Source organism: Rhinolophus ferrumequinum, chromosome 3, assembly GCF_004115265.2.
Source record: "Rhinolophus ferrumequinum isolate MPI-CBG mRhiFer1 chromosome 3, mRhiFer1_v1.p, whole genome shotgun sequence".
In the NCBI taxonomy this organism is placed as follows: Eukaryota; Metazoa; Chordata; class Mammalia; order Chiroptera; family Rhinolophidae; genus Rhinolophus; species Rhinolophus ferrumequinum.
In genome coordinates this window covers 83,785,244-83,929,422 of record NC_046286.1, presented here as the reverse complement: position 1 = coordinate 83,929,422, position 144,179 = coordinate 83,785,244, and the positions used below count along the sequence as shown (strand labels likewise).

The following is a 144,179-nucleotide window of genomic DNA, read 5'->3' as shown; positions in this document are numbered from 1 at the left end:
GAAAATAGAAATCAGTGGTATTTTTACAACCTAGCAAGAACTATTACCAGTATTACTACTTCATAATTTTTTTCTTGTCTTTTCCTCTATGTGTTTTATTTTCCTGAAAGAAATTGAGATTTTTGTGGTACGTAGTTTTATATTATGCATTTTCTTTAGTTAATAGAATAATACATTCCCTAAAAATGTGGTTGCAAAAAAAAAATCCCGTCACAGGGTGATATAATTTATTTTCCCATGTCCTATTCGTGACATTTAGATTGCTTCTGATTTTCCCTATTATAAATTAAAAGGAGATGAATAAAAAATTCCTACGAGTAACACCTTACATTAAAGGGAAACATTATCTTTTTAAAACACAAATATGGTTATGTACCTCCTCAGCCTATAATTCTTCTAAATTTAATCTTTGTCTTTAGGATAAAGTTCTAATTCCTTTAGTTACCACAAAGGACGTTTCAGAACCTGGTCGGTTTGCTTCTCCAGCTGCATCTCCTCCAAGCCCTCAGATGTTCCCCATGCTCCTATCAGCCTCTGCTACTGGTGGTTTGCCAAAATGTGCCATGCTCTTTCGTGCCCGTAGGTAGCAGCTCATACTCCTCTCCTACCTACTGTGTTTCCCCGAAAATAAGACCGGGTCTTATACTAAGGTTTGCTCCAAAAGATGCATTATGGTTTGTGTTCAGGGGATGTCATCCTGAAAAATCATGCTAGGGCTTATTTTCCAGTTAGGTCTTATTTTCGGGGAAACACGGTAGAGCCATTTTCTTCCCATTACTAATTTGTCTCATCCTCTAAGATTTAGCTCAGTTGTTATTTATTCTAGAAAGCATCCCATCCTCCTCTTCCAGTTTGGGTATATAGCTGTACCACTTTGCTAGTTGAGATTACATTCAGCTGCTAGTCAGAGAAGACTTGACTTATAAGCCTGTATACAAATACAGAACGCTTTTGGTATTGGTTTTATGATGAAAAGATTTTAGAGTTACTGTACCTATGATTCTTTTGGCTTTTAACTCATGGTTACAAAAGAGAAATAAGGCAGGCTGCGGCAAACAGGCTTTACCTTTCGTGGTTTGTTTTAAAACAGAAAAAGAAAAAGCCTTTCTGGAAGATGCCAATAGATTTTGACTTATATCTCTCTCATTGAGTAGAACTGTCTCATTGCCACTCCTAAATTCAAGGGAGGCTGGAGAAGAGAGCATTTAGTTTTCCAGTCACTCGACTGGATGCTTGGGGATACTACTGGGTTAGTTCATAAACAGTGTCCGCCCCAGTACCCTTCTCTGTGCTCCTCTCCCACACTCTTCAGACCCTGCTGGCTGTTGCTGTTCCCTCTCCCTCCAGACTATAAGTCTCTTGAAGTTAGAAAGGATGTTTTTCAACCTGTTATCTGAGGGTCTGGCATGAGCTTCGAATACATTTTTTACTACATGTTTTTGAATAAATGAATGATTTTTAAAGACTATCTGAACCTCACCCCCAATGAGCAATGTAGAGTGGGTGAACAGAAGCAGAAGCTCCCCCTAAGCATGCTATGCTAAAATGGCAACAATATTTTTAAAGGAATGTACTGACCTAGTAGTTGGTGAGCAGATGGTGGAAAGGTGCTAGCAGAAGCAGCCCGACAGAAAGCTACGTGGTTCTCAAACATGGCCACCCATTACAGTCACCTGGGGTTGTTTTTCAGTGCACCCTGCTCAGGCCTCACCCCTCACCATTTAAAAGAGACTCTCCAGTGAAGCCCAGTCACTTCAGGTGTGCTGGAACTGGCAAGTCCCTGCTGGGCATCTCTTCCCAACTCTGTGTTCAGTGACATCATGTGGGTGGCTTAAAATCGGCCACTGTGTAGCATTTCTACCATAACAATTGGCAAGCCACAAATCAGCCCTTCCCTAAGAGCTGATTTACAAGCCTACCACTACTGGTAGTTTAAACAACCCCTCAGATGAAATTAGAAAATGGGCATCAAAGATTAAAAACTGCTGTACTGATCAAAATTAAGCTTGTCTGTGGTCTGTAGTTTCCTACCAAACACTGTCTTGGATTCCTCCTTTGGCCTAATCGTACCTGTGGGTTAGCATTCTTGCATGGTACCCCTGGGCTTGCCTTTATGGAACTACAGAAGAGAGAGGAGAACTGTGGTTTCATTTTTAGTTAGGGAGTTTTTTTGCATGTTATTTGCATTTCTTTTAAATCAGACCAAATCTCTTTCAGTATACCTTTAGGGCTGGATCTCTAGAGGCATACTTATTCACTGACGGAGGTGGGCACCTCTGAATAATGTTGTGCAATTAGGAACTTTAATTAGCCCCTCCTGAGATTGTAATTTCTTGTTTAGAGACATGATTGTCTGTGGTGTAATTTGTTAGGTCTGACTCCCTTGGCTGGATCTGATTTGGGTAAAGTGGGCCCCACCCTATGCTAGGTCATCTCTCTACAGCGACCACACATCAATCAGACTGACTTTTTTTTCTTTCACACACACACACACACTCACACACACATTTATAGATAGGACACTAGACATAGAAAGCTTTTGTAGCTTTCCTAATGTCACACGGTAAGTAAATGCATTCAAACCATCTCCAGAAGCTATGTTTCTAAGCATATTACCATATCATCACAGTAGAAGCATAACTCAGAGTGACTCTCCTGCATCGTAGACACACACTACAAAATGTCCATTTGTTCGTCTCTCAGAGGTCACATTAGTCGTCTTCCGCGTGGTGCGGTAGACTGCAGCGTTAACTAAAATGAAACTACCACCACATGATGTACAAGTCTGGCTGGAGAGACTTTGGTTTAGCAAAGTTGCAACGCACCATGGGGACCTGGAAATTCCAGAGACAAGACCCATGAAAAGCCAGGAAGTGCTCTTTTTATAAAGTGTTGTGGGGCCATACAGAACACTCAAAGCTAGTGGTGTCACTGGTCACTGCCCAGGGAGGCAGAAGGAAGCTGGAGGGCTGTTCTCCACCACATGCATTCGAGGTGGGAGTCCTATCAGGATCTATTCCAGGGACAGGGATGGGGCAGCCGAAGTGTCCCATTTCAGTGTACAGACCCTGGGCTCCTTGGGGGAGCTGGACTACCAAGGAAGATGATTCCAGGTGCTTTAATTTGATTTCTGTCAAAGCCTTGTTGCTCAGACACCACCCTGAATAACTTAAGAGAAAATTCCTCTTAAAGTGATTTTCTAATATGAAAGCATATTGTGATTAGGGAGAATGAAAGATAAACTTAAGAATTAAAATATACTGGGCAGGGAAAAAATTTAAGTAGAGCCTTCTAAAGAATGTTTTTGTGACAACCAATGTAATAGATCTAGATGTTGGCTAAATTATGGACATGAAGGAAGTTTCTAATATGAGGTCTTAACACTTTAATGAATGGCTTCTAGTGCCTTATAAATGTTATCACATCCCTTGCCATCAGAGCGTCGGCAGAGGGCCAAGAACTGACCAAATAACTCAGTCTGTTGCAAAATGGGCCCTTAGGAAAACATGTCCTTTCTATTCTCTCTACATGCCATCGAATGCCATTAATCTATGACTGTAGATTTTTTTTTATTGTTTCTGGGCTGTTGTTCCTGTTTTCTTTTCCCAGCCTTCTGTTCTCCTTAAAAAATGAAATGACACTTGAGTTATTATCTCTGGGTAAATTTGAGCAATCATTTTGTCCTGTTACACTATCCATTGAATTTCTCTAAGGGAACATCTTCTATTGGTTAAATTTCCTGCATTAACTTTCTCTGTAGTCAGTTGTGTAGGAGAAGAAAAAAATCCTTTCCTCTACACATGTTAGGTTTTCTCATTAGGGCCCGCCCTATAAATCAGACTAACAAACGACAGATTAACAAGTTTATTAACATGTGCAACATGAAAGCACTGATGAGTAACTCAAAGGGTTTGTTACAACTGGGACTTATAGAGCATCTTAATAAAACAACAAAGAATTTGTAGAGAAGTGATAGACAAAGGAAAAGGACTGTGAGTTTCTAAAGCAGCAAATTGCAGAAGGTGAATATGTAGGGGAACTAAGGGCAGATAAGAGCTAGTTAATAGTTTGTTATGTAGGTTCCTGTGGTGTTGTCTCTGGGCTGATAAAGATCTAGACTTGTCTCTGGTGATTAACTTTTGTCCTTCCTGGTACAGAGGGGAGGGGGACACCTTTACAAATTTATGTCCTGCATTTAGGCATCTGGGGAAGGGCAGAAAGCTTCTCTTGTATCTACTTCTTCTTAACTGCCTTTAGTTCAAAATAATATGCCAAAGTGGTGTATTTGGGGTGGGATATTCCCAATTACCATGTATGGATGTAAAAGTTGGACAATGAAGAATACTGATTGGAAAAAAAATGATTCATTTGAAATATGGTGTTGGAGGAGAGCTCTACAGATACCCTGGACCCTCAGAAAGATGAACAAGGGGTCCTAGAGCAAATTAAGCCTGAAATATCGCTGGAGGCAAAAATGACAGAACGGAAGCTGTCCTACTTCGGGCACCTCATGAGAAGGCAGGATAGTTTGGCAAAGGTAGTAATGCTGGGAAAAGAGAAGGCAGCAGGAAAAAAGGAAGACCACATGTGAGATGGACTGACTTCATAAAAGAAGCATAGGCAGGAGTCTACAGGAGCTGAGCGGGGCTGTGAGGACAGGACCCGAGGACATCACTCATTTGCAGGGTTCCTAGGAGTTGGAGCTGACTCAATGGCATCTAACGACAATATTCTGCTACCTTTTAACTGGATAAACCTTCTTGTTCTAATCTGCTGATCAGTGTAGTTTGCTGAAATAGAATCTTGGAGAAGACAGTACTACAAATATTATAAAATGAAGATTACTATTTTCTTGCTTTTCTTGGGTTTTACTTGAGAGTGTCCTTCCGTGGCAGTGGTGTGCCTGAATCATTTCATCCCTCCATCCATTGTAGGTCGAGGCAGAACCTAGAAGTTTTGTTTCTGAGGTCACTTTTCTCTTTCTTCACCTCTCAATCTTAACCATCCATGTAAGGCATAAAGTTATGTTTGGGCAACACTTCCTGTACGTGGATGTTTCACCACCAATACCCTTTTCAGTAACCCCTGTCCCCCTCCCCACTCTGTCAGCGGCAGTGTCAAAATCTGCTTCTGTTGTCTTTCTGAAGATGTTCAAGTTAGCGTTTACCATGGAGGTTTGTCATTCAATGGCGCTCATGAAAAGGAAGTCAGCCTAGACAAAACTGTGAATCTGGGAAGGTTTGATTTTAACTTTCTCAGACTCTGCTGTCTTCTCTTTAATGACTTAACTTTCAAACACCTTTCTATTGTCCTAAACTATTCCCCATGTCACAAACAAAACGATGTCACAAAATCATCTATGCTCTGGTTTAAATTCATTCACATCATCGAGTGAGTAAGAACATGACTGTGTATGTATGGGGATGACCAAATGAGAAGAGAAAATCTAAAGATGTGATTTGTATAAAAGCAATATTAATTATGGCAATTATGTGGCCTGCTTAGTAGTTATGCCTAATTACCATGCAGTGCATTATTGATGAGACGTTGTGAAATGATAGCTAATTTTGCTGTAGGTTTTATTTCATTACAATAGTGTGCTGTAAACACCTGTTCAGCCTTCAGAATTTATTGCTCAACAAGCAAATCCACAATTTTAAAAAGCCCCAAAGGGACATTTTTCAGTGTTACGTTAGGTTAGATGAGGTTTTCCTCAGTGAGGGTGACAGGGGTTGGGGATACGGGGTGGTAGGGGGGGTAGGGAGGGCACGGTGGGCAAAAGGCCACACATGTCTTGCACTGAATCCTTGCTTCCCTAAGTGTGGTCCCGAGATGACCGCAGCAGCATCAGCACCAACTGGGAGCTCGTTAGAAGTACAGAAGCTCAGGCCCCACCCCAGACCAACAAAACCCAAGCCTGCACTTTAATAAGATTCTCTGGTGATTCAAGTCACAATAAAATTGAGAAGCACCCCTGTAAATCACTCCTTCCTTTAGCAAGGGGAGTCGACAGGAGAATGGAGAGTATTTATACTAATATAATTAATATTAAGATATCCAACGAACAGGAAGAAGGGTTGATAGAGAATATATTCTGTAGATCTTTTTATATGACTCTATCTGAATTCGACTGCATTATTCAGGAATTTCCTGTAACTAACTAAAATAAGAAGAATATTGTGATATTTAAAGGCGAAATGGCTCAAGAGCCTCTTCATTGCTCTCATTTATGATGCATTTCTGTCCAGGAGCAATCAGTGCCTTCCCAATGCCCCTCCCCCCCAATGGAATTTCATGTATAAAGCTCTCCATTATTGTGTTCCCACCCACCCCGAATTTCAGGGCTAACTTACTCATTCGGCTTTGAACCTGTGTGACCGACCATGAGGCACAGTTGGTCTCCAATGCTTCTTAAGGTGCTGTCCCAGAGAAGAAATATTTAATATTTGAAGTCAACTGGATTCATATTTGCTGAATGCAGCTTAAATGCGAATTTACTATAGAAAGAAAATTCAGCAAATGAGAACCCAGAGTCTGATTCATTGTTTATTAAATGATTAATCCCACACCCTCCCCAGCTTAGGTGGCCAGGAGCAAACCAGTCTTTAGGGAGTTAAGAGAGCATGTTCAACATAAAGGAATAGGTCATGAATTCTTCTAAATGTACTTGGTCAGATATACTATGTTTAAATAGTTTCACACGCAGTATAATTTACATGTTTGCATAATTTGTTAAACTGAAATTTTTTATAATATACTCTAATATACAGTAAAAATTATTCTTTCAAAACAATTAGTCCTGTATTCTTCCAATGTCTCATTAATTATATGACCCTTTGAGAAGATATGAACCACCTGAGAGCAGAGAGTGTGCAACTTTTGGGTAAATGTGATCTATAAAAAGAGCCACATTAGGTAACATAAGAGAAAAAGTTGGAAATACAAATAAATAGGTGAGCATATGTAACAATTCATAAGGAAAGATGCCTGGCAATTTGTTTAAAGACTTACAACTTCCAATTTCAAATGAACATTGAAGATTTTCTTCTTCGTTCATTCATTCATTCATCTATTACATATCAAGGATCTGCTCTATACTAGACATTGTTGAGGTATAACATGTGGGATGTACATAGTCTCTGGATTTTTGCTGTCAGTTGGAAAGTGGACTGCTAGAAGTGCTGGAAAGACATTATTGCTATAAAATAGTATTTTAAAATGAAATACAATGACCACCACCATGTGATGGGCATTTTAAATAACACAATTCCATTTACACATTTCAAATTTATTAAGTAACGTCTCCCCTGTATTTCACTCTGCTTTAGTTTCAATAATCACAAAAGCCCCTGGCTTTTCAGTTTTAAACTGTGCTGCTTCTTTCCCTTGCATTATTTAAAAATTAATCAAGGAATTCTTGGACACTTACTATATTTAGCTAGGAGCTGGGGAAATATACAAAGAGGAATCAAACCTGCCCACAAGAAGCTTATATTTTAACTTGGACTAAGACATATGCATGTGAATAGCTGATTCTTACAGGAAGTTATTGTCAGGACAACATCACCACTCACAATTCCTTCCTCTTAAAATTTGTCAACAAAGCCAGATTATTGAATATATAAGATGCAATTTTTAATGGTGATGGAAATAATGCAGAGATGAGTAAACCACAATTTACATCTCTGTGTAGGTGACTGACCTACACACAGCCCATTTTGTGTCAGGAAAACCCATTTTGATTCAGCTTGCTTTACATCATGGTAGAAATCTGCTGTACTCTGGCGCCACCTGCAGGCAGTCTGACACCAGACAGAAAATGACAAAAAGTTTCAACTATAATTGGAACCACTGTTTTACTTTTGTCTGTTCAGCAAATCACTTAAAAAAAAAAAGGGGTGGTGGGGTGGACTATGATCTGACTTGTTAAACTAAAATATGTTCTACAGTACAGATTTTAAAATTCTGGCCTCCTGACATGCATCAGCTGGTTTGAAATTTCTGGATCCCAGGCCACTACAGATGCAGTCTGCTTTAAATCAGGAAAGTTCCTGAGCCTCCTTTCTTGAAAGAAAGTTGAATTCACCAACACTTATGGCACAATAATGTCTTCAGCTTCAACTTTACTATGCTTTGTAAGCATTAAACTTGGTTTTCCAATATTATAGGAAATCAGTATTTTAATTTATTAAATACTCTGGTTAATAAAAATGTATGAGGTCAGAAACGTTCACCAACTCATCCTAGAAAAAGCACTACATACCTCATTGCTGAATATCACTCAGTCACCTTTGAAGTAATCCTCTTGGGAAGCTATGAACTGATGCCAGTGCCTAGTCCACCTTTCAAAGCAATTTGGGAACTCTTTTTCTGGAATGGCCATCAGAGCTGTCATCGTATTACCTTGATGTCCTGAATGTCATCAAAATGTCTTCTTTTCAATACTTCCTTTATCTTCGGGTAAAGAAAGAAGCCATTGGGAGCCAGATCAGGTAAGGAGGGAGGGTGTTCCAATACAGTGATTTGTTTACTGACTAAAAACTCCCTCACAGATAGTGCTGTGTGAGCTGGTGCATTGTCGTGATGCAAGAGCCACGAATTGTTGGTGAAAAGTTCAGGTCGTCTAACTCTTCACATAGTGTTTTCAGCACTTCCAAATAGTAAACTTAGTTAACTGTTTGTCCAGTTGATACAAATTTATAATGAATAATTCCTCTGATATCAAAAAAGTTTAGAACATTGTTGCAACAAGTTTGCGAACTTAATTGTCAGAACTTGAATCATGTCAAACACATATGGTGTACCATTTTTCAAAGAATCAGGCAGGACACAACAAATATAATTGGTAGTGTATTCAATATAATGCAGTCCTGATGACTAGAAGTCACTTCAGCATGTTCACTGTCTTGACAATCTGTGAACATTAAAACGCAAATGTGGAAAATGTACTGAAAGCTCAGTTGGGAGTTATGATCTGAGATTTAGCAAACGAGATCAGGAAGAATGTAAAGAAGCATATTTATGAGTTATTATTATATTCACTATAACTTCTATTGCTACAAGGCTAAACTGAAGAAATATTTTAAAAGAGAAAAATATTTCCCACTCCTCCTTACTGTAACTTTGTATATGTTAGTTGAAGATGTATCTAAATTTGATGATAAATGCTCATTCCTGGGAAGAGGGAGGCCAGCCTTTTTCTTGTTTGCTTGTTGGAGAAGAGGGCCAACCATATGATTTAGCAATCATACTCCTTGGTGTTTACCCAATTGAGCTGAAAGTTTATGTCCACACAAAAGCTTGCACATAGATGATTATAGAAGCTTTATCCATAATTACCAATACTTGGATGTAACCAAGATGTCCCTCAGTAGGAGAATGGATAAACAAACTGTGGTCAATCCAGAAAACGCACTGTTATTCAGTGTTAAACAGAAATGAGCTACCGAGTCATGAAAAGACAGGGAGGAAACTTAACTGTGTACTATTAAGTGAAGGACACCAATCTGAAAAGGCTACATCCTATGTGATTCCAACTATACAACATTCTGGAAAAGACAAAGCTATGGAGACAGGAGAATGATCAGGGGTTGCCAAGGGTTTGGGGGAGGGAGGGATGAATAAGTGAAGCACAGAGGATTTTCAGGGCAGTGAAGTAGTCTGTATGATAATATCATGATGGATATATACCACTGTACATTAGTCAAAACCCACAGCATGCACAACACTGACAGTAAGCCACAGTGTAAACTGTGGACTCTGGGGGACTATGATGTGTCAGTGCAGGTTCACTAGTTGCAACAAATGTACCCTCTGGGGGGGGATGTTGATAGTTGGGGGGACTGTGCATGTGTGGGGGGTGGGGGGGTGTATAGTTTTGGCACTGTCGGTTCAACTTTGCTATGAACTTAAAACTACTCTAAAAATATAAGTCAAAATTTAAATTAATTTAAAAAATCATCATAAGGTAGATACTATAACTACCCCTATTTTACAGATACATAAACTGATTTGCATCTATAAATATATTAATAACAGAGGTGCATGGCTACTAAGTCACGGAACGGAGATTTAAACACAGATACTCAAGTTCTAGAGTCTTAACTCTTAAACAGTACTCTTCCCTACTGGTAAGGTTGAGCGTCAGGTATTTGCATTTTAAGATGAGAAAACTGTGCTCAAGGTAGTTCAATAACCTCCGGAGTTTGCCCAGCTAATAACTGATGAAACTTACATTTAACACAGAGTTGCTTTGATTCTAAAGTCTGTGCTCTTATTAGTAAAAGACTTGGCAAAGAAGGCTCTAGAAGTTTGGACATGACGCTTCAGCCCAGAACAGCAGGAACAGTGAGGGGAGGGGGTTTCCTCCCTCTCATCCAGTGCAGTGTGACTCTCTCACAGCACTGACCCTTCACATCAACATGATTTACTGATGTTTATTCTAATATATCTAATTTATTCCTGATTATCCTGTGCCTAGTGTCCTGCCTGATACACTAACCATGATTAATCAATGCTCACTGAGCCAGAGAGAGTTGCTGAACTAGGCATCTACTTCTTTTTTCTATTTGTGATACATTCGGTTCTTTCCATCCCTCCGCTGCCTCCCACCTAAAACCTAGCCTAAAAGTCATGTTCATGTTACATTTATAACTATCACATTTCTAAAACAAAAATTGAGGACCTTCATCTAATAAATATAGAAATGATGGGAGAGGATATTTGAAATCCGTGCTACTCATAGGAATCCTTGACCTTAACTAAAATGTAAGTGGGGTTTTCCAAGGGGAGACAATCTGAACTGAAAAACATTAGCACTCAGAATTTCTGGCGTCAGACCTGGTAACCACATAAAGTTGGATGTCTCTAGATTTGCAGCTTACCTACTGTGGTAATTTCAAGAGCAGTTACCAACTGTTTTGGAAGATATTTAAGGTTCTGTATATGAAATCTTTCTCAAAAAATGTATATTTGCCTCCAGCTTTTTCTTTGACCTGTTTCTTACCCTCTTTTGGGTACCAAATGCTTGGGAATCAATTTGTGACTAAGAGGACACTTTGAAATAAGAGTTACACTATGTATTTGTGAGTGTTTGAACATTCATTTGTTCATTAATTCATTCACTCATTCATTCGTATAATAAACACTCCCTGAGCACCTATCATGGACCCTGCACTGTTCTAGGTATTGGGGATTAAGCAATGAACAAAGTATGAAACATCCCACCCTCCTGGGGCTGACATTCTAGCAGGGAAGAGTGACAATAAAGAAATAATCAAATAAATAAATAGTATGTCAGATGGTGCCACGTGCTGTAGAGAAAAATAAAGCAGTATGAAGTGAATCAGCAGTGCCAGGGGCTGAGCACAGACCTTGTAAGAAGTGGAGGGGCTGCCATGTGCATATTGAGGAAGGAATAAACAGCTAGAACTAAAATCGAGGCAGGAACATAATTGGTGTGTTTGAGGAGGAGCGTGGACTACAGCAGAGTGAGCAAGACAGAGCTGATGTCAGAGTAAGTGCGGGCAGATCCCGCAGGGGCCTGTAGGCTGCGCAAGGCATTTGCTGTTTACTCAGAATAATATGAGAGCCATTGTAAAGCTTTAAGCATAAATGTGACACATCTTAGCTTACATTTATGAAAGATCATTAGCTACAGTGTTGTCAAAAGATGGAAGTGGGGAAGGGCAGGAATCAATACCTGTTAGAACAAGTACAAAGTTGTCTTGATTCAAAACGCTATATTCTAAACTCAAGTCTCAGCAGCATCTTACTTTTCAAGATGAGGTAACTATGACATTCTGTCAACAAGGCCCTCCTCAGGTTGACACCTGAACTGCTTTCTTCAAGTCTCAGGTGCCCCCTACTGACCATAAACAGAACTGAGGGGCTGTCGCACCATGATTTCAGAGCCCCAGTTCTATGCATACAGCCCCCTGCCTAACACATGAGCAGGAGAAAGAGGGGAACTCACGGTAAAGGGAAACTCATATTGGGATTCCTTATTTGAGAGGCAGGATCAAATGTCCACATTCATAGGGTTTCCCTGGAGAGTAAGTTTTAGAATCTGGTTGACCAGTACTAGCCTTCTCCCCCAATCACAGAAGGGTGTCAAGGAAAGTGGAGTCACAGAGTAAATACTCTCAAATGTTTAACACAGAGAAGTGAGAGGATGGGCTGTGTAGTTTGTGACATGTCTGGCCTTGGCCAAGAAAGTAAGAAGACCCTGAAGATAGACCTGAGAGAGATAATGTAGGGGTACACCAGTGCAAGCTTCATACGGGGGAATGAGCCTCCCTCCCCGCTGTGTGTGTGTGTGTGTGTGTGTGTGTGTGTGTGTGTGTGAGAGAGAGAGAGAGAGAGAGAGAGAGAGAGAGAGAGAGAGAGAGAGAGAGAGAGATATTGATGAGCTAGAAATACTGTCTAGAATTTCCTGATGTCTGGAGGAAGCTGTATGGTATCTGATGGGTAGCTCCCATTGCTAACTGGCAAGATCAATGAGAGTCACTCTCTAAAATACTGAATGACTTTTCTCAGCAACATCGTGCCTTCACAGAGCTTTGCACACAGTTGTCTTCACAAATGCTTAGTAAGAGAAATTGACGACTCTGTAGTAAATGCATTATCTTTTAAACAACTATCTCTGAGTTTGGTCAGCAGTACAACACCCTATACAAGAAAAACGTTCAATAAATCATAGTCAGTAAAATGCCTTTCAATTATTACCTAATAGATTGAATTTTCATATATGTTTATGTGACTATTCAGTAGAACAAACTAATAAGCTTCAAATCTTTTTTTTTCTATAGGTAAACCAATATATATGGCTTACAGAATGGAATTATTCCAAATAGGTGAATGTATTTTAATGTAGAGTCTCAAGTAAATTAAATGTTTGAGAAATGAAAAGTATAGCTTTCCCAGTAAGATTAAAAAGTCAGAGATATTCAGGTACTTACCCCACCTTTTATATTATCTAATTGTACATTGTTGGACATTTATGTTTGAGATAACAATGTTTATTTGTTGTTTACCATGAGCCAGGCACTGTTCTAAGTTCTTTACATGTATTAACTCAATCTTCACAACATCCATATATGTTGGGTGCCATTATTATTCCAATTTACAGATGAGGAAACCAAAGCACAGAAAGATGGAGTGACTTATCCAGAAATACATGTGTGTCGGGTGTCCCCTAGACTGACCCCAGGTTTGATGATTTGCTGGGATGACTCACAGGACTCAGCATGTAGTCATACTCAAGGTTATGATTTATTACAGAGAAAAGGTACAAAGCAAATGAGCAAAGGGAAAAGGTGAATTCAAGGGAAAACAAGGCACAAGCTTACAAGAGTCCTCTCCCAGTGAAGTCACCCAGGATGTACTCAATTTCCCCAGCAATGAGTTATGACAACACATGTGAAAAGTGACTGCCAGGGAAGCTCATTAGAGACTCAGTGCCCAGGATTTTTATTGGAGGCTGATCACATAGGCAGTCTCTGCTCAGCATGTGTTAAAATTCCAACTCCTAGAAGAAAAGCAGATGTTCAGCATAAATTGTATCGTTTGGACAATCTAAGCACAGCAAGCCACTCTTACCAGTTTGGGAAATGGAGGGAACCCTTTTGAAATTCAACTTCCCAGATGCCAACCAAGTGCCAACCTTGCAAGGAGGCCTTTCTGAGAATAGAAGTCAGACTTTATATGTCAACACTTTTCTCCACATATGTCAACTAAATGGGAGAGCTAGGTTCCCCTTACAGATAGATTCTGGAGGCCAACCACAGAACTACTGCGATCTGTGGATTATCAGAGATGTCCAGCAGGTATATTTAGGAGCCTGGAATTCAGGGTAGAAGTCTGGCTGGAGATGCCAAAGTGGAAGTTGGTAGCCTATAGTGACATTGAAAGCTGAGTTCATGTAGGAGGTGAATGTAGACTGAGAATCAAAAAGGTCAGAAGACTGTGCTCTGGGGCACTCCAACATTCAGAGGTCAGGTATACAAGGATGAAGCTCAGTGGACACTAAGAAGGGGAGGCCAGTGAGCTCAGAGGAGAACCAAGAGGAAGTCACACCCTACAAACCAAGTAAAGTACGTGGTTCAAGAAGGCAGAAATGAACAACAGATAGCGTTGGTAGATCAGACAAGAAGAACATGACCACTCAGCTTAACCATGTGGAGATTGCTGACCTTAATGAGAACTGTGTCGGTGCAATGGTCAGGCCACAGCCTGAGTAGAGTGGGTTCAAGAGAGCATGAGAGGAGAGGAAGTGGAGATCACAAAGTATTAAAAACTCAAGGAATTTTGCTATAAAAGGAAGAAGAGAAATAGGATACGAGCTAGAGGAAAAAGTAAATTTCAAATAGTGTGTGTGTGTGTGTGTGTGTGTGTGTGTGTGTGTGTAACATGAGAGATATCATAGCATGTTTCTATGCTGATGGGATTGATCCAATAGAGAAGGGAAATCAACAGTGTATGAAATAAAGGGGATAATGTTGTCCTCAAGTAGATGGAAATGGAGGGGACATAGTGTACAAGTTGGCCTTATATTAGACCATGGACTGTTCATCCAGAAGGACAGAAGGGAAGGCAGATTACTTGAGTATAGATGCAGGTGGGTGGGTATATGTGAAGGTGGCAGGGTGTGGAATTTCTCTTCTGTTATTTCAACTTTCATAATAAAGTGGGAATCAAAGCTTTCAGCTGAGAGTGAGGAAGAGAGAGAATGTAACAGAAGACTGAAGAGAGGAGGACGTGCGTGATACTCATCTAAAAGGTCAGAGTAAGCTGATTAGAAAATTATGATGGCACTGCTTGGGCTACTGTGGGCTTAAGAGAACCTTAGGAATTTGCAATATAAATTTAAAATAAGACCAGTTGCTATGGTGGAGTGATTTTTCCAGCCACGTGCAGCTGCAGGGTTATAGGCACAGAGTGACAGAGGGTTAGATTTCATCAGGGTTGGGTTTTGTTAGGCAAGTGTAAGGAAAAAAGAAAGTGTCTCAGGCATTGCAGTACACGTAAGGGACTTTTTCTACAAAGGGGAGGCAGAGTGTTGTGGGACAGAATCCTAATTCTTTTCTGGAGGTTGATGCCATAGAAAAGTTGATACTAGAGTGCCTCAAAAGTCATTTCCCTAAAATCTACGGCACATTGTGCAGTAAATACACAAAGGATTCAAGATTAACCTGTGTAATACGATCTATTGCTTTTGTATACTGTGGTTCACCTTTGTACCAGTTGTGCAGTGAGGCAGCCACCAACCCTCCATTTCAGAGATGAAAAACTAGTGACAGTTTGCTACAATTTGATCAGATGTCACTGTCTATGTGGCCTTGAACAGGAAAAATGATTCTGTCAAGTGATCTGACCCTTTACAATCAGTACAACATTCACATAACAAACCTGGCATCCACCAGCCCTTCCTTTATGGGAAACAGATATTGAGAGGTTTGTTGTTCCCACCCAGGTGTGAGCCCCAGTTCAACCTTCTCCAGCCCTGCACCTGTCAGAGAACTTAGTACAGTGTCTCTACTTCTTACTCATTCCAGGGTCTCTTTTTAAGCACATACCTCTGGGTTCTTCTGTTTTTCCTTCATTGCAGGCTCCAGTGACTCAGCCTGCTTTCCCGACACTTACTGTCCCCTGAGGGCCAGGCTCTCCCCCGTCCCCAGCTTCCTCCCTTCCTAGTCATTTCTGAAGATAAGTCCTCAGGTGCTTTTTATTTTAAAATATGTATTACATATCACAAATATGTAAGGCTAATAACAAATACATCACAGATAACTAATATTGACATAATACAGATCTTCTGGAATCCCAACAAAATTTATATAACTATGGTCCATTTTACAGTTTGGGTTCCTGTCTATGGTGGTGAGTTAGAATACTACCCAGTCTTCCCTTCTGTGTTTCTTTTCTTTACTCTCACACAACTACTACATTCAAAACACTTCTGACACTTCTGGTCACCAAATGTGTGTGGGTTTTTCCACACTGAACAATTCTCTGTGATACCAGCTGGGTGTTCCACAATTTAACTTAATTCTGATACTACCGTGTTTCCCTGAAAATAAGACCTATTGTGAAAATCAGCCCCAGTTAAGATCGTCAGCCAGATGGATGCATTTAGTACGTTATGACGATGTTCCAGAAGATGACATGACTATATTTGAATAAATGTAGATCGTTATACATGAAAAAATAAGACATCCTCTGAAAATATGCCCTACTGCATCTTTTGGAGCAAAAATTAATGTAAGACCCAGTCTTATTTTGGGGGAAATATGGTATCTTCCTGGAGGTAGCATCAGATACCACAGGTTAAGGGCTCAGTCCCATAAGACTGCACCTCTGCCACTGCAGATGCCAAAAGCAACTACCAGGTCCCAGGTTGCCCACAACTTCTTTCCCACTGTGCTACACATCAGAGATTCCCATGACCCCTCCCCACTGGATTTGATTAATTACTAGAACAGCTCAGAGAACTCAGGGAAACACTTATGTTTACCAGCTTATTAAAATATGTTATAGAGGATACAGGTGACAACTGGATGAAGAGACACATAAGCTGAGGTCTGAGAGGGTCCCAAACAAAGTAGGTCTGTCCCCACGGAGTTGGGGGGTATCACCCTCCAGTATATGGATGTGTTCACCAGACTGGAAGCTCTATGAACCCCATACTTTTGGGATTTTTATAGAGGCTTCATCATGTAGGTATAATGAATTGTTAACTCCATTTCCAGGCCCTCTCCCTTCTAGAGAGAAATGGTGCGGGTAGGAAGTGGAGCCGAACATTCCAAGCTTCTAATCATGGCTGGTCTTTAGGGTGACCAGCTCCCATCCAGGAGCCCATCCAGAGTTGCCTCATTAGAACAAAAGATGCTCCTAGTGCTCTTATCATTTAGGAATTTACAAGGGTTTCAGGAACCCTATTTTAGGAGCCAGGATGAGACCAAATATATATTTCTTATTATAAATCACAATATCACAGATGGGGATGATGAATGGAAACTTCTGCCTTTAGGTAATTCCCAAGGCTGAATTCACCATCAACAATAGGAATGTCTCCCGCCTCGCCCTGGTGTCTCCCTACGAGCCCTTATTCCAGCTCTGAGAGCTGATGCACCCCCTCCCTGGCAATCAGATTGTTACTGCTAAAGGACTTCAGTAATCACAGTTAATTTTCCCAAAGGGCCTCTCAATCAAGTTGCTTAATTTCTCTGGACCTAAATTTCCTCATCTTCAAATTGGAGAGAATAACAGATATTTTATAGAGTGGCTGTAAAACACTGGAAACATAAACATTAGTTTTCTTTCCCTTTTCTTTCTCCATAGTACATCAAAAACACTCTGAAATGGCTACCCTCAAACCACAAAGTCATATAATTGAACAATTTTGAGCTTCCAAGAAAAGAGAACCACAGAACTCATTGGTAAAACTCCCAAAGCCGGGGAGGAGAAAGCAGATGCTTTACACTAATAGAAGCGTCATGAACCAGACTCACATTTCATTCCCCAAACGCTGTTTTATATTAAATATTTATGCCAAAGAAAGCATCCTATATTTCTACCCTCTCCTCTCAGAGAGTCCTTGGAATTGGTTGTGGGAGAACTGGATTCTAATTTCAAGCCATCCATTAGACAAATGAGGGTAACTTTGGCAAGTTACTGAAGCTTGCTGGGCCTATTTCTCTTTTAGGAACCACAGTGGGAGCCAATAGTTGCCCTTACTCTAAAATCCTATTTTATTTCACTGTTGCTGAAAACCATATTCAGAGGCAGGTTAAATAAATGTTTATGAGCATTCAATGTGAAGCAAGTGAAACACCCATAGCCCCTACCCTCTTCCTACCATAGGAAAATTAGAGATTAAAAAGTGAATTATCAGTATGAGGATTGTTACAAAAACAGAACTACAGAAGCATATAGAAAGGGAAACCCACTTAGTAAGAATGCACAATGCTTTAAAGAACCAAAAAATAAATAAAATAAAAGCAAAAAGGCAAATATAGATGGGCATAAAGGGCTAGAGAAGCGGGTAAAAAATCAGTTCCAGGTTGGGGATTTCAGACTTTAGTCGAAGAAAAGTGAAATCAACAAAGACTTTAAGAATAGTGAGGAGGCAGGTCCAAGATGGCAGTGTTGGAAGACCCTGAACTCACCTCTTCTCATGGACACACTGAATATACAGTTACATATAGAGCAATTATTCCTGAATAAGAACTGTGGGCTGATCGAACAGCTTCTGCACAACAAATGATAGAGGGACCACATAGAGAAGGGTAGGAAACAGAGAGATGGTAATGACGGGAACCTCACGTCCTATGCAGCAACCTGCAATAGGGTGGGGCATCACTGAGCGGCCCACTTGCAGACTCATCTGCCCTGGTGCACAGTGAAAAAACTGTGGTTTAAAGGACATCTAGATCAAATGTGAAAGAAATCCATTTACTAACCCTAGAGCCGTAGCCAAATGGAGGGGGAACTGCTGGAACTGTCTTTGGGACCAGAGGTGCTGGCAAGTGCCATTTTGTTTTATGTTCCTCCTCCAACTTGTTAACATGAGTGGGAGAATAGTCCAGCATTCTAGCTGGATTGCCAAGGCTTCCCAAAAGTGCCTGGGGCACTTGGCCCACAGTAGTTCCAGCCATACGCAAAGGGTGACCCTGATGAGGAGTGCTATGGACCCCACTTGGCTTGCACCTGATCCAGCTGTATGACCAAGGGGCCCCAACACAATGTACCTGTAACACCCCCACCCACACCCTCTGTGCTGGCTCCAGCTCCAGCTGACCTGTTAAATCCACCTGCCACACAGTCTACTCAGCAGTAGCTTCTACACATGTCTACTCCTTCAAGATCAGGAGAAGTAGCTGTTTTGTCTAATTCATAAAAACAAACACAGAAAATCAAACAAAATGAGGAGACACAGAACATGTTCCCAAATGAAAAAAAAACAAGATAAAATCTTGGAAAAAAACCTAATGAAATGAAGATGAGTAACTTACCTGACAAAGAGTTCAAATTAACCATCATAAAGATCATAAAGATACTCACTGAACATGAGAGAAGAATGGGGGAACACAGTGATAACTTCAGCAAAGAATTAGAAAAGATAAGAAATAACTAATTGCTTGCCATTTGAAACAACATGAATGGATATAGAGGGTATTATACTAGGTGAAATAAGTCAGGCAGAGAAAAAACAAATACCATATGGTTTTGGTTATATATGGAATCTAAAAACAAAAAAAATCCAACTCATAGAAACAGAGACCAAAGGGTTGGTTACCAGAAGGGAGAGGGTGGGGGGCTGTGTGAAAAGGGGAAGGGACATATAGTCAATAATATTGTGATAGGTTTGCATGATGACAAATGATTACTAAGGTACAAAAATGTCAAATCACAATATTGTACACCTGAAAATAATATAATCAATATAAGATTGTATACCAACTATACTTAAATAAAAATATAAATTAAAAAAAGAAAGAATCAATCAGAGTTGAAGAATAAAATCACTAAAATGAAAAATGCACAAGAAGGAATCAATATCAAATTATATGATGTAGAAAACAAATCAGTGATCTGGAAGACAGCATACAAAAAATCACCCAATTAGAACAGCAAAAGGGGAAAAAAAAAAAAAGAATTGAAAAACATGAGATAGTTTAAGGGACCTCTGGGACAACATCAAGCTTACTAGCATTCACATTATAGGGCTCCCTGAAGGAGAAGAGAAAGAGAGGAACAGAAAACTTATTTAAAGAAATAATGACTGAAACTTCCTAACCTGGGAAGAAAACAAGCAGTTAGGTCTTGAAAGTACAAAGAGTCCCAAACAGATGAACTCAAAGAGATTTACACCAAAATATATTATAATTAAAATGGCAAAAGTTAACATAAAAAGAAAACTTAAAGGTATCAAGAGAAAAACAACTAGTCACATATAAAGAAAACACCATAAGACTATCAGCTGATTTTTCAGCAGAAACTTTGCAGGCCAGAAGGGAGTAGCAGGTTATATTTAAAGTGCTCAAAGGAAAAAGAAAGTACAACCAAGAATACTCTACCCAGCATGTTATCATTCAGAATTAAAGGAGATAAAGTTTCCCAGACAACCAAAAACTAATAGAATTTACAAAAAATGTTAAAGAGCATCCTTTAACATAAAAAGGCCAAAATTAGAAATAAGAAAATTGATGAAAAAAAAAATCTCACTGGCAAAGACAAATACATAGTAACAACAGTGGATCAGCCATTTAAACAGTGAGTATGAAGGATAAGACAAAAATAGAATAATCAATTATAACTACAATAAGTATTTACGTGACACACAAAATAAAATGATGTAAACTGTGATGTCAAAAATATAAAAAATGAGGGGGGGAATAAAAATGCAGTGCTTTTAAACTTAGGTTACTATTAGCTTAAATATATATATACTAGTAAACACAAACCAAAAATGTACAATAGATACACAAAAAATAAAGAGAAAGGAACCCAAACAACACATTAAAGAAAACCAGCAAACCACAAAGGAAGAGATAAAGAAAAAAAGAAAGGAACATTGAAAGATGGCAGAAACAACCAAAAAATTTTTAACAGAATGGCAACAAGTACATATCTATCAACAATTACTTTACATACAAATGCTTCAGTCAAAAGATACAGGGTGGCTGAAAGAATAATAATGAAAAATGACCCATCTATATGCTGCCTATAAGAGACTCACTTTGGATCTAAAGACACACACAGAATGAACGTGAAGAGATAGAAAAGGATATTCCATTAAATGAAAAAAAAAAAAAAAAGCTGGTGTAGAAATACTTATATCAGACAAAATACATTTAAAACAAAGACTGTAACAAAAGACAAAAGCGGCATTATATAATGACAAAGGGGTCAATCCAAGAAGATATATATAACATTTGTAATATTTATGCACCCCAACATAGAAGCACCTGAAATATAATAAAGCAAACATTAACAGACATTAAGGGAGGAAATTCATAGTATTACAATAATCGTAGGGGACTTTAATACTTCACTTACATCAATGGATAGAGTATCCAGACAGAAAATTAATAAAGAAACATTGGCCCTATGCAACATATTAGAGCAGATGGCCTTAATAGATGTATACAGAACATTTCTTCCAAAAACTGCAGAATAGAGTCTTTTCAAGTACACATGAAACTATGAAATTAAAAGTCAATTACAAGAAGAAAACTGAAAACAACCCACAATATGTGGAGACATGCCACTAAACAACCGATGGGTCAATGAAGAAATTGAAGAGGAAATAAAAAAAATACCTTCAGACTTATGAAAATGGAAACACAACTTTCCAAACTGTATGGGATGCAGTAATAACAGTTCTAAGAGGAAAGTTCATGGCAATACAGGTCTATCTCAAGAAACAAGAAAAGATTTCAAATAAACAATCTAATTTTACATCTAAAGGAACTAGATAAAGAAGAACAAGCAAAACCCAAAGTGAGCAGAAGGAAGGAAATAATAAAGATCAGAGAAGAAATAAATGAAATAGACATGGAAACAAAATGGAAAAGATCAATGAAACTAAGATCTGGGTCTTTGAAAAGATAAACAAATGGATAAATAATGTGGATAAACCTTTAACCAGACTCATCAAGAAAAAAGAGAGAGGGACAAAAAAAAAAAAAAAAAAAAAAATCAGAAATAAAAGAGAAGTTAAAAACTGACACCACAGAAAAACAAAGAATCATAAGAAAATACTATGAAAAATTATACACCAACAAATTGGAAAACCTAGAAGAAATGGATAAATTCTTAGAAATGCACAACCTTCCAAGACTTAATCATGGACTAATAAACCTAAATAGACTAATAACAAATAACAATTGAATCAGTAACTTAAAAACTCTTAAAAATAAAAGTCCAGGACCAAATGGCTTCACAGGTGAATTCTATGAAACATTTAAAAAAGAGTTAATACTATCCTTCTCAAATTATTCAAAAAAAAAAATTTTTTTTTAAATATTGAAGAAGAAGGAATGCTTCCAAACTCATTTTATGAGGCAGCATTACCCTGATACAAAACCAGACAACCACACACAAAAAAGACAATTACAGGTCAGTATCCTTGTTGAACATAGATACAAAAATCCTTAACAAAATAATAGTAAACTGAATTCAACAATACATTAAAAGGATCACACACCATGATCAAGTGGGATTTATCCCAGGGATGCAAGAATGGTTTGATACACCACATGAATAAAATGAAGAATAAAAATCAAATGATCATTTCAATAGATGCAGAAAAAGTTTTGACAAAATTTAACATCGTTTATGATAAAAACTCTCAGTAAAGTAAGTATAGAAGGAAAGTACTTTAACATAATAAGGGTCATCTATAACAAACCAACAGCTAACATCATACTCAATGGTAAAAAGCTGAATGCAAGGACGCCCACTTTTGCCATTTTTATACAACACAGTATTGGATGTCCCAGTCATGGCAATTTGTCAAGAAAAGAAGGCACCCAAATTGGAAAAAAACAAGTAAAACTGTCACCATTTGCAGCTGACTTGATACTATATGGAGAAAACTTTAAAAACTTCACCAAAAACCTATTAGAACTTAATAAGTAAATTCAGTAAAGTCACAGTATACAAAATTAATATGCGGAAATCAGTTGTGTTTCTATATACTAATAATGGGCTATCACAAAGAGAAATTAAGAAAACAATCCCATCAAAAAAGAATAAAATACCTAGGAATAAATTTAGCCAAGGAGGTGGAAGACCTGTACTCTGAAAACTATATGACACTGGTGAAAGAAATGGAAGACAACACAAATAAATGGAAAGATATACTGTGCTCAAGAATTGGAAGAATTAATATTGCTAAAATAGTCATACTTCCCATAGCAGTCCCCAGCTTTAATGCAATCCCCATCATAGTTCACAGAACTAGAACAAGAAATTCTAAAATTTGTATAGAACTACAAAAGTCCCTGAATAGCTAAAGCAATCTTGAGAAAGAAGAACAAAACTGGAAGTATCACACTCTCTGATTTCATACTGTACTACAATGCTATAGCAAACAAAACGGTATGGGACTGGCACAAAAACAAATAAATAGATCAATGTAATAGAATAGAGAGCCCAGAAATAGCTCCATGCATATATGGTCAATTAATCTATGAAAAAGGAAGCAAGAATATGCAATGGGGGAAAAGACAGTCTCTTTAATAAATGGTTTTGGGAAAATTGGACAGCTACATGCAAAAGAATGAAACTGTACCATTATCTTACACCATATACAAAAATAAATTCAAAATAGATTAAAGACTTGGATGTAAGACCTGATACCATAAAACTTGTAGAAGAAAACATTGGTAGTAAGCTCTTTGATATCAGTCTTAGCAATATATATACATATTTGGATCAGTTTCCTCAGGCAAGGGCAATCAAAGCAAAAGTAATCAAATGGGACTACATCAAACGACAAAGCTTTTGCACAGTAAAGGAAACTATCAACAAAATGAAAAGGCAACCTACTGAATGGTAGAAGATATTTACAAACCACACATTTGAAAAGGATGTTAAAATCCAAAATATATAAAGAGCTTAAACAACTTAAAAAAAAAAAAACCCAATTAAAAATTAGGCAGAGGATGAGAAAAAACATTTTTCCAAAGAAGACATACATATGACCAACAGGCATATGAAAAGATGCTCAACATCACTAATCATCAGGGAATGCAAATCAAAACGACAATGAGATATCACCTCACATCTGTCAGAGGGACTATTATCAAAATGACAAAAAAAATACCAAGTGTTAGAGGAGAATGTAGAGAAAGGAACCCCTTGCACAACGTTGGTGGGAATGTAAAATGGTGCAGCCACTACACAACACAGTGTGGAGTTTCCTCAAAAAAAATTAAGGATAGGAGCATTATATGATCCAGCAATTCCACTTCTGAGTATTTATCTGAAAAAAAAACCAACAAACAAACACTACTTTGAAGAGATATATGTACCCCCTGTGTCCGACAGCATTATTTACGAAAACCAAGATATGGAAGCAACCTAAGTGTCCATCAATAGAGGAACGGATAAAAAAGATGTTGTAGTGTACACACACACACACACACACACACACCAACACACACACAATATAGATATAATATTACTCAGCCATAAAAAAGAGCAAAATCACCATTTGCAACAACATGGATGAACCTAGGAGCTATTGTGCTAAGTGTAATAAGTCACACAAAGAAAGAAAAATACCATATAATTTCACTTAAATGTGGAAAATAAAAAACAAAACAATAAACAAACAAAGCAAAACACAAACAGACTCATAGATACAGGAAACAACTGGTGGTACTAGGGAAGGGAGAGCGGGATGAACAAAATAAGTGAAGGTGATTAAATATAAAATAAATACGCGAAGGGGATGTAATGTATACAGCATAGTCAATAATATTGTAATAACTTTAATATTTAATATTTTAATAAAATATATTGTAATAACTTTATATGGTGACAGATGGGTACTAGTCTTACTGTGGGAATCATTTCAGAATGTCTATACATATAGAATCGCTATGATGTACACCTGAAAAGTAATAGGATACTGAATGTCAATTATATGTCAATTAAAGAAAAAGATAGTGATATGATTAGATCTGTATTTTAAAGAGTTATTCCGCTTGCATGCCTGGAGACCAATAGTGTATGTGTGGAGTTGGGTGGGGAAGAGGTGCTGATGATGACAAAATGAAATGAACAGATTCCACTTGGACTATTGAGTTTGAGATCCTAGCATCACCTGAGGTATCCAAACTGTCTAGACTTTCATTAAATATCAACTTTTTATTTGGTGTAACTCCCCTGCTACAGTAAGGGAATAGACATTTGTATTGTTTCATTGAAGAAATACTATTTTGACCTTTAAAATATCATAGCTAGCTTTTTGTGTTATTTTCTGTCTTTCCCGAAGTATTTGACTTTTGGTTACTCATCTAGGTTAGCGTCAACATCATGATTTAACTGGGCAATTCCCCTAAGTTAATACCAGTAGATCTAACATGTTAATACAGTAGCACTGATCCCTGAGGTTAATGAGTAGATCCACAGGGATGACTTGAGGGAAAATGATTTTGAATATTCAAAACCTGAGAAGTTTCTCCTAAAGACCTAAAACATGCCACGGGTCTAAGTAAAAGCTTTTTCTATACTCAAGAGTTGTCTATACTGTTTGGGAACAGTAAGTTTGCCTCCTTCCTGGGAAAAATCACTGGCTTTGGGAGGGAGGAGGAGCGCAGGCTTGAGAAGGTCTAAGCTTTGGGGCCTGGCCCTTAAACCATGAAGTGAGATAGCATCGATTCTTCGTTAGCTGCACGACTGTGCATTTTCAGGTATTTCAACAATTGTGAACTGTGCATTTATTTGACTAGCTAAATATCTCACCTTACCACACGATGGCAGCACGATGATATTTTTAAAAAGTAGATGACATTTGTAGAGCTCAGATGGAAAGATAGACGGCTAGGGAAAAAAAACACACCATAACCAAGAATTTTTCTTCTTGTCCCTGTAACTGGAAAGAAAGGAAGGAATACAGTGTAGAAGGAAGTAACAAAGAAAGGAAGAAAAGAAGAAAGTTGGGTGGAGGAAAGGAAGAATGAGAGGCAAAGCAAAAAGAAAGTAAAAGAATAAAGCCAAAAAAAAAAAAAATTCACATTCAGCTAGATTATATTTAACTAGAGAAAAGAAATTAACCAAGCCACGATGTAGGAAATTTCCGAGAGAGGAAACCAGTGTTATAACCACATTTATTCACAGCCTCAATGTGTGAGTATAAGATAGACATTTGACCTTCTTATAAAAGCAATTGTCTCTTTGGGAAACTATGAGAATGAATTTACATTTACAACAGGTTCTAGTCCCTTTAAGTCTTAGATTAGCATAATTATCTGCTTGGATTCCAGACTGATTTTTCTCAGTATCCTTCAGAAAGTTTGCTCACATTGGTTCCCATTTTTAATTGTGTGCGGAAAAAAGATTTATTTGAAAAGAGAATAAACTGTATTCAGACATACATTAACAGCGATGCTTTGATGTGATGGAAGTAAAAGGGTTGCCACATGTTCAGTGCTCCTGGAACTGAAAAGAATTCTTCCAGAGTTGGCTCTTTGAATCTCCCCTGACAACCCACTACTTACGTTGCCTACTGCTGATCCCTTCCGGTACCTGCCCTCCCCCGTCTAATGAATTTGGAAAACAGAGAGTTGTGGAAATACAGACATCTTAGGAACGATGATTGCCTCAGTCATTGAGAGTCTTTATACTGAGGTTTTTCAACCTGGGCATTAACGGAATTTTTGGCCAGATAATTCTTTGGGGGAGAAGGGGTTTTGGACTGTCCCCTCCGTAAAACCCCTTGTAGGGTATTGGCATCATTCCTGGCACACACTCACTATGGTAGATGCCAGTCACATCCCCTAGTTGTGACATCCAAAATGTCTCCAGACATTACCAAATGTCCCCTGGAGGCAAACTTGTCCCCACATCCCCATCTGAGAACCATTGCTTTAGATAAACTCTAATTACAGCAATGAGGAAAATCATGAAAGTTTTGTTTATCTTACTGCCCTGTTCATGGGTAAAACTCATATTCTCTGTTAGAGATTCATAAACATTCAATCCAGGCAACAAGTGCCTTTATTGGAGCCAGGATAATTTTCCCTATATGAAACAAATTTACAGACATTTACTGTGTGAATATTCTGTTGAGCAAAAACCTACAACGAGGCATTGTAGGGCATACAAAACAGTTTTTATAGAAAGAAAAACAATGAATGCTGGTTGAATTGTTAGTATATGTGAGACGCTTTTTCTTTCTCCGTTGACAATGTCAGTTTTATATTTAGCTCATTTAAACTTTGCAACATCTCTCTGAAGAAACATTGTCTTTTATAGATGAAGAAACTGAGACCAAGAGAAGTTCACTCACTTGCTCAATGTCACTTTCATGATAGATGGCAAAGGTCAGATTAAAACCCAAATCTTTTTAACATCAAGGACTATGTATGCTCTAGTACCAGACACTAACCCTCGAGACTCTTACACTCTAGTTGGGGGAACAATACATGTACATAGGAACACGTCTAACTTCATAAAGCAGTGAGTGATCTATTACAAAAGCCATAAAAATTATAAGACACATTGCTGTAGACTAGAGTGATGTGAGAAATTGTTATGGCATGATGGGTCTTGATCTCAATGCCTTTAAAGAATGGAAGATTAGAAAGGTGGAGCAGAAAGATGGGCAGGGGGTACTCTCTGTGCTATAAAGGGGAAATCTTAGGAGGAACACTAGGATTGTGTAACGGTGCGGAGAGAGTAGGCCTTGGATATAATCCAGATGTAAGAAACTGGCAGGTAAAATTAATGGGTTTTTGTTTCGCTCAGAGTTTTAAAAATTGAGAAATTCAGACAAAAAGAAAAAAGAATTTGGATTTCTGAACATTCTTAAATGTGGCACCATTGGGCCTACATTCCCGTATCTCAATTCTTGGCTAAGGAGGATATGCTATCTTTAATGGGGTATGAGCTCTCGAGTTCACCAAACCTATACCATTTCCTATTCTTTTATCCTCCTCTTGCTTCACTTAGTTGTCTGCTCAGCTCCTGCTTATTCCCTTAGGCATCTAAATTTGGAAAGGGGTATTTAAAAAAAAAATGTATCTGATAATGTCAATTAAAAATCTACTGTTTCTTCTAATAGTCCAGTAGAATGGAAGACAAGAACTAATTCCCCATTTAATAATCCTCCGTATATCCAATGATGCTTCTTAGATTTTCCTGTCATTCCTGTCCTCTTTACCTGAATTTACCCTGGTTGTTCAGCCTTTTTTCGGTGCTGTGCACTGTAAAGTTTTCATCGTTGTTGTTGCTCAGTGGTGGAGCTGGTGTTGATTTTCACATCTTTGTAAATTCTGAGCACCAACCTGTACACAACCAGCATGGAGGCCATTTCCTGTACTCGTGCCTGGTTTGTGACAACACAGCACAATAAATATTTTCGAGTGTCTATTATGGTCCAGGCACTGTTTTGTGAATGTGAACTATCACTGAGTAACAGGCAAAAAAACCAAGAGGATTTATATTCTTGTAGGAGAGACAGACAATAAGCAATGAACATAATAAATAAATTAAATATTTTGGAAAAGGTTATGTGAGAAGAACAAAAAGAATAGAGTGGAGTAAGGGGGCTAGAAATGGGGATTGCAATTTTAAATAGAGTCGTCACTGTAAGCTTCATTGAGAAGGCGACATTTATTTATTTATTTATTTATTTTATTATTAGTTTTAGGTGTATAAAATAATGTAGTGATTAGACATTTACATACATCACAGACTTGTAACCCCAATAAGTCTCTTACCCATCTAACACTATACATAGTTATTATAATAATATTGATTATATTTCCTATGCTGTGCTTTATATCCCTGTGACTATTTTTAAAAATTATAGTTAACATTCAATATTATTTTATATTAGTTTCAGGTGTACAGTATATTGGTTAAACATTTATATAATTTATGAAGGGATCCCCCGATAAGTCTACTACCCATCTGACAGTGTATTTAGTTTTTACAATGTTACTGACTACACTCCCCGTAGTGTACTTCACATCCCCATAACTATTTTGTAACTACTAATTTGTACTTAAATGTCAGGTGACATTTAAACAAAGACTTGAAAGAGGTTGTTGTGGAAAATGACCTCAATGCAATGGGAACCTCCAACCACCCAGCAAGTGTTCTGTAATGGAACAGGATGGCTCACAGACCAACTCAAGATGCTCAAATCATAGAGATTATTAAATCAACCTTAAATACATGGAGAGCAGCAAGAGGAAAGAAATGATACAGGTTAACATATTTAAGATAATGTATAAGCAGGTAGCAGGCTCACACTATATGAATCCTGGATTATACAATATTAATATATTCTCTCTCTGTCTCTCTCTCTCTCTCTCTCTCTCTCTAAACACACATACACACATATGTGCACACACACCACACCACACCACACCACACCACACCACACCACACCACACCAGTTTTCTCACTGATAGTGAGATTATAAGACTAGACTTAAACTTAACCCAAGGTCTCGGCAGACAGAAGGTGTCTGGAGCCGACATGCATTTGCTCTGTCAGAGAGACTCAGGGCCAAGGATTCTTGGCCAACACCTGTGGCTCATATATTAGCCTGTTGAGCAGCTATGAGCTTTTTCTGGTTCTCTTGGGCAGAATACACATGGAGCCAGGTTGGAGACCATAATACACGTCACCAAGGGGTGACCAATTTGAAATGACATAGCTGTCAACCTAGAGACACCAGGCTCAGTACCTTATTACTTTGTACTTCCATCCCTTTGTAGAAATAACAGTCCTGATTATTCCATACTTTTAAAATCATATATCTCATTCATGATGTCTATTTTTAACATGTCTCATAGGATATTTACTTATTATTTTTAATGTATCTTAGGAATTTTATCCATCCAATTGTTTTTCTCATCTTTCAGAGCAGAATGGGATATTCTCAAATAACCATAGTAAACATATATTACAGAGGTGAAGGATTTAGCCATGAGGATACTAGAGGGAGGAGCACACCGGGCAGAGGACGGCAAAGGCAGGAGTGGACCTGGTTTGTTTCCAGGACAGCAAGAACAGTGTGACTTGGGTGGAGTGAGTGGGTAAGCGGAGGTAAGTAGGAGAGGAAGTCAGATTTTACGGGCCTTATGGCCATCGTAAGAACTAGTCTATAATACTAACAAAAATACATCCTTCACCGAATTATACTGTCAGCTTCCTTTTTCCATCCTCTAGGAATTACCCTTTACTCACAAATAGGAGGAAAATCACAGTAATGCAGTGTCATGGAAGCTAGAGAGAGTTTCAAAAAGAGGTCAACTGTGTCAGCTGCCACTGAAATGACTTTGATAAACAATAGACTATGGGGGATGATGAGAACGGCGTGAAAGAAAAGGCCATTTGAATTAGCAATAAAGATGTCATTGGTGACCTTCAAGGGACAAGTTTCTATGAAGAAGTCAGGGCAGAAGACTGAGTGCTAGTGTTACAGAGGAAACATGTGGGGGAGGAAATGGATATACTGCTTCCTCAGGCCCGGTGACCTTTGTGCCTTATGGTTGTTTGATATGTGAAAGCTCCCCTCCTCTGGAGGACCGTGGCCCAAGCAATCAAGCACTTCCCAGCAGAGCCCCACAAACCCAGTTCCCATGTATCAGGCTGCTGATTAAAGTATTTCCAGCAAAGTCTACCAGATTCTTTGAAAGGCCTCTGAGGTTGCACATTCAAGTGAATCCTTTTACTCACTATCTTTTTTTTCATACGAGTGAAGGGAAAGAAGAGATTAATAATTCCATCTGCTCATTGATATTTCTAGTACTTAAAAATCTATCATTCTGGTTCCAGAGTTTATCTGCATATCCATCCATCCATCCATCCATCCATTCACCCATCCATTCACCTAGTCATCCGTCCATCATCTATCCTACTGTTGATAGCTATCTCTATTAGAGGCATTTCCTCCCCTGTAAGGATAGTTTGTCCACGTGTATCTGATTCTGCTCCCCTCCCCACCCAGTCTCTTCCTTCCTCCCTTCCAGGCAGGACTTGTGGATCAGTGAATCCCTTGTTATTTCTGATTTTCAATCTTTCCCTTTCCTGAAAAAAACCCCAAGTTGTTTCTTTCTTTCTACAAAAATAACATCTCTCCCCACCCCATGTCTATGTGTAGTTGTCATCCTAGGACCCTGATTTACTAAGAACCAAGTTCCTTGAATGCAATATCGCACAGGCTTGTATCTGCCCTTGTCACTCCACCGTCCCTAAGGCCCACCACACCCATATCTTCTCATAAGACCCTCCTTTATTCATTGTATTTTATATTGCAATTGCCGTTTTCTTGTGTCTTAATAAACTAAGTTCCCTGAGAGAAAGACAGTTTCATATTTACCTCTGTCTCCAGCATCTAGAACAATCTCTGGCACATATTAGACATTCAATGTTTGTTGAATGAATGAATCCACAAATGAATGAATGAATGAGTCCACTCTGTGACCTCTTTTACATTTGATTCAGTTAATCATGTTTTCTTTTAAAAAACATTCTTCCATTAGTTGCTCAGATAATATTCTCTCTGGTTTTTATTCTGTCTGTCAATTCTTTTGTGGCTTCATATCTTTAAGTGGTGCAGTTTCCTAGGGTCTATTGTGGTTCTTCTTTCTCAACACTATCTACTCTACAGGGTAAGCTCATCAACAGCCAGCAGCTTTATTACAACCGTATCTATATGTCCAGACCTGATCTACTCCTATTCTTCAGACCCATGTATCTAGCTACTTACTAACCATCTCCATTTAACTGTCTCATGGGGACCTAAAACACAGAAGTTAAAAAACTGAACTCCTAACACCTGTCTCAGTGAATGGTATCCATTTAGTTGCCAAAGCTAGAGACACAGGAATTTTCCTAGATATCTCTTTTCTCCTCATCTGTCTCATTTCATCCGATAGTAATTCCTTTAGGTCAGACTCCTAAGATGTGTCTGAAATGTGTCCTCTACCTCTCCATTTTTGTTATTATACTTTGCATGCCCTGGGTGAGATGTGGAGTTTGTTGGTGCAGGGATAATGTGTTCTGCCACCTTCCTCTTGCGATCCCTTCCCCTCCCCCTTTTCCCCTCCCCCCACACAGCTGTGCCTGATCATACACACAGAGAGCTACATTCAGACTCAGGACATTACAAATACTAGGTTCCAGGCCTTCTCTCCATCCGTGAGACAAAGTTTCTAGCCCTCTTCCTGCCAGCACTTGGGAGGCAGCCTTGGAAAAAATAGGATGAGACTAATGATAATGGCTGCCCCTCCCCACCCGCCCCCTCCCCTCTGAAAAACTTTTCCCTCAAATAGTACAAAATAAAATAGAAAAAAAAAAAAAGAAGCAGAAAAAGGAACTACAAGATATTTTGATTGGGGCAATTCCAACCACATCTTTCAAAATCATTTGTTAACTTCCTTCTATTCATTGTACTGAGTATCCTTCAATAAAGACTTGTCACTTCAGAATAGGATTATGGTGTCTCTTTTCTGCATCATTTTAAAATGGAATAATCGAGTAGTTGACATCCCCAGGTACTGTCTGTACTGCCGAAGCATGAGGCTTTGAGAAGCAGAGGCATTGAGGGGGGCCAGAGCTGGGACTGGGATAGCAGGGAGATAGATAGTGGGGGACAGAGCTGGGTGCATGGATAGAACCCCCCGATTTCCTGGACTTAGAGGAGGTCACTAAGCTCTTTAGTGCAGCATTACCTGTGACAGTTTATCTTGCTCATGGCGATATTACTTTATTACTTCCTTCATTTCAATTCTGGGCATGGGTTGGGAAGGTATTGCCAGGAAAATACAGGGAGGGAGGAACTTCAGATTCCTGTAGTGCGTTTGGATTTTTATACCGAGGGCAAAAGGAAACAATTCAAGGATTTTAAACGGGGAGATGATAGGATCAGATCTAAGTATTAGAAATGATGATATAAGTAGCCAATGTTTACTAGTGTTGATTCTATACCAGGCACTGTGTGTACCAGGCACATGCTTTCCATGAGTTATCTTGTTTAATTTTTAGAGTAGCTCCATGGAGTAAGTACTCTTAATTTTCTTCTTCTCGCAGGTACTAAAGCAAAGACCTAGCAGATCGTTTGTTTCATTTCTCACGGATAATAGGAGTGGGGATGGGATGCAACCCTAGGTTCACTGGACTCAAGTCCATTTCAACCACCTCCCGGAGCCCAGAATCATTAGAAAAGAAATTAATAAGACAGTATTGCTAGGGTAGGTTGTTTTTTACCCTTATGTGAATCTCCATCATCCTTCCTGGTCTCTTTTTTTTTTCACCATTTGCCTGTGTTTACGCTGTAGACAGTCATATTCAAATACTTCAGGATCTCTCTTGCCTCTGAGCCTTGGCCCATGCTGGTCCCTGTCAGGAAAGTTCTTTTCCAGCACGTCAGGCACCACCCGTAGTCCTCAAGATTGTTCAGTCCCCACCTCCTCCCATCCACATCCTGCCTGGTATAAAACTCTCCCTCCCAAGCTCCCCCTTCTTCCCTACCTTTTTACCTTCCATCCTCCCAAAATAGCTCTGGAGTCTATTACGTAGCAGACACCATGGAGATACTAAAATGTACATGGTATGATACTTTCTGTAAAGGAGGTAACTGTCTAGCAGTGGTGCACAGACATGAAAAATAATTTGTTAATATGTTATGAAGTGGAGGTAAGGGAAACAGTGGCCACTTGAGGGGGGCAGGATGGGATGTGATGCTGGGGAGAGAAGCACGGGTGAGACAATGGTGAAGCTCGCGACCCATTTCAGGACGGCTTGGCGAAGTGTCAGTAGTATGTGTGTGGGATGAATATATGTTTCCTGGTCTATTAACTACTTGTCTAACCAAAACAAATGCCCAAGTATTTCTTTAGCAATTATATCTAGACTAATCTTTAATAGACAGATGTATGCTGTGAACTGGAAGACTGCCAAATGACCCCTTGCCCTAATATTTCTCTCTTCGCTGAGTGCTTTGATACCTGAAGTTCCCAGATTGATGCGAATAATTGCTCTGGGTAAGGCATTATGGTCCAGAAGGCTCCATGACAATGCAAAGAGGTAACATCCTCAGACACTCATAGGTATCAAGGAAAAGCTTGTCTATCATATTGTCTGGCTTTCAATTAGCTGGGCGTTGGATCCCCAGGGAATGAGTGTCAGGACAAGTACAGTTTGTCGGAACAAGGGTGATGACCATTGAGGTTTGAAACATTAAGCACTTCACAGAAAGAGCTAGAACACAGAGGGAAAAACAGTGAAGTGCAAGATATAAAAGGGAGGTGAAGGAGAGAGGAGGAAAGACAGGACCTGGAGGAAGACATATTCTTCCACCAATGATGTTAAGGTAGGGCAGTGTCTCTGGAGAGTCCCCAAAGGTACTGAAAAGTCACTCTCTTGTCATAGAAATTCGGGAAATGATAGAGTAAAACAAAGGAAAAATTCTGTTCCTAAAATTCTTCTCAGATTCTTAATTATGCTAACAGACCTAGAACTGTTAATACAAATATTGATAATAACATAATAACAATATTGCTAATAATAGCTGATACCTATTGAAGACAAGTACTATGGTATGTGCTTTGCATGCGGCAATTCACTGACTCCTCACAACCCTTCAAGCCCTTGCTGTTCTTGTAGTGTTCTGTACGTAAAGAGCCTGAGGTTTAGAGGTGAAGAAACACAGCTAAGAGCATAGCCAACAAAGCTGTGGCACTAGCTTCTAATTGGAAATTTTGGTTTGACTCCAGGATAAAACCCTAACCCCTAGAGTGGGATTATGTCTGGAGGTGGGTGAAGTTCTAAAACAGGCGTTGGGCGACTTTTTTGGGTAAAGGGCCAGATAGTAAATAGTTCTGGCTTTGTGGGCCATATGGTGTCTGTCCCAGTTATTCAGCTCTATTGCTGTCATGTGAAAGCGGCCATACGTGATACATAAACGAATAAGTGTGGCTGTGTTTCAATAAAACTGGCATTTACAGAAACAGAGAATGGTATGTTCTAAAGAGACTGACAAAAGGCAAAAGTTGCATATGGTCAAATGACCCCCCAAATACCAGTAATTGCTCTCAAGGAGAGGAACCACCTTTACCAACGTAGCTGGGCCTGTGGAATCACAACAGCAAGAATCCATGATTTTGCTTCTCTGTGCATTTTAGTGGTGATCTCTCTGTATGTTTGGAGGTGGAGACCAAATCTAGGTTGAAATGGGAGACGAGAAATAAAGGACTTAAAAGATTCCCCCATCACCTCCTTCTTTTGTGTGTGAGGTAAGTGTGGTTGCATTCTAGTCAGATAAAATGCAGTTTTAAAATGGTGCCCTTCCATTAGAGGCTCTTCCAAATGATTTAACTTTGTCTCCTGGGGGTAGGGAGCAAAGCATCTTATGAACGTAAAGTTCCTTGGAACATTCTTGAGGAAATGCTTGGTGTATTTCTACATGCCCTTTCTGACCAATAAGGAAAATTATACTTAGAAACTTAGAGCTGTAAGAAAGGGTTTGGGGCTGAAAACAGTGACTAGCTAGCCCTGGAAGCTGCTGACTGACTACATATGTATTGTGGAGATGCAACTTGTCTGGTTGTGGCGATGATCTCTATGGAGGCCTATGCTACAAACCCCTTGAGACGTAAAGAAAAGAAGGTCTTATTTTGATTCACTGTAAAAACTCAACTTGGGTCTGATTTGAGGGGAGCCAAGACTCGCCTATGAACAGAGAACGTGTGCATATTTGGAAAACCTGGAAAGTACTAAGAAGACTCCTTCATGCATCAAAGTATCTCCAGCTGGAGATGAGAAGGTCACTAATACAGATTTAGGTCTTGTGATTAGGGCTGTGCTTTCTTCAGTTACAAGAGTCTTTGGAGGAACTAATGAGGGATGCAAGAGTCGTGTGACAGCTAAGTATGCAGGTTCAAAACGTGCTGCCTTGTTCCACGCAAGCTCTGCTTCTTGCTAGCTGTGACATGGGAGCATTGAGCCCTCTATGCCGAAGTGCCTTCTTCTGCAAAACGAAGGCAATAATAACTCCTACTTCCTATCAACGTGTTCAACATTAAAGTACTACGTAAGTAAAGCACTTTGCTCGGTGCTTAGGATGGAGTAGTGCTCAATAAAACTTAGCTATTAGGACAGGCTGTTAGTTATTTACCAGTTGTTGCCACTAGAGCACATTTAGATTATCAGATTGATTTCACAGCAATAGCTCCCTGGGAGGCTTGGGAGGGTAAGAGAGAGAGAGAAATCTTGCTTGCTCCATGAGGAGGAAATGGGGATTGTGTAGGTATGGGTGAGGCAGGAGAGGTGAACTTAGGCATAGGGCACTGCTGGATTCCAAATCTGATTTTGCTACTTTCAGTATTTGGGATATTAATTTAGGAATTTACTTAATTCTCTGGGCCTCAGTTGTAGTTACACAAAAATGTGGAAAGTAATCCGACTAACTTTCTAAATCAATAGCTGGAATAAGCTGAGGAGAAATAAATAAGTCCATGATAAATCACACCTACCTAATGTGGGGCCCAGCACACAGGAGCTCTTCTTACTAACGATGGGTTATAGGAAGGCTTAGGTACCAGGTGAGAGCTGAGTACCCTAGGGAAGAAGGCATCACCAGGTGGCAGGTGGTCCTTAGAAAGAGAGATGGAAGAGGATCAACGACAACCCTCAGTTCACAATTTTATTCTAAGTCATTGTCAGAGTATTTCGGTTACACTCAAGTTTTGTTTTTTTCCCTTTTTATTATATCCTGGACATACGAGTATATGACAGTGATGGCTTGAATGCTTTGGATTCAGCCTTGTACAAACTGAACACAAATCTGATGAAGTAGTGAACACAACTTGGGTCAGAGCTCTGGAAGAGATTGGCAGGTGAAGGCCCTCATTGACTCCGTGGGGACATGGTGCGGGGGAGGTGACTGGTGGGTGGGGGTGCAGAGTGAGTGTGCAGGGAGGGCGCTGTTTTGAGATTAAATATAAATATCCACCTTGACTCATACCAGAGAGAGAGAGAGAAGAGAGAGAGAGAGAGAGAGAGAGAGAGAGAGAGAGAAGGAAGAGAAGAAAAAATGTAAAGGAAAAAGAAAAGAGCTAAAGAAGTCATGTTGTAAAGTATGGAAACTAAGAATGGTCTTGTCTGGCTCCAGGCCCTGCTGTTATTGCCTCATTTGCAATGAAACAACCTCTTGTTTCAATGAACACAGTATTTTTTTCCAAGTTTACATGGAAACTTGGAAAAATTTACATGGTTCAAAATTCAAAATGATATAAAAGGGCATACACAAAGAAGTCTCACTCCTCATCTGTCCCCATCTGTTTATCTTTCTCACTACCTATTCTTTGTGTTAGTTTTGGTTTGTTGGCTTATTTGTCTATCTTCCCAATATTTCTTTATGCTTACAAATATGCAAATAGATAAGAACAGAATATATTATTACCCACCTGCTTCATTTTATACACTGTTTTGCAAGTTGTTTTCATTGCTTAACAGGATACTCTAAACATGTCTGTATATCAGTATGGAAAACATCCTCTTTATTTCTTTGCAGCTATATAGTACTATGTACATGTGCCATGGTTTATTTGCTTCTGTCCAAGCTCTTCCACAATAAGCAGACTTGTACATTTTCATATACTATGGGTGCAGATGTAACTGTAGGAAAAATGCCCAGATATGGGATTGCTGGGTCTGAGGACCACTCAACCCATAATTTTGGCAGGTATTGCAAGATTACCCTCCACATGGGCTGGGCCATTTTTTCCCTTCATAGTAAAGTAATGTAGTTTTAATTTGTATTTCTCATATTAATTTGTATTTTATTTGGTCATGAATATTTCTTTTTTTGTGAAATGCCTGTTTATGTGCTTTGCCCATTTTTCTACTGGATTATTTCTAGCCTTCTTAATTCTTGGGAGTTCTTTTTAGAATTCATTACCTATTAGGGAGACAAATATTAGTCATTGATATGACTTCAATTTTTTTGCAGTTTATCATTTTGTCATTTATTTTATTTAACATGTATTTGCCATGCTAACAAGAATTTTTAAATATTATGTAATTTCATTTACCTTAATTTTATGACTTCTGAATTTTCAGTCATAGTAGGTCTGACAAATAAGTTCCCGAACTTGTTGCAACAATGTTGCTAACCTTTGATATCAGAGGGATTATTCAGTATGAATTTGTATCAACTGGACGAACAGTTAACCAAGTTTACTATTTGGAAATACTGAAAAGGCTGCGTGAAAAAGTTAGATGACCTCAACTTTTCACTAACAATTCATGACTCTTGCATCATGACAATGCACCAGCTCACACAGCATTGTTTGTGAGGAGTTTTTAGCCAGTAAACAAATAACTGTATTGGAACACCCTCCCTACTCACCTGATCTGGCCCCCAATGACTTCTTTCTTTACCCCCAAATAAAGGAAATATTGAAAGGAAGACATTCAGGACATCAAGGGTAATACGATGACAGCTCTGATGGCTGTTCCAAAAAAAGAGTTCCAAAATTGCTTTGAAGGATGGACTAGGCTCTGGTGTCAGTGCATAGCTTCCCAAGGGGAGTACTTTGAAGGTGACCGTAGTGATATTCAGCAATGAGGTATGTAGCACTTTTTCTATGATGAGTTTGTGAAGTTAATTGTCATTCCTTTGACTAAAGTCCTTCCCTACTTCAAAGTTAGCAAGGAATTCACCCATATTTTCTTCTACAGTTTTTATTTATTCATTTACTTATTTAGTTTTACTTTTATATATTTGCTATAATTGGAGGCTTATCCTGATATGCAATGTGAGGTGTAGATACAATTTTATCTTTTCTTCAAATGAAAAATCAGTTGTCCTATTAATCTAAATATCTATCTTTATTAATGTGAGATGCCATCTTCATCATATACCAAATTGATGAATGTATTCGTGTCTATTTTTAAACTTTTCATTCTATTCCACCAGTCTTTCTATTCATGTGCCAATACCAGACATTTAATTACTAAGACTCTGTGATATTTTAAATATATGTTAAACTAAATATCCCATATTCCTTTTTATCTTTTAATTTTTCTAGCTATTTAAATCTGTTTGTTGTTCCACATCAACTTTATGGTGTTATTCTTATTGGGATAATGCTATATTTAGAAGTTAACTGACACCTTTTTGTTGTTCAGTCTTCCTATCCATGATATCCAAGCTATGTCTTTATATTCATTGAAGTACGGGAGAAAAAAACTTCCCCTCTACTTCTCCTAGTTTCCTCTGCTGGGACCCTGAAAGTTAGACTGACAAAAGACAGATTAACAAGAGAAAAACTGTTTATTAACACAGGCTGAGCTCATCAAGTGGGAGAAACCTCAGTGATGAGTAACTCAAAGTGTTGGTGAAAATGTGAGTTTACATAGTGTCTTAACAAAAAACAATAAATTTATCAAGAAGTGACGGAACAAAGGAAAAGTGGTTTAGGCTTTAAGGGGTGGCAAACTGTGGGAAGGTAAAGATGGGGGAAACTAAGGGAAGATAAGGGATCTTGGTAAGGTTTGTTATGTAGATTATCTGGGCTGATAAGAGCCTAGAGCTGTCTGTGGTGAATAAGAATCTTCCTGCTCTTCCTGGTAGATGGGGGAGGGGCAGGAAGATTTGTGTGTGTGTGTGTTTGCTTTTCAATTGCTTTTAGCCCCAAATAAGCCTTATGTCAGAGTGGCATATTTTGAAGTGGTGTATTCTAAACCCCTTCAACGTTTATTGTTACGTTCTTCAGGAGGGCTTTAAAAGTTTCCTCATATAAATTGGCATATTTTATATTAAGTTTTTTTTTCCTGGATATTTTCTCATTTTAAATATAGTTTTTTTAAAATTCCATTTTACCTTCAGATTAGTTGCCATTTAAAAATAAAACATTAAGAAGCACTATGAGACAATCTCTATATTGCAAAAAAAGTAATTTATAAGTCAGTCAAGGAAAGGCAAAATAAATCAGCTTCAGTACCATTCAATCTCCAAAACTTGTACAGACACTTGTCATTACCATGAAGGTACTGTACACATGCTACATCTAGCTTCTAAACTCTTAACAGCACAAAGAAACAATTGTTATTGGCTTCGGTACAGTGCCAAAACACAATTGCAGATATCATTGCAAGAGTGTTTTGTTCTCATTTTTAACTCCTCCCTGTCTTCTAATGGGTGGCTTTAGTATCTCAAAGGCCCTCTGTTTTGCTGAGGGTCTAGATGTGAGCATACAAGTTAAGAAGATGTTGGATTGGGTGGAAATGAATGGTTCTGGTAAGAAATAGAAGAGAGATTTAGATGCCTTGGTAAAGGTCCTGGAATGTTAAAGCGTAGAGCCAGCTGGGCTGAAAATTGAAGAGGAAAGGACAGAGAAGAAAACTCTCTAATTGGATGAAAAGTTTGGGGGTGGAAGAAACATGCTGTACTGGGATATTTGAATTTGTGTGTTGAGAGCTGGGTCATGTTAACCTTCTCTGATTCCCCTGTGAAATGGTGGCTACTGATTGAGAAATTTATATTTATGGATATCTGCATCTATTTCCTCCTCTCACTCCAAAAAAGCAATCTATAAACATTTGAATTTTTCCAGAATTAACCTTCCTGAAGAAAGGTTACTTCTGTCTCTTGAGTCTCCCATCATGACTGAAGAGTGTCACAGTTAATTCCATTTGTTTAATGAGTTTGTGTGTGTGTAATGAACAGGTCTGTGGGACAAATAATTTCTCTCATTTACAGAGCTCCACCCTAATGAGTTTGATTCTTGTTGCATTTTGGATAAAGATGAGAAGGGGATTTCTGGGTTCATTCATATTTGCTGTGACTTCATCCAGATGCTTTTCCAGGTGACCTCCATGTTGTTGTCATCTTCTTATGGGTAGCCTCTTGGCTCAAAGGTCGCCATGTTTTATCTTCTTTTTGGGGAATATTCTTCCTGGGGAATACTTGTATTTAAAATTACTTTATTAGTCTGTTTATTTCTTTACTGCAGCCATTCTCATTCAAAAGCTCCAGCTGAGTGTCGACCTTGTCTTTTTTGTTAACTGCTATATTCCCAATGTTCAGAACAGTGGCATGTGCTAGGCACGTGCTAGGCCCTTAATACGTATTTGTTGAATGATCAAATTAATAAAATATAGTTCAGCTTCTATATTTCTGTTGATTTCTTAAGTTGCAATTTGTATCTGCTGCACTGGCTGAAATATAGGTTCATGTAAATGAGTCCGTTCTTATTGCAATAATTTAAAAATTGTATAATAATGAATTGGGAACTGGGTCATTGATATGTCATTCAATTCCCGTCTCTACTCTTACCTTTTCTATATCAAATGATTTCAAATATCCACACAAAATCAATATCATCAAATAAATAAATATAAAATAAAGTAAAACCAATACCTCAAACAATCCAAGTTTTACAATTTAACAGCACAGAAAAAGAAAGCAAGAATTAAGTTAGGAAGGAATGGCTGGGCTTGGTTTGTACTTGAAATTACTTGTATCACTTGTTAATGGAAACCCTACTTTTCTTTTTTCATGAGATGCAGACCATGACTTCCAGTAATATACTCATTTTAGTCCACTTATAATAAAATACCTTTTGTAAATGCACCTAATATTTGCAAAGTAGCAGATGAGAAATAGCACAGGGCAGAAAAGTACCTTGGTTAAAGATTCGACATAAAATAGATTAAATTTTAAGTAAATTTTATTAAGTTCAAAAACATCTTTCACCAAAGCAACATATTTACTTAACTCACATTCACTGAGTAAATTCAAAAAACTGAAAGATGAAAATAAATTAAGTAGGTATTCAACTCAAGATTCTAGATAAAAAATAGACAAAAGCAAACAAAAAATAAAAAGAAGGAATAAATAAAAATAAATGTATAAATTAATGAAGTAGAAAACAAGCACCCAAATTCTAAAGTAAAAAGTTAATGAGTTTAATTATGTCCAAATTAAAGATTTCTATTAAATAAAGACACCAGAGAAAACTTAAGAGACACATAATATGCTAAGAAAAGGTGTTTACAATATTTATAACTGACAAGTAATAAATCTAGGTAACAAAAGAAACTCCTGCAAATGAATAAAAACATCAGCCACTACCATCACAACAAATAAAATACCGCGGAAGAAAACGAGCATATTCCTAGAGGTAGAATGTGGAATGAATAACAAGCATATTAACAGATGATCAGCCTCACTAATCATCAGAGGAATTTGTTGACAATAACAAGAAACCATTTTACTCCCATAAACAGTAGATAATTATAAAAATTATTAATAAAGTGAGTATCATAATAAAGCGAGTCGTAATCTTTTTGCTGGTGGAGGGTCTTGCCTCCATTTGTAAAAAACACAATACCTGTGAAGCCCAGGTTTGCCTGTATTACCAAGTATTATCAGGAATGTGTGGGAAATGAGAAACTCCCTATGCAGCTGGGAGTGTAAATTGATGCAGCCATTTTGGAGAGAAACCTAGAAATAATTGGAAAAATGGCGTGTTCCTACATACTACCACTAGCCACAGTTCTCAGTATAACCCATGGAGTAGAAATTTGGTGCTACAGGGAAAATTGTTTTCAGGTCCCCTTACTAAGGTTGGACTTGGCAAAAATCTTTACGTGGCATGTGTACTGATATATACTATAAGCCTTGCTTGCATCCTTCCAGGTGGTGGGCTTGGTAATTTGTATCAGCTCTTCCCATCCCTCATTGTCCCTTTATATAGCCCTGAGAAACTCTCAGATCTTTAAGGAATGTGTTAGAGGATATTCATTGAAAAGATGTACATGGTAGAGGTATCCATCCTTAAGGGGATGGATAAGTAAAGAATGGAATACTACAAGAGCTGTTAGAAGAGAGGAATTAGATGAGCACAGCTATAGGCTGAATAATAGTCCCCTAATGATGGCCACTTTTTAACCCCCAGAATCTGTGCAAATGTGATTAAGTTAAGGGTCCTGAGATGGGGGAGAGTACCCAGGTGGGCCCAAAGGAATAACAAGGGTCCTCAGCAGAGGGAGGCAATAGGATTACAGTATTAGGAAACATGAAGAAGGAACCAAGAGGTTGGAGTGAAGTAAGAAAGGAGTCTGAGGTAAGCTGAAAAAGCCAAGGAAACAGATTCTCCTCTCAGAGCATCAAAGCATGAAAGAATCAGCCCTAGTAACATCTTGACTGTAGCCCAGTAACTTTAGGTGGTAGTTGATATTGATTTTGGATTTCTGACCTCCAGAGCTATAGATAATAGCTTGTTTTGTTTTAAGTCCCTAATTTGAGATAATTAGTCACAGCAGCAACAAGAAACTAATATAAGCATACAACATTGATAGATTTTTTTTTAAATTACAGAGTTGAGTGAAGTAAATAAAAATATATATATATTTTAGAATATACAGTGATCAAAGAACTGAAAGAAGTATATTCAGAGGAAGAGAATGGCAGTTACAGTAAAATAAGAAAAATAAAATAATTAAAATAGAGAGTCTTATACAGAACAATTATAATAATGGGTCTGTAGTGTGGGACGGCGTGCGGGGTCTCAGCTCCCGCTCCCCGCGTAGGAACGCGGGACATGGTGAGGCCAAAAAGGAACACCCACGGAGCCATAGGTAGGGGCGTCACACCACTACATTCTCATTGGCGACTGGTTGGAGACACAGGAAGCAGGAGCCACACTATCCGCAATCTACTGTCCACTTCTCTGCAATCCGCAACCCACACTTTGCCGTGCTAACTGCAATCTGCGCTTGTCAGCCACCATCTCCTTGCTAGCCCCCATTTGCTGCTAGCGTAGCCACGGCAGTTATATTAGTGGCCAATAGCTCACTGGTTACAGCTGACGGCCAACTAGCCACAGCTGATGGCCATCCAATCACAGTTGATGGCCATTTACTACCTGAGCCAGCACCTTTCCACGTGAGGCCGAGAGCCTGGAAACTGGTCTCTGGGGATCTGTCCCCACACTCCACCCCTACAGGGTCTCGCCTCATAATCTACGTGACAAGCATCTCCCGCGAGGGGCCCTGTGCGAGGAGCTTGGAGGTGAATGCAATATCCTGGACACAGCCAGGCTCTCTGGGCACAGCCAGGGTTTCTCAGGGCACCACCAGTACTTCTGGGCACAGCCAGACTTCCTGGGCTTCTTAGGGTACCACCAGTCTCCCTGGACACAGCCAGGGCTCTCAGGGCACTGCCACTCTCTCTGGGCCTCTCATGGTACTGTGCTGGAACAACAGCGGCTCACAGTCAAGGTGCTTACATATTCTCGATGGTGGCCGGTAAAGACACAAAAGCAAATATCCACCAGTTCCACTACATAGTGGTATGTTCCCAAACAAACAGTCAAGCTGTCCATTAAATTAGGGATGGAAGGCGATTCCCCATAGTCCATAGTCATTCGCCAGGGCTGTCCTGGGGGTGAGGGATGACCTTGACCTCATCCGCATCTCCCACGGAGGACTCAGCAAGTGTTTCCTCCTGGGACTACAAGTCCTGCATCCGGGCTGCCTCAGCAAGCACTTCCCAGCACACAGGGCCACAAGGACCTTCACTTTCTCTGGCCTATACTGGTTGGCGAACCGTCCACATCTTCCCACCCCTCCACGGGGGTCCAGCTGTCTAGCAGCTGCTCCTCCTGGTCTTCCTGGGACTGAGTGTTCACATGCACAAACTGCTCCACTGCCTTTCGGAGAGCTTTGGCCGGCACTGTACCCTGCTCACTGTGCCATATGTCGTGCAGGGTATTGTGTGGGGTCTCTTCTGGGGTCTCTAGTCCTGCTCCCCACATAAGAATGCAGGATGTGGCTAGGCCAAAAAAGGAACACCCATGGAGCCATAGGTAGGGGAGTCATATCACTATAGTCTCACTGGCGGCTGGGTTGGAGACACAGGAAGCAGGAGCCACACGATCTGCAACCTGCAGTCCGCTTCTCTGCCAACCAACCAACCCCTTGCTAACTGTACTCTGCCATGTTAACTGCAATGTGCACTTGCCAGCCACCATCTTCTTGCTAGTCCCCACACCTCTGCACCTGAGAGTCCATGTAACGTTCCTCTTAACAAATTAAAAACTAAAAAAAAAAGAATGCCATGTAATAGAATTGGCATAGAAAATACAGAACTGGTTCTATGAAAAGACTGTTAAATAAGCAAATTCCTGGTGTCTGTGACCATAAAGAAAAGGGGGGAAACATAATAATATCCTTTGGTGTGAGAAATAGGCTTTGACCACAGATATAGAAGATACTTAGAAATTAAATACTATTTATAACATGAAGCCCATCAATTGAATATTTAGATGAAATCCATACTTTTTTGTGGGAATTACAAGTTATTAAAATTGACTCAAAGATTGTCTTTAAAAAAAAAAAATCAATTAGGAGGAAAATCAGAGGAATTTCAAATGTCTCCTAAAATCTAATCCTTCTAAAGCCAGATCCAGATATTTTGAAAAACTAATTCCATTTATCGCTTCCCAAAATAGATGATATCTATGATGTTTAATCTGTTCCAGAACAGAAAATAAAGAACCTTTCTGTCTTCTCCCTGATAGTAAGCCCTGCTGTGGTTAACAGTGTGATAAAGAGCAATCCCTATTTCGGAATCAAGTGACCTGTCATCGCCCATGATATCAATGCCTTCTTCTGGAATATACCTCCTGATGACCTGCCTGAAGCTCCTGGTGGCGTGCCACTCTTTTCAGAAATATGTTCATGGTGGTTTGCTTGGTTTGTTTGTTTGTTTGTTTGTTTGTTTGTTTGTTTGTTTCATCATGGATTTGCTTGTTGGCATCCTGAATATTCTTCTCTAGTAACAAAAACCTTTCGGTGTTGAGGTCCATGTTTTCAAACTTTTTAAGGAGCTTGTTGAGGTCTGTAAAAGCTTCTGCTAAACTCTTCACCGTGAAATTTTTGGGGTGTTCTATGGGACCATTATTGTATATGTGAGCCGTCCTTGGCCAAAAGGTCACTATGTGGCACATGACTGTGTTTGGAGGTGAGGTCTTTAGAAGATAATTAAGTCATGAGGGTACAGCCCCCATGAGGAGATGTGAGCCCTTATAAGAAGGTAGTCCTTTCTTCCTCTCTGTAAGACCAGCCATCTGTAAATTAGGAAAAAGTACCCATGTAGGTACCCTGGTTTCAGATGTCCAGCCTCCATCCAGAACTATGAGAAATAAATGTTTGTTGTTTAAGCCACCCAGCCTATGCATTCTGCTATAGCAGCCTGAAGACATTAAGACAGTGCAAGACCAGAAGTGCTTGGGGTATTTGTTGGGAAGGCCATGGGAAAAAAATCCTTTAGGGCACCAGGCCAGCTGACCTAGGGGGTGGGTGTACAGATGGGGTGCTCAGAGGGAGCTGGGCCATGTCTGTGGACGGGAGGCTGGAGCACGCAGTGCCCACGTTGGTGAGCTGTATGAAGGTGGTCACAGTCCCAGGCTGGGGCTGAATAGTGGCTGAGGGACTCTGGGCATGTGGCAGGGACAGGGCACCACTGGATGCCCATGCACATGGCAGCACTGACCAATCATGCAACAGGAACAAGAAAAAGCAACACAGAGCACAGTAGAACCAGGAATAGAAGATCCTGTCGTCCTCCTCCAGCGCTGTTCCAGACAAAGCTTCACATGTAAAGGAGAACTGCTTACAGTGTCCGGTCCATATGTGAAGAGCAGTTACGGAAGGAATTTGGAACCGAGAAGCAATACCTTGAAACCTGACACGGTACTGCTGGAATTAGAGGAGTATAAGTTCATTTTAAAGCGTTAGTGATTCCTAGTTGATTTTTATCATTGTGTATTCCTCAATTAACAAATACTAAGAGGACAACAATTAGCATAGGGGGAGGGGTGGTCCCCCAAGATATCTGATGCTAAACGTGGGTCCTCCTTAACAAGGTGGGAATACGCTGCTCCAGCAAGCTGCCAACATGAATCTTACCTTATGCCCACCTGGTGCAGTGGCACTAAAATAGCATCCTCTCTGCCCAGCTGTCAGGGTTCTGAGAATCTTGTGTGAATCATTTGCACAAATTATGATGGAAATTACTGAGTCCCTTGTGCATCACTTTTTGATCTTCTGAGTCCTAGGATGTGATCAGCCTCTGTAAATACCTGGCCTTTCCTCAAACCACCTGGCCATTTGGCTGAAAGGGCAGTTTGGCCTTTTGTCCCTCTCCCGAGATAGGACAGTGGACTGAATGAGTGAGTGAATGAATGTTCAACCAGCTCCTGCACAGTCTGAAGATTACCACGAAGAACACATTTTCAGCATATGTGCAAGCGTATGGAATAGTATAAATCGTCATTATTGCTATTGCCAGTAATAGCATAACTTTAAAGTTAGGTTTCCTTTGCATTTCAGTAGATTTCATTTACAAAATAGTGGGATGGATATATACATATAGATTCATATAGTTTCTGCTTTTATAACCAAGCTCACTGGTAACTGAGCAATTCAACATTTCTGTGTTGTCTGTATTATGTAGAAGATTCTGTCGTTAGACGCTACTCATTTGTAAACCTGTGTCTAAACATTACAGCCACGGGACCATGAAGTTACAAAGGTTGCAGCACCTGGTTTGGAGGATAAAAACCATCTCGTTGCATCTGAGAACTCTGACCTGAATGGCATTTCCAGGAAGCAGGTGAGAGTAGCGGAGAGGAAAGAAGGAGGGAGAATTAAGAGCAAGTTAGTTTCATTTAAAATGAAACAACTGGGTCAGCTGACAGTACGTTAGATGAGGCTGCTTGCTTTGCAGGTTGAAGTTTTACCTTAAACTCAACTTTTCGGTAAAAGAAAAAAGGAAGAAGAAACCTGCAGGATACAAGTTGTGAAACTTGTAATGATAATGTGGTACTTTAATTTGGTTAAAACGCATGACAATATAAGTCAGTACAACTTTTGGCTGACACAAATGAGGAGTTATGCTTCAGTGCACAAAAGCTTTCCCATGAGCCACTTGTTTTTGGTTTTAATAAGGCTCCATTTCTTCAAGCAGGTTACCAGTAAATTCTTTTGCTAGTTGAATGCTAGAAAACAAATGGGAACCTTGAGGTTTTTCCCCCTCAAGATGCCTATTTCTAATATCAAGATTGCTAAAGCCATTTGGGGGATGGGAAAATGGAGGCAAGGGAAGACATCAGAAACAAACGAAAAAATGTTTTGGAGTGGGGCGGGATCTGGAAGAAATTCATGGTAAAGAAGATTTTTATAGGTTAATGATGTATGCAGCTAAGCAACCTAACGAGCTGATGTAGTAATTTAGGTATACAAGTCCTGAGAAGTTATCTAGGCAACCTTCATAGTACAAACAAGAACACTGAGTCCTGGAGTTCTACCAAGGGACTTGCTTAAAATCTCATAGCTAGTTGATGGCAGAACTATGTCTAGCAATTGATCTAAACATTTGTGTCTACTGGTAATTTCACCAAATTTCATTTTACTTTAGAGGTAGTATGATACTTGCCTTTTAATATTTTTTATGTGGCCTTAGAGTTAAAGGTGCCAAAGGATTATTTCTCATCTGGGATCGCAATTGTGAATGTTCCTTTCTGTAACCACAACCTCCTTACTGATCTTCTCCCTAAATCTTCTCAATCTGTTTTCTAACTGACCATTGCACAACACAACTAACAGTTGATTCCATGGTCAACCGACTTCCTCTTTGTTTGACCTTTTCTTTGATCTTTTTCTTTGTTCTTGTTTTCACATTCGAAGAAGAGATAGTATCTCTGTGTCCTAGATCAGTGATTTCCAAACTTGGTGCATGTCAGAATCAATTAGGGAATATTACATGTTTGGATGCCCAGGTACATCCAGACCAATTAAATCAGAAATTCTGGAGGTGGGATTCAGGCATCAATTGTTTTTAAAGCCCCCAGTCAATTCCATTATGCATCCAAGTTTAAGAACCACTTCTCTAGATTTCTTTTGTTTCAGCTCAACTTTGAGGGCTGTTTGCACCCACTCTTGTTCTCTCCCCTGACACGTCTTCACTCTCTTTCCATCCCTTTTGCTTCATTCATTCTATCTTTCCATATTTATAGGCCTCCCAAATGGAGGAAGTATTTTCTTTACCTGCAGTCTTCTCTAGCAATCATACTTCTGCTTGCTATCAAATGTGTGCAAGAAACTGTCTGTACCTTCAGGTTACAGTTCATCACTCATTTTGCTAGTAATCTGGCTTCTACATTCTCTATTCTATTAAAAGGCATTTTGGGAGTTATATGTGAACCTAATTTTCTTCCCCAATTTAAGAGACTTTTGATACTGTTGATGTCCTTCTCCTCCCGAGGTGTTTGATTTCTAGGACACTTTATCCATGTCCTCCTGTATTCGTCAGTCTTGTACTCTTTGTTCTGTCTCCTTTATTCCCTTCTTTTCCTTATTCCCTAATAGAAACATTTTCTGGCCCTTTCCTCAATTGCTTGGTTTTTCTCTTCCCATGTTCACCTTTTCTTTTCAGGGATTTAGGCGTATCATTTATATATTTGTGGCAGAACAGATTCCCTTAAAACTCTCTTCTTTTTCCTCCTCACCTCAGATGGAAAAATTGGTCTTGGGAAGATGAGTGGATAGACAGAGCCCACACTATAAGACTGTGTAGCCTAATGGTTTAGAACAGCAATGCTAAAACTTTCCTGCGGGTTAGAACCCAGCTCTCTTCAGTGTCTTTGTGACATTAGACAAATTATTTAGCCATTCTGTCTCAATCTCCACTGTAAAACAGAGAAGACAATAGCACCTACCTCACAAAGCTGTTATAGGGAGCTACTTGGTTAATACGTGTAAAATATTTAGAATAGTGGCTGGCACATAAGTGCTATATAAACTTTAGCTACTTTTAGAGATATTAGTATAACAAGAGAAAGAGTTTTTGTTGTTGTAGTTTGTTTTGTTATTCCATTCTAAAACATCACAATATCCACGTGAGCCTACATTCGGTGGTAAAGACCTATTTTAGAGTCTTAAAGTTATTCACATTCTTTAGGAACTCATATTGAGCCTTCCAAATGGATATGCAATACTTCCTGAAAGGGACTAGGAATAGAAAATACTGAACAAAATTTCAACGGGGAGCGGGGTAGGTAAGAGAGTGAGTAGATTAGAGAGAAGGAGAAAGCCCATCTGAGGAGCAGGCACCACCTTGTGTGTGTGTGTGTGTGTTTCCACTAACACAGTCAAACTGCACAGCTTTTCAGATATGGCATTGTGATCACAGTGGAGAGGTTATATTTTCTGATGCTCAAATCTCAAACCCCTGACCTCTTATCTGAGTAAAAGTTCTATATCTCCAATAGTTTATTAGGCATCTCACCTTGGATATCCAGCTCTCCGTTCAGCATAACACATCTTCTCTTTAGCGTCACCTCTGTCAAAATTTAGTTATATACCTAAGTGTTGGGATCACCTTTCCTCTAATCACTCGGGCTTGAGATCTGTAGTTATTTCCAACTTTTCACTCTTAAAATTCAAGCTTTAATGCATACTAGCTAAGTGATCTTGAATAGGCTATTTACATTTCTGATCTTCATATCCTTATCGGTAAATCACAGTTAATTTTAACTACCTCCTAAGGGTTTATGAAATGGTACTACTACTATGACTATTAGTAATATTAATAATACTGGTAACAGTAGAATTAGTAATAATAATAGTGGCTGAATGTATCAGTCTCTTAGTATTTTCTCCTTTACATGTAATCCTCATAACAACTCTATGAGACAGGTCTTAATTTTAACTTTAGGTCACAGAATAAGAAAATGAAGCCTACAGAGGCTCAGCCATTCTTTCATCAAATGTTTCCTGAACACCTAATCTGTACCACACACTTTTCTAAGAGCTTGAACATTATCAGTATATAAGACCGGGTCCTTGATCTCATGGAACTTATATCCTAGTTGGGGATGACCAAGTCAGTGAGTGAAATAGTTACAAATTGTGGACGAGTCCTATGCAGCATTCCTCTCTACTGTGTGAGAGAGGAATGGGTGGGTCAAATAGAATAATTAAAGAAGGCATGTCTAACTAGGTGACCTTTAAGCTGAGACATAAGGGATGAGAAAAGACTCAATCATGAAAGGACTGAGGGGAGAGTGCAAAGTCCTTAAAACAAGAAGGAGCTGCATGTTTAAGAGACTTACAGTCCATGGGGGCTGGAGCAGGAATGGGGGCGTTGGGAGAAATGAAGTGGGAGATCCCTGTGCACCATGGATGGCAAGGCGTTTGGAGTTTATTCTAACCTAAGAAGAAGGCTGAATAGAGTTAAAGCAGAGCAGTGAAAGACTGATCTAAGTTAAAATTTAAAGTATAATTCTGGCTTCAGTGTGGTGAAAGACTTAGGGTATAGAGTGAAATCTGGGAGAGCAGAGAGGTGGCAGTCAAGGCCTGGGCAAAAGGGGGTGAGTGGAGATGGATGCTTTTCTGTTGTTGAGGAAGAGACTTTGTGACCTGCTGGCTGCTGTGGAGAAAAGTGAAGAAAAGGAAGGATCCAAAAGGAGGTTTCTAGCTTAAGCAACTGGGTGAAAGGCAGGGCCAATGAATGATTTGGGAGGACTAGAGCAGAAGCAGGTTTTGAGAAAGAGAAATGGGACAAGAAATCAAGAGTTAGATTTTGGCCCTGTTTAAAAAAAAAAAAAAAGAGCGGGCATCCAAATAAAGAGGCCATTTAGGCAATTAGCTAATGAATCTGGATGAGGAGTCTGGCTAGAGATAAAAATTACCTGCATATACATAACTTTTAGAGCCATTGGCCTGGAGGAGAAATATACACAGAGAAGAGAAGGCACTTTGGGTCTGAGCACTGAGGAACCCTAACATTTATAATGTACAGGTCAGGCAGAGGAGAAGAATCCAGAGATAAGAGAAGAGACACTTGTCCCAAGTCACCCAGTTACTAAGGAGCTGAACTGTGATCACTGATGCAACACTTGGGAAAAGCCCTCCCCACAACCTGAATTACTGCAATAGCTTCTTCCCCCTCAAAACTCCTCTTCAGGTATTCACGGCCAAACTGAACTGATTCATTCTTACTTCTCCAACCCTTCTCTGGTACCATGGATGTTCCTAAATATTTATTGACAAAGAAACACTCTACAGCCTACAAAGTTATAGATACTTGTAGGGTACTGTTTTAGGTAACAGTAACCACCCCCACTATAATGATGATGTAGATGATGTTGGACCTGCCGGCAGTTTCTGGGTGTAGCCCGGGATCGTGTCTCGTGAAGCCGAAGAATGGAAACACGGACCAGGGAGAGGCAAAAAGTTTTAAAAAGAGGATAGTTTATTAGAGGCAGGAGAAGAGGTTGCAGCTCCCGAGCAGGAAGGGGTCCCGAGTGGGGGTGCCCAGTGACTGAGGCAAAAGCTCTTACTTTCATACCTTCCCTTGCCTGCTTGGGGAAGGGGAGCTGTTTGAAGAAGGGAACTGTTTGAAGAAGGGAACTGGCGCCTTCTAATGAAATTCGTCTACCAGGTTTGTTCTGCTTGCCCATCCTAAAGAAATCAGCAAAGTAACCCACTCTTATCTATAAGACCTGCTCCATTTGTCAGGCCAAAATGAATTTTATGATTAACCTCAAGGCCTTGTTACATTATGTCCTGGAGCGAAGGAGTGATTTCAAACCTGGAGTTTTAGGATGTGGCTGTCTTTTCTTTACTCCACCAGGGACCGCCCCTATCTACCTAGCAATCATACTAACCGACCTGTCTCAATGACACTCATTCATTCAACAAACAACTGGGTACTTGCTGTGTGTCAGGCCCTGATCAAGTCCCTGAGGAGACTCCGGAAGACAGAACAGATAAGTCCCAGCTCCCCTGGAGCTGACATTGGGGAGAGGGGTCTCTCTATTTCACTTTTCTCCTGGGCTCTCCCATGGGTCGTATCCACTTCCACTTCCACAAATGTCCATTCTTCCTACCTTACCCTCTTTACTCGTCTTCACTTCCTCCATTTCCATAGAGGTCAGTCTAAAAATAGCATCGGTTATGTTCCCACATGTGAGCACGGATGCATCTAAATACAAACGTCATCTTCTCACCTCCACTCCCTCCCACAGAGACACACATTTACCTACAGAGATCCTGCTCCCTACAAACATCAGCATGGGAGTCTATGCAGAGGTAATCAGGTCTCCTCGGGCAAACTGATACAAACAGAAAAACCTAGAGAAACAGACCCTCAGAAGAGAAGGAGGTGAGAGCATGTGCTTTGCGGAGTAAAACAAAGGAGGGAATTTAAGGAGAATAATGGGTGTTGTAGAGAAAACAATGGTGATAGAGGAGATGGGTGAGAGGATAAATGGTCAGCAAAACAACATGGCAACCCAGTTGGCATGCTAAACCCAGAAGGCCCACTCAAGAGCTTTGGGAGGTGTTCTGCGCTCCTATGCCTAGCTCATTACCTACTGCCAAGACTGAGAGGCATTGATAGCCACATTTGGGGCTTTTCTCGGGAGCCCAGGCTCCTCTCGCAAGGAAGGTCAATTCCTTATCTCCAGCAAGTGCAGGCAATATTAGGGGAGTTTCACTGGCTGTGAACCTGTGTAACACTAAAGCCTTCTCAACCATGTAAATTAGGATAACGAGCTCTGATGGAGCTACACAGACAATTCTCTCAAATGCTTTCCTGCAGCTAACAAACAACTTCCACGAGCACTACCAAAGCGGTCAAACAATGAATTACGATTTAACACACACGAAGGATCATGTATTAAAGAACTGGCGATTTTCCTTGTATTCCAGCAGATGGAGCTACAGCCTGAAGGGGCTCAATATGCTTCCATGGCCGATGCCCACCCCTCAACAAAATGAGTAAGAAGAAGAGGTAGGGGGAAAGAGAAGAATTACAAAAACAAACAAGCAAACAAACAACAAACAAAACAAAACCCCAAACCACAACTGGTTACTTGGTGTAGAACTAGCCTGTGGTTGTACAAGCACCTGTACCAATGTCTGACCCATAATAGGCTCTCAATAAATAATGAACACATGTGACAGAATCTGGTGACCAGATTGTAGCTCGAGCATTCTTAGCATAGCAGTTTTCTCCTCTTCGTTCGGTTTTGTTTTTCTCTCTTGTCCCTTAGATTATTTGCATACGCACACCCTTTGGACACCCACTTCCCAACAAAATGTCATGGAAAAATTCTCTGAAACTTGACTGCAGGGTCAGACTAATGTCAAAGGGAGGTGACAGGAGAGGCATGTGGTAAAAATAGCCACACCGAGGTTCCCACCTGTTTCCCATGCTCTAAGGTTGGGCTCTAGACAGTGTTTGTCCAAGTATTTCCCCAGTCATCCGCACCAGTGTTATCTTGGTTGTGTGTCAAAAGTTCCAATTTCCAGGCCACACCCCAAAGAATCTGATTTAGTGCTTGTGGGCTGGGGCACCCCAGGTATTTCCTGTGCACAACCAAGCTTGAGAATCTCTCTTGTAAAAGTAGGAGAGCTGACAATCCCTTTCCCCTAATGCTGAACTCCAAAGAGGGCTGAAAACTGGAACTTTTCCTAACTCATTTTGGGGGCAAAATCTGACCCATGAAGTGCCATGCAGTTATGTATGACCCTTATTTATAGCACATAATTGGGAACATTCACAGGCTTCGTTGCAGAAATATTAAAGTGTTTGATGAGAAGGTGTTGCCCCAACTTCACTGAAGATGTTATGCGGTATATGCCTTTCTGAAGCCCAAGTACTTTCTGAATTCAGAAACACCGGTATACCGGTATAACCTTAAGGGTTTCCGATAAGGGGCAACTGTCCTGTGTTCTCATGTTTCATCATTAGGTGGTGTTTGAAGCAGTAATATTTGTGTTTAACAAGGATAAGAAAGCATAATAGAAAGCTGACTGGATTGGGAGCTGGGAGATTTCATGTTTTTCAGACTCAATTCTCTCTCCTGGAAATGATGGAGGGGATGACTTTTAAGGCCTTCTGTCTCTAAAATTTTGATTTTTGCACCTTCTTGCTCTCTTAAGAAATGTTGGGGCATTACTGCCACAAAAACTGGATTGTGGCATCTTGTTATTTTCATTAAAACAAAGTATAAAGACAAAAACCTTTCTCTGTCTTTTGGGTTTCTGAATACATTCTTGACTGACATTTCTCTCAGTGATGTATAAGTGCATTTACTCGAATTCTGTAGACATTTTGGTACATTATTACACTCAGAAAAAATTACTAGGAAACTACTGGAATACAGAAGTAGTCATGAACTCCAGAGAGTGCAATGGAATATTGTGGAAGAAAATATTATTTATATTACTTATAGAGGAGAAGTAAAGAGTTTTCGAGCAAGACATCTAAGAAAGCCACTATTAACCAGTGGCTCTTGGAGCTTAATTTGTCCACTGGGCAGCAAGCTGTCTCTTAGCAGAATCCTAGTGATCCCTAAACCCAGGTCATTGGGGTCTTTCTGTCGTCCTCTATGCAAAATTTCACGTTTATATCGTCATCGTTAAGACACTGTCAAATCTCAAAGCATGATTTTGAAAACTTAAAAACACATAAAACACAAAGTGAAGCAAAGCAACAAGCTCCAAGTTTGTTCCATTAGAAGCAATGTGTTATGGGTTGAATTGCATCCCCCTAAATACGTGTTGAAGTGCTAACCCTCACAGAACCTCAGAATGTGACCTTATTGAAAGATAGGGTCTTCACAGAGGCAGTCGACTTAAATTGAGGTCATTTGGGTGGACCCTAATCCAATATGACTGGTTTCCTTAAAGGGAAATTTGTACATACACACATATACAGGGAGAACACCAAGTGAACTACAAGATGGCTATCTACAAGTCGAGGAGAGAGGCCTAGAATAGATCCTTCCCTCTTAGGTCTCAGAAGGAACCAATCACGCCAACACTTCGATCTCAGACTTCTCGCCTTCAGGACAGTGAGACAATACATTTCTGTTTAAGCCACCAAATTTGTGGTGTTTTATTATGGCAACCCTAGCAAAATAATATGCAGTGTTAAGTCAGGGAAGTATCTGGAGTATACATTTGAGCATTCATTTCACTTCTGGCTTCATTTATGCTCCATTCTTTGTTTTCCATTTGCTTCATTTTTCTAATTTTGCCTTTTAATTAATTTTTTTTTTACCTTACTGTACTAGACGTAGCTTTATAAACTGCCTGAAATTCTTTTTTATGTTTAGAAATAATATAAATTGGTAAGTAACTATTAGCTTGCCTGAACACACTAAGCTCATACACAGTTGGCATGAAACAATTAAGTAGCAAAATCCAGCTATCCTGTAACCACTGAGGAAGGGAATGTGAGAAACAATAAGGTATAGTTTCCTAGGGCAAATGATTTCTGCATGCTGGGAAAGAATTCTTCAGGCAATACGCTACTGTAAAGTAGTGATTGAGTCACTGAAAAGTCAGGGCTTTCTTCAACCAGTCATGACACAGAGCAGAGAGAGTGGGGGCAATCACTTCCTGCCAAAGAACTATGGCAGAAGTTTTATGAAGTGTGTAAAGAAGTCAAGCAAAAAGAACAACCATTGACTGAACAACTGTTAGGTAGCAAGCACTCCGTTAGATGCTTGTTATGCAACCCCTCGTTTAATCCTTGTAATAAACTTACAAGGAGATATTTCCAACTCCCTACTTCAAACCAAAGTACACGTAGCTCAAAAAGGTAAAGTAAGTTGTCTAAGAGAAAGATGATTAATAAAATGTGGAACTGAGATTTGATTCAGAGAAATCTGACTCAACTCCACAATACTTGCATCCCTCCAAATTGCCCCCTTAACGTTCATACCTTGTTTGGCTCTATTAAATACAAATCAGGATGATCGATACCTGTAGAAATATAGTTGATGAAGAGTCTTACCTTAAACTGAATATTTAGAAATTTTAGACAGGGTGACTACAAATGTCTGTGTTTAGTATAAAAGCATATAAAGAATATGTAAAGAAATGATTATACCTTTTTAGACAAATATGGTTTACAAACACTCGTGGGCCATAGAAGAGGAATCATAACAGTGAAAACACAGTAATTCTAGACTATGTTTTTCAGCAATTCCTTAATGAGAAGGGATTAGAAGTTAATATCAGAACCACTCTCTTCATTGATTTTAGATGTTATGTTTTAATCCTTGGGAAGTAGATTGTGGCAGAAATTAGTAGTTGCCCTCCAATACCGATTCTCTCCTTTTAAAAAGGGTTCATGGTCACCCAGCTAACTTTTTTTATTGTACAGCCTTCCTTGCAGATATGTGTAGCTATGGACTCAGCTCTGGCTAGTAGACGATGAGCAGAGGTGCTGTGTGCCACTGCGGGCTGTGTTCTTAGATGGGGGGATGGTGCCTTCCTGTGCCCTGTGGTCCTTCCTTTGTCTGGGAAGGAGATGTGGTGACGGAAAGGAGCCGGAAAGGAGCTGAATCAGCCATTGTGGACCTTCACATGGAAACCAGTTTTTGAGGATGAAAGAGCAACAGAAAGAAGAGCCTCAAGATTGGGGGGCTGCCTTACTAACCTGGATTGTCAAGCTACACTTTTACGTTGGAGAGACCAAAAAAGTCTCTGTTTTTAAAGCCACTGTTATTCTGAGTCTCAATGTTACTGCAGCCAAACTAATATTCTAATATTCTACAGCAAATAAGCTATATTCTAATAATTAAACAGAACACTCCATTCTCCAAATTTTCTGAATATGAATGTAGTGAAAATTCTCCTGAGAGCAGAATTAGCCACCATATTTTAGTATCCCTTTTGTGGCCCAGTTGCTTCCAAAAAAGAGAGATCTTTAAATACAAGTGCCCCTTGATTTGTGATGACGTGATGTCTTGATAAACCCATCATAAGTTGAAAATCTCGTTAGGTTGAAAATGCACTTATGACACATAACCTAGCAAACATCATAGCTTAACCTAGCCTACCAGAAACATGCTCAGATCACTTACATTAGCCTCCAGCTGAGCAAAATCATCTAACACAATGGATACACTACAGAGTATCAGTTATTTAGCCTTGTGATCGTGTGTCTGACTGGAGACTGCAGCTCGCTGCCCAGCATCCGGTAGAGTATCATGCCACATATTGCTAGCTCAGGAAAAGATCAAAAATCAAAATTCGAAGTACAATTTGTACGAATGTTATCACTTTCACACCATTGGAAAAATCCTAAGTCAAACCATTGTTAAGCCAGGGACTGCTTGTATTGACGCCACTTCATTTCCTTGGTTCCTGTAATCTCTTGGAGAAAAGTCTCCCAAGGGGATTCTAGCTTCTCACATTCTGTTTGGCTCATCTGAATTGGGTCTGGAAACCCTGGCTCATTTCTTTCCAGTGCTGGATAGGAGCAACTGTGAAAGTGAAGGCACTGTGAGGACGATCTGATATTTATTGGTGATTTTGTTTAAGCCCAAAAAGTGACTAGAAATTTCTGCCATGATCGGATCTATGAGCTTTTTGAAACCTGGGCAGGGTGTTGGATCAAGGGTTTCTCAGATTTGCCTGAGGTTTCTAGAGATAGTATGTTAGCAGCTTCTGGAAGAGATGGGGGAGGAGGTGTTATAATCAGAATTCCCCTGTAATCCTCTTTTCTAAAATAGGGTTTAGGGAAGATGTGGGAGGAGCCCCCCTAAACCACTAAGAAGTCTCAGTTGTAAACATGACTTATTAATGAGCATATGGTGTCAACAACTTCAAGTTCTAGAATCCATTTCTAAGAAGAGAAAAAGGGAAAGGCCACCTTTATTTCTATCGATATTCTAACAGGATATTGCGCTCAGCAAAACCACTAAGAAAGTCATTATAGAGTTTAAAGCAGAGTTAGTTTTAGAGAGGATCAGAAATTGCACAGAAGCCTATTGAATTCTTTGCCTTCACTTTGTATATGCCACAGTAGAACACAAGGGGCCAGACTGACACAAGGGATGCTAGAGCTGTGGTCAGTGTGCTGGGAAAGCAGGGACATTACCTAGGCACATTAGCTAGTGCAAAAAGATGGACTGGATCTTGGCAAAATATCCCCCCAGAAATGGAGATATTAGAGTTATGGGTTTTTGTTTTGTTTTGCATGAGGGAAGAAGGAAAAAAAAAGTGCGAAGGGGAAAATCAGGGGCTCATTAAATAAGAAAAGGTCAGTAAAGACTATTGGGAAGGGATTATATTGTACAGAGAGATAGAAGCATAAATTCCATTATTCTTTTGCCTAATGTGAGAAGTCTGTTCATCAAATTGAGAAAGCACGTGGTGCTATGGTTGAATATTCAAATAATGTCATCATATAATATCTCCAAGTCCTGGGCAGATCTTAGGTGAAGAAAATTAAACATCGAAGGTCCTTGTCTTAGACAATAAAATCCTAAGCAGATAACAGTGACCTAGATTGAAGAAAGCTATAATGCTGTAAATGATAAAGTTGATTTTTAGACTACAATATCGTTTTCAGCGTTCTTGCTATGCTATCACTCCAAAGAAATTTCTGCTGCCCGGGACTAGTATTGAGTTAAGCTACAATTCAGAAATATATGCGTTAAGAAATTTTCTCTAGAAGGAAAACAAGTTCTGTAAGATGAAGGCTATTTTATTAGAAAGTTATAGGCATCCTAAGAAAATCTCTACATATTTTTTTTTTGGGTAGGGTGTTACTGGTAGAAAAATGGATATTCTAGAACAAATTCATGTGAACAAGTCCCACATGTGGTTTCAAGACAAAAGTCCCCTCTTTACTTAGAGCATAAGAAAAACACTGTAATTCTCTGAGCTTTTCTTTTCCCGTGGACTGCCTGAGGTCCTTTGCTTATTGGCATGAGGCAATGTTGATATGAATTAGTCTCCAGACTGAGGTCGATACACAGCCTGGCTGACCAGCTTCTTATTTGGCACAGGAAGTTCTTCTCATGTCTCAGGCAAAATACTAAGGAAGTGCCCAAGGCCAGAATTATTTGAAATAAGGGGAATGTTGGAGCCTCTGCTTCATAACTCAAAGTAATGAAACACAATATTAAAAACTGAGAGGCAAAAATAGGAAAAGTTGAATGATGTGGTAACCCAGCCAGGACTTGACAAAAACAGTATTTGGAAACAGATGGCATAAAAGATTAAAAATATCCGGCACAAATGGGATTAATTAAGAATGGCAGGGGCCAGCTGAGTGATAAACACATGGGCGGATATGGATTTCAGCTTGGGTTATACAGCTAAGGGAGCCCAAGCTGTTTCAAACCATATAAATGAGCCGTACCTTAGAAATATGTACTGTATTCTAAATGCAGATCTCAGGGGGTATTAACACCTCACCGGGAATATTTGTAAAGGTAAATTTATGTTTAGCTTTGTGATGGTTTTTACTATGACTTTCCTAAGAAGAAAATAAAAGTATGTAAAACAGGATTGCCATATATATTTGAATATGAGTCAAGAGCTTTCAAATACATCTACTTTTAAAATAGAAATGAATTATTATCTAAAAAGTTGTTGATATTCTTTTGCATTAAAAAAAAAACACAAAAATCTCTTCAATCTACCAACCCAAGAAGAATGGATTGCAGAGAAAACAAGGCCCTCAACATTTAAGAGATTATAAAATAATGGAGCAATTCTTGCCAGGAGCCCTTTTCTCTTGACGCTGTTGACTTGTATGTATTCTGTGAATGGTAGACGCTGTTGACTTGCATGTATTCTGTGAATGGTAAATACTGACCCAGAGCATGAACAGGCACCGGGTAAATGTCAGCGTTATTTATGAGACAGTAGGTTTTGCACAAAAACTTCAAGTTTTTATTAAAACAAAAAAGAGAAATATTCAATTTTAAGCCCAACCTGTTCAACTTAGTGTTTTAATATCCTTTTCTTTAACATTTTTATTTATTAAAACTTTAAATAGGAAATCCTCCACCGTAGCCGTGGGGTCTGGCTCTGTCATGGACTCAGCATGGGATTCTGGTTGCCAGAGTTAGCTTTTCTAAACTTCTGATTGACTTTTCTGTAAAATGATTTTGTTTTTGAGGGTCAAATCAGATCATATTTATGAAAGCACACTGAAACAGTAAGTCATTATACAAATGAAGTGTATTATTTTATAAAATTGTTGTTTGCTGGGATGAATTGGGTTTTCTGTATTACTAAACCACAAAGGGATAAAGAAAAACAAATTTGTCTCTTCTCATTGACTTATAACGAGTTCTCCTATAGGTCAAATGATTTAAACCTAGCCCAGCAATTATCTTTCTTTTTCCCTTTTCCTGAGGTAAGACTTTGTGCAAAGTCATCGCTGACCGTTTCCTGTCCTTGCTGCTAACTACAGTTGCAATTTGATTAAGAGCTTCATCCTTGAAAATAATCCCTTCCTGCAAAAAAGCATCATGAAGTATGGCTATTAAAAAAACCCATTTTTTGTTTTATCTAGATAATAAAAGGGAACACTCATATTCCTACACATCTTTGAATAGAAAGTATCTAAATGCTTCAAGTCAAATGTTTAAAAGACAGAGAGAATGAAATAAAATATTTAGACTATATGTGATCGATCAAGGAGTAAGTTAATTTATAAAAGAGATGATTAAGTTTAAAAAAAAAGACAATCCAAAATAAAAGTGGCCAAATAATGTAAACAGGCAATTTCTAGAAGTAAAAATGCAAATGATTAATACCCATATGAAATAAAAAAGACCAATGAAGTATATTTGCTTCTGACAAATAGCCCACAATTAAAAAGACGAATAACAGTATTTGGAAACAGATGGCATAAAAGATTAAAAATGTTAATAAAAATTTTTAATGTTAATAAATGTTAATAAAAATATGTTAACAAAAATATGGGGAAATAAGCATACTCATATATTACTAGTTGGAAGTACAAATTACTGCAATCTTTTTGGAAAAAAAAATATGGATCACAGTAGTAATTCTAAATACTAGTACCAGAAAGGATGGTTGCCTACCTTCATTCACTTATTCATGAAGCAAATATTTATTGCGTGCCTACCCTATGCTAGGACTGCAGAGGTGAATAAGAGAGAAATAAATTTCTGCTCTTACAGTGTTCACAGTTTATGGGGAGACAGACAATAGGCATAATAAATAAATCAATTGCATAGTATATAAAGAAGTGATATGTACTTTGGAAAAAAAAACCCAGCAAAGTAAGGAAAATCTACAATATTGAGATGAGAATGTAGGCTACAGTTTTAAATAGAGGGTCGGTATAAGTTTGGATGAGAAAGTGACATTGAGCAAAGACTTGAAAGAAGTGAAGGAGTGACTATTAGCCTGTTTATAGGGGAAGAAAGTTCCAGGCATAAGAAAGAGTCAATATAAATATAAATACATATAAATAGATAAATAAAGTAGTTATTGAATATAAATATAAAAAGCCAAATTCGTAAAAACAAAAAGTAAAATGGTGTTACCAGGGGTAGGGACTGCGGGGGAGAGTCGGGGAAATAAGAGATGTTTAGGGGTACAAACTTGAGATTAGTAGATAAATAAGTCCTGGGATTTAATACAGAGTATAGTGATCATAGATAATATTATAAACATCAAACTTGCTAAGTTTAGTGTTTATTATACTATATAATCCCCACCTCAAAAAAGAAATGATAATTATGTGACCTGATAGAGGTGCTAGTTCACCGTACAATGGCCATCATACTGCAATATATATGTGTACTAGATCAACATGGTGTACATTTTAAACTTACACAATGTTATATATCAAATATATTTCAATAACAAAAAAGAAAAGTTGATAAAAGAAGAATAGATGGAGATTGCGCCTTACTCTCCCAAGGTTTGTAGTTTCCTTTCTACTGAATTTATTCATTCATATAATCAATTCATGGGACATATGTCCATAACATCTGGGAGGGTGTGTTGACCTGTCAGTTATCAGAAAGGTAGTCTTACTTTTAGTCTGTCATGCATTCTCACAGAGTCCAGAGATTTTGGCAAATGATTTATTTTTTCCATAAAATCACCCCGGAGTCCATACAGATTCACTTGGAATGACAGCAGTTTGAGTGGCATCAATGAATCCCCTTCTCTGGTCTCCTTCCCTTGTTACCTTGGTACTTTTTCTTCTTCTCTGCCTGCCCTCAGAATCCTCCCTGGGCAGCCGCTGAGCCCAGAGATTTTACCCACTCCTGGAGCAAGCTCTAGTTCCTTCATTGTTTTCAGTGAGGAACATTTACAAGGCCAACAAAATTATCTCTTGCAAATGTGACCTTCTTTCATAGCATTCATGTTTTTCCATTAATTTTGCTAACAAAAGAGTCATTTATTCTGTCTAATTGGAAGAGACCTCTCTCATAAAATAGTGGGAACATATCATAGTGAATTTTTTTTGTACTCTTTTTAATAGCTCTTCTGACAATATCTCACACTTTAAAAGTTTTCTTTAAAATCTTTTTCTTTAAAAAAAGGTTTTTGAAGTTTAACATGCTTCTAAGTGTAGAGTTTAATGGAGTTTAAAGTATAGATGCATCCATTTAACTACCACCCTGAATACCGTGTTTCCCCGAAAATAAGACCTAGCTGGACAATCAGCTCTAATGTGTCTTTTGGAGTAAAAATTAATATAAGACCCGGTCTTATGTTATATTATATTATATAAGACCCGGTCTTATATTATAGCAAAATAAGACCGGGTCTTATATTAAGTTTTGCTCCAAAAGACACATTAGAGCTGATGGTCCAGCTAGGTCTTATTTTTGTGGAAACATGATATAAGACCTGGCCTTATTTTACTATAATATAAGACTGGGTCTTAATACAATATAATATAATATAATATAATATAATATAATATAATATAATATAATACCGGGTCTTATTTTACTATAATCTAAGACCAGGTCTTATATAATGTAATGTAATGTAATGTAATGTAATATAATATAATATAATAAAGACTGGGTCTTATATTAAGTTTTGCTCCAAAAGATGCATTAGAGCTGATTGTCCTGCTAGGTCTTATTTTTGGGGAAACATGGTAAGATGTGGAAGATTTCCACCACCCTAGAAGCGTCTCTAGACCTCCTTCCATTCTATTCTAACTTCTGTCACCATAGATTAATTTTGGATTGTTCTTGGACTTTGTACAAATGGAATCATTTTGTAGATATTCTCTTGTTTTTGCTTTCTTTCACTCAACATTAAGTGTGTGAGATACTCGTACATCCATGTTGTATTGTAGGTAGTAATAGTTTTTTTTTTATTATTATTTTGTAGCATTCTATTGTAAAAATATACCAACATTTATTTGTTCTATTATTGACAGACACATGGGTGGGTGTGTTTCAGATTTTGGCAGTTGTGTGTAAAATAGCTATAAATGTTCATGCACATGTCCTGTTGTGAATATGTGCTTTTTTTCGTCTTAGGCAGGGTGCAACATACATTTTCTGTAAAGGCCACATAGTAAATGCTTTAGGATTTGCAAGTCATAGTGTCTTTGTCACAGTTAGTCAATTATGCTGTTGTAGGGCAAAAGCAGCTTGTACAATACATAACCAATTGGATGTGGTTGTGTTCAACAAAACTTTATTTATAAAGGCCAGATCTGTCCTGCACACCATCATCTGTTGAACATTGCTCTGGTTTCAGGTATATACTTAGGATTGGAAATGCTTGGTGCTAGGACAGGGGTGTGTTAATTATGGGTTACCATTTTCCAAAGGCGAGGTACCAATTTAAACTCCCACCAGCAATGGATGAGAATTCTACATCTTCACCAACATTTCCCAAATACCTTTAAATTCCTGAAAACGTATTTGTACATTTTCTCTCATTTGTATATTAGTATCATTATAGCTATAATCATTCTATTATAACTATAAACGTTATCTAGCTTTTTGTTCTCCAAGAATCATTATAGTAACTACTTATCATTAATGCCTCTAATCCTTGCAAAGGAATATCAGTGATACCTCAGTCTGTGCTTTACTGCCCTTTTAAAGTGATGAAAGAGAAGAAGAGCATAGTATTGGCAGTTGGGAAACCTCCCCTGAGCTGCTCTACGACTTCAATAGAGTTGCCACTGTGCTTCATTTGCCTAATCTGTACAATTGGGCTAATAATTGCCTTAGCTATTCTTCTGGGGTTTTATAATGGGTGAATAAAATTATTGATAGGAAAATTATTACAATATAGTAAGTGAAAAAAATTATGTCATAAAACAGTAAGTCTAGCATGATGCTAATTAGAGAAGTGAGGGGTAGCAATGTGTGTTTACAGGCATAGTAAAGAATCCCAGAAGAATATTTCCCAAAATGGTTAGAGTGACAATTATGGGGAGATGACTTATATTGATAATTTTATTTCCTTCTTGATGTTTTTCAATATTTTCCAAAATTTCCAAAGTAAACCTAAATTACCTACATGATGAAGAAAAAGAGTTAATTTTTAAAAGTGTGCAGTGCAGACTGAGAGGTTCCATCTGCTCCCCCTTGAGGGGTGGCACATCACTTCTAATGTGTTTCTCGAGCCTTGGCTGAAAAAATCCGAAACTCAATCTAACAACGACAGAAATACACTACACAGCACATTAAAAAGTAAGGAGTTATAATGATGGCCATTAATAAGCAGTGGGAGGCCTCCGTTTTGAGTTATGTAAAATGCGATTTTAATTCTTTCTCTTAACACTTAGGGGCTTTTGAGATACTATATCATGTCAGGGCTTAGCAGTGAAAATAAATGAAGAAGAAAAACTGTTTCAACAGTTGCCTGCAAGGTATATGGGAAAGAGCTGTAAATTCCTCTCAAATTTGTTGTAAACCTAAAATTGCTCTCAAAAAAAAAAAAATCTTAACAAAATTTGCCTGAAGTATGTAAGGGAAGTAGTTTGCTTTGAAGGGGATTCTGTGCTCATCCACTGTCGCTCAGAGGCCACACAGTGGAGGAAAGTGTAAGGAGCTTTGCTGTAGGTGGCAGGGGCCTGTCTTGAAACCAGTTTCTGCAGATGTTGTCTCGAACATCAAGAATGCAGAAATGTCCCGGGCAGGTTATTTGACACCCTAAATATAACCCAACTCAAATTGAACATGGAAATGAACTTTGAGGGAGATTGTAAAGCATGTGGACAAGCTTGGCTTTCTTTATAAAGTGACTGATATCGCTCCTATATTTAACATTTACAAAAAGAATCTGCTACGTTTCTCCTTCAGGCCATGTTAAAGGTTAGAAACATGTACGAAGTTTATTTTTCCAAAATATAAGTCTTTTAAAAAACATTTAATGCAAATACAAGCGGTTTCATGGAGAAGTGTTGGCTAAAGTCCAGAAACTAGTACAGAGCTGAAATGAGGTTTGAAAAGAAATGCTTCAAAGGGACCATTCGTTTTAAGTGGGAACCACACCAGCATGCGGGATGTGCCTCCCACAGGAGGCAGCCCGTGGGCACCAGGTATCACGTTTAACTGTTACTGACCCTCTGGTGACAGGAAGGAAGAGGAGTGACCGTGGCATTCACTGAAGGACGTGCTTGTCCTATCACTGGCACGAAAGTTGAATTCTTAGATGGCTCGACCACTGAGTTGTGTGGTGAAAGAGGGGATTTCCACTGTTAAAAATAGTATGACTTCAGTTAGATTTAAGATTACCTTTTTGGGAAGTTTGTTATACTTAGAAGCAGTTTTCTCTCTCTCTCTCTCTCTCTCTCTCTCTCTCTCTCTCTCTCTCTCTCTCTCTCTCTTCTACCCCCTCATGGTTTTTAAAGTCCATCTGCAATATGGCACAAGTCCTCAAAAATTTATATGGCCCAATTCTTCCCCCGGGGTTCCATTTGAAATCAAGATGTTTTCTTAAAATGTATGAAACAACCATTGCATGGACAAAAATGTGTTTTCATCAAAATGTTGAAAGTGGTGAAATGATAAGGGACTTTTTTTCTTCTTTAGGCTTCTCTGTACTTTTCAAATTTTCTATATTGTGGTTTACACCAAGGAGATGTCCCAGATCTAGGCAGTGGTTTCTCAGGGGGGCTCTTACTTGTGAAGCTGTGCTCTGGTTACACTGTTCTGGGAGCTGTGAAGTCTCAGTCTGGAGCCAGCAAGCCACAGGAATCTCCGTGTAACCTAGAATATCAGTTACATATAATGCAAAAATAGTACCAAGAAAAAATAAATTCTATCATGAGCATTTTTTTCTTAAAAAGTAAAATCAAACTTATTTAAAAAAAAAAAAAAAGTAGAAAAAAAAAAGAAAATCCCTTTAAAATGCAATAGCCCCATAAGGAAAGGTGGGTTTTCAAAGATGGGCTTTGCAAGGCAGCTCAGATGATAGCTCACGTATAGTTCAGCAGAAATTACTTGGTGTGTTCTGGTTACCCTGCAAGGTGAGGGCCAGAGAGATCATGTATTGCTGTGGATTTAATTTGTGATATGAGAAGCCCATGGTTGTCCCGATCCAGTTTCCATTTTATTTCCTATCCTCCCTGCAAACGCCTTTCTGTACAACTGTCATGTGCTGTGCCTCTCAGCAGCCCAGCGTGGAGCTGATGGGACAAGATCAGGACTGAGGTAGGAAGCTCCTTCTCACTGGACTCTAAAAGATTCATAGAAGCTGATTCGTTGCCTCCATTTACAAAGTGGAAGCAAGATACAGAAATCCCATTTACCTCCTGTCCGCTACCATGGAGCAGTGACACCAAATTCACGGGTTGGTGGGTAAGAGTTTTCCACCGAATATTTTAAAATATCTCTTTTACTTGAGCACCATCAACTTGCACCATCACCAGTTCTCTTTCAGTGGACTCATAATCTGGGTACCTACTTCCAGTGGGGAGTTTCTGCAGAATGTTTAATAACACGTCTTGTGGTACTTTTTTCCTAACTTATTAATCATTTGCAGAATAAGCAGGAACATTTCCAGAGGGCAGGCTTTTTAGGTAAACTTCAGACTACCGTCTTCTATGGATGGAATTTGGCAACCATCACTAGCAATGCAGCTACTGAACCTGCCAACCCCTAATGAGAGTCGGGCGTTTCAGGCAACTCTTAGGCTTTAGATTCTCTCACCTCGTGAACATCCTCTATTCTATCCTTTCCAAGGCACATTCCAAGAGATTGACAAGTTAGTCTATTCATGAGCTTCTGGGAGTGAGAGGAAGGGAATTTAGGAGTGTTTTAACAACGCCCTGTAAATCACGGCAGCTCACACAGCAGAAGGAAAGCTGGCATGTCAGGATAAAGAGAGGTTTGGGATGTTGGAGGACCTCTCTTTGCAGGGCTGGTCCTGCAAAGGTGAGTGGCACCCAGAACTACACATGAAAGACAACAAGAACTATAAAGTTCTCAGGTGATTTTTTTTATCTGAACCTGGGACCCCATCCCACCCCTTTTATCCCCAGCCCAACAACTTTATCCTGAGCCAGGACATACTTTATTGGTACCCGTGGAGATTGTGAGGATTACGTGACATAATGAGTGTGAAGACCTTGCCTCCGTGCCTGACACATGCCTGAGAAGCATGGGTTGCTGCTATGAAGCACATAAGCATGGAATCACAGATGAAGGAAAGAGAGGAACACATTGGAGACTTTTGAGGATGCTGTGGCTTAGAGAAATCCTCACCAGAAGTAGGTGCCCAGACTATGAAGCAATCAGTATAATAAAAAAAATATATATATCAGAAATAGATCCCAAAGCTCAGTGGCCTGTATTCAATAATAGATCCTAGCTTAATTGAAAATTTTTATATTTTACTTCTCATGGATCTTTTGCACTTACATATTTTTTAAAATATTGTATTAAAATTACTATCTTGACTGAGGTTTGCACCCCCTTAAATTTTGTAGTCAGGGTGAGTGCTTCACTTGTCTGACCTTAGTCCCAGCCCTGCCCAAAACAAGACTGAAGACTTGTTTAGTCCTAAAAGTCAATTCTATAACACAAAGTATAGTAATTTGGTATAAAATGTTGAAGGGAAGCAGGATACCCCATCTTCTAATGTGCCACTTTGAAATAAGAATTCTTTCGAGCTGAAGGCATTTGAACCCTTGAAATCCTTTATTTGCCTAAAAGCAGAGCCTCCCAAAAGAACTCAATTGTCATAAATCCCCATCTGTGGCAACTCACTCTTCTCCTCTGGGAGAGGATAAGTTGGCACCATACCCAGACAAATATCTCACAAATTATCATATCGCCTACCCATTCTCCTAAGAGCCCATTTACCTTTCCAAATAGTCATTTGTTTTTCCGTAAGTGCCCTTTCTCCCCTTCTCTTTCCCCTACTAACTTAGATATATAGATCCCATTTTCTAACCACCGCCTTTGAGTCACTCATCACTGAGTGCTCCCACATGTAAGTGTGATGTACAGATGTACATGTTAATAAACTTCTGTTTGTGTTTCTCCTGTTAATCTGTCTTTTGTCAGTCCAATTTATAGGGCTCTACCTGGAGAACCTAAGATGGGTAGAAGTAAAATATTCTTTTTCCTCCCCAAAAAAGCTCAGACCCATTTAAATGATTACAACAGTAAGAAGAGAAGAAAACATGCCTTTTTTCTACTGACTGTGAAAGGAAGACAGGAAATAAGAAATACCTATCCAGTGTCTTCCCTGTCAAGGCACCCACTTGCCATGAAGACAGGGCCTAGGCTGCTTAGAGCAGAGAAAGGAAAATGACAAGAACACAATGAACATAAGCTTTGTTTAGAATGCCAGGCATGCGGAGATGCCAAAGGAGCCTTCTAACTTGGAGAAGTAGAGTACTGTTTTAGGAGCAGGAGGAGGTAGGCAGGAGTCAGCTAGCCTCATGGCTAGTGGGTCAAGGATGGTTCTCTAAAGAAGAAGGACTTGTTCTTGTGGATTTGCGGCTATTGGGTAATTTGGATTTTATCAAGAGGGATAAAGAAGAACAGTTAGGGGCTACAACCATGTGCAACAGTAGCTGGGAAGAATAGCTGTGAAGGACAAAGAACAGCAAAGGCCACTGTGCATGATGTCTAACCCTTCAGGGCCTCTCACAGATCTGTCCTGGGCATTCACAAGTAGCAGATCTAACAGGCCCAAGCAGGTAATTCAACATTTTCAAAGAGTCTCCGATTATTACCTTATAGCTGGGGGGGTGGGGGCTCAGGTAGGGTAGTGAATGGATAGCTTAAATTATCTTGGAAAGTTCGAGTTTCCCTCGGGCTGTTATCTGTTGTCTGGAGATCTAATAGCACCATTCACAGCTAAAATGACAGGCAACAAGGGCAACTGCCCAGTCACCAATACTTACTTCCAGGCCCTGTGCTAGACTGGGGACTAATCTCAGTGGCTTTAACCATGGAGCTTCTGCGGGAAACTCCTTGGTACCCCAGTGACTAATACAGTATGAGCAGTGCTTTGCTGTCTATATCACTTTGCATAGCATGTGGAGAGTTCCACGTGAAGAGGTTTTACAGGTATTGCCTAGCTTTTGTTTTGATAGGGTGGGTAAGGCAACAACTTTTAGGCATTCCTTTTATGGATGAAAAGAACAACCCATAGGTGGTTAAGTGGCTTACTCAATACCACTCAGCTGGTTAATGAGAAGACAGGAGACTGAGTTTCCATATACTCATTCTCCAGTTACTTCTAGGAGACCACGTAGCGGAAGAATTTGCAGCTAGGAACACCTCTGACTCTGTAAGAGCTCTTCTCTTAAACATTATTATGGTACTTTTGTTGCCAAGGTTGTTGAATGACCTTCCCAAAGCAGGCTGGGAAAAGGCCAGTACTCTGCACCCACCAGCCGGTCTTTATGGGCCAGAGCCCACAAAAGCTTTCTTTTACTCCTTTCCTTTTATCTTTGTCTCAGGAAAGTATAAACATCTAAGTTATCCCAGGACTGGCCACCAAAATACGTTTCTGGCTGGCCTCTGTGCTCTAACCTTGGTTCTTTCTATATTGGAGAGGAAATACTATGGAGGGAAATCCCCAGTGTGTCCCAGATAGTATACAAATTTGTTCATTAAATGATAAAATATTGTTTGCATGCTAGGGACATCATCATCGTTATCATTGTCATCAATGGGTGCTGGAATGCCAAGAAAAACACAGATTCTCTGTCTTCAGGGAACTTCATGTAATGGGAAGAGACAGAGGGAGACAGACTTACAGACAGTCTCTACACTCTGTGATTGCTGAGGGAGGAAACAGGTTTAAGGTGCAATGGGAGCAGAGAGGAAAAGATGCCTCAGCCTCCCTGCGGGTGTCCTGAAAAGAAATTCCCTGAATACAGACCCCTCATGAGATAGAGACCACATGTGTGTGCGTGTGTTGGGGGGCATTCTGAAGAATGTTCATTCTATGTACACAAATCCTACTTAATATTTTAGAATTATGCTTGGGGCTACAGAGTCACCTACAGTTCGATGGCCAGGATTGACCGGAGAATTAAGTAATCGAACAAGAAATTCAGCAACAAGTTTGACTTTATTTGTGTCCTTGGGGCAGTATTCTGATCTGCTTTATAACCAAGATATTGCGCAAACACAGTTTACTGAGTGCCATCTATATGTCAGCTATTTTGGGCACTAGGGTAATTTCAGTGAACAAAAGAGGAAAATGGGGCTTATATTCTAGTAGTGTGTATTGAGTATGCTTCTCAAATGACATCTGTTTCCCTTGAGCAGTGGTTCCCAAACTCTGCCCATTAGAAACACTGGGGGACCTTGTAAAAAATTCCAAAGCTTGGCCCAACCTAAACCAAATTAAGGTGATTCTCATGTGCAATGGGGTAGAAAACTACTGCCCTAGAAATTCTGATGTACTTCCCTAGGGTGGCAGGTCATCCCTTCCCCACCTCCCACCAACATTCTGTAGGTCATTTATATAATTCACAGATGAGGAAACTCCAACTCAAAGGCTCAGAGTGACATGTCCCAAGTAAAGTGCACATTTAGAGAGTCACAGAGCCAGAACTTGAATCTGGGTCTTCTATTCTAAAGTCTAGCAGTTTCTACTATGTTGAAAAAGTTGAGAAAACAAGTGAATGTTGTTACTGCTTACAGCAGAGATCCTAGGGGCTTCCCAGGACATGAGAAGATAATCTGCAAGCCTCCTTGTCACTGAAGACTTTACCACTTGGACCAGTATCTGGACCAGTCTTTATACTAAGAAATGTAAATATCCACAGGCCCATTCAACATAGAACCCATTCAACAGGCTCTCTTCTATGACCTCCTCCTTGCCAATACATTTCTCCTGCACTCCACTTCAGCCATCCATTCCTATTGCTGCCACCTTTATTACTAGTTCAATCGAAAACATCTCCAAGGAGAAAATTGTATCCTTTCAGCAGGTAGACTAAGTTCCCTCAGCCCAACAGTTCTCAATCTCATCAGCTGTGGGCAGATCACCAATGCACCCACTCACTCTCTTCCCTTTCAGCATGTCCCTCTTTCATTTCCTTTGTTCCTGCCTTAAGACCCATGGGCCATCAATTTCATCATTGTCAGGCAATTATTTGTAACCCCCATGCTTACTTCTCCAAACACTCCCCTTTAAGCACCGGCCTTCACATCTACTGTTACCAATGTCTGGTACTCTTCCCACCCCATTTTGTCTGAGTCCTAATCATGCTTAGGTCTCAGTTTAATTACTTAGATAGGACTTCGCTGACCCCTCAGTCTAACAGAGGGACCTCCTTGTACACCATTCTTCTCCAATCCTTATCGTAAGTTGTATTTCTACACTTATCTGTGCCGTGCTCTCTTTCATGTCTGTTTTCCTACCAGGCGAGGGCAGGGGGCTCTCTGTTGTATCCCTAGCTATTGACACCCCTTCTGGCACATAACTGGTACTTTATATGTACATGAATAAATGAATGAATTGATCAGTATCCCTAAAGTCACATAGTGACAGTAAAAGACACATTTAGTGACAGAACCACAACTTACCCATCTGATTACAGTTGGCTCTTTGAGATAACTTTCCACCATAATTAAGTTTGGCAGTTGAACTGCCAAGGTGCCCATTTGCATGGCCCTGTTGCACAGGACTCTATCAAAGGCAGTGTTTGCCCAGAGAATCCTAAAGCCCCATCGTTGAAGATCATATCTTCTACAGGACAGCATCACGGGGTAGTGAACCCTAGAGGTCATAGTGCATCAGGGACAAGGCTAAGAGTAGCATATTTTAAGCAACTATGCTAGCTGGTTCCACTGCCACAAGGCTAAGAGTAGCATATTTTAAGCAACTATGCTAGCTGGTTCCACTGCCAGCCCTGAGATGGCACCTCCAGGTTTTCCTAGACCAAGCCAAAGGGATCTTGTTTAATATGCAATTTCTCTAATTCAATTTTAAATGAATCTTCTTAAACAAAATTCTAAAACTTTCTTCACATAAAATATTTGTTTCTATAGAAAGACCTCTTAAATTCTGAATGTGCTCAATTTCACCTCTGAGAGGGTTTCTCCAGTTTTCATACATATAAGCTATTATGAGAACTTTTTCCCACAGGAGATTGTTTTTAGATCTCTCAGGAATCTCAAACTTTTGTTGCTTCTTTTAATATTTATTTAGGCTCTGACTAAGACTGAACTAGGGATTTAGAGAATAGAATAATTATCTGCTGCCTTCATTGGTTAATATAGTAAACACAAACAGGAGGATGACGATATTAATAGCTTGACAGAGAATAAGATATATAACCTGGAAAGTCTGAGGCCAGTTGGTTATCCAAGGTGAACTAAGGAAGAAAGTCAGCCTTTGTTCTCTGCTTGGTGTCTTCACCCGGGCCAGGGCATGACATGTGCTTCTGTTACTCATCAAGAGTCCAAATGGAACACTCGGTTGGGTGACCTTCTGTAACTACTGTTTTCACATATTCTAAGTAACCTTAGCTTCCAACCTCAAACTAACGTTGATGCTTGAACTTTACCCCGAGAGTTCTGATGAGGAAGAGCTCGAGCAGAAGTTGGGTGTCCGTAGTATTAAAAAATTCCACAGGTGTTCTGACACTCAGCCAGAGTTGGCTGCTTGCCACCTTCGTGGATATCTCTGAGGAGGAGCCTTTTGTGAGATAGGTGACCTGTGGTGTGTATTTCTTTAGTGTGAGAATCCTGTAGGCTCTGTGCTTTCGAGAGCCCTGTGTTTCACAAACACACAAAAATAAGTTTATTGAAGAACACATGGGTGGGTGGCTCTATGGCTTAGGACCTGTCACCTAGTGCTGGCCTAGTATACAGCCCATAACCCTTAAACACTCTTAACAACTAATGTCATTCAAGGCCCACAGAAGCTCTGCTGTGTTAGAGGTGGGCCTGCTGGGCAGCCCAGGAACACATCTTCTCTGAGGGTGGAGCTCCCATCTCACACATGTTCCTAGCTACCCTCAGCCCACCCTCGTCTTCTCTTTCCCCAAACTAGCTAGAGTATCTTTTGGCTGTGCCAAGAAGTTTTGGTGAAAAAGAATGATTCATTTGAAGTTTCTTCTTACAAGGTCGATTTTCCTTTGATAATGAATCTGGAGAAACCAAGTGAGGGAAGTACTAGTCCCGTCTGGGCTGTTAGTCTTTATTGAACCGTGAATTCCCCTGGACTGGGGCCTATTGCTGAAATCCCTCATTCTTTACATAAATAAACAAATAAATAAAATCTTTTGGCTGCTACCTAATAAAAACTCATACAGGCAAATCAAGTTTAGCGCATCTCCTGGAAACTCCCAGCTTTCAAACTTCAATAAGACAGTCATAGGGTATCCGACCCAATTAAGGTACACACATAAAATCCCCTGTGAGCCTAACAAATAACAAACAACGGGGTCTTTTGCTTTGCTCCAGACCCTTTGATTGAGGTTTAGTGGCTAAGACTGAGATTAGTGAAGAAAAATATTACTAATCTGAAAACTTTTTTTCTTGGGAGGAAAATGCCATGATGTATCCAAATGTCCTAAGCAATTATTTAAACAAAACAAAACAAAACAAAACAAAACGAGGCTGAAAGTGATCTTTTGGCAAAGGGATTTGCCACTCTTGGCTCCTGTGCTTATTTCAAAAGGAATTGAGGGGGGAAAGGTGGGCATCATATCCCTGCTCTGGCCATATGGTTTTAGTTTTATTTGGATAAGTTTGGACAGAAACTTCCAAAAGCAGAGAATGATTACTCTCCCAGCTTTCAAATACGCAATGCTAAACCAGGATCTGTCCCCACCCTATTTTGGTCCCAAGGCCAAAATCATTAAATGAAAAATCCCTAATAGATATTATTTCTTCCTAGTGGCATACATTTTATGTTTAGACTTTGGAAACTCTTGTCTAATGTGACAGAGGTACAAATTAAGATCTTTGGATCCCCTTCACTTTCCTTCAAAAGCATTTAGCGCAATGGTTCTGAACTGAGAGCATTTGACACATCAGGAAACATTTTTGCTCCTCACAGAATGGGGATGGGTGTGGGTGTGGGTGGGATGGGTATGTGGGTGGGGGTGGGGAGCAGTGTCTTTGTAGGTAGGAGAGAATATAGGCTGCTAAAATCCTACAAGACTTAGGACAGCCCTCCACGATAAAAAAAAATCTAGTCCAAAATGACAGTAGAACCGAGGTTGAGAAACTCTCACATAATGGGTGCCCTTAGCCAGCTATGGGAGTTACTGTGTCGTAGACATACTCACAAGGGAGACAATGAATAATAACAGTTTTTATTTATTGAAATATTCCCCGTGTTCCAGACACTTCATGCACATTAATTTTTTAAATTGATAGACTGTCTTTTTAAGAGCAATTTTAGGTCTACAGAAAAATTGAGCAGAAACTACAGAAAGTTCTCATATGCTCCCTCACACACCCTCTAGTTTCCCCTTTCATTAACACTTTGCATTAATGTGGTCTATTTGTAACAATTGATGAGCCAATATAGGTACATAATTAACTTAAGTCCATAGTGTACGTTCGGGTTCACTCTTTGTGTTGTGCATTCTATGGGTTTTGATAAGTGTGTAATGTTGTGTATCCACCATTATAGTATCATACAGGAAGAATAATTTCACCGCCTCAAAAATCCTCTGTGTTCCACCTAATCACCTTTCTCTTCCTCCTCCCACACCTCTGATAACCACTGGTCTTTTCACTGCCTCCACAGTTTTGCCTTTTTTAGAACATCATATAGTTGGAATCCTACTATGGGGCCTTTTCAGATTGGCTTCTTCCACTTAGTGACATGAAGTTAAGTTTCCTCCATGTTTTTTCATGGCTTGATAGTGTTTATTTTTAGAACTGAGTAATACTCCATTGTCTGGATGTACCACAGTTGGTTTATCCATTCACCTACTGGAGGAAATATTGGTTACTTCCAAGTTTTAGCAATTATAAATAAAGCTGCTACAAACACTTATGTGCAGATTTTGGTGTAGACATAAATTTTCAACTCTTAGGTAAATATCGAGGAGCATGATTGGTAGATTGTATGATTAGAGTATATTTAGTTTTGTAAGAAACTGCCAAACTATCTTCCAGAATGGCTGCATCATATTGCATTTCCACCAGCAATGAATGAGAGTTCCTGTTACTCCACAGTCTTGCCAGCATTTGGTGTTGTCTGTGTTTGGGGTTTTAGCCCTATAACAGGTATATAGTGATATCTCATTGTTTTAATTTGCAATTTCCTGATGACATATGATGTCGAACATCTTAGCATATGCTTGTGTGCTATCTGTATATCTTCTCTGGTGAGGTATTTGTTCAGATAGTTTGCCCATTTTTAACTTTAATTATTTGTTTTTTTACTGTTGCGTTTTAAGTGTTCTTTGTTAGTTTGAGTACGTCTTTTTTTTTTAATCAGATATATGCTTTACAAATATTTTGTCCCAGTATGTGGATTGATTTTTTTTCATTCTTTTAACAGAATCTTTCACAGAGCAGAAGTTTTTAATATTAATGAAATCCAACTTAGCAATGTTTTTCTCCCCCCATGAATCATGCTGCTGGTATTGTATCTAAAAAGTCATTGCCAACCCCAAGCTAACCTGAATTTTCAACCTTATGTTCTAGGAATTTTATAGTTTTGTGTTTTTATATTTAGGTCTATGATCCATTTGGAGTTGATTTTTGTGAAAAGTGTAAGATCAGTGTCTAGATTAATTTTGTGAGTATTGCTTGTCTACCAGACTGTTCATGGACATTATTTTTAGCCCTCATAACTACTTTTCAATAGTAGTATTTTTCCCACTCTAAACTTAAGGAAATGGTGCTCACAGGGTTAAATATCGTGCCCAATAACATTATGTACTACGTGACAGAAGAGAGATTTGAATTTTGATGTGTCTTGGGTCTAACTCTCAAAACCATAATATTTCCATAACACTGCTCCTTTTCAAATTGAAATAAAGATGCTTTTGGAAACATTTTGGAAAGTCTATCTTCCTCTCCAAAATCCATGTTCATTTAGGGATAGAACTTACTTTGAAATTAAATAACTATCCACAGGAGAATAAAATACTGAGATCCACTATTGTTATAACAGAAATACAGGACCTGACTTTTGCAAGTAGGCTACTAACTCTGCAATTAAGTGAGTGAAGAGGAAACCATAAAGACCAATGATGACACTAGAAAAAGTTGTGAATGAGACTCTGTTTTAATAAGAAGCATACTTTACATTATGTCACATAACAAGAGCCCTGAGACATGGAAACATCATCAAAGACATCATAATCAAAGACACTAGCTCTTTCTAGCTTTGAGTTCCATAATTTTCAGTGGGATACCCTTTGGCCCTCATGCTTGTTGGCTCATGACGGATACATGGCCTGGTCAGCCACCACATCTACACTCTAGAAAGAAAGAAGGGAGAGAGTATGGCACTTGCCACCTTTATTCCTTTAACATTAGCAAAGGTGCAGAGGCCCTCATACAAATTTCCCTGTACAGATCATTGGCTGGGGCTATGCTACTTGGCTATTCTTATATGTTCCAGCGTCTACAGTGCAGGGCTGGCAATGGAGAAGGGGCCTGGGAAAGGGTTTTGACTATATCCATTCAAAAGTTGTCTGTCTTAGGAACCTCATAAAGACATCATCTTATCTTAGCTCCGCCTCTTCCTGTATGTAAAACTTTCAGCACAGTGACTATTTAGCCTCCCATCTCTAACTCTGGCTCTTCTAATCATTAAATACATTTTTCTCAGGACTATATATGTTATAGTCCTGAGAGCACTTAGGAGAGCACTGGAACTGTCCACAGGACTCAAATAAAAAAGCCAGATTGGTGAAATGGGCACTGATACTTTTAGAAAGAAGCCCTGCCACTTTGCTTTCTCAAATCCTGGTATATTCACTTAGTCCAACAAATTTATAAGCACTGCATTGATGACACATCGAGAACAGAAAAGGGAAGATGGACCCAATTACGGCATTAAATCTCAAATAAAGCTTTACATTTCTCTGTGGTCATCCTTCGTACCCAATAGAGTGCACACACAAGGAATTCATTTCACAATCGTCTGACCTGATAGATACGCTCTCTGTATTCTAACAGGCAGTTCATAGCACTGTTTACGACATGTGTATCATCATATGAGTTCACTAAGAATACAAGTGACTTTACGCTAAACTGAGTGTCATTACAGGTAAGGATTGGTCTTTGATTGAATCAGGTTAAATCCATTTCAAGGCCATAACTTGTGTGTATGAATAGAATGGTGAGCACATTAGTGGGGGAATGATACTGTCAAGTAGAAGAATTTTGAAAAATTGCAGAACACAACACAGTCCTTTTTTTCAAGAAGCCTATTTTCTAACTAGGGAGATTGCTCACTCACACTAAATAACGAGTTGAAGACGGACACTGGGAATGTAAATGCTAAAAAGATACATTGCAAGGTGATCATAAAGTTAAGTTGGATTAATTAAATAAGTCTTTTAGCAAGAAGCACATCTTCAATTACACTGACAAACACAAGACTGCTTTTGGATATAGTTCAATTTGATTTCAAAGAGTTCGATTGAGAAAGAATTCAAAATGATAGAGGATAGGGTAGGCTGACAGAAAAAGGAAGCAATTGTGCTTGCTGGACAAGTTTGTTAGGCCTCCCTCAGGGCCTGCCCATGAAGAATCTCTAAATAGGAAATGAATTAAAATGAAAAGAATGGCCACCAAAGAAGAACTTAAGGGGCAGGAGAGAGACAATTTGGCTCCAGGATTCTGTTGTTTTCCCTAACATATTCTCTGCCTGTCCTCCTGCCAATGGACCTGTTTTGTAGCATAAAGGTGTTTCCCCAGCACAAATGAGCTGTGAAGATGCCAAAAAGGAGTCCAGCTTTAACGATCAATCCTCACTTTCATTCATATCCTAAATCTGCTTATTTTTCTCTTTGACTTGATGGGAGGGGAGTTTTTTGATGAAGCGAGACAGTGATGAGAGACTGTGGCTGACTGAACAGACAGAGGGACTGGGCATATCAGCTTCGACCAGCTGAAAGTCACATGGCCAGAGAGGGCATTTCAGATTCTTTCCCTTCATTTCAATGTAATCAGCATTTGTCCAGTGTCTATGCAGACGACCCACTCGAATCTGGAGGTTATGCTGGGCTCAGGAGGTTATGAGGTGAATACAGCATGCTTGCACTGTGGGGTTCATGACGGCATCTATAATATACATGACTGAGCAATGCAACCATGAGAAATGATGAGAACACAGTGAGGGCCCAGGGCCCAGTTTCCAACTACAAAGCCTTCCAGCCCTTGGAGGGTCATGGATGACTTCTTAGTGGGCATTGTGTGCCCATAAAGGGTATTCTTGAAGAATAAAAACAACTGAGCTTTTGTTTATTTATAGGAAAATAAAATAGGGATAGAAAAATTCCTTGTTCCTAAAAAGGATAAGATTGTTGGGGTGGATGGAGATTTTGAAGAAATCAGAGAGTTTGTGGATACATCGCTTAACTGATGAAAGCAACAAATAATCCTCAAATGACTTGTTCCTACCTGTTGCAAGAATAGCTACAGCCACGTTATACTTGAAGCCAGGGGTTTTAAAGATGGGAGATGCCAAACAAGATGCAAGGGACCTCAAAAATCTATTAGGTAAGAAATACCCCTAGGGAAACATAGTATGGGTATTATTTAAAATACAATAATATTTTAAAAAATACATATAGATATGCTGGGCTTTATTTTAATCTGTGGTAATTCCATAGGCTTGTGTTTCTATAAAAGGAACATTCTTTGGAAATTGTGCTTGAAGGTGTGAAGGAGGAAAGGAGCATAGAAAGGGACCCTAGCCAAAAGAGGGATGAGGGTGTGGAAGTCCCTTTGGTTTGGCTTCTCCAAACCATGCTCAGCCCCCTTCTCCCGTTCTTCTTCCCAAATGGAAGTAGAACAACCACAGTGTCTCTTTCCCACACTCCTTTGGAACTGAGAGCAGCCATTTGACCCATTTCTGGTGAAGAAGTCATTAAGTAAATTTGCAGAGGGACTTTTGGGAAAGATATTTCACTTTCTGCTTAAAAGGACAGAAAATTTCCCTTGCCCCGATTCCTGTCTGAGATGCTGAACTGACGACAGTATCTTATAACAATGAAACAAAACCAGAAGGACAAAGAGAACACCTTGAGTTTGGCTAAGCAAAAAGACACATGGCTGGGAGCATAATAGTTATCGAGCCATCTAATGAAGAACTCCGGAAGCGCTTACTCCAGACTTCCTGTAAACAATATCATGGAAAAAATGGGCTTTTCTGTATATGCCATTACAAGCATTTTTAATTCGTGTAGAAGCAAGATTTTCGCACCTCGAACCTGCCTTTAAACACACACGTTTTACCATTTGAGTTAAGGTAGATGGAAGCTATATGAAAATTACATAAATATATGTTCATGTTGTATAAAAGGAGATTGATAATTAATGTCTCGAATTTGTGAATGCATAGACATTATTAAAGAAGAGAAGAATTAGGGAGCATTGAATGGTGAGATAAATAGATCACTGAAGAAACTTACACAATCTCTACCTTTGATGCTTAAGTAATTGGTAGTCTTGTTTGAGAGTTGGGGGTTGAATTACCTTCTCTTTGAGACTCACTTGCACCGTAAGAGTTGGAGTATATGAGCGAATGGGAAGGCTGTATTCTTGGTTTCCTACATTTGGGCTTATCTTTCGGTCTGAGATAAGCCTCAGGCATTAGTGTTCCATGCGCTGCCTCTTCCCTCTCCTACCAGCGTTTCTCCGCTTTGACCTCCTTCTTTCCCATCACTTTTTACTTGACAAGTGTTTACTGAGCATCCGTGCCTCGCCCTCACCGGGCGTCTCCTCTCTGCCACTGATGTGCTATTCCTCTGTGTCCTTTCCTGCTCTCCTGCCGGGTTTTACTCATACTTGCTCTCCTTCTCTCATTTGTACGCTTCCCATTTTGTTGTGTTCTCTCTCCTTTCCCTCCCACCTTGTCTCTATTTTTCCTCATTCCCTCCTTTCTCTGAAGGGAAATGGAAAGTAATAAACTATAAAATTATACCTGTTGAAGCTACTCATGATTTATTAAGCAGATGACTGAGCTGTAATTGATATACCAAACATGATGATGAATGGATGAAATTCTTACACTAATTTTCATAAACCAATGTGATTTAACCTTCCTCTCCTTTAAAATCTTGTTTTACTACAAAAAGAGACTTTCACTCCTGCTCCCTGAGTATCCTCCCTCCTGCTCCGTTCCTTTCCCTTTCCTAGCTTCATTTTTTGGAGAAGTCATTTGAATGATCTAGTACAGTGGAAGATAGAATCCAAATTAGAACACCAATGACTGACCTGACACCTCAGAAAAATTACACCTGAATCTCAGGATAGGGTTCAGATATGGACATATTAAAAACAAACAAACAAATAGAGAAAAAAACCCCCAATTCTCTAAGTGATTTTAATGTGTAGCCAGAGAAGAGTATCAATATTCTAGAACAGGCATTCTCAATACAGTACTGCCCTATCAAAGTTGTGTAAGTTAAAGTTGGCCTGGGGATACAAGGAAACCCCCCATTGATTTGAGAATGGTAAAATAAAGCAGAAAAAAATCTCCTCATGAAGGTATCAGAACTTCCCAAAAAGGTAAGAGGAGGCTGAGATGACAATGTGTAGGCGCCGCCCACGTTCAGGGGTATGCCCGAGGTTAAAATTATTTCCAAAAACCCCTGTGTAACCACAGATAGCACTGAGTTGTCATACTTATATTTAGAAACAAAGCAATTTGTACATGAAGGATTCCACCAGACATGATCAAATTAAAATTAAAAGCTTCTCTCTACCTTAGAAAGAAAAATTAAATTTTACACTCTAGTCATTCTGTTGAAAAGTGCCCTGAGAAAACCCTTTTTTTTTTCCTTTTTTTTCTTTTTAACTCAGTGGTAGAAAGCATAACAATTTCTAGGGTGGGTAATTTTGCAAAAAGTTTTCCCAGGTAGTTTTAGTGAAACTTTTAGGAAGTTTTTTGTTCCATTTAATGATTCAAGCTTAGACTCCTGGGGCGTGTGTGTGTGTGTGTGTGTGTGTGTGTGTGTGTGTGTGTGTGAGAGAGAGAGAGAGAGAGAGAGAGAGAGAGAAGATTACAGAATGGATCAGACACACAGTTGGTGGAAGTTTATATTAGAACAAAATCTCTGGAAGGCAATTTGATAATACCATTTTTTTAAAAAACTTAGAATTTTGCATTCCACTAACAGAAATTTTTCCTGAGGAAATCATCATGGAATGATAGAAAGTTATAACTATTTAAAGTAGCAAAAAATTGAACACAGTCTGTATGCAACAAAATAATTAATTTTAGTCCACATACATCTATAATTCCACAAACAATAGACTGTGCTGTGCATTTATCAAAAATAATGTTGCAGAAGAATTTTTTCAGTAATGTGAAAAAATGTTTGCATAAATTATTTATGAAAAATATCAAGTTACATAATTGCATGTATGATAATACCTCATTGGTGTTAAAATATGTGTTTACTAGGAAAAAGACTGAATGAGCATAAGATCAAAAAGTTTACCACAGTTATTCAATAGAAAGCAAAATTTTTTAAAATAGGGAATAAATAGCGGTATTTGGATACATAGTAAGTTATTAAATATATATTGTTGAATTTTATTAAATCGTGTGATAAAATTATTGGTGATTTTGATTTTCTTGTTATGCCTGTTTTTTAAGTTTCCTGCAACTGATAGCTATTACTTAAAAATGAGAAAACACACCAAAGTTTACATTATAGAAAATTTACATATGTGGACAAAGAATGAACTAAATATACCAAAATCAAATTAATTTTTGTTTAAGTGGTAAAATAACAGAATAATGGATACCTTTTTAGTCTTTAATGTATCTGTATACACTTGTGCATGCACACACACACACACCTTGAAAATCACACTTCTGATGATATAATTGCGTTCACAGAGAACCTAGAAGAATCTATAGATAATTTGTTAAAATACAAAATTTATACTTATAAGTCAATTTTATTTTTATATAAGAGCAAACAAGTTAGAAATAAGTAACCAAATTAACAACAACAAAAAGACCATAGTCACACATACAATTAAGAAAACAAAAGGTACATAGACATACCTTTTCCAGAAGAGGAGTAAGAATGTTGTGGAGAATGCTGTAACATTTTAATTCTCGAACCCAGGTGTTCTGACTTCAGACCACGTGGCTCCCCTGAATTCGTGGAAAAAAATAGGATCAAATTTCTCAATATTCTCTACCTTATCTCAAAATCGATTTCTGGGATATTAAATATTTAAATAAGGAAAACAAAACTTTTTAAGTTTTTTAAAAATGTTTAGATGAAACATAAGTTTTTTAAAAATGTTTTTTAAAAATGTTTAGATGAAAATATAGGATAACATTTTTATTATTTCTGGGAAGGAAAATATTTTTTTAAAATAAGATTTCTGCTTATAAAGGGAAAAAATTAAATTTGAGAACACAGAAAATCTATACATAAAAGTCAATTTTAAGTTAATGTTTAAAGTCAAAATTAAGACTTTCTGTTTGTGAAAATCCAGCCAAAAAGTTAGAGAAGGTATTTGCAACATACATGTCTAACGAAAAAAAAAATAGTATATAAAAGCAGCCTACAAATGAGTAAGAACATGGCAAACGGAACAATAGAAAAACAATGGGAAAATGAGCAAAATATATGAGCAGACTTGTCACAGAAGAGCAAATTCAAATGACCAACAGTATATGAAAAAATTTTCAAACTCTTTAGAAACCAGAGAAACTTATACTGAATTCAGAATGAGATACACTTTCATACCAGATTGGCAAAAATCAATAGCTTTTTTAACAACATCAAGTGTTGGTGAGAATGTTGGACAATGAAACATCTAAAATACTACTATAAATCTAAGTGAAAAACTTTTTTCAAAAGATTAAAAACAATGATTGGCATCATCATGTAAGATTGAACAGTCACATACATACCTTTTGACCGGTCAATTTTACTTATGGATATATACCCAGGGTAAAATTTCAGCATATGTATCCAGGAGACCCGGACAAAAATGTTCATTTCCTTTTGAACAGCAAAAGCCAGAAACAACACAGATGCAGATAAACGAGGGAATGGATAAATAAATGTGGTACATTTGTAACACTAAATACTATGTTGTAGTAAAAATGAAGAACGCTACACTCATCAGCGTTGAATGACAAGAGCTAGTCACAGAAGAATAATTATGCCAAGTTCAAACCCAAGCAGAATGAAGCAACACATCATTCAGGGATAAATATCTATGTGATAAAGCTAGGAAGAAAACAAAAGAATCATAAACCCATAACAAAAAAAAACTATCCTTTTCTCAAGAAATCAACTTTCTAACCAAGGAGATCCTGCATACCCATGTACTAAATTGCAGGTCTTTGGAATGATGAAGAAGAATGGGGTTGGGGAACGGTACATGGGACTTCAAAATTGTTGCTAATATCTAATTTCTTAAACCCAGTGGCAGGTATACAAGTATGCATTTAATTATTCTTCTTTAGAACTTACACAGATGCTATTACTCTTTAGACCTGATACAGACCTTATAAATATGCTTTTTTACATTAAATATTTATTTACAGTTTTTTGTTAAAGAATAAAAACATTGAAAATGAGAGAAAACTTTATTAAAGCTACTTTGAGCAGTCTAAACATTCCTCTTAGATACTGTGGCATAGGCTTTAAGGATGGATAAGTGGCTTATTTAAACTTGACTGTGTGACATTTCTGAGCCTCAGTTTTCTCGTGTGTCAAATTGGGATAATAATTCGTAATATCCTGTTAGGATTAAATGGGAGTTTTGTTTTTTTGGTTTTTTTTAAAGCCCAGATCATGAACTGCCATATAGTAAGTATGCAATATATATGGTTTTCTTCTTATTATTAAAATATCGTACTAAAATAGTGAAGATTTCTTTAAAAATAAACATAATAGGAATTATAGTCTTCTGAAATGAGATATACCGAGGTTATGTTAAATTAGTGCTACATGACTTATGATACCGCTCCCAAATTTGAGGAATATGTTTTAATAAAATACTCAAAATAATTGCAGCACGTCATCTAAACTTTCTCACAGCTCATTTTATAGGAGACATGTACATGTCACTTGCATTTTGTCCATCACATTAGGCTTGCTTACTATGGGTCTTCAGGCGGCAAGCACTGAAGATCAGTCATAGTACTGTTCATTTCCCATCAGAAGAAGATAAAGGAGAAAACGGAGGTCAAGTTCAAAGACGAGACTGTTAGGCGACAGGTCTGAGCAGAGTTGGCTGAAGCGTTGCCTTAAATTACACAAGGATTTAGAGGCAGGCAGGGATCTTTCTCCTCCAGAGGTTAAGGTTTTATGTGGGCACTCCATCTGGATGACATCATTTGATAAAATTTTATCAAAGAGAATTGGTTTAACAGCCCAAGAGAGGTGGACTTGAGGTAGCTATCATTGACAGAAGTCCAACTACTTAAAAAAAAATATATCATTGCTGAAACTTCTGAACCAAAAGAAGACAGAATTTCCTCCAATCACAAGGAACCAAGACAAATATCACATTTCCTGGCTGCCTACTCAACTTACCACACCCCTCCCCCAGCTCCCCTTTAGCAACAGAGAAAGAAATCACAGTAGTGAATTAATAATTCTGTGAGGCAGACTTTCCTGTGTGATTCAGCCAGGCAGCCGGAGGAGGGTAGGCAGCGAGTTCTTTAACTCTGCGCGCTCTGGACTGGCTTTCAATATTAGACATCCGGAGTTTTTGAAAATTAACACTGGAACAAAAGTGACTATCACACTTCATGTCCCCTTCACCCGCCCTCAGTCAAAACTTTATTTCAGATTTCTTTGGGGCACTTAAAAAAAAAGAAAAAGAATGGGAAACACTATCTAGAAATGTAGAAATCAAACCGATACTAAAAGCGTATTGTAGCAATTCCCACCACCTATGATTGACGTTACTATAAACTGAAGGAAAAATGTGTTTTACCATAACTGACACGCCTTCGACTCTGTACTGAGCCCCTTCCTCTCTCTTTCCAGCATATCTATTTAATCATGCATGACTGCAGCAAGGTGATGCAACAGTTTCAACGTAACTACCTTATCTAGGCCTGGAATGAGAAACCTGTGTGACTGAGGAGCTGTAGACAGCACGCCCCTTGGGCATAAGAATAACAGTGAGAGTTTTTCCACTGTGGTCTTGCAGGTGTATCTGTGTCACTTGAACCCCCCGGGAAGTGCCCCCCAATAATCCACAGACCATATGGGAACTCCAGGGCACTGTGCTGACTTTCCTGCCGTACACGTTTCTAAGATAAGGGTCTAATAATAAGTTCAATTTCCAGTCCCCTTGTCTACTTCCTGGATTTTCAAAACCGGAAAGATTTACCTAAAGCAACATACACATCCAGAGGAAATCCTGTTCACCTGTAGTGGGATGGAGGACTCTGAGATGTCCTATTGACTCATTTTTCAGTGCTCCCCTGACATTCTCAGGATAACATCCATTGGAGATATGCTTCCCGTAGGTGGGCTTCCCATGAACAGGCGGCGTGAATTTTTCCACACCATTAGAGTAAAATCAATACCTTACCTTAAAAACCTCACAGGACTCCCTAAACTGGGATGAGTGAATTATTGTACAGACAATGCAGCTGTATCAACAATTACATAAGATTATTGTCTACCCAAGCAGAGACAGAGAGAATCCCCAAAACGTGACTCTCTGGGATCACTCGAAATTCACTATTATTGTTCTCCAGCACATGATAGAGAACATTCTAGAAAGTGCCCAAAGGCTGCCCACTCACAATGAAATAAGGAACCGGAGATATGACTTTGGGCTGACAGTTGATTAGACAACTGCTCTTCTCTGAGGTGGAGCACTTGGACCTTGTTGCCCAGACCAGCAGTGGGAGGTCATCTCACTTGCTTCCTACCTCCTCTGGGAAACTTCCACCTTGGATTTTGACATCACAAATCAATATGATCCTATCCATTAAATGCATTTCACAGAAGCTACATGTAAAATATTTGAATGTAGACTCTGTTTTTCAGTTACAAGTATGTTCCCACTGTGAAAAAAAAAAGTGGCCTCAACCTTTTTAACAATGTTAACATTTACCTGAAGAAGAAACTGAGATTTAACCTTTGTGCATTTGATTCTTTCCCGCAGCCTTCCCTGAAACTGGGGTAGATGGACACAAATTCTTATGATTTAATACTGTATTTAAAAATAGATATTCTACTGGACTTTGTTATTTATAACTTCAATGGGTTTGTGAAAGATGTATGCTGGTCGCAAGGTATTTTTATTTCATTGAACATGATGATGGAGTCTGGGTTTAGGAAGAAAGAGCTGGAAGGGAGTGTAATTGTTTATTAAATTTATCAATCTTTGTTTTTCCTTTTGGATAGCATATTTGGTCTCGTTTAAGAAATTCTTTTCTATCCTCAAGTTAGAAAAATATTCAACCCTGCTTTCTTCTCAGAGATTCAAAGATTTGCTTCCGACCCATGAAAACTTGCTCTATCTAGAATTGATTTTTGTGTGTGGTGTGAACTAAGACACCAGCTTTAATTTGGTCCATAATTATATCCAACTTCATTTATTAAAGGTTCCGTCCTTTCCATACTACTCAGCTATGTCACCCCCCGTTATGTAAATAAATTTCCATGTATGCATGTGTCGCCTGATGTGATACTCAACCTCACTGGTGATCAAGGAAATGCTGATCAAGACTATTGAGACACATTTTCATGACCATATAATTGGCCTCTCTATTCTATTCCACTGAAAATCTGTTTCTGTGTCAATACCAAACTATTATTTACCATCAATTGTTCTTCTAGGATAAATCCACCTAGCTCATGGTATATTATCTTTCTATACATAGTTAGATAGGGTTTTCTAACAGCTTGTTTCACATTTGTGTGTCTATATTGATGGCTGTATTGGGCCTCTAATTTTCCTTTCTCATTCTATTGTTGTCTAATTTTGGTAGCAATGTCATACTGAATTCATAGAATGGGCTCTGGAGTGTTTTTTCTCTATGAATTGTAGGGCTAATATAAGGGATAAATGTTAAGAAAACTTTATTTTTTTTAAGATTACAAAAGGTATACGAGTTCTGACAATTAGGTTCACGAATTCATCCTAGAAAAAGTGCTACATACCTCATTGCTGAGTATCTCTACAGTCACCTTCGAAGTACTCCCCTTGGGAAGCTATACATCAACACCAGCATCTAGTCCACCCTTCAAAGCAATTTTGGAACTCTTTTTCTGGAATGGCCATCAGAGTTATTGCCAAATTACCACACTTGATGTCCTAAATGTCATGAAAATGTTTTCTTTTCAATATTTCTTTTATCTTCGGGTAAAGAAAGAAGTCACTGGGGGCCAGATCAAGTGAGTAGGGAGGGTGTTCCAATACAGTTACTTGTTTACTGGCTAAAAACTCCCTCACAGACAGTGCCGTGTGAGCTGGTGCATTGTCGTGATGCAAGAGCCATGAATTGTTGGCGAAAAGTTCACGTTGTCTAACTTTTTCACGGAGCCTTTTCAGCACTTCCAAATAATAAACTTGGTTCACTGTCCAGTTGGTACAAATTCATAATGAATAATCCTTCTGATGTCAAAAAAGGTTAGCAACATTGTTCTAAGGTTAAGTTCGTTGCGAACTTAATTGTCCATCCTCATATACATCCATTATCAGAAATTCTAAAATAACTAAAATTATGATTTATAGCATTTCTGCAGACTATGTTCAATTCACTCATCGCTCTCTTTGTATATCTATGGATAAACACATACACAGAATTATGATCGTAGCAGCACGTATTATTTTATTTACTTCTTTCACTATGCATTGGTATTTCCCCCATGCCATTACTCTTCAAAACCAGGAATTTTAGTAGCTAAATATTAAAGCTAATCATTAAAAGGAATCCATATTAACCTCCTTCTGGGTCTCAAAGCAAAATTTTTTGTTTTTCAGGTGAGTAGTTAATGTTTAAAAACTCAGTACAGTCCTATAGTAGTGTATATCTTCACTTCCTGTTAAGCTTCAGGCACCTGTCACCTTCATTCTTAACTTCATCCGAGTCCAGACCCAGCTGGCCTGACCAAGCCTTGCTCTACGTGAGGTGCCCCAACCCGACTCATAGGTGCCAACTTGCATTTGTGTTGGAGCCAAGCCATTGTGCCTAAGGTGAGCTCCAATATCTTCAGCCGACTGAGACCCATCCTCTTTCTTCCTCCTGGCCCGCAGTGAGCTTGCTCAGCCCGTGTCACTGGGCAGTTTATCCTGATTACCACCAAAATAGTCCATATGGGCCTGGATAAAGTTCAGGTCATGACCTTTACTCAGCTTTCCGGGGGCCTTGATAACATGCTGTCCTATTGCCAGATATTTCTTCATTTATTTTGTTAGTCAGTTGGTCAAGTCAACAAAAATATATTGACGGCCTACTCCATGCCAAGCTACTATGTGGTGAATGCTACCGCCTGGAGTTTGATCTGCTGCTGAGATATCATTGCAAAACAGACAGGCTCCAGGCAACTCTGCCAAGTGTCTGATTCTGAAAATCACCTCTTCCTGGACAGTCCTGTTTTGCCCCAAATTGTATCTCTCAAATATTGATACCGTATCAAGTGTACCATATCCCTCTGGACACTTATCTTGAAAATCTGGCCACCCATCTTAGGACCCACTTCTATAGCCTGTTGTCCTCTGTCAATTCTGCCTTCCTCTCCTATCTTCATCTCCCCTTCGACAAGGTCCAAACAGACTTTCCAGGTGAGGTTTCTTGGGTTATCTTACAATACTTGTAGTTTACCAAAATGACTTTCCCATTCTAGTTTTAAATCATAAAATAATTCTGAGATAAGCAGGGAGGTTTGTTAAATTTCTATGTCACTAAAGGGAAAATTGGCTTTAAAATGTCAAATGACTTATTTATATTTATATAGTTAGTAATTGGCCTCTTTAGGACTTGAACACAGACCTTTTGTCTCTTATTTTAGTGTTCTTTCCACTTGATGGGGGCTGGAGATGACTAATATTCATTTTGAATTGACTAATTCATCTCAGGAGGCAGCCAACTTTCCAGCATAAAAGATTAATGTATTAGGCGTCCCAGGACAACACATTAACCTTCAAATAATTACTCAAAAGGTATAAATATCAGATACTGTTACAGTTAGCGGGATAAAAACCAGTGGATGTGAAGGACCTTTGAGAAACATTCCTTAAATGTCTCCTCGTCTGTTGCATATAGAGCCAACACCCATGTGAGAATACGGTTCCTACTAGGCACAGATCTATCAGGGGGAAAGCTCTGGATAGCATGTTGGCAGATTGAAACTGACTTGGCTACTTCAGAGGGGAGAAGCTATCCTAGTTATACACAGTGATGGGCCACGTAATGTTTCAGTTAATGATGAACTGCATATGTGACAGTGGTCCTATACGATTATAATGGAGCTGAAAAATTCCTATCACCTAGTAACATTGTAGCGCAACACATTTCTCAGAGAGGGCTGACCCTGGGCAAGACATGAAATTCTTATCCTAATAAATATGTTAGACCTCAAACATTGTCTCAACATTTGCTTCCAGAGAAAGTCCAAACTGTGTCAAACATTGGGTTAAGCATTTCGGACACAGAAAAAGAGTTTCTCTACTTTAAGAAATTGACATTGGTCGTAAACAAATGAACCAATAATTACAAAATAGTGACAGAAAGTGCACAGAGCTTAGTGGGAACACCTAAGAAAAGCAGCTAACTCAGACTGGAGAGTGTGAGACAGGAGTTGCTTGGATTAAGGGACTCTTGAGTTGAGTCCTGAAGGCTGCATAGGAGTTGGCTAGGGAATAATGGTGGTGTAGGTGGTGGGAATGGCAGAGGCAGGCTCTGGGCTGTAGGCTCATGACATACCTGGATTCTACGTGGGTCTGCATGTATGCAGAGCCACAGACCCCCATCACAAAGGGCCTTGTGGGCCATGCTAAGGAGCTTGGGCTCAGCTGGAAGTCCATGGAGGGCCATTAAATCCCAATCCTATGATTCAGTGAAATTCTGCTCAGAGTTCAGGGACCCCAAGCTTCATTCAAGTCCTTACTCCTGAAATCTTCCAGGTCTAAGGTTTTCCATGGGTTCCCAGGGGAGAATATAATTAGATGGTCCTTTTAAAAGATCCCACTGGCTGCAATGTAGAGGATGGTTTGCAGGGGTCATAATTAAGAACAAGAAGACCAGTGGTGGTCCAGGGGAGGAGCAATGTGGCTGATGAGCATGAGAGCCAAGAAGAGCTGACAGATTCCAAATGGATAGACTTTAATCATTCTTTTTTTTTTAATGAAAGAAAACTTTGTTAAAAATTCTGGCTCATTTTATTTTATTTTATTTTGTATTAAATAATATTTTATAGCATAGTTCTCTATTTACCTGATAGTTTCTAACAGATGCCTACTATATTATTTATAACATCTGTTAGCAAATTCTCTGACAATCAGGTATTTAATGTATTTTTGGGATGGAAGAGACATTAGTATATTTACTCAGACATGGGATACCAAGTTGTCCTTTCCTCCAAAACACAAAATCCTACCTAGACAATAAGAGAAGCATAAAGTCAGTTTAAGTAATATGTTTCTAAATTCTGTGGTTAAATAATTGTGGTATATTTTCCACAGACCTACAAACTACTCTGCTGCCTCTAAGGGCTGTGTTTAGCCTATACTAGGCCAATGGGGCTGATCCTTTGCAGATCCAGAAGCTTCTGTGTCAACAATTTCCTTTCCATTCTTCCAAACTACTTTTTTTTCCACAGTGAAAAAGACCATTCTTTTTAAACGTCAATTTATTAAATGCATTTTCTGTTCATTTGTTTGTTTATCAGCAGTCATTTTGCATACTTTCCTTTCCAGTCAGTTTATGGCTATTGGAAGGCTGGAGGTTTCAGGCTCAGATAAAAAAAAAAAATGTCAGTCTCCTATTTTGAAAATATTCTCTATTTTGAATATGGTGTTTTAAATAAAAAGTAACTTCATACATGAGCTAATAAACACAATACTTTGAAAATCGAGGAAAAATAGCTAAGAGTAACACAATTATTTTTAGTTCAAAGTGCCTTGCTTTAAAAACCACAAGCCTGATGATGTCTTTAAATCTTCTAGAAGGCTTACAACAACCACCAGGCTTCTAGCTAGTCATTTAAAAATTTTTCTAAACATAAGTTTGTCATTTTTAGTTTAAGTTTTCTAAAGATGATCATCCAAAGTGTGAAGGGTTACTTATTTCCTGTTTTCTGACTCAATATTCTATTGGAAAATCTAACTATAAAACTGGAATTCATAGAAAAATATTATATAATTATGAAACAAATTCAACATTTAACCAACATGTTAATTGGTTTCACCTTTATAAAACTGTTGGTGGGAGGGGATGTGGGACCTGGATGATTTCAAGAGTAAGGATTTGAGTGAAGTCAGATCCCTAAAAGCTGAGCAGAATTTCATTGACTGATAGGATGAGAAGATATTAGAATGTCTCGATAAATAGATGAGTATTGTTTTAAAGGCAGGGTGTGGGGTGGGGGAAGACAGTGACAGAAGGACTTATTCCACTTCTTTCCTTAGTCATTTCAGGATTCCATGTCTCTTATATTAGGAAATTCATGCTTGTGCTTGCTATGATTTCTCATGTTGTAAATAATGTTTTCTCTTAGTTTGATTCCTGTGTAGTCTGACAGCTGCATGTCATTTTTAATATAATAAAGTATTATAGCAATATTTGAAAATATTACATTAAATTTCATCCTAAGAAACTCTAAGGATTTCCCAAATTACTATCTTTTAACTCAAGATGCTTAGGGAATTTGTAGCTTGGAAATAGGATTTTCCTCTGGGAGCTAAATAATAGACCAGCTCAGAAATGGACCAAGTTGCCAGAAGAGACAATCTGTGGCCTAATTGAAAGGGTTGACATGATTAGAGGAAAAGTGGGCCAGTCAGAAGGTGGGGATGGTGACACGAAGACCAGGCAGGGTCTCAAAGGCAGACACGGTCCATCCAAGCACCACGTCCAGCAGACAGCACCCTGGAGGACTCCTGCTGTACACAGAATGAAGACTCCACCTTTTGGAGCCTGACATCGGCCTATCCCAATATGCAGAAGAACGCATCCACCACAAGAATCAGTCACTAGCTCCCTGAGATCTGCTTCTGAGCTCAGCAGGCATCCTGATAATAGGGATTCCCATGGAGCGAGCTTCTGAGGAAGGTGGTGCACTGACCAGAGGGTGTGTACCTTTCGGATAGTAAGTTGTTTTCACGTCAGTTATCGATACAGTAGCGTATATTTTATCTCACTCAATATATTGCTTGTGGAAGATGGAGCTTTTACGCTACTTTTACACCACAAAAAGACTCACAATGACAATAAATGTCACCTATTAGGGGTACAGATGAGAAACTAGTCACTTGCAGAAGGAACCACCTAAAAGAAGGTACCTGCCTTCTTCAAATGCCCTAGGTGCATTTGTGTAATTGTGTTCCTTTTCCCTTTGTTGCTTCTGTGAAAATTGTATGTACTCTTTTAGTTACTAGTGATTCCAAACCCTGGCAGCATATTAGATTCATCTCAACTTAAAAAACAAAAATCAGTACCTGAGAGCGCCATCTCAGGCCAATCAAAGGTGGAACTCGGATCATTGGCTGGGTTTAAAAGCCATCTAGGTGATTCTAATGTGTCCCCAGGGTTGAGAATCATTAACTTGGTTATTAATAGAAAAGAACATTTTCTGGTAAAAGGAGGGGGAGAAGTTCCCTAATATATTTTTAAATTCATTTAATGAGCATTTTACAGATGAGGAAACTGAGACTCAGGCATGAGGCAACTTACTCAGGTCTGAATAACAAGCAATGGGGCCAGGGTTTGAACCTATCATTTATTTTACAAAATATCAAGTTCTTTTCATGATATCCGGGAGCAGCAGAACAGAAGGCAGGAATTCTGCCAGACTCTGGTGAAGGGAGAAAAGAGAAGGGAGTGGAAGGCAGAAGGGGCATCCAGAAGACTTGCTGAGAAAAGGCAAAGAAGGAGAGAAATTTCCAGAACGTTCTCCAGCAGCTGTGTCCCAAGTGTGCACAGAGGACTCACTGGGGCATGGCAGGAAAATGGTAGCATTTCTTTCATTTAGTTTTAATGTCTTAATTTTTTGCATGTTTGCGAAGCACAGCTTACATTGATATGGTAATATATGTATATAATCTGTAAAGAAATAAACACACATATATTGGGACTGCTCAAAAGCTTTTTACTGGTAGGGACACACGGTCCACCAAGCACAGAGCCCACTGTTTAGAGAAGATCTTCTCAGCCAGGGTCTGGTGTGGTGGAATCTACCCAGGCCTCTGACCGCCATCTTCACTGACACCCTGGCCAGATGCAGGGCATGGACACGAGTGTTCCTAAAACATTCTGCTGGCGTGACTGGTGTGGTGATGGGAACCCTAGGTGAGAAGCATTGTTCTAAAGCAGAGGTTCTGAAAGTGTGGTCTGGAGATTTTTGGGGGTCCTTGAGACAGCCAGGGACTCCATGAGGTCAAACAATATGCTCATAACAACACTGAGGATGTTATTTGCCTTTCTTGCTCTCAGTATCTCATGAATATACAGTGGAGTTTTCCAGAAGCTCCATTATATGGGGTGATGTCATCATTCTGGAAGCTAAGGAAATGTTTGCTTGTGTGTTCTGTGCTTTGAATTTTAGTTTTAATTTCTAAAATGATAAATATAACACACGTAAACAAAAGCTTTCTGGGGTCCTTTATAATTTTTAAGAATGTGAAGGGGTCCTGAGACCAAAAAGGCGTCCAGTTCTAGAGAACGCAGAAGAGTATAGAAGAGAATCTAGGAGGCCATGAGATAGATATAAGACAGCGGCAAGAGACGAGAATGAAGACTTAAGTTGGTTCGAGTTGTAAAGAGCGTTGCATAATATGTTAGAAATTGAACTCCAAAGGCTTTTGACCTCATACCATGTTTAAAAATATTTTTGAGAATGCATTCACAACATATGTATTATTTTAAATTAATTAAAATATAATCATATAAAACATTAGAAATCACAAAGTACAGGAATTTTAAAACACTGAGATAAAGATGAATTAAGCAATATTTTAAAGTAATTATTTTTATTAATGGTAAAAATACGCTTTGCTTTCAATAAGAAATAATAAAATTAGTATGCTTCATTATATAAAAAAAATCATGTCACTTTGTGATAAAGCTATTTCAAAGTCTGATTCTAAGTTCACTTTGTGATCCTTGTGAAAGACTGTCAAAGCTGAGAGACACCTGCAGAAGACAGAAAAACAATAGAACATGGATAGAAAAAAAAAATCATTGTGCCTCCTTCTTCATGATTAATTACATTTCATTTCCAGCTATCAAATTATTCAGAGGTTTTTGTTGAAACTCAGCTAGTAAATTCTAATCTTTGATGTCCATTAGTTGGGAAGGTATAGATAATGTTGATATTTCCAATAAATGGGTTCAAAACCCCCTAAAACTCTTTATTTGGATAATTTTTAAACATTAGAACGTTTGGTTTCCAAGTTCAAGTGTGCAAATATGAGAGTTTATAGGTGGCACAGCTACATCGGTTTTGGCAATGGAATCACATAATAAGGGATAAGTCAAATGTAATTTGTGTCAATATGCAGGAAGTGACTGAATGAAGGTGTCGCTGCTATTCCCCTTGAGCTGAGCAACTCAGTTACTCCAGGACTGCTCAGGAGACTGTGACCCTCTGAGGCTGACAGAGAGAGAACACCAGCAAAACTCATGTATCAAATATTAGCTAAATGAACTCAGAGGTTTCCTATTTTCTTTGTGCATCTCCTGGCTGCATGTACCCAGCTTGGGGAGCAGTAGGAAGTCATCAGGGAGTTTTAATTAGAGGAGGAGAATCACCAGGTCTATGATTTACAGGCATAGGTAACTAATAAAGGTACAGCGAAAGAGTGGGCTAGAAAGAAGAGACTAGAGGCAAAAAGACAAGCTAGAGCAGAAAGATAGAGGGGAAGAAATGGATATGAGACAGTTTTTGCAATACACTTCATCGAAAAGTTTGGGTGTGGGATGAGGGAGAAAAAAATCTAGAGGTAGCTAGGAAGATGATAATACCCTTTCCTGAGCATGGAAAGAAGACGGCAGGAATAATATGAGTTCAATTTTGGATGATATTGAGCTTCTACCCTGGTGTGGTAAGAAGGTGACATTCTGCAGCATTGGGAGTAAAGATTTAGACAAGTCGAAGCAAAGCCAGTTTTTTATTAAGTCTTATTTTTCAGTCCTCTTATGCCTACCGTGTTTCCCCGAAAAAAAGACCTAACCGGAAAATAAGCCCTAGCATGATTTTTCAGGATGACATCTCCTGAACATAAGCCCTAACGTGTCTTTTGGAGCAAAAATTCATTGAAGACCCGGTCTTATTTTCGGGGAAACACAGTAGGTTCTTTGCCTTTTTGGAAAGTCATCAATTTCTTTGCGATTCTGAAGAAAGCCACTGATTGGCTCCACTTCTGAAAAACAATTTAGATATCCCAATATAAAATTGTGTATATGATTTATAGGGTCCCCAAACCCCAGAAGTCCATCCACGACTTCAGATTGGAGCCAATCCTGCCCTAGTTCCCTGTCTAGGAGTCATTCTTCTGAGTCAGAGATAATTTGCTAAGTATAAATCACTTCCTATTTTAGAAATCCTGATGACTTATGGTCAAATGCTTATGTCCATCATGCTGATTGAAGAATTGTAATATTTAATGCTAGGTTAAAGATGGAAGGAAGAATGGAGAACAAGGTCAATTTGCAGCTTTGTGAGTCCTCAGAGTAAACATTCATACAGCACATGCAGGACGGGATGCAGTGGGACACCTGCAAATGATGCTTGCCTCATTGAACCGGAATCTAGTAAGAAGCGTAGAAAAACAAGATAAATGACACCATAAAAAAGCAATCAGCCAAATCCAGAATGTGGGCTATTCTACAGAACAAATGACCTGGTTGCCCTAACAAATTAATAGCATGAATAATTAAAAGGCAATGCTACAGCATAAAAGAGCCTTAAGAAATGGTAGCAATCAAAAGCAATAGGACTCTGTATAGTGGATAATCTGAGACATTAGAACACATATTTAGTGTCATGCAGGGTGTCATATGGGGTCTCTGGTCCCGCTCCCCACATAAGAACGCAGGACATGGTGAGGCCAAAAAGAAACACCCACGGAGCCATAGATAGGGGAGTCATACCACTATAGTCTCGCTGGTGGCTGGGTTGGACACACAGGAAGCAGGAGCCACACTGTCCACAACCTGCCGTCTTCGCTGCAATCTGCGCTTGCCAGCCCCCATCTTCTTGTTAGCCCCCATTTGCTGCTAGCGTAGCCACGGCAGTTATATTAGTGGCCAATGGCTCACTGGTTACAGCTGACGGCCAACTAGCCACAGCTGATGGCCATCCAATCACAGTTGATGGCCATTTACTACCTGAGCCAGCACCTTTCCACGTAAGGCCGAGAGCCTGGAAACTGCACTCCTGGCTCCGTCTCCACACTTAGTATTGAATGATATTAAAAATAATTTAGTGAGGCATAATAATGGTAGTACTATAAGAAGAATATATTCTTCTATTAGCCATGCACACTGATGTATTTGTGGGTGTGAGGACATAATATCTGGGATTTGCTTTGAAATAATCCAGAAAAAAATTAAAAGAGGTGAAACATGAAATAAATTTGGCAAAATTGTTGAAACTGGATGATGGATATATGGAGGTTCATTGTACTCTACTTTCTTGTATTTTAAAATTTCCCACAAGTTGAAAAAAATTGCAAATCATTTTTTAAAAGTGTGGTTCTCAAATCTGGCTGATGATCAGATGCTCCTGGGGAAATTAATAAAAAAGAAAAAAAGATTCCAGAAACTTGACAGTCCTGAATCAGTCCTCTGTGGGTACATTTGTACTGGGTGGGAGAAAGTGTGATTTTGCAATTTCCCAGGACATAGGTCACCTCTTCTAAGGTCTGACCCGGGAAGTCTTACACCAGTCTACCTTCCTCCCCTCCTCTTTCTCTTTCTTTCCTTTCTCTCTGCTCCTATCGTTTTCTCTTTCAGTACTTTATGGAGGGTGAGCGCAGGAACCTTCGGAGGAGCATCGGGCCCTGGAGCTCACGGGAACGGGCACGGGCAGCCTTTTCCCACTCTTCTATGGGCCTCGGTGTCGTCACTGCTAAACCGACGTCTTACCCTCCCGCCGTGATTGGTTTTACAGAGCCCTCTTCCTGCCCATGGGTAAGAGACGTGGCCCCTGCCTGCCCAGGTGTACCTTGAAATAAAGTTGTTTAGGAAACGAGGTCTTAGTAGTTGGGCCTTTTCCTTTCATTCGTAAATAGGCAACATCAAAATTTGTTCTTAAATAATTTATTTTTTAATATTGACTTTTGAGAAAAGTTATAATTACTGAGGAAAACTTGAAGAAATCCAACAGAGTAAACAGAATTCTACTAGGGACAACTAAATGTGCAAATTTCAAATGTTTTTTATAATAAGTATAAATAACTCCATTTTTTTCACATTAAAAATGAGAATATTGATATACACAAACTATTACAATATCAACTTAAAAGAATTAGATAAAAACACTGAAGTTTATTTGAAATCTTTAGAAAAAAATTATAAAGATTTATGTCGAGGAAAAGATTTACGATGACCCAAGTGGAAACCATGTCGAGACCATGTAGAATTATAGGTTGCCAATATTTTCTGGTGTTACGTCCAGACCAAAAAAATAAATAAAATGGCAGCCTTTACCTCTGGGGACAACATGTTTCCCCTCCTTTTTTTTTCTAGAACAAGTACGACAGTAACACACAGAGAAACTGCAGACCAAGGATAGAAAGACATATCCTCATGGTTATAGGGTTTTGCTGTCCCAATGCTAAGGTGTCACTGGACGCGAGGACACTGCCCAGCACCGGGGACACAGCGTGAACACAGCAAATCAAACCATCATCACAGGCCACATCTTTACCTTCTCCAATCTCACCCCTGCTGCTTTCCAAGCTCATCTCTAAGGAGGTAGGATACTGAGAGGCAATTAAATATTGTGGCTGGGGAGTGGCTCTGGCCAAAGTTTCATTAAGCAGCAGCATGAGATTTTAACACACTGACTACTGACGCCATTCCTTCTCTCCTAGGGAAGGCCATGGAAGTGCGTCAGAGATGCCGCCTCCCCCACTGCAGTCAGGAACTTGCCTGGCTCCACATGACCCAAAGCAAATACATTATCTCAAGAAGACACTCCAGTGTTCTTCACAGAGCAGAAAAAAAAACATCTTCATTTAAATAAACTTTACATTTGTAATAAAATAAATAAAGAGAACTCGACAGACGTGAGCCTTTAACAAAGTAGCAGGTTGAGTTCATGAAACCTACGTATGCAGATGGTGCCCTAACAACAACCAGAAAACAGGTTATTGATATTAGTCTTACATCTCTAGGGCAGCATTTCAACATTAAAGAAAACAAAAAATCCCTTATACATAAGGGCACATTATATATGTACACATTTTAATGTACACCTCAGTTGAGCTAACCTCTTTAGAAGTGAAGATGGTGATAACCAAGAGTTACACATCTTCCCACTAAAATATTCTGATTTTTACAAGTACATATGGTAAAGAGCAGCTGGTTTGCTTTTCAGTATGAACTTACTCAGTCTCAGCAGCCTCAGAATCACAGTCCATGGGAAAAGAACAAGTCAGGGAAAAACCACTAACTACTGAAAATATCTGTTTTCCCTGAGCCTCCTGAGCTTCTCGCGAGGGCCTGTGGGTCACGAGACTTCAGCTTCCCGTCTCTGAGCACTGCCAATTGAGGGCAGGTGGAGAGGCTCTGACTGTGTGTCTTTTCCCTCTTCTCGAAAGATGATGACGCAGTCCTGGCACGCATTCCAAGTCCATAAAGGTCCTGGCCTTCCCCTCGGAGAGGAGCAATGGCCCGGGGCTGAATCCGACACCATCTGCTGCCAGTCTCGAGCTCTGCTCGAAGGCCACCTGGGAATGTCCCCTGGTTACCAAATTCCAGGCCATGACCCAGAGCTTATCTTTCCTCTCCTGCTCAAAGACACCGTCCAGCCTACTGTTGCTGGGACTGAGCCTCCAGTGGCATCCAGAGTGTTTTGAGTACATAGCACCATGTTGGCGACCGGCTGCAGCTGGCTCACCTGTCTCCGGTTAGCCGTACATCTGCTTGAACTGAAAGCACTCATTGCAGTAGCCGTTGCACTTGGTGTTGCCAAAGTGATCGCAGGCGGGGGCCCGGCAGCGCTGCTTGGGGGGCTCTTCAGGAGCTGGCTCGGCCCGGTGCCGGCACTCCATGCAGAGCTCCTCACTGCGGCAGGCCAGGATGTTCTTGCAAGAGGCCCGGGCGCACTTGGGCCTGGAGGCGCTCTGCGTGGTTCGAGGCACATCTCTGCGCTGGCTCATTCTCTGAGGGGAGAGAGCAGAGAGAATTGTGGCTCACAGGTCACAGGTCTCAGGGGGGGCACAATGTGGATGCTCCAAAGAGCTCTGTGGGGCGAAGAGCAGCGGCCTGACCAAGGGAACCGCGCTTGATGAACAGGAGTTCTCCGAGGACTTCCCTTCCAATCCACAAAGGCAAACGTGGCCCCAGGGAGGCCAACGGAACCCCCAATTCTAACACGGAAGCTACCAATGCTGGCCCAGCTCGCTTCCCTTTGGATTGATAAGCAGCCCTTATTTAGTTACACAGATTCCCTACTGTCCTGTAAACAACAGGAGAGGCGCCCATCAATCAGACGGCATAAAGTGGCAGCTCTGGACGCTCTGTCCCCTCCTCCTGTCCCCTCTTGATAAAGGATCAGTAAGAAAGTCTGCTGGCCACTTAGGTGTCTGTGCTACTACTACAAATCCAAGCAGCCTCTGGTCGCCATCTGGCTTTGGGAGGCTTCTGAAAAAGTATACTCTACGGCTTATTTTATTGGCTTTTTAAAATGAATTCTAAAGTATACTTAGGCCATTTAAATCAATAGTCGTTGCTACACTTCCAACCCCAGCACCACAGGAGCTTTTTCCCCAGGTTCTTCCCTGGAACTCGGCAAGGAGGAAAGGCTGCTGATCACGGTCGGTCGGGAAGAAACTGCTCCAGCGAGGAGGAGTGCCTCACAGGAGAGGGCAAAGTACCTCGAAATGACTTACCAGTTGCTCTTCAGTCCTTTTGGCTTCACGAAGTCTCTTTTTTTGAGCTTCAATGAAACACTTCTGACAGTATCCTTCCAACATGGTGCTTCCCAGGGTGCCACATTCCCTTCCTAGGCAGGGGACCGCATTCTGGAACCTGGAGGCTGTGGGACTGGCTTTCCCCGAGGCAGCAACAAAATCTAGAAGAGAGATGATGCTGATCAGTGCCACATATGGGTCACCAAGCAGAGAGGGACAATGACATGGGAGAAATATAGGTTCCAAATACAGATCAAACCAGCCTTCTCTCTCTTCTCTTCTCTCTCTCTCGCTTTCATATATGTATGTATATACATACACACACACATACACACACACACACACACACACACACACGGTGCCAAAAAATGTATAAAAAAAGTATACACATTTTCAGAAAGGAAAACTGTATTAAAATTGTAATACTCAATATATACCAATAACAAAAGATGAATACAAGTCACGTTTGACTTCTGCAATTACAAGAGGTGCTCAAAGTGGTTACCATCAGCATCCAGACACTTCTGATTATGGTCAACTACTGCCTGAGCAACGCTGACCAAAGTGTCCAATTGTATATGTCGTTTTGGTACCCCTGGATGTGTGTGTGTGTGTCCTTTTATTTTATGATTTTCAATTGAAAATTGGAACATCTCTCACTTTTGAACATGCCACACTGGTCAGTCACAGGAACAGAACAGAGACACATTAACGGCCCGACCATCTTTCAGATTAGAGATTTCTAAAACCACAAATGTTTTCTTACAATGTCAGTGGATACTTCCTCTCTCCAGCTGCTGCTCTTCAGATTTTGAGTTTTGTCTATTACACCAAAGTTTCAAAAGGAATCTAAACTCTATAAATGCAACAGCAAATGGCTTATGGAAACAAATTCTATGAACTCTATCTACAGGGAACTTTCGGGGTTTGGAACGTGGTATTCTGTGACTTTTGCTTCTATGTTCGGCTGGCAGAGCCACTGTGACTGTCCCTCTGATATTTTACCCCACTGCCCAGAGAGGGCTCCTTTCTAGAAGTTCAAGGAAGAAAACCCGTTCTAGACAGGGATTTCGAAACAGGTTAGGAAATCCATCGTGTCACTCACATTTATTTTCTCTGTACTCGATGAAACACAGCGTGCAAAAGCCCTGGTTTTCTGGAGTCCCAAAATACATGCAGCCAGCTTTTCTGCAGTTGCTTGTCCCTATCCTGTCCCCTGGAGTCCTTGCGGCCTGAGAGAGGCAGCCAGAGGGGACCTCACTCCCAGCTCTGTGACAAGAATGTGGGGAGAGACTCTGGAAGAGCTGCGACGGGTCCGACTTGGACCTCTGATGGCAGGAAGGAGGGATGCTGGAGCTGAGGTTCGAGGAGGACTCTGTCGTAGTCCTTTTGAAGCAAGTACTGCAGATCCCATTAAATGTCCTGGTGACATCCTGGAGGCAGGCTCGGCACTTACCAGGATCTAAATGCCTCTTGTCCGAGATGTGGCCCATATTCAGTTGCCGCGCATTGTGGCAACGCTCACAGAATCCATTGTGCTGCACGTTCAATGTGAAAGGGCAGTTAGGGCTCCTGCACTTCATAGCGGTGGTCTCGCTGAACAGGAAAAGGCTGGGCGCTGTTGGAGGGGCTGAATGAGGGCCCCCAGCAGGCTCCTCTGGGCCCCAGGCCGTGGGCTCATAGGCCTCGCCTCTAGAGGCGCCAAGCATCACATCAGGTCCCGGCTTGCAGTTCAGCTTTGGGGATTTGTTTGGGTTCTTTTGCCGCCTCTCTGCGCATTCATGGCACCAAGGCTGGGTGTTCACAGACATGAAGAAAGGACAGTTGGGTGTTTCACATTTTACATCCATGAGAGAAAGCTGGGGAACAGAAGGTTCCAAAGGATTCTGAGCGTGCAGCTCTCTCCGCCCCTGCTCTTTGTTCTCCTGCCACTTCTTGTACTCGTGCTGGACAAGTTCAAAGTAATCATCTACCAGGTTGATTTCTTTTGGCAAGTTAGCTTCATCCAACCTGAAGAATAAAAGAAAAAAAATATGAAATCACACACACACAATTCTACATCATTAGCTCACAGAGCAAACTTGCACAATGTGGATTCAGGCAATAACTTTATAACCAGTCATTGAAATGCAGGCCTATCACGAAGAGTTTGCACCTCCCACAAAACATGGTCTAGTACTTCATGATTTCAAAAATCCCAGTCTTCTCTAATCAATCTTGGTCCACCCAAAGTTATGGATAATTCTAAAGAAAGGGCTACTCTGGGGCTGCCTCTACACTTAATGACTCTTCTGCTTTTAAAAAGTCACTTTTACTTTCTAACTTCTCAGAGATCAACTGTGTAGTTCTTTTGGGACTAGTCTACTCTATGGTACAAACTACTTTGGAACTTTGTGTTCTGTATTTTGCTGTTATTTTAAACTGACGCCTGGCCTGTATTAGAGTTAACTGTCATGAGCAGTAACTAAAAGGCAGACATACCCTCAGGCATTCTTTCTTTCTGACTCTGTAAGTTGTTACTCTCCACTTTGGGAAACTGATTCTCTTACGCCTTCATGGTCATCCCTTTGTGCATTTCAAGTTCTAAGACACAGGCATCTGTTTGACATAAAGCCAGTGTTTAAAATCTGGACACCCGTGCACTGTGCACTCTGGGTGTCTCCTCCCCTTTCTTTGTGGTGAAATCATATGGCTACCACATAAACACATTCTGCAACCCTGTCTGTGTCTGGGGTGTCTGTCCTTATCAAGAAGCCAAGGAAAGAAGACTTTTGTTTCTAAGAATTTTCACTTGCCAGTTTAGTACCAGGACAATTAAGAAAAACAACTATCCTTAACATAAAGACATTTTTAAAAGCCACAATTCTGACTCTCAGCATCCAGATGTGCAAGAAAATCATTATGGATAAATTACTTGCTCCCATTGGAAACCAAAGTTTGTGATCCTCTGTGACTCATACACAGACCTCTGAATTTGTTTCACATTGGAGGAAACTGGCTTTAAATGACTTTACTGTTGAGCTTTGGGGTGGCAGCAGCTTATGTGACTGAATTAAAAACAGCTGAGTTCAAGACAAAGTCTAGCGCTCTAGCGCTCAAATTAAAGTGCTTACTTTGCAGCATTAATCAAATGGGTGGTGCCATGGTCCCAGCCTTGAACTGGGATTTCTATCACCATCAAGTACTCTTTCAAGAGCTTCTCCTTCATCTCATTTTCAGGATCTGTCAAAAAGTGAACTTTTAAGTCTTCAAATCTTCCTCGCTCTCTGTTAACAAGTGGAACAGCTCGGATTTCTGAGGGGAAAAAAAATAACACATAAGCCAAATATGATTCTACTACATGAGGCTGTGTGTGAGGCTACATAGGTATATAATGATTACAATTTGCATATGCAGAAAGGATACGATTAGAGTGGAAAAGTATTATCTAGCCGCAAACTCAAATGCGGAAACGAACTGCACAAAACTCTAATGTAAAATGCATTGTTTCCAGGAAGCTCGCAGAATATTAAGTAGCCTGGAGGCAGTGGATCTTATAGGTTAAATTCCCACACTTCAGAATCAGGCGGATCTGATTCGAACGCTGACTTTGCCACTTTCAAATCTGTGGCATTAGGCAAGTTATTTAACCTCTCTGAGTTTCAAGAGCCTTATCTGTAAAAGAAGGCTACCAATGCTGCAGCCCATAGGGATGCTGTGAGGATGAAATAAAACAATGTACTTACGACACTTACAAAGTGCCTATTGCACATTAAGCTATTGCAGTAACAGCTAACCTGACGGACAGACTTCTACCTGCTTCGTGCCAGGCACTGTGTTAAGGGCTCTGTGTGTCTTGATTTGTCACGTATTAATAGAAATGGTAGGTGCAAGATGTATACATATATCTTCTATTTGCAACTAACATGCTGAAAGTACTTTCCAAGCCATACACAAAAAGGTAGGGGGATTTCATGATTACTTCTATTGCATTACTGTTGCTAACCAAGCAAATAACAGATTACTGTTTTTAAAGACAAATAATACATGTCAATGAGACAATTTCAATGAGGACCAAAAGAGCAAATGATGACGTTCGGTGGGAACAGGGAGTGCCGCTATCTACCAGCAGTTACAAATGTGAGTTGATGCTCAATTTTCTCACCAGGCCCACTGTCCTTCAGGGTCACCAGGGGTACAAAGTGTTGGCTGTCATAGCCGAGAACGATGGGGTATCTGTAGCATTCCTGGGCAGGCCAATGGAGAGGCAAGTAAATTCCGCCCACCTTCAAAGGAGCGAAATTGGAACCCGATTCCAAACTTCTCAGCATTTTGTCTGTTGAAGGAAAGAGAAAGAAAAAAATAAGGCCCTCAGGTGACTTTCATCAAATCCCACTTAGCTACTGTTGCCTGGAACTTTGGCAGCATGGGTTTTTCCTAAGAGCTGAAGCATGAAAGCTGTAAAGCTTTCAATACAAATAAGCAACCTGTGGGAATCTCACCTGAAATGACAATGATCGGCCTTCTGAGAATGTTGCAAAGGACAAATATGTGTATTTCTTCCAGTGAATTATACTGAAGGCCACTTCGGGCTCCTGGGGTGTCTGTGGATGCCATTTTGATAAGGTTGTCCCACTCATCGGTCCAATTCTAAAGGGGGAGGGGTAAAGAGGAATGAAAATCGTGGAATGTACTTTGCATTAAAAAAATCATTCTGACTTCATTCTATAGTTATTCATTTATATAACTCAGCTTACTTTTCCCCTTCCTGGAAATCATCATTCAAATGATCACCCTTTTTTTCCCATTTTGGTTTTCTTCCTTTACTTTTTTCCACTACAAGGCCAAAGTGGGGGAGGATGGGGACAGCACCTGCTTTCAAAAAAATCCCTGATGAGGCATAACATTGAAGCCCCTCATCCAAATGTACACAAAAATCCCAAACTTGTGACTGAGAATGGTGAGGTCTGAATTTGACTGGCTGGCTCAGTACAGCATGCAAAGGACAATCAAACTGAAAAATAACCAACACGTCACAGGGAAGGCCATGAACAGAATGATCAAGCTAAAATAAAGACACACACAGCTGGGAATCTGCACCCTGAAGCCTCCCAGTAGGGATAAAAGCCTCCAGTTCATCCTGCAGGAGGTTTCTGGTGTTTTCCATCGACTAAGCTTTGCTTAGCCAAGTTCATGTGACTTAGTACATCATATGCTGCTGAGAGCAGGGGCTGGCCTAAGGTACCCGCCCCCCACCATGGTGCTGTGTCCATAGATGCTTAATGGGGGAACAAAACATACCCGAGTGTCGTAGCAAAGCCCCGTTTCCACAAATTCCTGAGATTTAAGAGACTCCAGCTGCCAGCGGAATTCAAAGTTGCGTGTGTCCGTCTCCTTGAGAGTGCTGAAGAGCGCCTTCCTCAGGACCAGGTCTGTGTCCTGAACCCCCCACATGTACTGAGAAGCAGCGTGCATCAGGCAGTTTCCATCACCTGAGGACACAAGGGAAGCAAATTCAAGCACTCCACATCCGAGGCCCAGCACAGGATCTCAGAAGAAATGAGCCCTATTGCTATCATGGGGGACCCAAGAAAGCTCGCAGCAATGCGAATGGTTGAATTTCTCAGTCAAAAGGCCCACGGATACCATTTCACAAGGTGATTGCAGCTTTAAGGGAAAAAAAATCATCATTTTTGTCACTCTTATTTTTAGTGACTGAGACCAACAGAGCACAGGAGCCAGGGACAGACAATCATGGGACATTGGTTCCAGCCCGGCTCTGCCCTGACTCGTTTAGGTGACCTTGAGGGAAATTCCTTCACCTCTCTGATTATTTTTCCTCTTTGTGAAATGAGGGCATTGGCTTATGATCTGTGAAGTCTGGCCCTTTCCAACGTGCCTTGATGCTCTGGCTAAGACACTGACACTATTGCTCTCTGACTCGAAGAGAGAACACACAGGGAACATGCACCAACCAGGAAGCCGGCTTGGCTCCATTGCTAGACACGGACGGTCTGGCTATGACTCAGTGGTAAATGACTTGACCATTCCACTGTAGCCGTCGGGGCCTGGGAGTTTCCTCTACGGGTTTGTCAGTGGGATTGAGAACACTGAATTACCACCTGCCTGCCCGCCCAGAAACGCTGTATGTGAACCTGTTTGTTAGAAATCACAGAGTCCTTCTTAAAAGTTCAAGAGTGACTGGATGTCTGTGTTTGAAAATAACTCAGTGTTTAGAGCTGGCATTTGAGAATTTTGAGCATTTTGAACAAAACATAGCTCTAATTTTATTCCATTAATTTGTTAGATAGGTTAACATCCACAATTTAAGGGACTGCACGTATTCCAACCTGCAAACAATTAACATTTTGGTGGAATGTTTAATATACCCAAAAAACTGAATTTCTTAATCTCTTCTGGCAAGTGCACAATTGTTATTTTTTAATTTATTTTTTTGATGTTTCCATCTATTTTTATTATGGCAGGAGCTTGCACAATTGTTTCTAAAAAGAAAAGTTCAACTGTTTTCTTGTAAGTAAGTCAATAAAGCTATTTGAAATTTTACCAAATTTTAATTACAGTCAAACTGTAAAAAAAAAAAAAACAACAAAAACCCTCGAAAACACATCCATAGCCAGTATCCCTTCAATGTACACACTTACAAAAACTAGCTAAATAAGTACTCAAACAAATGAACGAAAAAGATCACCCAAGCAGTGTGTCTTGGCAGAAGTGTAGCAACGACTGCATTCTGTTGAAATTTCCCCTTTGCAAAATCTAGAGCAAAGATAAGGCTTTTTTTCTTCTTCTTGTGCTTACTTTCAGTTCTTTATTGAGATGCACCAGTATAAAATTCCCTAAGTAACATCTGGAATTCCCCAGTGCTAAGTTATTTGACTAGCAATTGAGCAACAGCTATTGTACTTTTTGTTCTGGTGTGTAGACATTTAAACTGCGAAGTGCACCCTGGACTTTCCAAGTGGGTGTGGCCAGGGTGAGCTGGAATAGGGCTACTCATTATACAAGTGAAATCGCTGCAGCCAATAGATGCTGGAATTTTTCACATGAAGTTTCAATTTTATGCCACCTACTCCCTTCCTCATTCACCGCAGTCTCATATCCTCAAATGCAAACTTGTGAATCACCCCCTCCCCAGACCACTGACTTTGTAGAATCCTCCTATAGGTGGAAGGCTTAAAAGAAAAAGGTGCCAATAAAAATCTGAGGAAAAGTCATTTGTTTCCCCCCACCTCGCCCCTAAATATCTTTCTTCCTTTTCCAGAATTTTAAGAAATTTTCTGGCAAGTGGGAAAGGAAAAGGATTCTGAGCCTAAATATCCCTATTTCCAGAAAATGTTATCAAAATGCACTGGCCTTTGTAGTTTTCTTTGTAGGGTGAATCCTTGTTGATTTAAATGACAAATCTTTGCAAAGCAAGTGTTTACTCTTTATATTCCATTTGTGTCTGAAGGCAATAGAGCAAGTGAAACTTAAAACGTCAGTTAATGCTGTTCGGGATAGTAAGGTTTTTCCCCTTTCTACCACTTTTCTAATTTGGCAGAATCTCTTTGTTTCCAACTCTCCCAAAGTTGACTCCATACCTTTTTCGTAACAAAAAGGGAGAGAGTTAAAACCACAAACTGTCAGGAAGATAAACCCCTTGATGATGACTTCACATAATTACCTACTTCTATGCATCACTTGATTTAGTGCCAAGAACAATGGAAACACTAGCTATCCCCATTGCTTTTTTTTTTCCCCTATCTGCATCTAAGTATCAATACTTCAAAAAATATAAGCAAGATGTAGAGATGATGCGCAAGACCCCCCAGGCCCAAAGCAAGAAAACACGTCACTCAAACACACCAAGTTTCCCCAGTCAAAAAATGGCCACAGTTACGGTACCAATGAAGTTACTTCAGTTAATGTTCTTATCATGTCACTGTCAGGCAGGACTTTCTGCCCCTGGATGTAGGTATTATTTCAACTGGGATGGTTTAGGATTGTCACTGATCTAAGGACCTGATATTTCTGCCCTACGTAGACTCCAAGCATTCAACTCATCTTGAACAGTCTACTTGCTTCTTGGGATCGTTAGCTATGCCTATAAAGCAGAATTTTGTATCTGCCTGCAACAGTGTGCTCGGATGTTTCTGTGATGTGCATACTCTTGCTCAAAGGAAATAATTAAAAAACAAAACAGTAAAGCTTAGAACAGGAAACAACTACTAGTGGTAACGGGCCATTGGGCAGATAGGCACAGACAGCAGCAAGAAATTCAGCACTAACCCTAAAAATAACAAAGCAGAGGTCTAAAATCAGTGCTAAAAATCTCAAATATCTTGCTAGTTCATATCATGGCACCATAAACAACAGAACCTAGATAAGAGAGGAGTAGACAACAGGAGCCCCTCTTTTTTTCAACAGCCGTTCACTGGTTAACCCATAAAATGCCATCAAGTTAAGAAGTGCAAGGCCATGGTCACAAGCATCTTCTAATCACAGTGGGAAACAACAGTAATACCAGTTTTCACACCAGGCTTTCCTTTTGAACGTAAAGCCTTTTAGCATTTCCATTACTGGCCAGGGAAGGGTATTTTACAGACGATTAAACAGTCCCAAGAATTACTTACATAAATCACCTAACAGGGGCACGGTGTTTAGAAATGCATTCCCTAAGCCTTGATGCTCTGCTTTCTAATATATACAATTCGAACATATCTTTAATGAGAATATTCACAAAACAAGCTTGCTTTCATCAAATGCCCCCAAAGATTTTCTATACTAAAATGTCTATAGCCTCAAGAGATTTGAGTTTGGGCTAGTTCTATTAAAATTAAATGAATGGGGACCCAGCAGTGTGGAAGCCACCCCACCCAACCCACCCACCCCCCAACCCCCTAGACAAAAGCTTGTCTTACCATTTGTTTTCAGGGCCACAAGCTTCCTGACTTCTCGACACCAGTTGAGCTTCTTCTCGCTTTCCAGGGAGGCCTGGATGTTTCTGTCAATGAGGGCTTTTTGGATGATCTCCCGAAATTGTGGACAAAACTGGCAAGTTCTGAACATTTCCAGTGTGTATCGGTGCATGGATTTAAAATGATAAATGATCCCATTGGTAGGTTTAAAAATATCTTCTGGAGTCCTCTCTCTGATCTTCACAGCTTTCCGCATATTGCTCAAATACAAAGCCAGAGGAAGGAGTTGTTCAGCCATCCTGCTCCACAACACCTGAAGAGAAGGGAAAAGAGCCATTCCGTTAGCTTGACTTTGATACTACTCCTATATACCTGCCTGCAGGAAACCCCAGTGTTTGATCTTCTCATTACCCTAATCTGTAGGCAAAAGATCTTAGTCACCTCTACTCCCAGGATACTAGCTGGCCCCAAAGATTAACTCACACTGGACTGTTTTAAGTTACATCACTCTTAAAGATTAGTCTAAACAAGAGAAGGAAGGCGGAGAGTGGGTATTGAGGAGGAGGGGAATAACCCTGTACTGGAAAGACAGTAAATATTTTGTGAAAAATCCTGCAATTTTATGCTGTCCCACAGGCATTTGATTCGAGTTTCCTCGTTAGCCCCAAAGAGAAATATTTATAAAGCGTTTATTTATAAAATGTATCATATTATTTATAAAGTTATAACTGAATGTTTTATAACCAACGCAAAAGCCTATTTCCAGCAAGATGCTTTGCAATTTTAAGAGCAAACAATCAGCAGTTTTCGAACCTCTCCACTGAATTTTACAACATCAGAATAAGAAATAGAATAATAACAGTAATAGAACAATTACTACACTTCCAAGAGCAGACATTGGAGCTCAATTACTTCAACGCAACTGCCAACCAAATTTCATCATGCTTGGTACCAATACTCAGATATATTTCCCACCCTGTCTTCACCCTGAAATCTTCAAACATAATCAACTGGTGGAAGGAAATGAAAGTCTGGAAACAAAAGAGGAAAGAAATTTCAGCAAGGGACACATAAAAGAGGAGGGGGACAAAACCAGCATCCACAACCCTTGCCAACAGTGTGGAATGATGTGAACGGACGTAACGTGGGCTCCTTGCAGTGGGGAGCTGTGTGGAGAGCCAGCTCTCTCATCCACTGGCCATTAGCAGGGTGCCTCGCCAGACATCCTAATTTCCAAGATAAAGATGGTTTCAGAGCATGAAGATACTCCCTAGAAGTTTCCTGCATCATGCTATTTGCCAGGGCCAAGCCTCTAGTTGAAAAAGAAGTTAAACCAATATAAATGAGAGAAGAAACCTAGATATTAAGGAAGCCACTCCTGAGTGGGTCTAGGTTCTCTTAAAACCATTGATAAGGTGATCTGGATTCTTGTGGCCCACTCAACGGCGAGAGCTGGACTGGACTAGATGACCCCAAGAATGTTCCTGAGGAATTTTCTGGTAGTAGCTTTGGGTCAGGATCCCTAATCTGATTGCCAGAGCAGGTCTGGAGAAGTCATGCTCTGGGTAAGATATTAATCTCTCCTTTGATGTCAACCATTGCCTGCAGGTAGAATTAGGCCAAATTATAGCAGGACCACAAACACAATGAAGGGACAAAAATATCACACATACTTCCCCTTTGTGGCATAGCAAAAGTCTCTCTTATGATGTCATCCATGTGTCCATCCGTCACTTAACAAGCACTGTCTGGCCATCTATTGAAGGTTGTGCTTGACTCGGGGGCTAAAAATCCAAGACAACCTTCCTTACTCCCCAACTTGAAGTCAGCCAAGCATCTTAGTCTGCAGCTCAGGTTACAGAAGTACAGGTCATGCTCCGGTCCCACACTCTCCAGCAGAGCTTTGCCTTGAAGCCAGGACTTCCAACACCTGCCCCTTGCTATTCTCACAGCACCATACCTGTGGTTGCAATGCCTGCTTTTCCAGATGGAAAAGGACAGGCAATAGGAAGATTTTAAACAAGCTAGGTGCAGGAGTTTTGCTTTTCTGACTCTTCTATTATTTTCTTCTGCACCTAAAGTTCTTTCAAATAGTGAGAGCTGTAAACCATATGCAAGACATGAGATGGTCAATATTCAATAGCCCGGTGTCATCTCATTCACAGGTTTAGCCTCGCACTGCCCGCAGAATTGCCTCCTTAAAAGAAATCAAAACCCACTGTCCGAAGTACCGCTGACTTAGATTTCTCCACACTTAAGATTCAAGAATAAATTTGACTGACCTGTGATTGCGATGTCCTTATAGGCAACGGCATACAAGACAGCCCTTCACTTTTAAGTTTCTGTTACCTCACTAACTTTTTATCAACAAATACCTCACGGAATTTTTGGAAAATGTTCAAAAATTGTACAGAGAATTGCAAGAATGAAAGAAGCACCTTCGACAATGAGAATGGAGCCGAGACTGGATGCTCATAACCTGGGCCATGAGGGCTGTGGTCCAGAAGACTCTTTAATAACAAGGGTTCTCCCAAAAGGCTGCCTTGAGACACTTGACCAGACCGGCTTTCCAGGGAAAGATCAGAGGCACGGAGAACTGAAAACAAAGCCGTCTCCAAGAGAGCTGAGCTCCTTCCTTACTTAATACCACTGCTTTCCTGAGAGGCCAGGTGGCAGGATGTGGGACGACCCGGGCTGACAAAGACTGTCTGCCTGTGAGGTAGGGGCTGGGGCAGGGGCGTGCAGACCGCTCTACACTGGAGCCCCCAAAAGGCAGGCCAACGACTCACTTCTACGTGCACACTTCTGTTACACTGCTGCAACTGAAAACTACGAACCTCCTGCCCTGACTCCCCAGCCAACCCCTGCACAGGACTCTTTGCAGTGTCTGCAAGCTGTCCCTGGAAAGGTTAGCTGACTGAGCCCCCAACCCCGCCGGGATTTGTTGCCCGAGACACACCGCCGTTGCACTGGTCGTGCACAATCTGGGAAGAAACCACAGCATTCTGCAAGGTCTACGTGGCTATGAGCTTGCAGCTCTTGGTTCCAAAAAAGACACGAAAAGGAGCAGAACACCAACGAGCACCCGACTGAGCGGCCGCGGGGGCGACTCTCCACCAGTCAGCTGCAGTGTAAGTTCTCTGCATAATCTGAAAGGAATAGCTGGCTGGAGGAATCCAGGGCTGTCACCTGAACATCTGGCGCGGCAACCTCAAGTCCCAGCATTTCAAAACCTACACAATGAGCATACACGGCCAACAAACTGCCCTCCAGGACCGCTGCAAAACCAATGCCAAGTCGGCGGGTCCAGCCCGCAAATCACCGCCAAAAGCGCATCCGTTGCCCGTGCCCCGAGGAGCCCCGGACCGTCTGCACCGGGATGCAGCGGTTACCTCTCCCGGCCGCCCGATCCTCTCTCGAAGTCCCAAGTACCAGGTCAGCACAGGCGAACGCCGCAGGCAGCGGTTGTGGTCGAGGTGGGAGCCGGGTGGAAGCGGCGCCCCATGGACGCCCGGGCTCCGGACTCGCTGGCTGGCTGGGCCGGCCGGGGGTGTGGAGCGCGCCCGCTGCCGCCGCCGCCGCCGCCGCCGCAGGTCTCCCGCGGCCTCTCTCGCCGCTCCGCCCCCGCGGGCTCTGAGCACTCAGCACTCGGCCCGCCGCGCAGGCTGTAGACTGCCAGTTCTCTTTTTTCCCTTTCTGTTTTACCGCCGCGGCCAGGCCAGCCGGGGATTTCCGAAACCCAGGGACTTTCCACTCGGCGGGTCACGTGACCTGCAGTGTCGCGGGCCGGCTCGCAGCGGCGCCCCGATCCGGCCGCAGAGCGGCGCCGTGCATCCCGCGCCGCGCCGCCCCGCCCCGCCCCGCCCCGCCTGCCGCCGGAGAAACTCCTGCGCCCCGCCCCGGGGTGTCCCCGCGTGAGTCACCTGGGCATTTCGGAAGCTGAACCCAACGTCACATCCATGTGGAAATCGCGATTATGGGAACTGTAAACGAAGGAGGTTTTTTCTCAGTAGTCGTTCTTCAGAAAAGCAATTGTGGAGAACAAGGGAAAAATAAAAAAAGAAAACCCTAAAAACCACCCCGGTGTCCGGGACCTCAGGCCTCCGGCCGGTTTGAACAGCTTGGGCTGTGCACGTGATGAATTCGTAGGGGAGCGCGAGACTCTAGGCCCCCGCGGGGATTTCGAGAAAAAGGAGCAGTCACGGTCTTGCTCCCTTACCCACCTGCGTCCCTGTCAGCCAGGGACCCCAGGCTGATGGGATGCAAGTCTGAGGTGACAGACCTCCTGGCCCTGCAGCCTTAAAATTCGCAGGAACCAGGCAGGTTTTGGATAAAATTAGGAATCTGAACAACTACCAGCCAACCCCATCCCGCACTTGATTGATTTAACCTTGTCCATTGCTACACACCAGGTGTCCAGGTGGCATCACATTCAGGTAGCTTTTCACTTCTAGTCCATTACTGTCCCTGCCATGTCCCCCTAAAACCGTAGTAGGAGTCTTTTTAGATGTCCTGATAATCACCTCCAAGGCGCGGGGGGGGGGTGTAATTACTCCCCCTCCCCTCCCTTATTAAATAGTGTGATAACCCATTGTCTGAATCCAGAGCGTGTCCGTGGAAACAGGTGTGAGCCACCTGGGCAGTGGAAGTGCGTGAGGGAGGGATATGAGGCCCTTTTACCACCCTGTTGGCCCATTTCCCAGAATGGCTAGACTAGAACTAGATTGAAATATTCTGTACGGTTGTCCCCTTATAGACTTCAGCATACTGGACAGGCGCGTTTCCTACTATTCGAATTCGAAAAACCTGCTCCTTTCTCCAGTAAGGACCTGCAGAGACTGGGAATGGGGCTGGGTGGAGCAAATGTTTTGGCAAAGGGAGACTTAGAGCAGAGCCTCGGTAATGGTCAAAGCTGGTGCTGGTCACGTGAAACTGAGGGCTGGAATGTATTTCGAATCCAAATCTTCTGGTATTTGCTCTCTTCGTGGTTCACAAATGTTTTTAGCTGCCAACACTCAAAACAATGGATTGTCAAGCTGGTAGTATCATCATCATCATCATGTTTGTCAGGTCCTTACTATATGTCAATCTTTAGACGAGGCGTTTGAAAGACATTCTGCCATTTACACCTCACAACAACTCCACTTTGCAGCTTTAGAAATTGACGTTAAAGAAGCTTGAGCCATTTGCCCAAAGTCTACACAATCAGTAAGTGGCAGAGCCGCAACTGGCACTGGGCCTGTCTTACTCCCAAGTCCATACTGTTAAGTCTTAACTATTAAAGCATTACTCTCAGAAAGGATCCTTCGAGGTTGAGTCTCAGGGCCCCCATTTTTATCCTGGCCACCAACCTCACAACACAAGGGTCACTTGTCACTTAGCCAAACGTGGACCCTGGGCAGCAGCAGAATGTGGGTTTGGAAGCCAGACAGGCCTTGATTCCTTCCTCAGGAAACTTTGCCGGGCTCCTTAAGGTGCTAAGAGATGAGGTCATCCTTAATCCTCAGACTGCTCTCCTCTTGTGCTGTCTTTCATCTCTTGGCTCTGGTCGCTCACCTCCTCCTGTAGCCTCCTTTTTCTGGTTGCCGTCTGCTCCCTGACTTGATGAGCTAGGAATGCAATAGCCAGAGTGACGAGCCTGAAAGACCAGGCCCATATCTGCCGCTCTCTATTGTCCTGAGGTAGATGCTACGCCACCTTGCCTATCAGGATTCATGACAAAGTAATAGCAGTGAGGTGCAGGAGTAGTCTAGAGCCCTCAATTTTGCTCTACCCCAATTTCCCGTAATTCTACTATTGGAGTGATGGTCTCTCTGAGGAGGCATACTTCGTTCTGTTCTTCTCTAGTTTTTACTGTCCTTTCCACCTTCTAAATCAGGACTCAGGCCCTACACTTTTCCCTTTCTGGTACTTAACACATGGGCAAGACCAATAAGAATTTTCTTAGTGGTGAATCAGAAGGAAAGAGTGGAAGAGGAGAGTGTAGAAGAGACTCCTTAAGAGAAAGGAGATACAAAATGTGGGGAGATTTGCCGATTCAATTGAAGCCAAAGAGATACAGAGTACCCAAAAGCCTGTAAGGGAATTTACTTTCTGTAATAGATCTTATCAAAATGAACAGAACTCTGCAAAGAGGAAGGAATATTCATTAACACCTAGCAGACACATGGGAGAAAAAAAAAAAGTGTCTCATTAGAGGGAAGAGGAAATCAGGTTGTGTGTGTGGAGTATTTTGGAGCTTTCCTGAGATGTGTGCCATTTTCACCATGGTGACAGCATTCGCACATCGTGAACTGCATACAGTGAGCATACGTGACCTCTTAGAATTAGTCTGTGGGCCTGTGCCTGAGCCTGTATGCTTGTACCACGTAATGAAGAAAATGGGCACCCCAAGAAAGTGGGAGGCAGGAGAAATCGGGTTGAAAAGAGACAGATATGGCCATTAGAAAGGTGATCCAAATCTAGCTCAGCTCAAACCACAGTTCATGAGCCTTGAAATCAAGAAATAGCCATAGGTATTTCTGAGAGTGTATGGACTTTCAGGGCATGGCGGTCGTAGGTCAAAATAAAATCGAACATTTTGTGTCCATGGTACAATTGTTCCCCTTTCCCAGCATTGTGCTCTGGTGAAAAGGAAGATCCTTGTTAAGCATATTTTGAAACAGCCCTTATGTAAGTGTGACAGTTTAGTTATTACATGGTCCTTAAGATCCTGCTTCAAATTTGAATGACCTTTGGCTGAGCTTTGATATTACTAAAGAGTAATGTTTGCACTTTGAAGGCTGCTATAAGAGTTAGCTCTGAGAAGACAGTAGAAGCTCTTTGTGGGCTGTAACTACGAGGAGAACTTGGATAATATTGTCGTTGATTTTATCATCATAGGAATGCCAAAGTCTCCTAAAATGCTACTTATCTAGGGACCTCAGATTATTTACAGGTATTACCTGGGATGAATGGAGAAACCAAGACCCAGCTTGGGGAAATGACTGAACTGAAGTAAGCCAATGAGTCTCTAGTAACAGGAACAAAGACCCTCCAGTGGAAGGGAGGAAGTGGGTTTAACACCAAGTACAGCTCCTATTATCCCACTTGGCCTGAAAGCACGGGATGCTGAAATCTAAAACTTGTCAGAAAATTCATGCCCCCAAGAATTCTGGCTTAATTTTCTGTCAACACTTGGCTGAAACACTTGGCAAAGTAATTTTATTTTACGTCATGAATATAAATATTCAATTCTTGGTTTCATTTCTCTTTCTGTGGAGACTGCTATTAATGACCAAACATGAGCAATGATGAAAGATCTGAAATGGGTGTTATTAGGAACCAACTGGTGTGCAGTGCTGGGTTTAACAGTAAACTGGGTGTTCACAGGAATAAATTAGTTCCTGCTAGCTGGAATATTGCAGGCCATTGTGAAAATTTGCCTTTGATGCACACTCCCTGTCTCTTCATTTGTCCTTCAATTCTCTCAGTCCAGTTTGGGGTGCCCATAATCCTGCCTCTTCGCCCTCTTTTCCTCCCATCTCCACAAAAAAAGGATTTCAGCTTTCATTCTCTCAGAAGCCTGTTTTCTGGGACTGGCTAATCTAATAAGGAAATTTATATTCATTTTCAAAAACAGACTGCAATGTATTATTGTGTTAACATTTCTTGAGAAACATTTCTATTGAAACCAGATCTTCCTAGAGTTTAAAGGTAGAAATTCCAAGCACAAACATTAGTAGGCTGGAGAATAAGCTGCTATAGTTCCACGATTCTGAGAATACATGGTTATGAGACATAGCATGGATTTAATAACAATGTGGCAGGTGGAGAAAACAACCTCATTATATTATATGTACCACACGCTCCTTCTTTGACTCACTGTCAATCGCCTACATTTTTTGATGTACGTAATTACATTCCTCTTTCTTCACTGTGTAGGGGAGGAAAGACTTTCCCTCTACCCTCCTAGATTCAATAGCTAGGTCTACGAAATAGACTCACATCAGGCAGATTAACAGGAGAATAAGTATACAAATGTATTCATTTTTAATATTCCCTGCTTGGGGGAACCACAGGAAAAAAGTGAACAATCAAAAAATTGGTAATATTTGACAGTTTACTAGTATATATTGTCCTAATAGAGGAAAAGGAGGAGGGATTAGGCAATTTATCAGGGAGTAAATGATTTTTAGGAAAGTCGAAGGAGCCCTTGGAAGAATAGGTGGAAGGCATGATAGTTTGTGACAAACTTCTAGTCTCTCCTGTGATAAGAGTTAATCTTCCCTGGGGGATGAAACTTCAGGGGAGGGGACTCATGACAAGTGAGCTCCTTTCGGAGGATCTGTCTCGAGACAGATAAAGAAGGTGAGAGAAAACCCCTCTTTTTGCTCTGCATTCTGCTTTCTGCTCTAATGTCATTTAATCAGAGAGCAGCCTCTCTGACTACCCCCTTTTCTGCTTTGTCTGTCTTATTTCCTTGATTGATTATTTCCAGCATTGATTACAATTGGAAATTCTTTATTTATTGGTCAAATTATCTTTTTCCCCACTTGAATGAAACTTCCCGAGAGTAGGATGGTTGCCTGTCATTGTTCACCTCAGTATTCCTTGTGCCCCAGAAGTGTTCCTGGCAGAAATAGGCACTAAATAAGTAAGACTTTATCAGATGCATGAAACAATTGTATGAATGAAGAGAGAACTTTTCTAACTAAATTCTAAGCTCCCAAAGCCACAGGCAATGACAACTGTATAACTTCACCCCCGGCATTCAAGTCTTTTCACATGAATTTTTAAACTAATCACCATGTCGAAAATTCTTAAATGTTACAAACAATAGTGTGTCGTAAAATTAAGGAAATACAGTATTTGGGGAGTACGAACATATCTATATTCAGTTTACAGAGCCTGTTCTTTCAATTTGGTTCAACTCTTTCTGTTCAATTTACTGCGTCTGTTGCATTAATCCTATTAAGTGATTTATCTTTTTATGTAGGTTAGGGAATGAAGACCAGGAAAGAAGAGGTGTCCCTTTTTAATCTTAAGTCCCCAAATATACTGCTAAGTCTCTCTAACTCACTGAAGAAGAAAACAAACAGCCTGGCTCTAAAAAAGAGTGTGTGTCTCTGAGAGGACCAGTCAGTCATTTTTCTCTTTCTTATTTGAACATATAAACATCAGCCGGGCAGAGAACCACTGACCCTCTGCCAGGTGTATATATTAGGTATGTTTATGCACGACTATTCGTCTCTTGATTACACTGAGGTTGACTATTTTCCTATGTCAATGTTTAGAAGTTTAAAAATGTTTATGTACTTTAGTTTTAAAAAATTCATTTGTAAATGAGCTTATCATATGCAAAAATATTATTATTTTTTGTTTATGTTACTGAAAAAAGCTCTTATTTTCTGAACTGGTTCTGTTCTCATAAAATCCTAAGGATTTAGCCTTGTTCATTCTAGTTTTCATTAGAGAGCATTTAGAAACTGAGAAGCAAGCGTTGTGATTGCGTTATTCGAAATATATGCTTTAGGGGGCTGCCTGGGGGTTTTTCACACTTGAAATAAATCTGCCGAATCTGTCTTGAAACATGTTCAGCTCCAGAGAAAACAACTAAGTAGGCATCATGCCTCATCTCTAGAATGAAATACAGTTTTCTCCTGAAATAATTTCTCCTGAAATACCATTTCTTCGTGGTACCTTAAGAAGTACCCTGCAAACTCAACTTGTTACATTTTGGCTCTGAAATAAACCCTTAAGAAGAAATGCCTTGATTTTTGAGGCTTTCATAGTTGGTTCTTGGCTTCTCTGGTTGACCCAAACAATCATCCTTTGGTTGGTTCTCAAACATGATATCAAACATTCAAACTTGAGCAAATGTAGGATTTCAGATTAAAAAAAAAAAATTAAATAAAAGAACTTAATTCATATATACATTCCTGGCTTTGAACTTCAGGAAAATTATTGTACTGCTTGGGTGGCTGAAAAATTCTTGGCCCTGGGCATTTTAACTATAATCACTCAGAAATGTACAACCTGTTATGTCTTATTCTCTAACTAGCATAGTTTTCTTTATAATAACTGAACTATCTATGCAGAACTCTGGATGCTGCCATGTTTTCACTGTGTCTTTCTAGAGTTAAGTCAGATGATTTCAATGGAAAACGCACCACAAGAAAATGTAAATAAGCTATTATAATCATCATTTGCTCTAAGCCTTTAAAGTGTCTGTCTGATGTTTTCTGAGTTAATACTTATTTTAGTGTTTTTTTTAATGTAATTCTTTAAATTGCAAATTTTGATAGAAATCATTTCGAGAAACTTTAGAAAAATGGTAGAACATCAGTTGAGCCAAAAGATTATTTTTTTCCCTTCTTAAATTGGTCTCACTTACAAATTGAAAAATTTGGATACACTGGTCCCTAAGAGTCATTCCATCTTCAACATTTTACCCTTCTATTGTTCCATTAAGAAAATTGTACATGAATTAATGTTCCAGTGGGTTACATTTAACTCAGAAATCTGAGTAGAGGACCTGAACCACACTACTGAGTTCAAAGCTCAGCTCTGCCACTTACTAGCTAAACAACTTTGGGCAAGTTACTTCACTTCTCTGCCTTTAGTTCCACATCTGAAAAGTGGATATAATAGGACCCATGGCTATTAGGAAGATTAAATAAACTAATATATGTGATGTGTTGAGAGCAGTGACTGGCACGTAGTAATACTAGTTTCTATTATTTTAGTGACAGGACAAATCTTTTTATTCCAAGGTTTGCTTGGAATTAATCATATTGAAAGGTACAACAAGGCTTTTCATGGTTGTTTTACATATTATTGGGGAAGAGTACTACCTTTATTTTGCAAGGGAATTCTAGAGTTTATTCACTTATTTATTTAGTTTTTACAAATATAGAATTATAGAGCTATCAAAAGTTAGCATGTGATGATACTTTAGAAACCATCAAGACTGATGATATTCTTTTCTTTTTCTTCTTTTTGAGAATGGTTTAGTTTTTGTAGTAAACATTTTCCTCCAGCTTTATTGAGGTATAATTGGCAAAAATTGTATATACCTAAGGTATACATGATTATTTGAAACATGTATACATAGTGAAATGATTACCACACCAAGCTAATTAACACATACATTATCTCACATGGCTACAGTTTTTTTGTATGTGTGGTGAGAACACTTAAGATATACTCTCTAAATATCCAATACAGTACTATTATTTTTCAATAAGACATTTTAATTTTTGATTCATTTAAAAAATAGCACACTAATCCAATTTGATAAACCAAGAGTAAATATACTCTTATTCTTAATTCACGGAATGTATTTTTATCAGGATCAACTATTTTTAGGTAAATGACTTGATTTCTTGTCCACGTCACAATGTACTGTTTTAAAAGGTAAAAAAAATTGTATGTATTTAAGGTGTGCAACATGAGGTTTATACATGTGCATAGTGAAATGATTACCACAGTCAAGCTAATTAACATACCTATCTCCTCACATTTTGTGTGTGTTTATGTGGTGAGAGCACATGAAATTTACTCTTTTAACAAATTTCCAGCACACAGTATAGTATTATTAGCTATAGTCATTATGCTGTACACTAGATCTCTAGATGTATTTATCTTATATAACTGCAACTTTGTACCCTGAATCAAGATCTCCTTATTTTCCCCACCTCCCCGTCTCAGTATAATTACCATGCTGTACATTAGATCCCCAGAACTTATTCATCTTACAACTGAAAGTTTGTATCCCATTGACCAATACCTCCCCCTACACAGGTATTCTAGGCTCCCTTGGAGATGATGTGAAGGTCATGATCAAGACTGTGCAGGATGGTTTAGGAAGGATAAGCCACTATGGTCTCTTGTCTCATTTCACCAAAATGGCTTTGCCTCCCTCTCTTTTATATATTGATTGCATTTCTTGATAAAAATTTAACACAAATTTTTTCATTTTGCGGGTGAAGAATCTGAGCCCTAGTGAGGTGAATTGATATGCTCAGGGACACATAGCAGGTGAATAGCAGACCAGAAATAAAACCCAGGTTTCCTGATGACCCAATAGGCCACGTTCTATACCATGCTCCAATGGAAACTTTCAAACAGATGAAAATAAAAACAAACAAACTCACAAACAACAACAGCCAAAAAGCCCCATAGTATCTCTAGGAAATACCAACGCATTTTTATGTCAAGCCCAGTTTCTTCCCCTTGATAAAAGCAGTAAAGACTGAGCCAAAGGAATTAGAATTTAGAAGTTAAATAAGATAACCGGAGATTGGGCCTTTAGATTGTTTTGTAAAATCTTCAGAACCTTAATCAAATTTAACTTCCCTATCTATAGAAAAATGAATAATTGCTTTTTTAAGGAAGCATCTCAAGGGCCAAATAATTCACATGTGTCAAGTACCATGGGATTCGGCGTTGAAAAATTCCCTGCGGCTCTAAAACAAGCACTATAATTTGAGGTTTCCTGACAGTTTTTTGCCAGAAAAGAAACACTAACCTTTCTTTTCTGGGCCAAATGCCAAGTTAGGTAATTACCCTTTGCCCACTTTCTTTTCCCAAGCTGTTTTAATTAGATAAGAACTCTGCCTTCATTTCCTTCTGTGAACTGAATTGTGGTGTTGCCACATGCCTATCAGCAACTGTTAAAGCCCTCGTTTGCTGAATGTCTTTCCCTTCAGAAGGGAAAAGGTTTTGCCCTAGGAACTTGGCTTTCTTCAGGGTACAAAATGCTTTCCAAGGAGCAGAGGGGGCAAATTTTCATGTCTCCCAACATTAGATCTCTCAGCTTCATGTCGGCACCAGAGAATCAACAAGCCATACCTTCCCTGCTAGTCCCAGAAATGTCTGACAGATGTTAAGGGGAAAGCTTTAATAAAAGGCTCAAGAAACAACTAAGTAGATCAAAGTCTTGTAGTCAATCCTCTACCCTGTCCCTGAACTCCTTGAAAAACTGCCCAAAGAAACAATGGATCCATAAAGTCATAGAAGACACGCAATCCCTTGACCTTCCCCATCTCATCAGCAACGTGACTTCCACAGCAGCCACAACGACAGTGCCCAGTGCCCATTGGAGCAGGGCTTTGTACTCAGACAGAGCTGAGTTCTAGTAACAACTACTCTACTTAATAGCAACATTACTTTAAGCAAGTTCCTCAACGTTTTGAAGCCTCTTTTCTCAGACTTACATAGGTTTACACTTAAATGATCTTTGAGCCCTCCCGTATCAGCACATGTGATCTACTTTATTATTATTATTATTATTTATGGCTACACAGCATTGCATTATAGAGCTGTACCATTATTTAACTGTTGATGGTCATTTAGGCTGGCTTATGGGAGACAATGCTGTAGTTGAGTCATTGCACACATGGGAATAAGTCTGCGAGATACACTCTTAGAAGTGGAGTTGCTGGGTAGATCTTTGTATTTGAAAATTGAATAGAATAGTGTCAAATTGTTCTCCATGGTGGTTGTCCTTTTATACTCTCACCCTCCAGTGCTGTTTCCTCCTGGAAATCTTTGTTAAACCGTTAAGTGCAAATAGCACCTCATTGCCGTTTAATGTGAATCGCTCTGATCCCTGCTAAAGGTGAGCATCATTTCGTATTTTAAAGACCTGTTTTTATTTCCCTTTCTGTAACTGCTCAAGTCTTTTGTGCGTTTTCTTTTGAGTGTTGGACTTCTTATCAAAGTGTAAGAACTCTTTATGTACATGGAAGTTAGTCCCCATCGTCTGTATGATTGGCAAATCGCAAACACACACACACACACACACACACACACACACACACATTTCTATCTTTTAACTTTGTTTAGTTTCCCAAGTAGAAGTTTTAAACAATTTTTATGGCTTCTGGGTTTTTATCATATTTAGAAAAGTTTTTCTCACTCTGAAATTAAAAAAATAAAACCTTCCAATTTTCTTCTGAATATTTTGTGACTTCATTTTTCACATTTAAATATTTGATCAATCTGAATTTTATTTATTTTAAGCTGTGAAATAAGGATCTAATTTTATTTTATTTTTCCAGAGGGCCACCTGGTTGTTCCAATGCCATTTATTGAATAATACATCAATCTCCCACTAAATTTATCATATCCTAAATTTCTGTACATATTTTAATATACTGTTGAACTTTATACATTATGCTGTTGATTTTTTTGGTCTGTTCTTATGCGAAGAAAACATTGTTCTAATAATTATAATGTTATAATGTACTTTAATATCTAACAGAGTATCTTTTAATTTTTTCAAGAGTTTTCCTGACTAATCTTGCTTGTTTACTTTTTCATATGAGAAATCCACTTATCTAGTCCCCCCCTTCAAAATATTTAATTAATTTTGGGGGGAGAAGAGTGCATTAAACTTATAATTTCTTTTTAGGAAGACTATATATTTATAATATTGAACATTTTTATTTAAGACTATGATATGTCTTTCCATGTCACTACTTTTGTGTCCCTTAGTAGAAGTTTGTACATATAGATATTATTAAGTGGAAATTATATGAAGAAGGATAATAACGGTACCTACCTCAAAGAGTTACTGGAAGGATTAAATAAAGATAATATACTGTGCCTGGCCCTTAACCATGCTCAAATAACATAATGTATGAGAAATGCACACTTTATTACCATATCCTGAAGTATGTGTGACTAATCCAAAAAGGTAAATCATTCTCTCAATAATCTGAAACTTCCATGACTATGACTCATTCTTGGCTCTACCGTTTTCAAATACCATTTCAAATAGAAACTATTTTCTTACCTTTGCCATTCTACTCTATGTCCTACTCACCTCTGTGACAGGTGTAGCAAGGTGACCAGAAGTCCCACGGAAGGCATCTGTGGCATCCTTGTTGGACATAAGCGTTAAACAAGTTATGGCTGCCCTGCCTAGCCACAGGAAGTATCAGCACCCAAGAAGGGGTGACTGGATAGGACTCACATTTCATACCTCTCGTGGCAGCTGTGGACAGAATGAAGAAAATATTGCCAGATACATCACAGATTTCAAATCTATTTTATTTCTGTGTTGAAGGTAGAGTCGCCCTCCATAGGATAGTAAAGGGGTTGATCAAGATTGCCTCACTGGCAATCAAATGGAGTCTGGGTTATCGTTTCCTGACACTCAGTACTCCATATCTAAAATATATATCTAAAATATACTCCGTATATTTTACACATCCTTTATGGCAACTTTCTGTATGCTCAGTATTGAACTTCATGTTTCATTTGCTTTATCATATTTAGTCTTCGCAAATAGGTATCATTATCCCATTTTACAGAGAAAATAACAGGGTCAAGGTCACAGATCTAGAGACTGACAAAACTGCTACTAGAGATTTGCTTGTCTCCGAAGTTTGTCCCATTAACCATAATGCTTAATTTAGCAGATTTTAAACAAGTTAAACAAAACCAACTGGAAAAAAGAAAAATACTGTTTGACTACATTCAGCGCACGCTCCTTTCTCTGGAATGGTAGCATTGCCGTGCTAGCATTATTAGTGTGAGTATTCTTTTTGTTAATAAAATCACACCTTGACTCAGGCTACAGTTCCTAGTTCTTCTTGAAAATCAGCGTGAAAAAGTCCTGGGGAAATTAACTATCTTTTCAGCTGCATTTGCTTCCAGGAAACAAGATTTACATTTTCATGTGATCTGAACTTGCCATAGTAACAATATCAGAAGAGGACTCTATTCAATTATTTGTCTTAATTTTTTAATGACTTCATTTGATAGAAAACTTTTGTGTGCCCCACCTCCTTTTGGCCTCCCAGATAATCTATCCAACCTCTCAGGAATATTTCACCAAATATGAAAGGTGATACAGCAAATTAATTACTCCCCAAGGGAAAAAGCATGTGGCCAGTGAATCAGGGGAAACTGTCCAGGAAAGAACACACTCAAAGCATTTCAGCATGAGTCACAGAACATAAGGACTATCTCATGATCAAGAAAGGTGAATGAACAGAGCTAGAGTTCCTTTTATAGTTTCCATTGATGTGATCATCTGGGGTTTATTTTCACACAGGCTGGTGGTAAGGACAAGGAATGAGGGATTATCATTAAAACACCCAAAGGGATGTTCTATCAGAGAGTAGGCTCCAACCAGGTGTGAGGGGCATGGGGCCTGGGAACCATCACTGGATAAGTGGGGCACACAGTAGGAAGGTCAGCATCGATGAGGTCCAACAGGGGGAAAGGCCCAGAGTCCAGGAGCAGAGTTATGTGGAGACCCACAGTTACAGCACTGGCAGGAGATGCTGGCTGGACTAGGTGTCAGAACACCTCAGTTTTAGAAGAACTGGGAAGAGCAAGTCTGGGACTTAGTTTTGGAGGAAGTGGAGTATTTGGCATTTTAACAAGGCAGAGAGATACTCAGGGAAAGGACCAACTCGGGGGTTTAAGGGGAAGGGGGGAAGGCTGGTTTCTAGGAACTATTTGTCTTGTCATTGCCGTATTGTCTTCAGGGGGCCCTCTGTGTAGCACAAAGGGAGACATTCAATTAATTCTTTGTTGAGCGAATCTATGAGGCATAAGGCAGGCATCCAATTTCTCAGTATAGGACACATGGTACGAGCAGGTTTCTGAGTGGTGTTGACTTGATATTGAGTCACCTGAACACTGACTAAGGACATGGGGATCCCAGAGCATAGGGTGGGGCTGAACATGCAGGTCATGGTCAAGGGCCTGGGGAAGAATTCAGGAGGATGAAGAATATGCAGGCAGTTCCTTACTCATTCTTTGGTAGCATTACGTTATTGTTAGGTCCTCATTTTTCAATCAAACACACTGTCTTAGCCAATTCAGGCTGCTATAAGGAAAAGACCAAAGACTGATGTCTTATAAACAACAGAAATTTATTTCTTACAGTTCTGGAGGCTGGGAAGTGCAAGATAAAGCTGCCGGTGAATTTGATGTCTGATGAGAACATGCTTCCTGGTTCATAGATGGCCATCTTGTGGCTGTGTCCTCATATGGTGGAAGGGACAAGGCAGCTCTTTTTTAAGGCACGAATCCCATTCATGAAGGCTCCACTCTCATGACCGAATCACCTCCTAAAATTCCCACCTCCAAATAGCAACACATTGGGAATTAGGTTTCAACATATGAATTTGGTGAGGACACAAACATTCAGTGTATGGTACACACTGAAGTGATCTTCACTTTTGATCAAACACACTGAAAATTTTGCCAGTTCCTTCCGTTTCCATGGAGCCAAGGTGGTATGACTTTTATTAGGGTAGTCACATGCCCCAAATATCTAGGGTCCACAATCTTTGGAGCTACCATTGTTTCAATTTATTAAATGCATGCTGTGGGGACAAAGTCCCAGATTGCTGTTTCCAGGCTCTCGGCCTCACGTGGAAAGGTGCTGGTTCCGTTATTAGATGGCCATCAGCTGTGGCTGGGTGTCCATCAGCTGTTACCAGTTAGCCATTAGCCACTGATATAACTGCCGTGGCTACACTAGGGGGTGGGTGGGTTGGTTGGTTGCTAGGTAGTCAGGCAGGCAGGCAGAGAAGCGGACAGCAGATTGTGGATCGTGTGGCTCCTGCTTCCTGTGCCAGCAGAGAATATAGTGGTATGACTACCCTATCTATGGCTCTGTGGGTGTTCCTTTTTGGCTTCACCATATTCTGTGTCCACCCACCGGGAGCAGGAGCTGAGACCCTGCATGACAAGCTATGCGGCTGTCACTGTGATGGGTCCACTACAGATAGCATCTCTATTCTTCCAAGTAATCCTTAAAGGTAGATGTTATTGGATCCACTTTACAAACGAGAAACCTGAGGATCAAGTTCAGGGTTACACCCAAGGCTACATAGATGGGAAGTGTCGGAGCAAGAGTATCAGGCCCAGAATCCATTTTTCTCCAAAGCTCTGTGACATGACCCTCTCCCTGGACCAGGGCTGTTCAAACATCAATGGGTCACCTTGTTAAAATGCAGATTCTGGCTCTGATTCTGAAATAGACCCTGGGGCTCCACTTTTCTAATGAACTCCCAGGTGATGCTGAAGCTGTTGGTCTCTTAACCGGTGAGTAGCAATAGTCTAGAGCAGGGTTGGCCAGATAATACACATTTTCAACTCTGTGGACCAGATGGTCTCTGTCACATCTACTTAATTCTGCCATTGTAGTGTGAAAACAGTCATAGATAATATGTAAATAAACGAGTGTGGCTACGTCCAATAAAATTTATTTATAAATACTGAAACTTGAATTTCATCTAATTTTCAAGTGTCATAAAGTATTATTTTTCTTTTGATTCTTTTCTACCCCTTTAAAAATGCAAAAACCATTATCAGCTCATGGGCCAAAATTTCCTGACACCAGTGAGCCTAAAGCTTCAGTGGCCTTGATATTGAGGGGTTGAAGAATTTTAGAAAAAGGCTAACCCAGGGTGAGACCACTACGAGCCAGGACAGTTAGCAGACAGGTGGCTGAGATGGGAGAACAAGGCCCTGGGAGTCAGATCCGCCTCTGTGACTGGCCCTGTCGCTTTCAGCAAGATGACATGGGAAAGCCTTTTCATCTCTTCATGTCTTAGTTTCTTCAAGTGTAAAATTGGGACTAAAAAGAGTACCTACCTCATAGGGTTATTGTGAAGACAAAAAGAAACCTTTGTGACACCAGGCAGAGGTGAATTACAATGTTAGAACTATGTGTGCATCAACGACTGAAACAGGATGTGAGGACAACAGCCCACCTCAAAGATTCCTGTAGAGAGAATTTGCTGATTCCCACACTGTGGATGTAAACAACCATCCAACGTTGAGGAAAACACTTGGAGGAAGTGAGAACTCTGTGCAGCTATATAAAGTGGGGACGAGGTCGACGCAGAGCACTGACCTCGTGGAGATGTCTATTTGGGGCAGAAAAGAAACAAGGAACACCTCTACAGAACTGTTGGCATGGCTGGTATTAATTTAATAATAACAATGAACGGCTGACACAGCCCTTACCACCTGCTTGGTAATGTTCTAGTGTTATATAAGTAGTAATCTATTTAATTCTCACAATCACTTTATGTAGTATGCACTGTTGTTATCCCCATTTGGCAGATAAGGAAACTGTGACAAGGGAGGGTAAGTAACACGTCCAAGGCCACCTAATCTTTAAGTGGCAGCGTAGTCTTGCTCCAAGGAACTTGTTAATCACCACACTGGAAGTTTTCACCTCAGCTTTTTTAAGTTTTCCGGATAAATTAGCTTGGCATGGCATAGGGACCATAGAGTGGGGAGTCTTCTCCCAGGGAGCTAATGGGACCCTGGGATTTTTCAATTCTTTTATGCCACTTGGTGATGACAGACGTCAAATCTGATTCATATGGAAATGGGTATCATGGTTTTTCTTTTGTCTTTGTATTTCACATTCACTAACCACTCAAGTCAGAGTCCTGCTCTAGTCATACAGCACACAGTGCAAGTTCAGACTCTACTCTGTATCTTGATGTAGATTCATTTTCAGAAGCAGGTGGGGGTGGCACACCTATTTTTTTCTCCTTTCTGTGTGGGAGATGACCCTGGCCTCATATATGGACTCTGCACAGGCAACGTGAAACAGAAAGATGCCCGTTATGGATCAGAAGGAAATGCCACTTGAACCAGGGCTCCCGAAATTAGTCCTCTGATGACTTGGAGCCTATGAGTCTATGGAAAACTTTGCGTGATTCCCCACATCATGACGATTGTTTCCCATCAGTTATATTCTAACAATGTATTAGATCTTTTCAAATTGAATTTGGAAAAGGAATTTCTAATAAGCGTATTCACAACTCTATAGACCTCAGAGAATTTGTGCTGGAAAACTATGTCACTATGTGTGTCCGTATTTATTTGATAGCTTCCTCATTAATGAGATCAGATTTCCTGGATATTCCAGAATTGCCTTTATCACATTTTTTTTATTTGTAAGAGGAACACTGAACCTAGAAATGTTATGTTCCTTTTTCTCAAAAGGTAAAGAATAGTATATGAACCTCATATCTTTATGGCATATAAAAAACTGTATTCATAAGCTTTGACCATGATCCAGTGTCAGCTTTCGCAGTTTAAAGCAAAAACAACTCAAATTCCCTAAAGAATTCTTTCAGCTGATTAGTGACTGTGTGCTTCTGCATTATTTCCAAAAGAATGGTAGATATATCTTGAATTTGGGCCCTGCACATATTTTATAAATTTAATATAATTTTATATATCATGATAATATTTTTAGTAACATGATAGTCATTAATATAATGACTTCAGACAGACACATAACTAACTGCATTTGAGAATGTAGATTTCCTTTCAGTTTTCTTTTTTAACTGATACAATACTCAGAGATTTCTTTGAATGGAATCTATTTGTTTTGTAAGATACATGCCTTAGTGGCTCAAAGGGAGGGCTTGCCTAATTTCTAGGGACTACACAGCCATGGAATCATCGGAAAGAGTTGTTTAGTTAAATGGGAGTCAGAGAAAAAGTCCTGAATTACTTTAAAAGTACTTTGTAGCAATTTCTTAACATGTTATGAGAGTCTGTGCAATCAATTAGAGAAATACAGGGAATAAAGGAATTTCTATCCCCAGTCCAGCTTCATTCATAAATACTATATGAACTTTAGTAAGTGATTGAGAACAGATCCCTATGGAAGTATTGATTTTGTGTTCTAGAAAGAGATTGTTCATAATTCAACCCTCAAATACTCTGTTAACTATTTGCTTACACAAGACTAGGAAATAAACAAAACAGAAAAAGGATTGCTAAAATACATTTTCTTCAAAATTTAAAATTTGATAAAAAATTCTTGAGGCACAATGATTTTTATAGGCATTTCAACATTTAGTAAATAGATAATCTAACCAACATCGTAGTCTGGGGGAATACAAAGGTGATATAGGTGATTTTTGCCTTTGATTCTCTTTGGGTAGGTGAGAAATTTATGATCTATTAGGAAATACTGAGATATGTGTACCTCCTAAGAAAGAATGCTATTTTGTGGTTCAGATTTTCAAATACTAGAGGAATTCAAAGGAGGATAAATCAACAAGGCAAGAAACGGCCAGAGCTTGAAGGTCCATGAAGGGACCCAGAGTGGAGCCAGGTCTCAAATGACAGGGATAATGGAGAAAGGACAGGGGTCTGAAGAAAGATGAGGGCGTTCCAGGAGAGGAAAGTTAAGTGGGCCAAGTCACTGAGGTGGGAAATGAGCCTGACTTGACTTGGAAAATAGACTGGGTTTGGTCACATCGCAGAGGCCACCGGCAAGTCACCAAAGGACTTGAGGTTTGCTGGGGAAGGGGAAAAGGAGGCTCCCACTTGAAGCAGGGAAGTGTTATGATGAAAACGGTGTTTAAAGGAGATTGATTTGGCAGTGGGGTACCCAGGGAGAGACTGAAAGGTTGTTGTTTGGGTGGGAGCTTCTTATAATTTTACATACTGTATTTTCTTAATGTGGGGATTAGTTTTTTTACTAACCAATGAACCATTAACCTTTACATTCACTTAGACATTGTATCTATTTTCAATTGATTTAATGCAGTATTGTTTTGATATTTTATTGAAATACTCCATACAGTTGCATTGTACCACTTTCAGTCCTTTGGACTAAGAGCAGGTAAAAATACTCAAATGGGTACTTTAATGGGGACAGAGTTGTATTGGTAAACAAGGCAGATATGGTGTTTGCCCTCAGAAAGCTTATCCATTGAGAGGGATTGGCGGTAAGCAAATCATTACAAAAATAATTAGTTACCATTGTGGTAAGAGTTAAGAAGTACTAGGTAATATGGGGAAGTCTAACAGGGTTTTAACGCAGACTTGTGGCCTGAGGATTTGGGGAAAGTGTCTCTGGGGAAGTGACATTCAAAAGGATTTCTGATTGGAGTGGAGGAAAGGACAGCAGAAGCTGAAGGGTGTTAGAAATTCTAAGAAGAGGAAATTACACTTGTGAGGGCCCTGAGGTGAAACAGAGTCCAGAGCATTCAAGGAACTGAAAGAAGGCCAGCTGGGCTGGTATGGCAGCGTGGGGTGCGGCCTGAGCAGTGTGGAGGGAGACTGGGGAAGGCAGATGGCACAGCGCCTTGTAAGCCACAATAAGGCTTTCATGACACTTTCCCATCTTCCTCAAAGTGTGCCCTCCCCCTTCCCCTGCCAAGAGTGACAGTGACTTCTCCACACACACTAAACAACAAATCCTCATACTAAATGCATCACTTCAGTATAAATAAGCTTTCGCTGAGTTTGGCCACGCCTTAGAATTTAGTCAAGTGAAAGAAAGTGTGCCATCTATTTTATCCGAAATGCTGAAATTCTCCATGTGACCGAAGACACTTGGCCTTCATCTCCCACTGAACTGCCCTTTGACCTCAGAGCCTGCCTGCCCCTTTCACTGTTTCTGACCTCTTAGGCCACTCAGTCAAGCTTGTCTCTGACTTTCATGTGATACCCCAGCACCGAACTCAAGTTCTTTTAACTAAACCCTTATGTGTATCTGACAGCTCTCTTTCTGCGTGGACTGTTGTCATTGTCACATTCTCATACTTCACTACTGAGTAGAGGTGAGACTGTTTTTTCTGCTCCTCTCTTAAACTTTGGTGGGAAATTCAGGTCACTTCCAGGTGACTTTACTACTCATGCCTGCTGCTAACTCCTACTTGACCCACATATCACTTGATAACCATTTTTTTTTTAACTTGATAACCATTTTTGGTTGATGGGTTATTTAATTTTCCCTAACTGATTTTAAACTTTGTCGCCCTAACCTTCAAGCCTACTCTTCCGCTATGTTTGCTTCCAGTTTCAGGGATTGGCACCCCACACGTGAGTTACCCAAGCCAGAAGTCCTCTGAACTCCTCCTTTCTCAGTCTCACATTCAGACAGTGGACAAATCCCATTAATTGTGCTAACTCAGCCTTTCTTTTCCATTTCCTTCTATCCCAATAGCCGTTTCCCAAATTCAAACTCTCACTTTCCTTGCCTTAAGGTTTCCTGGCCTCTCACCTAGAATTCTTCCAATCATTCTTCCACGTGGCCTCAGATGTGAAATCTAACTTTGTCATTGCGTTTTTAAATAGCACCCCAATGGCTCCCATTACCTATAGGAGGAAAGTCCAACCTCCTTATATACAGAGCACAGCCCTCTGTGGCCTGGTTTCTGCCCACCTCTCCGACTTTTCTGTTCAGGTGTGCCACCTCCTTCTCCTGCCCCATTCCACATTTGAACCTGATATTTAGTCTGTCTATTGAAACTTGCCCTTCTTTCTCTAACCCGCCATGCTACTGCAGGCCACTGCTGACAATGCTTGTCTTTCCAGAGTCTTTCCCCACCCAGGTTACTTCTCAGATACTTGATATCCTTTTAGATTCAGATGACAAGTTACAGGAAGCCTTTTCTAAACCCCTTTCTTTCTCTCCTCCAGTAGTCCTCTCCTTCCTCCATGCCCCCACTTCACCTAGCATATCTTTCTACGAAAGCACTTATTATACTTAGTTGTAATGATTTGTTTTCAGATCTCTGTTCTTCAAAATGGTTACAGGCATGCCTTTTAGATATTGCGGGCTCAGTTCCAGACCATCCCAGTAAAGAGCATATGGCAATAAAGTGACTCACACAAATTTTTTGATTTCCCAGTGCATATAAAAGTTATGTTTACACTATACTGTAGTCTGCGAAGTGTGCAATAGCATTACGTCAAAAAATATATACATACCTTAAGTGAAAAATACTTTATTACTAAAAAATGCTAATCACCTTCAGCCTTCACGGAGTGGTCATCTTTTTGCTGGTGGAGAGTCTTGCTTGCTTCAGTGTTCATGGCTGCTGACTGATTAGTATGGTGGTTGCCAAAGATTGGGGTGGCTGTGGCAGTTTCTTAAAATGAGACCATAATGAAGTTTGCTGCCATTGATTGACTCTTCCTTTCACAAATGCTTTCTCTGTAGCATGCAGTGCTGTTTGATAGCATTTTACCCAGAAGAACTTCTTTCAAAATTGGAGTCAATCCTCTCAGGCCCTGCCACTGCTTTATCAACGAACTACGTAATAGTCTAAATCTTTTGCTGTCATTCTAATAATCTTCACAGCATCTTCACCAGGAAAAATGGTGCTGGTGGTAGACTTGTTCGACACAGGGTTGCCACAAACCTTCAATTTGTAAAAAGCATAATATCAGTAACGCACGATAAAAGGAGGTATGCCTGCAGAAGCTTTTAGGAAGCCGGGAACTACGGATTACTTGACTTTGCAAGCTTGGGGCCCAGCACAGTTCCTGACCTGCAATGGCAACTCAGAAGAGGTCACCACATCAAAAAACAATCTCTCTGTCTTGGCAAATGACCTTACAGTCTACCTTACTGGGATGAACTTCTCATGTGGGACCCTCAGTGCCTTCCTCTTTCTTCTTTCCAGAGAAAAATCTTCATGTCCCCTCACTTTCCTTCATTCTGTTTGGAGGAAAAAATATTCCTCATCCTTTCCAATGTTCGTTTCCACTCCAGTGCCCTGGATCTAACATGATTCCATTTCTCCTGTCCTTTGCTCTATAAATGGTTGCTTCTCTGTCTTCCATTTGTAGTTTCTTTTTCAGCTTTGACTTTTCCTTACAGCCTCTAAATGGACTCTGTCTCTCCAATTAAAACAAAACAAACCCATCTCTCTCAACGCTTCCCTGATCATCCTGTCTATGGTAGTTTTTCCCTCCGTACCCACCCCTGACTTCACTCTCTTATACTTTATTATTTTCTTAGTTACATCTATCAAAATAGTATTGTTTTATTTTTGGATTAACTCTGTTTTTGTATTCACTAGAATGTAAGCTGCATGAAGGGTGAGATCTATCCTCAGTGTTATAGCACAGTGCCTTGTGCAGAGGCAAAATTTATTTAATTTATCAATTGGATAAATTAATGCATGCGTGAATAAGTGAATTAATAAGTGAATAAATGAAACTGCTGTCTTCACTGCCAAAGCCCTTTGAATTCTGTCCTTCTTACGTCTTTTCAACCCATTATGGTTTGTAGCCCACTGATCTGTTGAAATTGCTCTTTCAAAGTCTGCCAGTAACCCCTTTATTACCAAACCCAATCGGCTTGATATTTCTGTGGCACTTGAAAATAAATTTTTTTGAAATTCTCTCTATTATTGGTTTCTGGAAGAATGCACTAATCTGGTTTCCCCCCTATATCTCTGGTCACTCCATTTCTATCTCTTTCTCTGACTCCTCTTACTTCACTCAACTTCTTATTTGTTTGCTGGGAAGTAGTTTCTTTGACTGCTACGCAACCCACCCAGAGATGTCAACTGAAATCTCTAGGTGAATGAGTTGCAAACGTGTATCCATATCCTCAGCTTCTTCCTGAGCTCTAGGATGGCCTGCTATGTTTCCAAATGAGGATTTTACTGGCAACCCCAAATTCACCATGATACAACAACAAATCTATAAACTTTCCTCTTCCTGGGTTCCATATTTCAGCCAATGAGAGTATGGTCCGCCCAATAACATAGACTTACATCTTAAGAATCAGCTCTGTTCACTCTCTGTGGCACGTCCCACTAATCCTTCACCAAGTCCTGTCAGTTTTTCTATTGCAAGATCTCTGCCTTTAATCTCCATCCTTTCTCCTCCTTTGTAACCCAGCCTTTACATTACCTCTAAATCAATCTTCCTGAAATACCAGCTGTGATCACCTCAAGCCTCTGCTCAAAAAAACTATGATTGTATAGAAAACTTTTCAAAGAGTTAAGAAGAACGTGTACTACTTGAGTTTTGTACTATGACTAAGTATGATGATTTTATGAAAGCGTAATTCGAAATTCCTTTTATTGCCTATCAAATCAATTTATAAGCTTCTCTCTAAGCCTTGTGTCCACCCATAACATAAGTCCTTCCTAACTTTTCACCTGTATTCTTCACTTACTCTATGTTCTAGCCAATGGGATTATTCATTATATATCTCATGTATATATATTTTTTGATTCACGATTGAACTGGCTTTCAGCTCTCTGTTCTTCAAAATGGTAAGTAGAAAATTTGTGGAATAAAGAGATGCCTTTTAATTTAATTACCTTAAAGCTTTGGTCTTCAATGAAGTTTATTTACACATATGTAGCTCATGAAAATAAACCCAAAGTACACATCTATAGATACAAACTGTATTGGAAACATCAAATTTTAAATTGTCCCACAGCACAACTGTCCCATGGCACCACTTAAGTTCCCTAAGATATATATCTATGTAGTTAACTCTGAGACGGGAAGACTAGCAGCCCCTCAGGGCCTCCAGGCATGCGGTTCTTCAGCTGCCTGGCAGCAGCCACAGCAATGATGCTTCCTATCCAGCCAATTTGCTGCTGGGCTTATTTTCAAAAATCATTAGATTCCACAGTCTGGGATCCAGGATCCAGAGTATGACGGATGCCTTGCAGTCAGTCATTCTAATTTTTCTTGTTATATGTGCCAAGTCTCAGGCAGGCAGAGCACACAACACTTTGTTCCAGCCAACCATCTGGAGGGTGGACCTGATCACTTGCTCTGCTTTTTCTCTTCCCACTCTGCTATGCCCACGCCCTACCTTTTCAGGATGCTAGTTTTCCCAGTTAGCCGGAGGCCAACCTTGATCCACATTTCCTCAGCTTTGCCCTTATCACAGAGAGAGCATTCATCTCCAAATTAGAAAAACACTCTGTGTTCCTTCTTTGTTCCTATGGCTCTGGGTTCCAGCTGCTTACACCCTCTAACCATAATGTTATCAACAGACACAGAGCTGCCCGTCCCATTGGCATCCGGTTGACATGTCTCCCTTCCTCGGCCATGGGCTAGCACGTTCCCACCACAAGGATGAGCATTTAGAACGCATGTTTAAAATACCGTAAAATAATTTTATTATTTTCTTTTTTACTATAGAAATTTATTAGGAAAGCATTATATTTTTCTAACTACTACATAGTTATTCTATCACTGTACAACAGTAATAGTATAACAATGGAGTGTTGTGTATTAAATAGACGATTCTGGGAAAGCAAACAACCTTTAATAATTTTGTTTTTATAGGAAAACATATTTCAAGTTTCAAACAGCAAACTTTTGGAACACACAATTGTAGATGTCATGATTTCAACTTACTATATGTATTCTAATATGTGTATATTATGTACACATAAATATATATTTTACTTACATATTAGGTATTCTAATAAATATGTATGCATAAATATATAAATATATATTACATATGGATAAAGGCTGGATGGGAATATAGGAAAAGGAAAAGTGTTCATGTGCAAAGTAGAAAAAAAGAGTTCTCCTTAATAACATTATATTATTTACACAATTAAAACTAGCCTTAGCAATAAAAAAACTGCAAAAAAGAAAAAGATCTCTCTAAACATGACCTCTACCCATACTCACAATATATTTTTTATTTTGTCATAGCATTTGACATACATACTTTAATATAGTGGTCATATTGTAGCATAATTAATTGCTTATATGTCTATTTTTCTAATTAGCTGTGAGTTAGTTAAAGGTGAAGATTACCTCTTACTAGTTTTTGTATACTAACTCAAAGAATAGCACGTGGCAGAGTAGGCCTTTGCATTTTGTAAATTATTGAATGAATGAATAAGTAGATTTCTTCATGTGGACCCCCCATGGTGGAAGTAACACATTCATATATCTAATACATCTAACCAGTTATGATCAGAATACACGAATATCATCGACAACATCTGAAAACTTTGGTCAAAGCAGAAACTAACATCCTTTGAAGTAGGAACGTGTAAATATTGTATAAGTGAATCTAGAGGAAGTGTGAACAAGAGATTTGGGGGGATGTTCCTTTGGTATATTCCCTGACTACAGGCCTCAGACATTTTCAGTTCCTCCAGGTTTTTTTTTTTTCCAAATTTTCTTGAAGTCTATTATGATGATAAAATGGTTTCCTCTTGCCAAGGTTTTAAACCTTCTTGAAATGAAGACATATTACTATGACCATTAGCATTCTAACGGGACTATTGTCAATGAGGACTGCAAAAGTGGGAATGGACTGAAGATCGAGGCCAGGGCTAGAGCCTGGAACAGGGCTGCATGGCCATCATTTAAGGGAACGGATGTTGGGAAGCAGGAGTGGGGCGAAAGAAAGGACCATTGGGAATACCCACCATAAAAACCAAAGCAAACCAAAAACCCCTCAACTGAACAAAGGAAATACTGTCGACAGAGCCGTGTGAATTCATTAGTTCAGTATGTCCCACACCTGCTTGATAACAAGAATCACTAGGAGCTACCTGTTAAAAATAGACATTTCTAGCCTCCTCTCAAATCAGAATCTCCAGGACAGAGTACCTTTAACACATGGCCCCTGGAAATTCTTAGAAGCAGGCAAGTTTAGAAAGCATTGAACTGGTTCATTGGAATTTCCTGATGGGGAATTTAGAATGTAAAATTCACAAATCCTCATATCCATATAACCACACATACATCTGTGCCTATAGAGGCATTTATTTATCTATTTATTCATTCATTCGTTCATTCGTTCATTCATCGGTTCATTCGTTCATTCATTCTTTTTTTCTGTCATTGAAAAGGCATCTTAACTAAATGTGAATGAATGTCTGTGATGGGAAAAAGCCTTTGCTCATCTCTGTGGGGGTAAAGGAAATGGAAAATTCAGTATCAAACTCTACATGCCAATACTTGGTATAATTTACAAATTTACAAACTTTTGTGGGTGTTTTGAGTATGTTCCCTAGCTACATAATCGGGCAGGTTTCGTGTGTGCATGTGTGTTTTGTTTTGTTTTGTTTGCTTGCTTTTTAAACACTCATTGAAAGAATTCAGGTAATCAAACCGACTCATTTAGTCCCTTAAAAAAGTCCCTATTCCCCTTCCACTTGGCAATTTTGAATCTGAAAAGTTCAAGTATTGTATGTACGATATACGCTTTCTAAAAAAACTATTTGCACAAACCCCTACACTATTTCAATCTGTGCCTTCAATGTATTGACAACTGGGAAAATCTTCCACTTGAATTAACTAACTGTGGCCCTCTGATGATTTTCTGACCAGCACCTTTTAACTTTTAAGCACTCGTAGGCTCCTTTTTTTTTATCCCAATCTGTCTTTTACTCTTGGAGAGTTAAGTTCCTGGGTTGAAAGTATGTTGTATTTTCCGGGATGCACACATTCTAGTTATAGTAGTATTAATAAATGACTAGGTCTCCATCTGAAATGGATTAACAAAAATAAGTATAAAATCACAAATGGAAGTCTACGAGCCAGGAAGTACCTTGAACTTGGATTGTGTGATGCCTTCACAGGTCACTGGGTCCTCTCATTTATTTATTCTGAGGACAGAGCAAAGTGCTTAGGAGGTAGTAGTACCTAACAACTCTGATAATAAGTATTAAAAAGCTTGTGAGTATAGTATGAACTCCTGAAATGGATAGTGAGCCTCTTGAAGGAAAGACCTTGCATTACTAACTCCCCAATACCTCTTAACACAAGGTAGCACGTAGTAGATATTTGTAAATGTTGATAAGACTTGAATTTGATTAAGGAATTCCTAGTGGTGTGATTGCTTTCTCTTGTGTTTGATCCCAAAAAGTGGGGTAATCAGTTCTTATGTAGGTTATAACTGAATCCTCTCTTTTTTCCTCTCCATTATATTTTATTGGTAAAAAGGAGTAAGAATTTTCTTTGGTTAATAAACTTTTCATAAAAGTAATCCAGTTTATTTCCTATGTAGCTTTTGTCTATCTCCCTTGCAACTTTTCCTAATATGGTAAATAGCGGGTTTCAGAGAGAGTTTTCTTGACTTGGTTTTATTATTAGTTACCACTTCTAAAATGTCCCATTTTCACTACCAGAAGTTGCTCATTTCTTGTTGGGAACCGTGGTTATTGAGGAAGGGGAGTTCCTTTCAGGGGAGTAACACTTTGGAATCCCCAGGGATGGTCCATGACAAAAGCGATTAGAATTCTAAAGAGATACCATTCAAACCACAACTAGTCAGTCTATCATCTGAGTCATAATCATCAGCCAGGTCAGCCTGAACACAAGAAGGGAAAAAAAGGATGAAATCCTCATAAAAGTACAGTGTGCCCAGTAGAAAATTATTCAGTCATGCTTTAGAATTTTGAGATGCAACCCATCAAAATATTTGCAAAGCTAAAATTCCAAAGAGGCTGCGATATCAAGTGTCTGCCATAAACCTTCTTACACTATATTAAGTATTATTATTTCTGCATATTTTGTGGAACACATATTCTTTACGTTGGCTTATAACATCTTCTTTAGTGTTTTTCTTTGAGAGAAGTTTTTTGCCAACATCCTAAGCTTCAAATTAATTGAGGTACTTTTTAAAGACGTCTACATGTCCATTGTAATACAAAGAATTGAATTTATTTGAAAAACATAAACCTTCGAATCTTTTGTCAGAGGCTGTGTAGGTGACAGGTCTGAGCGGACACAGAGTCACTACCATGAACCTTAGTTATTGAAGAGTTTCTAGGAGGGAATCTCATGTTATCATAGAGCAATAAAAACTAAGGGATAGTTGAATTCAATAATTTTCCTTTCATAAATAACTTAGGAAGTACTGTTTATGAAAATAGCTGAGTACTTCTGGCCATTACTGAGGAGGACCTTCTCTTCATCTGCACTGTTGCCATCTTGGCATAAACAAGTTGCCTCACCAGGGTGTGTCCATTTTTGGTTGTTGTCACTGTCACCTGTGTTAAACTTAGCTTTTTTTTTTTTTTTTTTCACAAGCAAAAGTCCTTAACACATGAGGAATATAGCGTAATACATAGAATGCCGGTTTTGTGGGCCTAGATGTATATGCCAACTCTTAGCCCCCTCGCAGTGGGATTGGAGGCAATTAGCTAAGAGGCTCCCTCCTGCCCCAACCCCTCTTCACAAGGTCATCCTCGTCTCTAAAATGCAGGTAACAAGACTTACCTTCTGGAGTTGTGAAGTGTAGGGGATAAAACATTACTAAGTTCCCAGCAAAACGTTGTCACACAGTAAACTAACAAATGTTAATACCCTAGGAGTGGGGAGGGGGCTCTAAAGACCCAACCCGAAGTCCTGGCTCCAGAATTTACTAGCTACCCAATTTGGGATTTCTCCTAACCAACCCCCTCCCCCACACCGCCTCTCTCAGCCTCAGTTTTCTCATTTGTAAAAATGGGCAGAATATTTCTTAAACTTCCTTTACTGAGTTAAAGAAGTGGCTTAAAGGAAGTAATTTTTGTAGTTACTTTATAAAAACTGTAAGATATTAAAGTGTCATTAACATGATTGCAAAGTTTTTGGGAGTTAGCTTTGTTCCTCTTGGGAATAGTTTTTTTTTCACCTGGAGCTCAATGTTTTTCTCTGCTGAAGGTTGTGGAATTTTTTCCCCCGTCAATTAATCATGTAGCATTTATGAGCTATATTGCAGGTTGCTTTTTTTTTTTTTTCTTCAGTCACCTCAACTCTGTTCTAATTGTTTCAAGAGCAAAGACTCAATTTTAAACCTGTGGGCTGCAGTGCTCAGAGCTTACAGCAGAGGCCGAGGGAACAATCCTCTCAGGGGCAAAGCTCCGAGGGTGGGAAGGGCCAGGGCCGAGGAGTGGAACAGACCTGGTCTTTTGTGACAGAGGACAGAAACACAAGAACCTTGATGACATGGAGAAATTCTGAAAGGTTTCCACTGACTTGCCCTGATCTTAGTAAGGAAGAAAAAAGCCATGAGATGAGGGAAAGCGAGAGGGTGGAAGCTGGGATCTTCAGAGGGTAGATATCAAAGCGTTGTGTAAATTCAAAGCATTCCACACAACATTCTCCCTGTGTGATATACAAAGTCTATGTCTTACTGATTTTTAAAAGTCCCAGTTCCTGTCACAATAGCTGGCATATAGTTGGCACTAAAAAAAAATGTTTCTTGACTCTGAAATGAGTAGAAAATAATACAATTATATTTTATTTTAATCTTACATAATAATGACAACATATATAACACAACATAATAACAATAATAATAATAATTTTTTGGTACTTATAATATCATGTATTTAGAACCTTATGTCCATTGTTTCATTTAATATTCAGAATAGCCTTATAGGTAGCTGCTATGATTCTCCCCAGATTAGAGATGAGAAAATCGAAGTTTTGGAAGGAGATTTGAGACACTGTTGTGAGGCTTAGGGTAGTGAGTTAAGTGAAGAAAACTAAAATAATTATAGGGGAGAGTTGAGGGTCCAGCTGAGGGTGGACCATGTGAGTTTGAGATGAAACTCTCAGTATAATTGTTGTGTTTGCCTTAGCCAGGCTCTGCAGCCAGAGCAGTTGGTTGAGTTTACCACATCTTAGAATCCAGTGGTTATGCCGACTTTATCCCCTTTGTGCTTCCTTGGACTAAATGGTTGTGAGTCACCTAATAAAGAGGGAACAAGTTAATGAAGATAGGAACTACTGAGATGTGTGCATCATCTTGGTGGTGATGAGTAATTATCATTGGCTCTTAACAATTTGAGGGCTAGCTTCATCCCACCCTCTTCACAAAACTCCTTGGTTCCTGGCCTATGTGAACTTAACTTCATTCAGGAAATACTAGTTAAGAGAATTCAGGAGGGGCCACTTAGAGACTGGTGAACTCAACAGCCTATGCAGCCTGTATTTGGCACAGCTCAGTTACTTGCTGACTAATAGGTCCAGGGGGTAGAGGAAGAGAGAGGAATCCCCACCAAATAAAAAACTGGGCCATTTGGGTGGAGTTGTTTAGATCTTTACTTAAAAACCATCACATCATCAACCTCTCATTAAACCAGGGCAGGGCAAATGCACTAGCTGTGAAGGGAAAGGTTGCTCCCTTTTACCAAAGCCCGGTTTGCTTAGAGAAAGGTAGGAGGAGTTGTAGGATCTTTCCTGTACAGGGTAAGGGGAACCAGGTGGGTAGGACTTAGATACCTTTTATTTTAATTACTTTGGGCAAGGAAGAATTTGATATTATATCAATTTAGCATTTACAGGGATTTTTGCATTCTGTTTGTAAAAACAACTTATATGCATTGTACTATTATGACTTAAGTTTGGATTCGGACAATGGAGCATTCTAAAAAGAAAGCAGAGATGATGGTGAGAAGGTTCAAAATGGTGTCAACTAAGGATCAGGTAGAAGAGGTGGCCACATGTATCTGGACAGGGGTGGTTCTGGCATAGGTACTCACTCTCAGCCTAGGTTGCACATTGTATCCATGTGCAACACTTTAAAAATTCCATCTACCTGGTCCCACTCGAAGAGATACTGAATTATTGATTCGAAATACAATTTGGATATCTGGAGTGTTAAAAGCTCCTCAGGTGATTCTAATACACAGTTTAGCTGAGAACCACTGCTTAGGGCGCAGTGGGCCTGATGGTGAAATGAGAAGACGCTTCTAATGGGAAAGGGACCAGGTCTCCTCTCTTTAGTCCTGTCACGCAGGCTTTCGTGCAGGGTCTCAGCTCCTGGTCCTCACGTAAGAAAGCAGGATATGGTGAGGCCAAAAACGAACACCCACGGAGCCACAGATAGGGGAGTCATACCACTATAGTCTTGCTGGTGTCTGGACAGGAAGCAGGAGCCATACTATCCGCAACCTACTGTCCACTTCTCTCTGCCAACCCACCTCACTTGCTAGCTCCAATACGCTGTGCTAACTGCAATCCATGCTTGCCAGCTCAGCCCCCACCTTCTTGCTAGCCCCCATTCTCTGCTAGCGTAGCCACGGCACTTATGTTAGTGGCCAATGACTCACTGGTTACAGCTGACGGCCAACTAGCCACAGCTGATGGCCATCCAATCACAGTTAAT

General features: G+C 39.9%; 1 protein-coding gene and 1 long non-coding RNA gene across 4 annotated transcripts; both read right to left on the bottom strand.

Annotated features, from left to right (window-relative positions):
• Positions 1-66,188: 66,188 nt before the first annotated feature.
• On the bottom strand, positions 66,189-83,301 carry LOC117016744 (uncharacterized). The gene is made up of 3 exons (XR_004421956.1): positions 83,209-83,301; positions 66,685-66,770; positions 66,189-66,256 (listed from the first exon to the last, which is right to left on the bottom strand). It is a non-coding gene; the product is annotated as an uncharacterized LOC117016744 (long non-coding RNA).
• A 15,387-nt stretch (positions 83,302-98,688) lies between these two features.
• TNFAIP3 (TNF alpha induced protein 3) lies at positions 98,689-113,909 on the bottom strand. Of its 3 annotated transcripts, none has more exons than XM_033103341.1 (9): positions 113,771-113,909; positions 110,342-110,651; positions 106,722-106,912; positions 105,923-106,070; positions 105,586-105,756; positions 104,555-104,735; positions 102,547-103,451; positions 101,421-101,602; positions 98,689-100,691 (listed from the first exon to the last, which is right to left on the bottom strand). In XM_033103341.1, the coding sequence occupies exons 2-9, from the start codon at positions 110,634-110,636 to the stop codon at positions 100,437-100,439; spliced, it is 2,328 nt and encodes a 775-aa protein (XP_032959232.1). In that variant the 5' UTR covers positions 110,637-110,651; positions 113,771-113,909; the 3' UTR covers positions 98,689-100,436. The 3 variants fall into 3 exon arrangements, with proteins under 3 accessions (XP_032959232.1, XP_032959230.1, XP_032959233.1); XM_033103339.1 differs by having other exon boundaries at positions 113,731-113,905; XM_033103342.1 differs by having other exon boundaries at positions 102,898-103,451; positions 113,731-113,905.
• Between the last annotated feature and the right edge of the window lie 30,270 nt (positions 113,910-144,179).

Bases quoted from the DNA above. Each gene is read 5' to 3' on its own strand.
- TNFAIP3 (XM_033103341.1), bottom strand. From the start codon at position 110,636: ATGGCTGAACAACTCCTTCCTCTGGCTTTGTATTTGAGCAATATGCGG. The intron at 106,071-106,721 runs GTATGTTTTGTT...CTCCCCCTTTAG, and splicing joins GGCTTTGCTACGACACTCGG to AATTGGACCGATGAGTGGGA. The intron at 105,757-105,922 runs GTGAGATTCCCA...TTCCTTCAACAG, and splicing joins GCCGATCATTGTCATTTCAG to ACAAAATGCTGAGAAGTTTG.